The sequence below is a fragment of the Lynx canadensis genome, chromosome B4, assembly GCF_007474595.2.
Source record: "Lynx canadensis isolate LIC74 chromosome B4, mLynCan4.pri.v2, whole genome shotgun sequence".
Taxonomy (NCBI): Eukaryota; Metazoa; Chordata; class Mammalia; order Carnivora; family Felidae; genus Lynx; species Lynx canadensis.
Window position 1 is genome coordinate 11,066,093 of NC_044309.1, and position 121,896 is coordinate 11,187,988.

The window sequence follows — 121,896 nt, forward strand, 5'->3', positions numbered from 1 at the left end:
AAAACAGTCCAATGGAAGCATGATAACTCTTCAACAAATGGTACGGAGTAATTAAACATACAAAGGCAAAAAAATTCCTCGCCCTAAACCTCACAGCTTACACCAAAATAAACGCAAAATGGATCACAGACTTACACATAAAAGGTAAAACCATAAAGCTTTTAGGAAAGAAGGATGGCAGAAAATCTTTGAGACCTGGGGCAGGGCAAAGAACAGAGTTCTTGGATGCAAAATAACTTACGAGAAGAGAAAGGTTAAGTTGAGCTTCATTAAAATTAAAAAGTTTTGCTGAGCAAAAACCCCATTAGGAAGATGAAAGACAAGCTATGAATTGGCAACAAAAATATCTGAAGACTGGGTATCTGACTTACATCCAGAATCTATACAAAGAATTATTCTCAAAACTCAAAAACACAAATGCAGAGAAAACACCAGTGCAAGGCTACTTGTCATCAAATCAGAGAGGCCCAAGACAGGAACAGTCATTTTACCAAAGAGGAGATAGACTAGCAAGCAGTCACATAGAAAGATGTTTAACATATTAGCCACTGGGGAAATGCAAATTAGAACTAAGGTGATACCACTACATACTTATCACAAAAACTAAAATAAAAAGCAGTGGTTAAGACCAAATGCCGGCAACAATGTGGAGAAACTTGATCCCTCATACATTGCTGGTGCAGTCACTCTGGAAAATAGCTTGGCAATTGTTTCTTATGAAACCAAACATTGCTTTACCATATGATTCAGCAAGGGCATTCTTGGGCATCCGTCTCAGAGAAATGAAAACTTACATTCACACAGAAACCTGTACATACACTAAATCGTACACTCAAAAATGGTGAAAATGATAAATTCTGTATATATTTTACCACATTAAAAAACGAACTTGTACACAAATATTCAGAGCAGTTTTATTTAGAATAGCCCCAACCTGGGAGCATCCTAAAGGTCCTTGAGTGGGTAAATGGTTAAAAAACAAAACAAAACCAAACAACCCACTGGTACATCCATTCAACAGGATACTGCTCAGCAATAAAAAAAGAATAAACTATTGACACAGCACCAACTTAGATGGATTTCTAGGGCATCATAGGTCCATACTGGTATGATTCTTTTTTTAATGTTTATTTTTGAGAGAGAGCTAAAAAGAGACAGAGTGAGAACGAGGGAGGGGCAGAGAGAGAGGGAGACACAGAAACTGAAGCAGGCTCCAGGCTCTGAGCTGTCAGCATTGAGCTCAACATGGGGCTCGAGCCCACAAAACACAAGATCATGACCTGAGCCAAGGTTGGACGCTTAACCAACTGAGCCACCCAGGTGCCCCCCATACTAGTATGATTCTATTTATATAACATTTTCAAAATGGCAAGCTATAGACATGAAACCATATTAGCAGTTTCCGGGTGTGATGGTTAATGTTATGTGTCAACTTGACTGGGCTAAGGGATGCCCAGATTGCTGACAGACGGTATGTCTGGGTCTGTGTGTAAGAGGGGTTCTGGAAGAGATAAGTATTTGAATCGATGGACTGAGTAAAGAATAACGCCATTCCCAATGTCAGTGGGCATCATCCAATTCGTTGAGAGCCTGAATAGACCGGGTGGGGGAAGAGCAAATTTGTTCTTTTTGCTCAACTTGGGACATCCATCCTCTCCTGCCCTCAGACACAGGGGCCTGTAGCTCTGGGGCTGTTGGAATCAGACTAAATTACACCTGTCCTGTTTCTCTGGCTGGCAGACACAGGTTGTGGGACTTCCCAGCTTCCATAACCGCATAAACCAATTCCTGTAATAAATGTCCTCGTATACGTCTGTGTGTATCCTATTGGTTCTGTTTCTCTGGAGAACTCTAATATACTCATGACAGGGAGCGGCACATCAGAGCTCCTCTGTGGCGATGTTAACAGTTTTGTACCTTGACTCTGGTGGGGTTAGGTGAATCTGTAAGTGGAATCACATCATATAGAGCCATACACGCAAATGTATATGTAAAAACTAGTGGAAACTGAACAAAGTCTGTGGTCTAGTTATCAGTTTTGAACTAATAAGGTCAACTTCCCAGTTTTGATATTGTGCTATTGTCATAGAAGATACCACCACTGGTGGAAGCTGGATGAAGGGCTTGCAGGACTTTGTACTATTTTTGCACCCTCTCTTGAGTTTATACTTATTTCCAGCTACAAAGGTTTTTTTCCCCCCAGCTATCAAGTTTTTAAAAAGTAAAATGGAACATTAGGGATTTTGTACCTATTTTGGATTTCCTCCCCCCTGCAACACAAGGTGGTTGCCCAGCTTTTGTGCATTTAATCTCCATATTTGTTTTCAGATTGGAGACAGCAGAAGCTGAGAGTGCCGAGGGCCTGCACAGAGAGGGTGCTTGAATATGGAAGGGGCAGAGCCACACAGAATTGCCACTAGGAACCTAAATGCTTCTGCCAGCCACAGATCCTCTCTCCTACCTTCTGCCTCTCTCCCAAGGCTCTGAGTAAGCAGAAGCCTTTCTCCCATTGGGGCTATGTCAGCCGATGGCACCTTCTCCTGGTTCCTACTGGTGGGATGCTGAGAGGCAGGGAGGGGACAAAGGCCCCTGGGTGGGTGTGGTGTGCCTGGTGCTGAAACTTTAGGAAGCCTGAGGCTTTGCTGCTGAGGCCCTGGCCTCAGAGAGGGACATTGGCAGGTGTGGCTGGGAGACCTCTGGCCTGATCCAGGTGTGCAACGACACTGCCTGGCTGCCTGTGATGTCTCCTGAGTCTTTCATGGACAATGCAAAGCAAACAAACAAAAGTCAAATTAAAAGGAAAGGAAAATCCAGGTCACACAGAACACAGAGAGAGATCAGTTTGCAATCGGCCCCGTTCTCACTGGCCTGCACAGCCCTGCAGGGAGCGTTCCCTCACTCCTCAAGCCCCAGGCTCAGGCCCGGGGGGTCCCAAGAGGACGGGCAGGGCCTGAGCTCTCAGAGCTTCATGTGGAGCAGTTCTGGAGAAGAGACTCCTGGTGCCTCCTTTCCCTTTTCCAGGGAGACATAATCTCAGCTCTCTGGCCAAGACCTCTGCCTGCCCACCCACAGACCAGAAGGTCTCTAAAAACCAGGTCCATTTGGCGGTGGTCATTTTCTCAGGCAGCCCATAAAAACACTGGGTATGGGGCAAAGCTCTGCAAATTATTCCAGCAGACTAAGCAGGAACCTCCATGCAGCTCCCTTTCCCCATGAATGATACCCCTGGACACTGTGCTCCCTCCTTCCCAGAATCCCACCACCCAGCTGCTCAGGCCAGGGACCCAATAGCTCCTCCCTCCTCCATGAGACATTCCCCCCCCCCCCACGCTGGTCCCCTCGGCTGTCCTCAGGAAATACGTCTGACCCTGTTCCTTCTCCCCACCATCACCCCCACTGTGTCCTGTCTGAACTCCTGCCTCACAGGTCTCCCCAGTACTACGTTAGCCCCCACGATCTCGTTCTCCACTCAGAAGTCAGTGACCCGTTAAAATCAGATCAAATCAGTGCTATCACACCCAGAAGGGAATCCAAATTTCTCACTCGGGCTTAAAATCCTAATAACTAGCCCTGCCTCCCACTGATTTTCCCCTTAGTTCCTCAGTGGACCATGCTCTCTTCTTTTTCTCCGACCTCATCTGGAATATGTGCTCCCCCCATCTCCAAGGGCCGAACCTTGTCATTTGGGTCTTGGCTGAGCCCGCTGTCTTTGCAGGGAGGGCCCCTTCTCTACAGACCTGATCTCAAGCAGCCGACTGTCTACGCTGCCTCAGCTAGCACAACACCTGGGTTACAGTGTGGTCTCAGGAGAGCAGACCCCATGAGGAGTTTACACCAGGGACTCCTGGGATCCACCACTGTGCGAAGGGGGGGCAGGACGGATGGGTAGAGGGCAAGTCGGCTGTGATGCAGGCCCAATGACACTCTCATGGGGAGCTCTGCAGTTGAAAAGGCCCTCACCTTATCCTGACTCAGGCCAAGGATAGTCAGGCCTTTGCATTCCTGCACTGAGCAGTCTCTGCCTGCGGGCCTCTCCAGGCTGCGTCCAGAAACATCTGCGGCTGAGTCCATCACACAAGGAGGGACCGCTGAAGGCTCCCTGCCCGTAATGTTCCCAGAACAAGGCCTTCAGTCAAGGTGGTCTGGGCGGTGCAACAGAGTTGCCCTCATGGCTACTCTTGACATTTTTCTTAATGGCTTTGATGACATGTCTCTCCCTCCTAGAATGTAAGCTCCTTAGAAGCAGGATATTGCCTTGTATATCCCTGCCACCGCAGCTTAGCACACACCAGGCGCTGAATGAATGCTTTACCTTCAATTTTCAAAACCACCCTGGAAAATTCAGAATTTGATTCTTATTGTACAAATGAGTTCAATGGGGCTTAGGTTATGACACTTACCCAATAAGGGCGGAACCGGGTTTCCAGCCAGTGCTGTCCAGCATCCCGCCACCACACTGGGGTCACGGAAGGGGGCACTGCGGTCGATGGTCCCGGGATGACGTGGAAGGGTATACCTTCTCAGTGCAGCTTTGGTCAAGGTTATACATTTCTGAAGCATTTGGGCCATTCCTTACAATTCCTCATATTCTCAATGCTTCATCAATGGCCCCTGTGCACACAGAAGTCGTAGTAAACGTAGGCTCACAGATTTGAAAGCCAAGACCCAGATGCCCTTGTGCTACACACGCAGGCGGGTAGTCAAACTGGTTAGACCCAGGAACAACTCCACTCTTTTCAAAACTGCTTCCTGTTTCTCCCCCTTTACTTCCCATTGTCAACACCCTCTCAAAGGAGCCCACCAAAAACCCCACCTCAGTCTCGACATGACTTTGAAGTATTTTCCTGGCCGACCCTCTGTCTGCTGGAAGCACCACCAGTTTCAAGTATCCCACCTCTTCCAAAGTGCGTCTGGGAATTTCTTCGCTATGACCTCCTACGCATGATACGCCTTGGGAAAACACTAGGGGTGGTTTGACCCAACAGCCCATCCTTGCTTGGGAATGGTAGGAGGACTCGACAGCTTCCACGATACTTCTGGAGTCCTATGAACTGGGACCACCATGTAGTTTTCCTTAACATTCAAGTCAACCGCTAACACCAACCCGCTGTTGTTGGGGAAGGAAGACACAGGAAATAAAAGATGAGAAAATAAAAGGCTTATGTCTAAATTTAAGTGGCCAGTATTCTCCAGGGAGACAGAGGCATTATTTTTCTATTTGGCAAGAAAACGCGACTTAGCACTGGCCACATTCACCTGAAGGGTGGCATTCCCATTGTGTTTCAGGCACATCTTTTTGTGGGCAGTATAGTTTGTTAGAAGTCATGCATGTGATTTTACACCCCGGTCTGAACCTGATATGCACTCTCTGCACACTTGAGGGGTTTATGAGTTAAGGGTAGAGTATGTTGGTCAACTTTGTATCCAACACTGCATCTGGCACACAAAAGCTCTGGTACTACCACTACCACCACTAGTTAACCTTTATTGAGCACTTACTACACACCAGCCACTGTGTGAAGACCCTCATGTCCATTATCCTATTATTTCCTCGTATAACCCTGATAAGTTACCCCATTTTAAAGATAAGAAAAGTCAGGTCTAGAGCTTAATAACTACCTAAGATCATATAGGAAGGAAGAGTCGGAGATGATGCTCCATACACAACTCATGAGTGAGTGACCAGTGGTCAGCCTGGTGCCTTCACTGCCCCTCTGGATATAGCTGGCATTTCTTGCCCTTGGGGCTCTACTGAAAATATGTTCCAGACCCGAGCACCTCCTAATGTCAAGTGTATACAGGGGCACACAGCTCTTGGGGGATTGGGAGGGGGAGGAAACACATCAAACCCCTCTTAGATTACAAGAAGTTTTACCTCTTAGATTACAAAGCAAATGGTTCATAGAACCAGAATGACATAAAAATGTGAGTACTTGTACACACACATACACACTCAACAAAATTTGAAATGCTTTTCTCAAAAACTATGAAATTAGAGCCACTTCCAAGGAAAACAAACATTTGAATAATAATCCAACAAATTTTAAAGTTATTCCTCTAGAAAGAAGCGTATCTGAGATACCAGAAAGTGGCTGAATGTCCTTTGGATTTCCAAAGATTAAGAATAAAATACTTAAATGAGAACGCCAAAAATGTGATTTTATTTGCAGCATGCTAAGTATCTTTAAAATGTTGTTTTAAATGGATCCCACCCCCGTTTTGTTTTCACTTAAAACAAGTCTAGGGACGAGCACCAGACTGAGAGCTGGACAGTTATGCCCAGATACAGCTGTACACAAAGTACAAGGGATGCTTTAGTGAGACGTTGTATAGATAAAACATTTGGGGCTAATAACCTTACCGTTGTGTGGGAAACCTCACATTTAAAATCTGAGAGAACCCCAATTTTGGAAAACTTTGTGTAGGAACTGGCCCTCCCCCAGATAATTCCTAAGGCCCCTCCAAGACCACCCATGACTCTGTAGGACCTGCCCCTTGACCACAGCTCACTGGCCCAAGGTCGGATGCCTGTGCCAAACGGGGCCAGCAGTTCTGCTTACACAGACTTGGTTGCAGAGTACATCAGGTCATTTCTGTAGCTACAGATATGACTCAGGAGATGTCAGCAGCCAAGTTTACAATGAATGCTATGAAGTGAATCGGGCCCCCTCCCCCAAATTCCCTGAGTGTGACTGTTATTTGGAGGGGGGCCTCTAAGGAGGTTACTAAGGTTAAATAAGGTCACAGGCTGGGGCCCTAATGTGATAGGAGTGGTGTAGTGGTGTTCTTATGAGAGCATGACACGGGGGACGCGCAGAAGGCCACGTAAGGACACTGGGAGAAGGTGGCCTGCTACAAGCCAGGCTGACAGTCCTCGCCGGAACCTGACAGTGCTGGCACCTTGACCTTGGGCTTCCCACCCTCCACAGTGGTGGAGAATAAAGCCCAGGAGAAGAAAACATACATTTCACGTGAATTCTGACTGCATTTAGTTATGTCTAAATGCAGTAAACAATACTCTTGTGCTGGTTTCAAACTCAGATCCTTACAGTCTCCTGTGAATTTAGGCAAATTCAAATTGGGTATCTTCTATTTGCAATTAAATAACACACTGGATAGCTAGAAGGTCATCCATAAAGGTAAAAAACTTTAAAACTGTTTTAGAAGGGAATGAAAGATGTTTTACCTCTGCCTTTTGTAAGAGACTGTGTGTTGTTTTTGGAACAATATGTCAGGTTTCCCATTATGAGTATTTTTAAGACATTATATACTATGATGGGTGTTATTAGGAAATCTGAGGTCTACCTCTCTTTGCTATTGGCCTCACCACTCTGGGTCCACTTCCTTCCTATAGACAGTTATTTCCGCTGATTACAGAAATTCTGATACCACCAATGACTGACCTTTCCACATTAAATGGTGTGACGTCACCGTACCTTTCAGGATGATTCACCATCTGCAGACTGTCCAGTACTGACATTCCACATATTTCAGGATTACTACTACCCCACTGGCTGTGGGTCCGCAACACGCTCGCTCATCCTTTGTGTTTCTGTGTCTTGCTTACGTGGTTGTTAGTTTTCTAGTCTTGTTCCTTTTCAACGCTTCAAGCTACTGCGCACTACCTATGCCCCTTCCTTCTGTCTGGCCGTTGGGTTTACATGGCTCATGTTTGTAATGACTACAGGGAGAGCCAGAGCATGTAAGGTGTGGGCGACTCACAGGAAAGTACAGGGACTCACCTGGAAAGAACCTTTAGGCTGCCCAGAGCCTTTTTTGGCTCATGAGTCCGCAAAAAGGAATCAAAGGTTCGAAGTCTGACATCTGATTCATTAACATCTGCCTACCTTTTGTGGATCGTAGGAGGGAAAAGGCCCAAAAGGCTGACAAAGTTATGAGAATCAGAATGTTTCCCAAAATTCAGGAGGCTTTCCATCTATCTATCTATCTATCTATCTATCTATCTATCTATCTAGCAAGCTTCTTGGTTAACACAGAACCTATCTTACATATCACTGATCTTTTGGTCACCACTAATCGGCCTTTGCTGCAATCAAGTACCAATGCTGCACACCATCCTATCTGGTCCACTTTCTTTACGGTTCCCAAACCACATTACAACTACTAGTGACCTTAGTCTCACTAGATCAAAGATCGAAGGTGAATTATTGCAGCTGATTTTTGGATATTCTCTGCCTTGTGTATGATATACATTAGAATTACCCTTGGCTCCCTCTAGTAATTTCAAACTTAGAAAGAATAGAAAAATAATAAAACTTGTAAGCCATTTTCCCCTGACACAGAATCACAGGTGATGGCATATAGAACAACGACAAAAATGGCAATGAGGGTTGGAAAAATGGGTTAACAGAATGGAGTTTTGAAACTTTTTTTTTTTAATTAAAAGTTTATTTCTTTTCAAATTCTACTGACTCTCAGATTGTGGATTGCCTAAGGCAGCCTTGAAATGAACACCTGGAAAGAAACTGAAAACAATGGTTCTTGTGATTCCTTTCTGAGTTGCTCAGAGGCTCTGTCAATCCTACTGCGCGCACACGGGTAAAATCATAAACGATGCCTCACGCTGGGCCAGGCTGTGTCACCACCTTTTCCATCCTAACCAGCTTTAAGCCTATTCTAAAAATGCTTAATTCTATTCACAGGCTCCCTTTTGTACTGACCCGAAGGTGAGCTGACTCAGGCACCCGGGAAAACCATGCAAACACACGATGCTGCAGGGAGAGCAGCACCAGCGCGGCCTGGCCAAAGAAAGCGACTCTGAAACTGTTCCAGAAGGACGCGGAGGATCTACCCATTAATAAATCTTCAAAACCCAAGCCAAATAAAGCGCGACCACGCCAAATCTAAATGACAACACTTTATTGCAGCATCGGCAAAGGTCAGATTTCTGAAGCTGGTGAAGATCGGGCAGCATTTCCATGTGAAATGTTACAACTTTACAAGTTTTGTTTCTTATTTAATTCTACATGCAGAAACTGAAACATGGTAAAAGAAAAAATGCAAAATAGCTAGGAAAAAAAGATGTAATCAAGTTGTAGCATACAGATGTGCTCTTTAACTAAATTTACTATGCCTATCGGAAAGCAAACGAAAGACAACTATCCTAATAAATTAACAGATTGCCAGAAACAGATTAAGAACCCTCATTTCTATTTAGTGGGGGGGAAAACAAAACAAAACAAAAACAACAAAACAAAAACAAACGCAAAATAAAAGCTCTACTGTTTCCATACTTTGTTTAGAGACAAAGGCTGTAAACCCATGAAGGTCAACAAAATCTTCTGATCCCCTTCTTGTTGTCCTTCGTCCATTTTCTGTGACATGCTGACCGGCACGCTGTCTGTTTTCAATGATACTTACAATGGGCTCAACTCTCCCTTCTTGGGCTGGTGTCAGACTCCCCTAAGCCATCTGAACTCATGCTCTTTGTATACTAAGTCTTCACATTTTTCTTTTACCCTAATAGGCAATTTTGTATTACTGACTCTGATGGATAAAACTGATTTTTCTCCCTCATCCCTTGTTCCTCTTGAAACAAATTCCTAAACAAAAGCCTTCCTGGTGGATTATCTGGTATTTGGATATCTTTCATCATTTTGTTGTCCTGCATGTAAGTTTTTACTAGAAGATTTTACTGCTTGCTCTATACTTTTCTACTGTAGTCCTGGAGCCCCCAAATGTATCTTCTTCCAACATGGGATGTTCAATTCAGAGACACTGTAACTCAAATCAAATTTAAAACTCAAGTTCATTTCCCCCATACCATTACCATCACAACCGTTTCTTCTCTGGCTCAGTCATCTCACTGACGCTCTTCTTGGTGTAACTGCTCAGTAGTCAAGTTAACCATCTCATTTCTTGACTGCTATTCTCAAGAGAAGATTAACCCTCACGTGATTTCCATTGCAAAAGGCCTTTCCGCCTTATCTGGAAGCGTCGGCTTGTTCCGGTGTTGGCAGAGGCTGCTGTTCCCGCCTCACGGCCCCAGCCTGTCCCAGGTTTAGATTCGCAACTCTCTAGACCGACATGCTGAGATGTGTCCACTGCTCTCATTCAATTGCTGGAGGACTCCACTATCCACAACATCAGATACAGGACCTAATGAAATGACACGTGCTGCTGGATCAACGTCTCCTGGAGGTACAAATAGGGCAACGTTAAAGAGAACTAGTACTGAGGGCAAACTTGCGGCAAGAAAAGGTGTCCTAAAGACCACCGTCTCCCAGGCAAATCAGTGCTTCTTAAACAGCACACAAGGGGTGCCTGGGTGGCTCAGTTGGTTGAGTGACAAACTCTTGATTTTGGCTCACGTATTAATTGCAGGTTGTGAGATCGAGCCTGGCGTCGGGCTCCTCGCTGAGCGTGGCGACTGCTTGGGATTCTCTCTCTGCCCCTCCCCCCTGCTTGTGCTCACACACTCTCTCTCTCAAAATAAATGCAACTTAAAAAAAAAAAAGCACACAAACTCCTACTGGACTGAAAAACAACAGGAACAGAGGGGCAGGCACTAAAAAGAGCAATGCTGATGGTGATCAGAGAGGTGGTCTTGGAATGTTCCGGTAACTACTTTGTAAGGTGCTGAGTGTTTAGGGTTTGTACAATGGTTTGTACAATGTGTACAAAATCACATGTTGAAGTCTACCGCCAGTACCTCAGGATACGACCTTATTTGGAATGGTCAGTACAGAGGGAATTAGTAAAGATGAGGCCACACTGGAGTAGGACGGGTCCCCAATGCAGTGTGTGTCCTAAAGAGGGGGAAGTGGACACAGACACACGGACAGGGAGAACGCCGGGTGAAGATGGGAAGTGTTGGATCGACAAAGGAAAGCCAAGGGATGCCAAGACTGGGGCAAGCCACCAGAAGCTGACGGAGGGCCCCGGAACAGACGGTCCCTCCCAGCCCTCAGGAGGAAGCAGCCCTGCAGACGCCTCCAGACTGAGACATTAGTTCTATCATTACAGTCACCCAGCGGTGGTACTTCTTATGGCAGCACTAGCAAACACACAGCTTGCTTCTCACAAGGCAAGTTACATTAGCGAGAAACTGATTTCAAAGAGTAAGATGTGAGTATGGAAAAGTGTTATCTTTGGCTGGACGTATCTAAAACGGGACTGAACTGAATGGAAGACGGTCAAGAACACAAGTATTCCCTGAGAGAAAGAAACGTCTCTTTCCTGAAGTCAAGACAAAGCAATGTTCTAAAATGGAGTGTTTTAAAGTTTATTTATTTTGCACATGAAGGAGGAGCAGAGAGAGGGAATGGGGGAAGGGCAAAGAGAGAGAGAGAGAGGGAGAGAGAGAATCCCAAGTGGACTCCACCCTGTCAGTACAGAGCCTGACACGGGGCTAGAACCTACAAACCATGAGATCACGACCTGAGCCAAAATGAAGAGTGAGATGCCCAACCGACTGAGCCGCCCAGGCACCCCTAAAATGGAGTATTTTAAATAAATATAGTAAATGATAGGGGGAAAAATGTCCAGTCTTTGATAAGACAAATATATCCCTGTATATAGTGTAGAATATTATTTGACTGCTTTACAGGCAAAACAATAATTTTGAGAGACTTAAAAAATGTAAGAGCTCAGAAAGTACCTAAAATATTCGCTTTGGATTATGTGCTTATTCTACAAGGGACCCTGCTTTACAACAAAAGTATCAATTACTTAACTTTATAATAAGGGCATAAAGAAAATATCTAACAAAAAATGCGCATCTACTTATGATGGGTTTAAAGAAAAGTCTGATAGTATAAATCACACTTGGTACTCAGAGTGTGATCTGCATTCCAGCACCTGGGAGATGTTGTTAGAAACGAGTTAGAACCAGCAGCTTAGTAAGAGTCACGATGATTAAAATACATATTTTGAAGTTTAAGAAGGGGTGCCTGGCTGGCTTAGTCGGAGGAGTGTGTAACTCCTGATCTTGGGGTCTTGAGTTCGAGCCCCACATGGGGTACAGAGGTTACCTAAGTAACTGAAATAAAAAAAAATAATAAAGTTTAAGGAGCACTGGTTTAATTCATATGAATTTTAGCATATCAACCATATCAGCACTAACACTTGCCAGAGATGTAAAGTTTCAGTTTTTTCAACACCAGCAGAGTGGAAAACAACCTTGTTCTACACTGGTTAATTGTTTTATTTAGAGTGCTATTGCCATTTTAACACATTATAAACAAAGGCCTATACTTTATTAGGGCATCACTGCCCAGTGAGAACAGCCACTATTTTAATGTACAGCCTATTTTAAGGACCACCTTGTGATTAGAAAAATTTTAAATCATTATATTTTATGTCTGGGAACCTACCAAAATCCCTGGGTAAGGAACTTTAACTGCTTTAATAAACAGTTTCCAAATGAATTTCCCCTCATTTGCCATAGAACATGAACAATGTTAGTAACTAATTTTTAAAATAAGCTGTAGCCAAGTTAAAAGTCAAATTGAAAACACTTTCTCAGACCTGACAAGTTTTCTCTTCCCTCCTCTGTTTAGGAACTCACCTCGCGGTATTTTCTCCCTAAGGGATCGGATGAACCACCGCTCTAGATACACATCTTTCCACTGTCTGGCCCGGCATTAAAATAGAAAAAAAATAAAGAGGTGCCAAACCACCAGGAAACTCCACCCCACCAGTTATGTTCTTTCAAATCACTACATTTCTTCACTTAAAACTTAAGTTTAAAAAAATGGCCAAGAACATTTGGTGCTCAAAAACTCCTGTTTACGTGACTGCTTGTTCCTCTACCAGGTTCACTCACACCTCTATTTCGAGAGCACTGGCTTTGAAAAGTACCTTAAAACTTTACAGAGAGCCATTTTTAAGAATGATGGACAAGTCAGCATTTTTTTTTGAGTTATTATTTTAAGAAGAGATTTAAGACAGGAAGAGATGGTAGCTCAAGAAATGGGACTTTCACAAAATCAGGAAATGAGGAAAAAAGAGCTTCTAGGGAACAGAGCTTAGGGAAAAAGTTTATTAAATGACCAAATACAGATTTTTCAAAGTCCCTTTGTCCACTTAACAAATATTAACTGAACATCTACCGTATGGCAGGCACAAGAGTGACAGAAGAGCCATACTAGAAAACAAGACGCGGCTTCATTTCTGCCTCAGTTCTCAGTCTCACAGGGGATAAAGAAAAGTTGGCAGGCGATTACACAGGATAAGGTCTGTAGAAATACAGCGAGCAAAGGCAGCATATATGTACCAACCCACGTCAGATCTGAGAATATCAAGGTAAGACCTGAAGGAAGAACAGGAGATATCCAGAGGAAAGCGTGGAAAAGTTCCAAACAAGGGAGGTAAAAAAAGAACCTAACCAGAAAGACAGAAAGGCCAGCTTGGTTGGGAGTAGAGGAAGGAAGAGAAAGAGATAAAGCCAATAAGGTAAGTACACCCTCACCATGCAGGGCCATGGTAACCAAGTTGAGGAGTTTGGACTTTATACGCTACAAGCCATGAGGAGCCACTGAGGATTTTAAGCACAGGAGTTCACCTCCTCAAACAGACTTCATTTTAGAAAGAACAATGTGGGGACAGCACAGAGAATGAACTGGAAGGGTTGACACTGGAGACTGAGAAGCAGATGTGGGAGCTGCGGGCAGCAATGCGATGAGAGGTGATGGCGGCTTGATCTCGGGTCTCAGCAGCAGAGACAGAATCAAACAGGCAAGGGTGAGAACCACTCAGTAGTAGAATCAAAGTATTTGTCAATTAACTAGACATGGAACCTGAGGGAGCGAAGAGTCCAAACCAAAACCTACACTTCCAGTTTGGATAACTGGCTCAGCAGTGCCTCCACTCGATGAGCCAGAGAACAGAGGAGGAGAGTGGCATATAGGAGCAAGGGACACACCTTCTAGACGGTTGTTTAGAAGACAGCTGGACATGCAATCAGAATCTAAACTGTGAGACCTGACCAGGAGCTCTGAAAAGGAACTGGGCCACAGGAGGGAAGGATGCCTCCTGTGGAGAGTGCACAAGAGTAGGACAGGAGGGCTTGGACGGACCCAGAGGGACAGAGCGTCTCCAGGCAGAGGCAAGCCCATAGAGGAGTCAGGAGACAGGAGGAGGAGTCAAGGAGGGAGGAGAAAGACCAGAAGACACGAGAGCCACAGAAGTCCAGGGAAGACAGCGTATGTCAAGATAAAGAGGGGCCACATGCTAAGCACTGCTGAGGCAGCCTGCAAGCGACAGAAGTGAAGCACAGGGAGGCAGCTGGGAGTGGGGGAGGGCAGAAGACCACAGTCAGCCACACCAGTGAGAGGGGAGGAAGAAAGAGCAAACAGGGCCAATTCTTCCAAGTTTGGTTAACTAGGGGCTGGAGGGAGGGAAGGAAAAACAAAAAGTTAAAGAGAATGAGGAAAAACAACTGAATAACTGGCAGCAAACTAAGAAAGGTATAGCTTTATGTTTATCTTTTAGCATATGTAAGTTCACACATCTGCTTTCCCATATTTTTCCCCCAACTGCTTAGGAAATGCCTAGGACTTAATAAACTCTCAATGGCTTTTTTTTTTTTTAATTTTTTTTATTTTTTCAACGTTTATTTATTTTTGGGACAGAGAGAGACAGAGCATGAACGGGGGAGGGGCAGAGAGAGAGGGAGACACAGAATCAGAAACAGGCTCCAGGCTCCGAGCCATCAACCCAGAGCCTGACGCGGGGCTCGAACTCCCGGACCGCGAGATCGTGACCCGGCTGAAGTCGGACGCTTAACCGACTGCGCCACCCAGGCGCCCCTCAATGGCTTTTTAAAATAAATGTATGACTTGGACAGAATTAGCTCTTTCAAATACCCATACTTAGTCTTCCCACTAGACTTGAGGGTAAAGACTTTATCTTTTCGTACTTTTTAATTTGTCATAGTGCAGGAGGACTGAACCCATGGCAGATGCTGAGGGGAGCAAATCATACCGGAAATACTCATTATGTACCAAATGTCATAGTTACTGATTCTATAAATCTACCCAAACATTTCAAAATTAGGAAAAGACACTGTACTTGCATTATGTGACTCAAGAAGGGATTAGGTTTTAACAGAAATAATGCTGTTCAGAGATGTTAAGCTGTAATATAAACAGGTGAAATTGACGGAAAACATCAAGATAAAATATTCCTCTTTTTAAAGTTCTTTTTTTGCTTTTTTAAAAGTTTATTTATTTTTGAGAGAGAAAGAGAGTATGGGTGGGAGAGGGGCAGAGAGAGAGGGGGAGAGGGAGAGGGAGAGAGAATCCCAAGTAGGCTCCATGTTGTCAGCACAGGGCCCAACGCGGGCTCAACCCCATGACCTGTGAGATCATGACCTGAGCTGAAATCAAGAGTTGGACACTAAAACGACTGAGCCACCCAGGCACCACTCAAGATAAAATATTCTAATAGCTCTGTTCACCAATCATGAGACAAGAAGAGAAACGGGTATATCAAGAACACTGAAATATATTTAAAGGTATGTAAGAAAATATAAAAGCTGAAAACTAAAATTTGCATGGCCTCTTAAAATAGCTGGCTTCCACATTTTAGTACTAATAAAAGATTTTATTAAAAGACTTTAACGAAGCTTGGATAATAAAAATAACCTAGTATCTTATTATGCCTAATTAGATGGATTTGTACATCAGTTCTAACTTGGATTTCTAAAAACATTACACTCCATAGATGTTAAAAAACAGACCCCTAAACTGTCATGAGAAACCAATGTTCTAACCAGCAATTTGATTAGAGCTGTCCAAGCATATAGTTCAAAGAAAAATGTGATGGGGTGCCTGGGTGGCTCAGTCGGTTAAGCGCCCGACTTCGGCTCAGGTCATGATCTCACGGTTTGTGAGTTTGAGCCCCGTATCAGGCTCTGTGCTGTCAGCTCAGAGCCTGGAGCCTGCATGGGATTCTGTGTCTCCTTCTCTCTCTGCCCCTCCCTTACTTGTGCTCTGTTTCTGTCTCTCAAAAATAAATAAATGTAAAAAAAATTAAAAAAAAAAAAAGAAAAAGAAAAATGTTACTGGGAACAAACACAGAGCAAGTAAAAGAGACCTGTGCCATTTCCCCAGCATTGCCTCTACACAATAATGAACTCTTCTGCTCCTGCTCAGAGCACAATCCCTTCCACACCTAACCTGCCCGCCCCTAACAGCAAGGTGACGTCTTGGGCCTGATGTACGTCCTTAGCTAAACACTAATACCCCGAAGGAGATCAGTAAGAGCAGCAAAGTCAATGACACCTTTGATCATAACTCGACCACAAGACAGAAAACTGAGTTGATGGTATGGGTCTTTAGATCAGATCTCAGAAAAACTTTAAATAATTTTCTCCCTTAAAAGACGAATAAGATCTTATTAGGAAACATCTATGTAAAATTCCTTCTAGAGTTTTAACTATTTCACTTTAAGCAACTCAAGTTTAAGAAAAACTAGCATGGTTGGGGGGCACACTTGCATGGCTAAGTTGGTTAAGCATCCAACTCAAATACCAGGCTCACGAGTTCAAGCTCTCCATTGCGCTCTGTGCTGAGCGCAGAGCCTACTTTAAAAAAAAAAAAAAAAAGTAAAACTGGCATAGATCCCAGGAGGACATTTTACAATTAAAAACAAACAAACAAGGGGCGCCTGGGTGGCGCAGTCGGTTAAGCGTCCGACTTCAGCCAGGTCACCATCTCGCGGTCCGTGAGTTCGAGCCCCGCGTCGGGCTCTGGGCTGATGGCTCAGAGCCTGGAGCCTGTTTCCGATTCTGTGTCTCCCTCTCTCTCTGCTCCTCCCCCATTCATGCTCTGTCTCTCTCTGTCCCAAAAATAAATAAACGTTGAAAAAAAAAATTTTTTTAAAAAAAACAAACAAACAAAATACCTCAAAACAAACTCAACCTGCAAGCTTGAAAGTCTAGGAAACAGGTTGAGTTTTTGTAAACATGGATTACTTAACACTGACCTGAGAAATTCTAACACAAAAGCCTGTGATTTCTCTCAAATTCATCTATAACTAGTCATCTCTATGAATGCAAAAGAGAAAATTTAAAAATCCAAAGAAGTCCACACAGAGAGGGTGAAAGCCAAGATCACTGTGGCTGAAATTAAAAAAAGAAAAGAAAAAAGAAAAAAACCCTGTAATTATTCTATAAATAGGTTTTTTTTCTCAAATACTTACAACTCAAAGACTTTTCTATTTTGCTAGTAATCAGGCCTTTATCATTAGGTGTAATCCAGAACAATCTATTCATGTGGACATCATGAAAAACAAACAGCTACAGAAGAAAGAGAGATGGACTGTCCTACCTCCCACCAGTCTTAAAGATTAGATCCGCATTAGGTGCTCCCTTTGGATGTTGGTAACGAGGCCGCCGCTCCCGATTGGTGTTTGCTGGGGCTGGGCGCTGGGCAAGAGACTGCAGCATTTCTGTAAGCAGGAGCAAAACAGAAAAGGTGGCTAACTCTGGTAAATGCACTCCCCTCCATGAAGCAAATAAAACCCTAGGGAGATCACGTTTACTAGTTGTTAGGTAGGGGAGTAAACAAAAATCACCATTACACAGTCTACAATGATTAAGAAATTCTGAAAGAGCACATCAAGAGAGGAGACATGCTCTTTAATATCATTTAATATCCAATGTCCCCCATCCTGTCAATTTGGCCACGACGGAAGTATCTTGTGAGGCTGTAAAACAGTATGAAAAGCAGTCTAGTTCAATAGCTATAAGCATATTGTCTGGAGCCAGACAAGACACTATTGGAACAAATCTCGGTTCTGCCACTTACTAGCCATGGGTCTTCCAGTTCAGTTTCCCTAAATGTCCCTAAATGTCAAATGGGGATGAGAATAAGCACTTATCTCCTAGAACTGCGATACATAAGACAGTGTCCAGCTCACAGTTAAGCCCTTTACACCGAGTACTAGCTTACTTATTATTAAAAATGTGGGGTATCAACCAGAAGAGATTCTAGAAGACAGACTCAAGGACAGAAAACCAAGTATTTATTTATGCAACAACCTCTTGCATAGAAAGTAGTGTGTCAGTACAGTGCTATATCAACAGACATATTATGACTCTAAAATTTAGGTGTCACAGAAATGCCAAGAGGCTGGTTTATGAAGTGTTCATGGACTCTGTGCACATAAGGTTCCAGTTAATCCAAGAGTGTTCGGTTTATCTGCATAAAACTGGAATCTTAATTTTTTTTTATGTTTATTTTATTTTTGAGAGAGAGACAGAATGCGAGTGGGTTAGGGACAGAGAGAGAAGGGAGACACAGAATCCGAAGCAGGCTCCAGGCTCCAAGCTGTCAGCACAGAGCCCGACGCAGGGCTCGAACTCACGAGCTGTGAGATCATGACCTGAGCTGAAGTTGGACGCTCAACAGACTGAGCCACCAGACGCCCCAAAACTGGAATCTTAATTTGAGTATACTCTCGAATCTGAAGAAGCACGGGGCCCTTGAGACAGGACTCCCAAACAGACAAAATAAGATAATAACTATGTATTGATTTAATTTGCTCACAGATGACTGGCAACATGACGCAATTAAAAACTGATCCTCATCTCACCTGCAAACATAGCTCTAACAGTATGGGATCTAACTGAATAATGGAGTTAGCAAGGTATGATGAAAATTATATTGTTATTTTGCAAGTAAGTGAGAAAAATGAAGATAGGAAGGAATATAAAAAACAATCAACTTCTCAGGCTAAACATTTACAAAGATGACATGAAAAGGGGGAGATAAGAACTCTGATATTCTATATTTAAAAAGCCCAAGAGGCATAAACATTTTCTACTTCTGTCCTGTAAGTGACTGTATACCTTGATAATCTTCTTGTTCTTGCCGTTCATTGATATCTAGTGTGAGCTTTTTCATTCTCATCCTCTCTTCTTGTTCTGCCTGTTGCTGGTTCCAGTGATTTGCAGCAAGTTGGGAAGACATGGGTACATTAAGGATCTTAAACTGAGAAAAAATAACAAAAGAAATCACAAATGGCTTGAGAAAATCAAAAGAAGAAAAAAAGATTTCAAATAAATCTAAATAAAGACAGTATCATCTAAGAACATAAACAGACAATAGTCTTAAACTACTAGAGACGAACCCAATAGGGTTGGTTAGGAAATGGAAGACCATCAAGTTCAACCTCAAGAAAAGGAGAAGCCTCTCTTTTCCTGCACTATGTTTGGAGGCACACATCTAGCAACAGGGTATCAATTTCCATCACACAGACCCTATTATTTATGGGTCATTGTCAAAAAAGGCTTTTATATAGCAAGCTGTAACTTGCATCCTTTTCATTTCTATCCTCTGGAACCAGTGCTGGCCTCCTGTACAATACAGAACAAATCTATTCCACCTTTAGTATCGACAGACCTTATTTCTAAAGATAGAATGCAATGTTAGAACAGAGGAAGAGTTAAGCAACTGCCCTGTGAGACATATTTCTCTGTTATGAGAGAGAGTCCTTATCCGTGAGATGCTTTTGTTTTTAGCAGGATATCCCTGGTTTGGATTGTGCAAGGTAAACAAACTTAGATAGAAATCTATGAATTTAAGGGCCATGGTTCCCTGGAAATGGATGAGTAAGCTATGTAACTATCTGAGTACAAGACAGAAACATTTCACAACCTGAATTCTCTCTGCTGTGTGTAACATGCACAACTCAGTTAAGAGACCTCCTCTAATACTTTGGATCAACAGCATGCCTCATGAGGAAAGAAAGGGCATAGGTAGCTGTGCTCAGGATCCCAGACCTCTCTCTGCTTGACCTATGCGACCTACGCCCTTTTGATGCTTGCAACCTTGAAATTATTAGTAAAGCTTAACACTGTATAAAAATTCTGATTCATTTGAATCTGATTTGACAATCTGATTCTTTGTTATTATCTCAGATGTCTTGTTCTGGTATTCTCTTTTATATGACGCTCTTCAGTCAGTCAATATTCCTCTTAAAACGTAATACCCAGAACACTACGTGCAGTTGGCCAGATACACTAAGGTGAAGAGTAGTTAAGTGTGGGTACAAAACATCTACAAACCCAACTAACTACCCTTCATCTTTACCACAGTAGATAACTAAGTGTCTCGTTTAGCAAAATAAAAATATATTTAAGGCAGTCCATTTGGCAGGGTGCCTGGGTGGCTCAGTCGGTTTGGCTCAGGTCATGAGTTTGAGCCCCGCGTTGGGCTCTCTGCTGTCAACATGGAGCCCACTTCAGACCCTCTGTCCGCAGCCCCCCACAGCCCCTCCCCTGCTCGTGCTTTCTATCTCTCTCTCAAAAATATAAACAAACATAAAAAAAAAAATGGTAGTCCATTTGGCTACCAGCCTAGCAGACCTCACTTGTTCTCCCTGATGAGCTTAGTCTGACATAATGTGCTGAGTGGTTGAGTACAGACTCCCTGCAACTATCCTGTTCTATTTTAGGAGCTCAAAACCATCTTTTAAAGAAAAAAAAAAAAAAACACACACACATACACATAGAATCAAGAAAACCTCACTGCAATCAAGGTAATGAGCATGTCCATTACCTCCAAAGGCTCCTTTTGTCCCTCTGTAACCCATCTCTTTTCTCTACCTCACCCCCAGGCAACTGCCAACTTGATTTCTGTCACTACTGAATAGCTTGTACTTTCTAAAAGTTTGCGTAAGTTGAATCATACAACACACATTTTGTCTAGGTTCTTTTACTTTGCGCAACAACTTTCAGATGCATTCATGCTGCTGTATGTATTAAGTTTGTTCTTCTTTATTGTAGAGCTGCATTTCCTTGTCTTATACACCACAATTTGTTTATCCACTCACTTGTTGACAGCATTTGGGATTTCTATTTGGGGTTATTACAAATATATTTAACAAATGTTTGTGTAGACATATGTCTGTCTGCATTTTTCTTAAATGTGAAATGCTAGGAATGAAAAGCTGGGAATACCTGGTGTGTTTTACTTTTTAATTTTTTAAAAATTAACTCTACACCCAACATGGGGCACGAATTCATGACCCCGAGGGTCAAGAGTTGCACACTCTGCCAACTGAGACAGCCAGGTACCCCGTGGTGTGTTTTACTTTTTAAGAAACTATAAAAATGTGTTCCAAAGTAGGTATGCCATTTTATATTCCACTAAAAGTGTATGAAAGTTCCGGTTGTGTCACACCCTTGCCAGCATTTGGTATGGTCCGTCGGTCGGTCTATCTATCCACCTATCTATCTCTTTTTAATTTTATCCATTCTGGTGAGTATATATAGTGGTATTTTTCACCCTAGGTTTTAATTTTCATTTTCCTAATGACTAAAATCATCTGTTTTAAAATTCAATCTAGAATTATGCTGAAAGTTGACATCAAGGTTCCTGGATTATATAGTTTTCAGAATGTACTTTTCCTTGCTCTTTGAAAAAGGAAATCATTTGCTCATTTATGAATCTTTTGACTACTGCCTCATTCTGAAAAACTTTCTAAATTTAACGACAACTGCTCTACAATTACATACAGAAGTTCTTTCAGTCCTCAAGTATGTAATTTATTTTTGCCTAAAGACTGGGACTCATTTAAAGTAGATAAGTTATCCCTTTGGACACTATCTGATTTTACCCAATTTTCAACTTACCCTTCCTGGTTGAAATCTTCCTTGCTTTCTCTCTCTCTCTCTCTCTTTTTTTTTTTTTTTAAATTTTTTTTTCAACGTTTTTTTTATTTATTTTTGGGACAGAGAGAGACAGAGCATGAATGGGGGAGGGTCAGAGAGAGAGGGAGACACAGAATCGGAAACAGGCTCCAGGCTCTGAGCCATCAGCCCAGAGCCTGACGCGGGGCTCGAACTCCCGGACCGCGAGATCGTGACCTGGCTGAAGTCGGACGCTTAACCGACTGCGCCACCCAGGTGCCCCTCTCTCTCTTTTTTTTTAATGTTTATTTTTGAGAGAGAGCGAGCAGTGGAGGGGCAGAGAGAGAGAGAATCTGAAGCCGACTCCATGGTGTCAGCTCAGAGCCTGATGTGGGGCTCAAACTCATAAACTGTGAGATCATGACCTGAGCCAAAATCAAGAGTCTGGTGCTTAACCAAATGAGCCACCCAGGTGCCCTGAAATCTTCCCACTTGATAAAAATGAAAGTGAACAGCTATTTTCCTCCCAAATCTCTCCACAAGCAGTGGGATTATCCTTTGTTCTTCTGACCCTGAACGCAGCCTTTTAAAAACTACTTCCTCACGTCAACTACACACCAAAAGAAAAAAGAAAAAAAAAAGGATCTCCATATCCTCTCAACCACATCTCCTTTAAAAACTGCAGGTTGTGAGGGGCGCCTGGGTGGCGCAGTCGGTTAAGCGTCCGACTTCAGCCAGGTCACGATCTCGCGGTCCGTGAGTTCGAGCCCCGCGTCAGGCTCTGGGCTGATGGCTCAGAGCCTGGAGCCTGTTTCGGATTCTGTGTCTCCCTCTCTCTCTGCCCTTCCCCCGTTCATGCTCTGTCTCTCTCTGTCCCCAAAAAAATAAATAAACGTTGAAAAAAAAAATTTTTTTAAAAACTGCAGGTTGTGGACTGTTAATTGCTAAATTCTACTGTCCATGGTTTGATCATGGTCCTGCTTTTCCCTTCATCCACAACTATGAATTCTGTGCTATCTTTTTTTCTGCCTCTTCCCCAAACTTCCTTTCAGTTCCACATTACGGTCAGTGCTTTCATGAAATAAGCACTTGCCAGGCAATGCTGCAGAGAACACGGATTTCTGTAGTCGGACAGATGGGGTTCACAGCTCTTTCTCCCAACTATACAAGGAGGATTTCCACACTACCTTTGAGGTAGTACTACCTCTGAGTGTGCAGTACAGGGCCTGGCACACACCAGGTTCTCCATAAATAATACCTGTTAATAATGTGCCAAAATAACAAAGTTCAGAACAGTTGCCCTCATTACTTACTGGACATTCTGAAACTAAAATCGCAGCAAAATAAAACCACAAGTTCAATTAAAAAAAATCACCTTCTTAGCAGAATGAGACTGACAACCACCAAGTAGAAAGTGAAACCCGTGAATGCTTCTGCACACTATCCTTGGGCCTGTGCAGTAGTCTGCACCAGGAATGTCTCTATCAGATGGGACTTGCCCCAATTGTCTCTTACGTCCACTAACAAAAACAACAGAAACAAAGTGAAAATAAAATGGCCATGTTCCCTCCCATAAACCTTTTAATTTTTGTTTTACAACTCAGGAAGGTACACAAAAAGTAATTTAATGAAAAAGTTCAGCTCCAAGTGAATTTTCTGCCAGACTCTTAACATGTATCTAATGTGAAACAAAAACTTCATAATATATGTACTCTTCCTAATAAGCAGCATAATTACTAAGATGTCACAGTAATTCATAACGAAATTTTTAATTTTCAGCCCTATTCATGAGGAAAGCATCCTGTTGCACCCACATTTCCGAATCCACTGCTAAAAGAACTAATGGTAGAGAAAAGCTGAACTAAAACAGACTCTGTACACAGAAGTACGCCAAATTACTAGGACAGCAGAGACAGAGATGTCAAATTCTACAAAGACCACAACTATGAGAATAATCTCCAAAACGATGGTTTGACACAATTTTCCAATCTTCCCTCAACACGACAACTGTGAAATCTGGTTAGTAAATAGACATCAGAGGGACAAATACTCTAAATAAAATTTAACCCATCAGTATAAATCAATAAAGACACAGCTACATAAATTAACACATAATTTTAAAGAACAATTTTAAAGAACATATAAAAGAACAATGTTGGAAACATAGTAGGAATTCAATATATTTTAGCTGTTATTACCATAATTACTTTATATCTTTATTAAAGTAAAGAAATATGGGCAATGTTGAGTACTATCTCAGTGAAATGCAAAATACCTATTAGGCTTCAAGAATCACAGCTAAATTTTAAGTCATTCTGTTCCTAGTGTCAAATAAGATGCCTTATTTGAGATGGTAAGGGTAAAGAGAGGCAACAAATCTGAGTCTCTCAAGATAAGTTACAGATTCCAAATATTACAATGCTCTTACTTATTCAGCTGGCTGGTTTTTCCTCAGGGGCTTTACAAACTGGTTTGTAAATGTGTATAAATACATGCAAACGTAGAAAGAGTGACATATTACTGTTTTACAAAACACTAAAGGCAAAGCATGCAGACACTATCTTGATCGCTATGAAACCACAAGCTGCAATTCTAAGATGCTTCGATCTGTCACTACATTAACATATTCAGAGAGAAAACAGGGTGGCCATTTTCTCCCCTTACTGGGTTCCTAATAATAACATTTGAATTGTCCTTCATAATTCAGTAACGACGAGATTAACGGTGATGGTATTTACCACACTAATGAAACAACATAAAACATCGTGTAAGAAATTTCATAATGATTTGATCAAAAATGTGAAAAATATAGGTTTCTATTCATTTATAAGACTAACTGGCCTGAGACAAAAGTGTTCCAAGTATTATGTACTTAAAACGAAGACCAAAGAGACAGTATTAAATACAGAGAGCACAAGAGGCCAGTTTTCTGATGCCACTTCACCATTGCCTTTCCCGTAAAGCTTTTAAAACATTTTTAAAAGAGAGTCACTACTTTATGGCAAATTAAATGACAAAAAGACTAAAGTCACTCGAATGAGATTTCTTGGAATATAAAAATAGAATGAAGGTGATTTACTTTGTATCTTAAAGCTACTTCATAATTGTAGCTGAAACTGAAATACACACGCGCATATATACACACATAATCCCGAGTTACTTTAAGTATCAATTGATAAACAATATATAAAATAAATGATGACTCCTTATAAATATTAAAATACTGGAAAGAAATGGGTTGTTTACAAGTATTAAGCTATAATATAATGTATATTTGTTTAAAGCAATCAGAAAAAGCTCTTTAAACCATAATACAATGCTCCTATTACATTAAAACTTGTTTTAATGATCAAAATATTTTATTTCAATTCATTACTCTATTTCATAAATATTTAAAACTAGAAAGAGGGGCGCCTGGGTGGCGCAGTCGGTTAAGCGTCCGACTTCAGCCAGGTCACGATCTCGCGGTCTGTGAGTTCGAGCCCCGCGTCGGGCTCTGGGCTGATGGCTCGGAGCCTGGAGCCTGTTTCCGATTCTGTGTCTCCCTCTCTCTCTGCCCCTCCCCCGTTCATGCTCTGTCTCTCTCTGTCCCAAAAATAAATAAACGTTGAAAAAAAAAAAAATTTAAAAAAAAAAATAAAACTAGAAAGAAAGAAATTATGAATAGCATTATCCTCTTTGTTTTTAACTACTCATTTAATTGGTGCAAATTTTTATTTTCCTAATGACTACAGAAGAAAGTTATTTCTGAGCACAAATCTGGTACACAAAGAGATCTTTGACTTAGAAATTAAAGATTCCTATAAGGCAAAACATTTCACATTTCTAGAAAAACCGTTGCACCAGAAGGGCTAACACCCAAAAGTTAAATAAAGAAATAAAAATCAGAACAAAATAACTTTCTTTTTCAGACCACAAAATACCAGTGATGTTTCTTCAAATAATGTTCCTGAAACTGAACATTTTCCAAAATTCCAAATAAAGTTTATGAGTTGAAAATTTACTTAAAAACCAAGTACTCTGAGCTCTCATTTCATGCTTGCTAATATTTTTTAATAAAGTTCAATAAAAAAGTTTCCTTAAAAATTAAACAGACTTTCACATTTTAAGAAATAAGAACTTCCACTCTTCATTTTGTATAGTTATTTGGGTTCTACAGTATATAATTTATCTACTTTAAAGCAAAAATATTCCTTCTACAAAATAAACACATAGTCTTACTTTGCTTGACAGAATTTAGGACTGCTGAAATGAATTTATTTTTCAAAGCTCAGGAGTTTCTTAGGTAGGCTGTGGTTTAATTTATGCCTACATGTTCTAAAAAGGTCAAATGGGGTATACGAGTTGACAAAGTTAAAATGAATTTTCACATGTGCCTCACAAAAAGGAGGGACAAATGAAGAAAACAAATTATTTCCTTTGTGTGATTTGATCTTCACAGAAAGATATTCCTAAGCCCCCTTTCAGATAAGAGAAAGGGTTCGAGAAGTATGCCAGCAATACGAATGTCCAGCAGCGCTACAGAAATGGTAACCAAGGGACAGCTACCTGAGGTTGTCAGGTACGGCCCTTCACAATGAAAAACCCCTCTCTTTCATGCCAAGAACATTTGGTGATGGGGTCAGGGAGGGGCTGAGAGCTTTTAAAGAAAAGAGAGAATGAAGCAGATCTAAAAGGTAATGACTGAAACAGAAAAGTGAAGCTCAGAGAGCAATGTAGTCCCTAGAAAAGAAAAGCAGAAACTCTGGGCTTGGAGAATCCTAGGAACCATGATGAACTCGCGGTTTTGCAAAGCTCAGTTTAGGGTCTGGATCAAGCCCTCCCCCCACCCCGCCCTTATTTTTCTAGGGACTCAGTGGAGGATCGGGACTGAGGACATGCCAGATATCACCCCTGGCCTGAGGGTGGGTGAGGGCAGAGCTCTCCTGAGAACTAACCCCAGAGGCCGCAATGGAGGAAAGGCTACGGCTGGAAAGGAATCATGAAGGCAATGTCTGAAGACACAGCAGTGCTCTGAGCCTGAGCCAAGGTTAACTTCACATACAACACGATGGAAAGTCTTTTCTGGTCCTCCCTTCCAGGATTCTAATTGGTGTACAGTTTTTATATCTCAAGATTTACTTGGAGTATAACAAAATAATGTACCCCGCACAACTCTGATCCTCTGAGCATGTAAGAAATTACCTGACAAAAGCAAAGATAAAAATTAATTTGGGCATCATCTCGTGGAGGCTGTTTTGCCGGAGGGAACAGACTATCCTGTCCATCACAGACGGCATCTCATTAGAGGACCTGCAGATCGTCCCATTCAGAACAGCAGGCTCCGCACCCCCCATTCCAATCTCTCTCTAGCCTCTTTTTTATTTTATTTTCCTTCCGAGCATTCCCCCCAACCTGACATTATGTATTTCTTCACTGTTTGCCTCCCAGCACCAGAATGAAAGCTCCCAAGAGAGAAGGAACTCTAGTGACAGTTGTACTTTCTGCACATGGGGCAGTGCCTGGTACACAGCAAGTGAACAACAATTACCTGTTACGTGACTGTGTGAATGAATATGGAAGCCAGGCATTCAACTCGTCTCTAAGTTGTGGTGGCTGCCATATTTCGTAGAATCTGACGGTCCATTAATTGTAAGATACACCATTATATCACACATCACTAAAACAGAAAAAAATGCTGCCAGTTATAAACGCTAAGAGGCAGCTTGATTTCAGAAATGTTGAAATGTGAAAAAACTCTTAGAGAATTAGTAATATGTGATATATCCTACAGTTGAGTCTGAGAGTTGGGCTTTATTTTCTTCATAGTATTTTTCACTCCTTGCAAATACATTTGTCAACCTTAGCAAGATGTGAGCTCACAAGGGCAGGGACTTTTATTTATCACCATAGCCTCAGCACCTAGAACAGTATTTGGCACATACGAGATGCTCAATAATATTTGATGAATGAATGTATGAACCAAAGTATGAATCCCTAAACTAACAGCTTAGCAGTCAGGGAAATGATTTTGAGGGCCATCTGTAAGACATGGGAAACAAGGAGGAAGCAGTATAAGGAGAATGGAGAAGGATTAGGGGTCAAAAACAATGATTTTCAAGAAAAATCTTAACCACGAACATTTTCTTGAGATGTATCTGTCATCACCCTCCTTTCCTTTCCCACCCTGAGTTTACTTATGAAACCTTCCTCCTGAAAGTCAAGGGATTTATATATTCTAACAAATACATATGAATTCAAAATTTAAATGTCCTTTCCTTTTAAAGAATAAATAAAAATAAATAAATAAATAAATAAATAAATAAATAAATAAATAAATAAAATCCATTCAATGGGGTGCCTGGTGGCTCAGTCAGTTAAATCTGGCTTCGGCTCGGGTCATGATCTCACAGTTCATGAGTTTGAGCCCTGCATCAGGCTCTGTGCTAACAGCTCAGAGCCTGGATCCTGCTTCAGATTCTGTGTCTCCCTCTCTCTCTGCCCCACCCGTTTGCGCTCAGTCTCTCTCTGTCTCTCAAAAATGAATAAACATTAAAAAAAAAATTTTAGAAAAAAAATACATTCAAAAGAAGTCAGCTGTGTCTTCTATACATAATAAAAAATAAAATTACTTCTACACTGAATACTTTATTTCTTTATTTTTAATCTTTATTTTTGAGAGAGAGAGAGAGAGAGAGAGAGTGAGAGTGAGTGAGAGTGCGAGCAGGGGAGGAACAGAGAAGGAGACAGAATCTGAAGCAGCTCCAGGCTCCAAACTGTGGCACAGAGCCCAACGCGGGGCTTGAACTCATGAATCGTGAGATCATGACCTGAGATGAAGTTGGATGCTTAACCAACTGAGCCACCCAGGCGCCCCTACCACTGAATACTTTACATGTTTCCAACTCTTCTCCTCTTATAGGCAAAACATAACTTACAACCTATAAAACAAAGTTATTGCTTACACTTGATAAGTAACAATTACCTGTGGTGGCCAGTTTCTTACCTGTTGTTTATTGCCTTTTCTTGTTAACATGACAAAGGGCATAGTGTCTGCAGACTCCGCCTCTCCCTCCCCACCACCGAGTGGTGGCCCTTTCCTCAGCTGGCTTTTGAGATGCAAAGGAATAGCAACATCAAGTTGGTGCACTTTAACAGATTCGCCACTTCGTTGCTTAAAGATAGAAATGAAAAAATATAAATACTCTAACGTACACAGGGATATATGTAAACATAAACTGAACAATTCATTCAGTGCCATTATTTCTTAAAACACAATGATCATTAGAGCCAAAGTAACCTGACGGGCAGCTGAGACAGAGGCGCCCCTCCTCTGCCCCCACCTCTTACGTATGGCTGGGAAGACCTGTGCAAGTCCCCAGTGACTGGCTCTGTTTACCGGTGCAGCTCAAACACACAATGCTGTAGGTTCTCCTGACTCCGCATGCTCCTGAAGTGCATACCCGCACCACATATCTTCCTTCATACTTCTCATGTGTCACAAGTGTCTGCTTCTCTGTGACAATCCTCCACCAGACTGGCGGGGTTCTGCACTGAATACCCTTTCCCTGGTGTTTTAAATACCCTAGTGGTGTTTTAAATATTGCAGGTGCTCAATTAATATTCAGGAATGAATGGAATCTATTACTGTTCAGATTAACTTTGTTTGTTAATAACAAGTTTTCAAGATTGACACTGGATTCATTAATCAATTATTCAAACAAACCTTCAGTGAAGACTTGTGCGTTGGGCTTATTACTTATTACTTGAGATACTAATACTAAAAAGACAGTCTCTATCCTCAAAGAGCTCAAAAACTGTTAATTAGGATAGAGAAATAAATTAATTACAATTCATCCAAGTCATGTATAACCTGTTTTGGGGTGAAGTGACTATATAGGCCTGGCTAGGAGTGGGTGGATGCTGAAACTTCACAAAAGACTAAACAAAACTGGGACGTCTGAGAATGTCTTTAAGGCTTCATAAGACTTCTTGTAAGCAGATGGCAGCAGAGCAGTCTGGGGGATACAGAGGGAGTTTAGGAAGGGGAGGACAGGTCCAAAAGCAAGGACATGAAACAGCATGGTACATTTTGGAAACCGCACATAATTTTCTGTATTTGCTGAATGGAGCACAAATGAGGAAAGAGCTGAATGTAATTCTTCAAATCTAAGCAGGTAATGCTAACAGGCCACGAAGGTTTTGAAAATGCTTTACCACAATTTAAATGGCCTTTGATATAGGCTCCATATTTGCAAGAGACCTAAATCAAATAAAATGGTAATAAAGGGGTAAGGTCTTATTGTTTATAAGTTCCAATTTGTAGAATTTGCTTGAAGCTCTCCCAGATTCATAAGATTTACAAAGACTTTTTAACTTAAAATTTCAAAGGATCATGTTAGATCAATCTTTATTTGTAAATTAACTTTTTTTCTAATTATAAAACGAACATATTCTCTTTGTAAATTATTTAAATACAAAAATACATCAGCCAGTGTCTCCATACCAACCCCTCCCTCACCACGCTCCAAGGAACAACAACCAGTATCAATGGGGCGTGTTCTCCACATTTTTCTTGAAAATACTAGTAACACACATGTACACACAAGCTCCATCTATGCATACTGTTCTTCACTATATACATGTTTTTCTTCTTTTTGATTCTATATAACGGGCATCTTTGTGTTGAGTATATACAGAGCTAATTATATGGATATTCTCTTATTTATATAATTGGTTCTCTACTAAACCTACTTCCCCATTACAGTATGACATCTTTATATATTTAACTTCATATACTCGGGTGAAAATTAGTTAAGGGTGGACTTCTAGATCAAAAGCCATGCCTATTTGCTAGGTTTACTAAGTTTCTCTCTAAAAAAGATGGACTGATTTACATATTCCAAATACAGATATTTACCCATACTTAACCACAATGGGTAGAATCACTTTTCACATCTTAGTATCTGATGATCTGACAAAAAGGTTCTTCTTAATCTGCTTATCTTTTGATTATCAGTGAGCTTTAGCATGACTTTATTTATTGTTTCAATCAACAACAAAAAAAAACCCTGGGTCATTCATTTGTCCTCACCGGTGTGTAGGACCTGCTGATATAATACAGCCGTTACCCTACATTATACAGTCTGTTTCTGGTCTGGCATTTCTCGTGGCATTCTGGGCTAGAAAGCAATAGGGCAAGATGGCTGAAAACAGACTACACCACTACTACTCTTGTGGCCTTACTGTGGCTTTAACTGAAACGTAGCAATACTAATAGTGTCTGACAGCACTGTATGAAGAAGGTGAAGTCTTAATGCAATAATCAACAGTCTTCACAATTATTAAGATTTCTGATAAGTTTGCAGTTAATTCCGGTGTGGATATAAAATAGAAATCCAGCTTTATTTTTACTGACAATCCATTGAATAATACATTTTCCCTCAACTGACTTGCAGTGTTGTCTTTACCATATTATTAAATTGTCATGTTTTAGGTTGATTTTGGACTTTCCTATTTCATTAATCCATTTATTCTTGTGCCAATCTATTATTGTGTGTTTAAAATGTTTTATTGTCTTACTGAGTATCTTACCCGCCAGCTTCCAGAAGTTCCCTAGCTATTTTGTTTATTCATAATTATTCTGTATCACTGGGAAGATGGAGCTTTTTATAAAATCCAGTGTATTAATGTCAAGAATACATTAAACAAAATTTCTTTAAACATCAAATAACCAATATTCCTCTAAATATTTATAGACAAGTTATTCAAATTTTAAATCAAGCTTAATAATTTAGTGTATTACATTTCCCCAAATATTGATCTTTGGCCAAGTTTGAATTGTAAACAAACTGTAAGTAAAAGGTCTTAGCAACAGAGATAGGACTTCAGAGAAAAAAGGCAGACTGGTACAATGAAATTACTGTTCGAAGTCTTACATTAACTACATTTTCCCCCCAGTGTATCCCAAAGAAATGTGCACATCAGGAAAAGTATAAGAAGTACTGGCAGACGCAAACTGTACTGTTGCTGCAGAGGCAAATGTTAAGCTATAGAGACCCCTGTAACCACCACAACTGAATGTGTTGCAGTATCCTGTAGGGAGAGGACCCTCTGGAATAGGGGAACCGCTCGTACCTGAAGGTTTTCCAGCATCATTTTATCCAGAGCTTGAATGAAGTCCTCATCTTCCACACAAGGTACATGCTTAAGTCCACCTCCCTTAATCATTACCTCCTTATTAAAACAAAACAAGAAATCAGACCACAAATTGTAACCAGAGTTTTGGATGGCAGAGTCTTTTGTATGGATAACTTGCTCAACATAACTCAAGGAACAAGTGAGTAAAATGTGTAACACTACATGTTTAAAAAAACCTGTTAATACAGTAAGGTACTTAGATAGGAAAACAAATTGAAATGAATTTCCAAAAGAATATTTTTCAATAATCACAAGAAACACAACTTCAGTGGCTAAAACTGAAATACTAATGAAAATATTGTGTGACCTCAAAAGCAAATTTTCAGCCATACATACAGTATTTTCTTCATCTGTTTCATTCTCTTTATTTGAATCTGTAAGGTAATCGGTATTCTCTTCCTCTTCTTCCTCGCCCTCATCATCATCATTATCAGAACCCTCCTGAAATTATATAACATTAGAAGATTAAAACATTTCGAAAAGGGTTACTATATTTTACATTACTTAAAAAGATTTAAAAATTTCTGTATAATTGTTCATTATTCTCAAGTTCCAGCCTTTTATGTGGTTTGCCTACAATTTAGGGCAAAGTCAGCTGGCAACATTAGCTGAAAACTAATGCACACCAGTAGCCGAAAACCCATTTCACTATCTTCCACCGATCTAATAATACAAAGATCCATTGTAGAAACTCTTTTCCTTGAATTCCAAAAGGAATGAGCTTCCTGAACCTTTTGTGTTATTTCTCCTCCCTGGCTGTTTTGAGACTGAGTTTCTCATAGTAGTTCTTTAATACTCAACTAACTCTGGAATGAACGTCAGTAAATAGTTCAAATTTAGCCTGGTTAGCAGTGGAAAGCAAGGACAGTAGATTTATAAAGCACTACACTGTACAGAGCACAACAGCCTATAAGGTGTTCTCACATACTTCATTTTGTTTGCTTTATCCAGTTCTAAGAAGGCAGGATGAGACCTCACGCCCCCATTGTTATACATGAACAAACTAAGGCTCGGATAAGTTAAGTGACTTGCCCAAGGACACACTGCCTATTAAGCAGGAGCTAGACATTCTGCTCCCCCTCACCACTTCTCCCCATCCTCTCTTGTCAATACCCCCACCTCCTCTTCGATCAGCCAGATTTCCTTTCAAACAGAAGACTGAACAGAACCCCAAAGGATATTTCAAAAGGGCAGACACATACAAAAGCACACAGTTGTGCCCCATCTGTGCAGCCTTTCACTTCCAACAACACAACTCACTCTCACTTGGTTCTGTAAGTGTAAAAAAAGACTACACTAAATCCAGCATCTTCTCATTGTGCCAAGACAATGAATGTGAATGAGAAATAACATAACAATTTTAAAAATCCAAATAGTGTATTATAATTTACTATACTGGTATCTGGAAACTTATAGAGTTTCTAAAGTGGAAATACTCTGGGAATGTACAGAAATGCGTTTACTTTTTTTCAAATGCATTAACTTTTTTTTTTTTTAATGTAAGTCTGTAATACACAACCAAATTTGCAACAGAGATGCTCTTAAATTTGCCCTTGGAAAAAAATTAATCATTTCTTAACACTTAAATTAAATGCATTGGGGCACATGGGTGGCCCAGTCAGTTGAGCATCCAACTCCTGATTTTGGCTCAGTTGATGATCTCACGGTTTGTGGGATTGAGCCCCAAGTGGGGCTCTGCGCTGACAGCATGGAGCCTGCTTGGGATTCTGTCTCTCCCTCTCTCTCTGCCCCTCCCCTGCCTGTGCTCTTTCAAAATTAAAAAAATAAAATAAAATGCATTAACTTTTTCTCCTTACCCTTTATTTTTTATAACTCAGGCAAACACAATGGATTAATTAACTTCTGAAACTGAAAGGCTGGACAAGAATCCCATTGTCCTAATCCTTATTATACACTGACATAATAACCTGTGGGATCTGGAAGTGAACGGACTGCAAAATCTAAGCTGGCTAAGGAGAGCAGGAGGGGTCAGCACAGGACCAGTCACACCGTCTGAGTTCAAATACTGGCTCACCACTTACTACTCTGAGATCTTGGGCAAATTCACCTATTTGTCCCTTATTTTCTCACCTACCTCACAGGGTGGTATGAGAAATGGTAATGTAAATAGTGTTTAAAAAAGTGACTATGAACAATGAATACTCGATAAATATTATTGCTATTATAATGATAAATCTTGTATTTAACCTGCTAAATTGTATAAATGCTAAAGAAAATTCAAATTTTAGAAGAACATTTACTTAATCTTGAAAGTCATTTTTAATTTATGTAGCTGATATTAAGGAGGAAATATTCTGGTTGTTAGCTGCTGGGGAGAACTTCAAAATGCCACGTGGAGCTTGAAGGAGTGAGGACCAAGATGAAAACAAAGAGCACAATTTGTCTGAAGAGTGAACTCCAGCCCTTTTCTTTCTCAGCTGAAACAAGCGGTTGCAGAATTTCTTATTCACTGCTATTAATCAACCCGCTTTCTCTCTTTAACAATGTTCTCCCTATGCTCAGAGAGCAACCATGGGAGAGGGTGGTCTTCAGTGGGAGGAGAAGCAAACTATGCAACTTCACTTATTAAACCACATCTCTCTCACTTTTGCTCCCAGACAAGGCTCATGCAATGCCGACCAAACACTGAGTTTTTTTCCACTTAGCAAACACACTGTATCATGTATGACATTCAACTGCAATTGGAAAAGTAAGCAATGGTTAAAAATCATACAACTTTCAGCCTGGGTGGCTCAGCTGGTTGAGCATCAGACTCTTGATTTAGGCTCAGGTCATGATCTCACGGTTTATAAGATCCAGCCCCATGTCTGGCTGCCACTGACAGTGTGGTGCCTGCTTGGGATTCTCTCTCTCTGCACCTCCCCTGTTCAAACTCTCTCTCTCTCAAAATAGATAAATACACTTTTTAAAGATACAATTTTCAAAATTATAAAGTTCACTTTTTAAAAGGAGGAAATGTATTTAGTGAAGAAAATGTAATACATCCCAATTCTTCAAATGAGGAATTTATAGGAAAGCAAGTCACTTTTTTTTTTAATATTTATTTATTTCTGAGAGACAGAGAGAGATAGAGCATGAGTTGGGGAGGGACAGAGAGAGAGAGGGAGACACAGAATCTGAAGCAGGCTCCAGGCTCTGAGCTGTCAGCACAGAGCTCGACGCAGGGCTCGAACTCACAGACCACAAGATTGTGACCTGAGCTGAGTTGGCCACCCGATCGACTGAGCCCCCTAGGGGCCCCGCAAGTCACTCTTTGAAGTCACATTTACTAAGGCTGTTTAATTTATTAGATTCTGTTTATGTAACTGGTGTAGTAGCAAAATCCAAAGGCAGCCATAAGATTGGTCTGATACACTCATCTCCTTTTATTATTATAAAACACTTAATAATCCAATTTAAATTATATGGTTGAATGTTTCTACAACAACCTCATTTTTTTAAAAGAACAATGTAGGGGCGTCTGGGTGGTGCAGTCGGTTAAGCGTCCGACTTCAGCCAGGTCACGATCTCGTGGTCCGTGAGTTCAAGCCCCGCGTCAGGCTCTGGGCTGATGGCTCGGAGCCTGGAGCCTGTTTCCGATTCTGTGTCTCCCTCTCTCTCTGCCCCTCCCCCATTCATGCTCTGTCTCTCTCTGTCCCAAAAATAAATAAAAAACGTTGAAAAAAAAATTAAAACAAAACACAATGTAATGTCTACCTATTATATGGAAACCAATTACAGAAACATTCCAGTTCTAAATTTTTATCATTTATATCTACTTTCTCAGGAAACTTTCAGAGTTCGCAGGTTGGAAGGAGATCTTATTTTATGCATTCAAGGAAATCTTGGCTCAAATAATCAAGATACTCTTGTACAAATGTACCTATTTGCTATAAATAAAAGTCATCACCTCTTCTTCTGGGTCATTTACTTCACTTTCATTTCCAGATTGTTCTTCTGTTTCAGCTCCTCCTTCTTCTTCTTCTTCATCCTCTTCAAGATTTTCTCCTTCCGTCATAGACTCTTTTGAATCTTTATCATTTACTAGGCCTTGAAATGAAGAGAAAGTGAAGAAGTATATAAAAAAGGATAAATTTTCTTTTCTTTTTTTTTTTTTTTTCAACGTTTATTTATTTTTGGGACAGAGAGAGACAGAGCATGAACGGGGGAGGGGCCGAGAGAGAGGGAGACACAGAATCGGAAACAGGCTCCAGGCTCCGAGCCATCAGCCCAGAGCCCAACACGGGGCTCGAACTCACGGACCGCGAGATCGTGACCTGGCTGAAGTCGGACGCTTAACCGACTGCGCCACCCAGGCGCCCCAAAAGGATAAATTTTCAATATTATACCACTTAATTTAGAAGTATGTATTAAAGTAACTCAAAAGCCATTTTCTCAGAATAGTAAAACAAGAATACAATTTAAAATTATTTTGAGAAACATTTTACAAACTAAAGAGACCTTCATTTCAACAAAAAAAATCAATGATACATTATATATATGAACCAACATATATATATATAAATACATATATAATATGTACATACATACACACACACACACATACACACACACACAAATATATGTGTACTTTTTTTCCAGCTTCTGTTTATCTCCATCTCAGATGAACATGTCAAAAAGTACTAGCACATAAAATGCCGCCTCAACCATGTAAGAGAAATCACATTTGGCTATCAATTTGAATGTCTGCAAATTAAGACTAAGGGAAGGAGCCAAAGGCGTGTCACCAAAGTGCTTAATTTTTTTTCCTCAGTAACAGCATTCTCCTCCTAAGGGAACCCCCGGGCTTGAATTTGCTCCCACCTCCTATGTTCAGTCACATCTCACTGCCTAGTCAATTCTTAGTTAACATTGGAATTCCAAACGACTCTCTCTACTTTCAAGATGCCTCATCTGATCTGACTTTCCCCTTGTCTCTCTCTAGCCTTCTCCTATAGCTGGGCCTCTTCTGTCACAAAGCATACTATCTTGCAATCTTGTTCATCAGATACTCTTCTCAATGCAGAGTGTCCTTCACTATGTACTTTCAAGTCCTATACATTCTCTCAGTTCAGTCTAAATTTTACTTCCTGAATACACATAATGAGTACCTGAATCTATTACTCTTCCTCCTATCTGCTCCTAAAGCTCTTGGAGAATTTCTCATGGCACTTTTCATCTAAGGATACACCATGTAGTATTTTTTCTAAGATTTCATAAAACATGACATCAGATTATAAGACCCTTCACTACAAAGACCTTGTTTTACACATTCAAAACTTATCAGAGGCCATATATTGATAAACACAGGTGTTTAATAAATACTTTATTTAGACTCTTAGATGATTAGGGCAAAAAGAAACTTTAGCAACCATGAAATGATTTAACTCTTTCATTTTATGAGGAATGTTGAAGTTCAGAGAGTTTCAATAATTAACTAACCAATAAAAGTAAAAAAAATTATTCCAGTGTCTTAAGTCTAAGAAGTTAACTGAACTGACAAAAACATGAGTGTACAGAGTGATTAAAGTAGGTACATTCAAGTTTGGAAATAAAATTTAAGAAAAGATGGATAATGCTCGGAGAGAAAGGTAAATTAATGCTGAGAAAAGAAGCTGGTGTCTCAGAATGAGAATCCATTAACTTAAATATTTATTTTCTCATCACTTACTAGATTTCACAGACACAAATTTAGATTTTACATATATAAATTTTATTTATTTGCTTATTCATTTATACAGACTTTAAGAAACAATATTTGACTGTTCTCTAAGTTATCAAAGAGAGGGGCATCTGGGTGGCTCGGTCAGTTAAGCATCCAACTCTTGGTTTCTGCTTGGGTCATGATCTCGGTGTTTTGTGGTTGCGAGCCCTGCACTGGGCTCCGCGCTGGCAGCGCAGGGCCTGCTTAGGATTCTCTCTCCCTCTCTCTCTGCCCCTCCCCTACTCGCACTCTGTCTCTTTCAAACAGACAAACAAAAAAATTAAGTTACCAAAGGCAAAAAATTTAAAGTCACGACTGCCTAAATCTATTCTTTCAAGGTTTATTTTGAGAGAGCAAGTCGGGGGGTGGGGGGAGTAGAGAGAGTGAGACAGAGGATCTGAAGCAGGCTCCACGCTGACAGCGGTGAGTCCAATGCACAGCTGAAACTGAGAAACCATGAGATCATGACCTGAGCTGGAGTGGGACACTCAACCGACTGAGCCACCTGGGCACCCCACGACTGTCTAAATCTAAACATTCTCGGTAAAAATATCACGTACTGATAAATTCACATGGCATGGGCTATTTTTATGCTTTTGTTACAGCCATTTAAAACATGCTGACCCCGAGAACACTGTCAATCTAAAATAAACAATGAAATAAAAATGTATACCCACAGGACATAGGGATAAAAATACAAAAGACAAACAATAAAACGCTGCTTGGTGCTTCAGATAGTAGTAACTGTAATACTTTCTTCTAGACTGCTTTAGTTTATATTTCTCTGCTTACTAGACATGTTGAGCATTTCTTCCCATACTCAACATGTCAGAGAGAGCACAGTCTTTGATTTCTGGCATCAGGTAGCACTCAGTAAGAACACTTACTCTCCCCGCCTTCCCTTATCATGTTCATTTATTTTTTGGGATATTCTAGTTTATTACCAATTTGCCTGTGCCCTTTATGTAAGTGAAACAAACCTGACATGCAAACTGTCCTCATTTTAATTTCAGTTATTTTTCTATGGTATAAAAGCTTTAAGCACCTAGATCTGTGGCCGTGTGTGTGCTTTCTTCAATTGTTTTAGAATTTGGGAAAATTAACACCTCCAAATATTTGATAATCATATATCTTTTTAAACTTTTTAAAAATAAATACTTAGCTCCTTAATCCATCTGGAGTTTGAGGATATCAGATGTGGCTCTATATCAGTTTTCCTCCTATATGCCAACCTGTTGCCCTTATGCTATTTTTTAAGATTCTTAGTTTAATATACACTAAATAAGTTTATATTTAATTGGGGATGCTTCTAGGCCTTTTATTCTATTCTACTGAATTTCTCATTTATGAAATACACTGTTGGCTTTATAATTTACTCATGAGTCTTCTTTTTTTTTCACTTGTTTCCCTCATTTCTGTTCCTTATATTATTATACAGTCTACAACTTCCATGCCTGATTAAATTATATTGCCTATTACCACTTTGTTTTTTGTTCTTAAACTGGAAGAGAATGTCTGAGCCAATAATTCTATGTCTTTCTTGAGAAAACCAAGATGCACACAAAAATCACACAGAAATGTTATTTATACTAATGTAAAACTGGAAATAGCCTAAGTATCAAACAACAAGATTAAATACATTATGGCACATTCATACAAAGGAATATAACCAATTTAAAAAAAATTAAGACTTAGAAAAATATTTCATGTCAGGAAGAAATTTCATAAGTATTAGGTAGAAAAAAATCCGGTAATATAACTACAAACATGAAAAAATTTCAAAAGAATAGAACATGTACCAAAAAATGTTAACACATGATTATTCTTATGTATGAAATATGTAATTTTTGTTTTCTCGGTATTTTTCAGGATTTCTGCCATGAATAAGTACTACTTATAATAATATTAAAAATGACTTAAAAATCTTAGGGAATTTTGTAGTGCTTTCTCATTAACTATTAGGTTTACATCGGGTTGTTATAAAGTTAAAATAATAAAGAATTTACAAAGTGCTTGAAAACAAAAAAAAACTATCAAGGATACTGTATTATCTATCAATAGGAAATATAGATTTAATACAATATATAGAATATATTATATATATAATATAATCTATAATATAATATAGATTCATTCATGTAACTCTTCTTCCTGATATTTAGACTCTAAAGCAAGAGAAAAATGGGACTTGGGAGCATATTGATTCCAGTTGCCATCATCTTTAGAATTTCATTCACAAATGGTGGCCTATTTTTTCCTTGCTATATTCTAAACAGGAACAGACCCCTCAAAAGAAGCTTGCGGTCCTTTCATTTAACCCTTTGCTCTACAAAGGATAATGCATACCACACTCTTTGCTGCTATCAAACTGGGTGTCAAACTAGTGCTATCTCATGCCCACTACACAGAGAGAACCATTCATGAAAGTTTTTGGGAAACAAGACTAAGACTTAACTATATTAAAGCATGTTAAGTAAATGAAATAAATAAGTAGATAAATAAGTACTTTGCTTGAAATGACCATTTTATACAATTGGAAATCTGAAAAGGAAAGAAAAAGTGCTGACTTGGGACAAAGTTCAAAGAACAAAAGAATCACATATGTCCTTGTGGGTGGAGTGGTAGAAAAGTCAATAGTTACACAATCGGTAGCACCTTTAAAAATACTGCTCAGTTAGATAACAGTAATCATATTCTCCAAAGGAAGATGGATCTTTGGAGAAAGAAATTCTATTAAAATGCTGGATATAATAAGAAAAACAGTTTTAAAGGAAAAAAAAATCACAAATGCCTTTGCCATGAAAAGTAGTTTTTCATATATGCAACATAGTAAATTTATGCAATTAGTGTAACTGGTGAAGCTTAAGGATCTTTCGGCGACAGACATATGGGTGCTGAGTGCTAGGAGGAAATAAAACACTAGCTTAACAGCCTAAAAGCATGTCACTTTGAAATGACTACACTAAAACATACTAACATGCTAAGAACTATTAGCAAGCAAACAAGACTTGAAAGACTACACCTCATTCCAGTTATTTCCACTGACAAAGTTAGTCAGCTCATTTAGTCCCTTGTGGGAACTGTTCAAGAGCTAACTCTTATTCCAGAATAGTTGCAGAGGGATGTGGAGAAAGTAAATAGACCAAGTCTCCTGTAACACGTTATTTCTCACATTTTCTCTAGTCCTTAGAAAAAGAGACAACTCTCCCAGGGAATTAGGTCTGAAATTCCACAAGGTAGTTCCAAACTTCTAACAGATACTCCTCCCTACAGTGTCATGCCCAGGTTGTCTTAGGAAATAATACTTGTTGAAAATATATACATACTGTATATATAAGAGAGGCTTTAATCAAAAGTACTTTGTATTAGCAACCAAAAGTCCTAAAATTAAGAAAGGCTAACAGGATTGTGTTTTTTTCCATCCCTACTTACATGACCGCTTTCCTCCAATTTGGGATTATTCAGTGAAATCAAATATGCCACCCAGGTCTCACCTAACACTATTAAGTAACACTCAACATTGAAAATAGGAAGTATACAAAAGCAAACTCTGATAATATGAAGCAAATTCTAAAAACAATCTGCCAAATATCATCTTCATTTTCTTTAATTAGTTGCTTACCTAGTTTTATTAAGAATTCTCGTTCCAAGTCGTGTACCTGCCTGATGGATTCTTCCAGAGAATTACAGAGTTTGATCTTTGGTCTTAGCAGTTCTAGTGTATCACTGATCATGTAATCTATGTCAATAGGAAATGGATGGTCTTTCGTCCAAACCTCCAAACTTTTCTTCCACCAAACATAACGCTGATAACAAATGAAAAATAAATTTAGCAGTAAGAAATTGTTAACCAAAATACTTTCAAATAATAATCTGTCTTGTGATGTTACCTAGTTAAAATCATAAATAAAATACCAAATAAATTTCTAGGTACTGACACAAGGCAGAAACCCCACTCCCAAACCAGGTTTAAATACTGATTTTACAAAACAACCAGATTCAAAGCCATAGTTTTGATACATTTTCATCATTTTCTCTATACTACCTGCTTTGATTTTAATTTTAAAAGGTCAATTAAAGTATATGAAAATACAGTTTCTGAAATACAAAAAAATCATTAATCAGCAAGCATTCATTGAACATCCACTGCATATATGGCACTGTTTAGATATCCTTCTTCTCCTAGCCTGGTTCCTTCATTCGATTTCATACTTTGTAATTCCTACATTTAGTTTAACTAAAAAGCACAACCCAAGAATTTGCTTGTATATAAACAGGTATTCTTCTGGGTGCTTTCATTCTCTTCTTCCAGTTTGAGTGTGGACCTCAAGTGGGAGCTTGTCAGAAATGCAGAATCTCAGGCCCCCACCCCAGACCGAATGAATCACAATCTGCATTTTAACAATACCTGCAGGTGGTGCATATTCATATTGAAGTTTAGAAGCACTGCTGCAGGTGATACTTTCCATCTGGCTTTCCCATACTTCACTGTGCATCCTCTGTCCTGGGAGAACACACTGCCCTCATCTCCCCGGCCTCACTCACTCCTTACTCGTTATTTCCTAGGTACACCCTACTACACATTTCTTCCGACTAACCAGTATGGAAAATCCTTTCGTCTCTTTTTGCTCCTGGATATTTCTAAGTGGCTTTTTTCTCTCAGTCTAGGATTTCAGAGTAAATGCAAATAAGGAACACACTTCTGAAAGAGAGTTTACTTTTGATGATGATAGTTACAGGTGACATTTTGTAGCAAATCTCTGGTTCTCAAAAACAGATTGTCTCCAATTTAAGATAATCCTTACATACAACAGGCAATCTCACTCTCAAATTTCCAAAACTCTCCTCCCCATTTTCTGCTTATCAACTAAGAAAAAAAGGGAGTGACATGTCGTCCTCTACTGCACAGGTACGGTGGCAGAACAAAGTTAACAAACTGCTCTTCCCTGAGAGTATTCACCCCCCATCTAACACCAGCCACTATGTGGAGGTAGTTTTGACACTTCAAAAATTATAGTTTTAGATTTATTTTCTTCACCAATAAATAAAGGAAGAAAACACTAACAAAAGATTATACAGAATGGAATGATCATATAGAATTGAATGGTACTTGTGGTACTTTATTTCAGTAACACCTGGAGAATTTGATAGTGAACAGCTAACCCTAATCAGTATTTATAACACTGTATTATATGGGAAAGAGTAGGTTCCAAACAACCAACCTATAAGTTAACTTTTGGAACACCAACTTCACAGAAGTTATAGAACTGTCTCCATATTTGTATCTGAATTTCATTTATACTGTACTTCCTCTAAATTACAAGTTTACATAATTAAAATTAAGATATGAAAAGTACAACCCAAGAATTTACCATGAATGAACAAATATTTTTTCCTGTGTTGAAAACAACATATTTTCCAAAAATGACAGTTTTTTCTAAAAAAAAAACTTAAATCCTTTAGAAACAATAATTTTTAGATTTAAAAACAGAACATTGAGTTAAAAATGTTATGAGATGTACAAAAAAACCACAAGTAATTTAATGCATAATTACCATACCAAATACCATAATCCATAAATTACTTTACCAAATTTATAAACTATACCAAAATAATTTCCAAACTAATGATGAATTACTGTCAATTATAAAAGTGACAATGCCAAGTAGAATGTTTATATAATAGAATTCATCATATATTTTTTAATCTCTACATCCTTGCAGCAGGAGTAAATCAAATGATGAGCACATCTTACATGTGATATGTGAATGCTATAGCATCTCTTCTCTAGTATTTTTGTAACCGCAGTAAAGCATTAAATGCGAAACTGTGTATTTTAGTTTACATACCTGAAAGTATACAAGGAAGCAATCAAGTTTTCGTTTACTAGAACCTCTGTCAAAGTACTGGCCACAGGTATCCAAAATAGTGCACACTAGCCTAATTCTGAAAAGGTGCTCAGGGGGGTCTAGTGAACTTGGAGAGCCATCCGGGTTAACACCAAATGAAGTAAAAGAATAAAGAGTTCTAAAAATAACAGCTGATTCCACCATTCGATAATTATAAAGTTCTCCTAAGAACTTGGCGCTGCTGATACGTCTCTGGTTAAATTTAGGTTGATTAACCTAAAGGAAAAACAAACACAGATTTCCATTAAAGAATAGTAATGTGTTTGAAAAGAGGTAAAATTCTCCTCTGTCACTTGATAATATCAATTACTGAAAGAATACTAAACAGAGAAAAAATAACGGGTTCTTTCCTTCTTTTCTAAATAAAGTGATCATCATTGGGTATTCTTTCTCTAAGAAATGGCTATGTTTAAAATGTTTTACAAAAAGAACAAGTTAAATACTAAACTCAGTATTAAGCTATCATTAAATGAGTTGACAAAACAGTTAAAATGTAATTCTCCCTATAAGCCCCCAAAACTTAATTTTTCTGTAATTCATGAATTATATACAGAAATGCTTTACAGAAAACTGTTTACAGAAATTATTATTGAATGATTACCAATTCTCCTAATTAAGAGGTTTAGAAACACCTATCACTTGAGTCCTAACTGTGCCCCAGAAATAATAAAAAAACTACAATCTTTCAAAAGCCTGACTGAACTTGAGAAAGAGGCAAAAAAACTCTCCAGCATTAGCCTGCAAGACCAGGAAATCTGAGACAAAGGGGTTTTTGAAGAAAACACTAACTATGAAGAAGTAATAGTAAATTGACATCATAAGGGGAAGGGAAAGGAAGGTTTCCAAATTATTATTTTTCAATAATCAAATTTAAAAGCTGTTTAAATTCTCCACAAACTCCAATTTGATGCCTTTAAAGAAAGTACTCAGTACCTCCATTCCTAATCGAATATCTTCTAAAACTCCATCCACAACATGGATTCCAACATCTTCTTGGTAGAGTACCAGTCCTGCTAAGAGGTTGGCTACACAATGAATACTATTATATTTCACGTTCCAGATGTTTATCATACAACAAATAACATAATCTTTCACTTCTTGGTCCTGCCAGGGCAACTTTCGCATCTGTCTCAAAACCTACATGAAGAGAATTTTGTTTCAATTACTAACATGAGCACATAGTATTCCCATATACCCAGTAATATAGTTTTGACTGTGCAGTCATATAATTTTCGAAATGAAAAATACTTTACAGATCCTCTACCAGCCACTTGACTTTAGACATAGGAAAAGTGAGATTTTTTTCTAATTATTGGCAAAATTTACTCACATTTGTCACTAAATTTATTCACATAAAGTCTCTAAATTTCATAGTTTCCAGATCTTCATACAAGCTAATAATATACACTCCTAAAATCAGATCACTAAAAAAAAATAAAGGTTTACCAAAAATAGTATTTTCTTTTGCATATAATTAATGTAAATAATCTCTGATACTTGTTATGAATCAAAAATTTCCAGTAAATTAAACCCAAGGTCAACTGGTTAAAAGACTACTTAAACTGGAGAGTACAAAATCAAGGCTGACATTACACAACATTCTATTTCCACATGTGCAAAAGGGGGGATAATAACAGCACTTATTTCATAGTTTGTTGTAAAGATTAGACAAATTAAAACATGTGAGATACCCAGGGAAGTGTCTGGCTCATTATAAGTACCGCATAAAAGTTAGCCATTACTATTTCAAAAGCTCTACTGGTAATGAGATGAGTAGAGCTCTACCCATAATCAAGTTCTTTCCATTTTTATTCTGAAAAAAAAAAAAAAAAAAAAAGGATACTGCTGGCAGATTGCAAAGCACTACTTCCATCTCTACTCTACAGCCACAATCCATCTTTCAAGCACTTGGTATGTTCTCTAATCAGCTTCAGTGGAACTGTTAATGCTATCAACTGTATAAGCAATCTATATTTTTTAAACTTTTAGCCAATTCTAAAACAGCTTTCAAATTGCTTATTGTTTGAAACAAGTACTGTCTCTGACTCTCTGAAAGCTGAGTCCAATTTCCAAAGTCGCATATATAACACGAGTATTACTGTATGCCTTTTCTCCCCCAGGTTTACTCTGTTCAGAAGTTAATTTGTTTTACATTTTTTTCCTAAAAACAAAAAAGTTCCACACTTGTAGAGTTAACCTTGAAATGTTCTCTTCAATCATATCTTACTTAAATGTGAAGTTTTTAACAAGGCAACTGCAATAATCAAGAAAATAGGTTAGTTCACAGAGCTGGAACAAATAATCCTAAAATTTGTATGGAACCAGAAAAGACCCTGAATAGCCAAAGCAATCCTGAAAAAGAAAACCAAAGCAGGAGGCATCACAATCCCAGACTTCAAGCTATACTACACAGCTGTAATCATCAAGACAGTATGGTACTGGCAGAAGAACAGACACTCAGATCAACGGAACAGAATAGAGAACCCAGATATGGACCCACAAACGTATGATCAACTAATCTTTGACGAAGCAGGAAAGAATATCCAATGGAATAAAGACAGTCTCTTCAGCAAGTGGTGCTGGGAAAACTGGACAGCGACATGCAGAAGAATGAACCTGGACCACTTTCTTACACCATACACAAAAATAAACTCAAAATTGGAAGAAAGACCTAAATGTAAGACAGGAAGCCATCAAAATCCTTGAGGAGAAAGCAGGCAAAAACCTCTTGGATCTTGGCCACTGCAACTTCTTACTCAACACGTCTCCAGAGGCAAGGGAAACAAAAGCAAAAATGAACTACTGGGACCTCATCAACAAAAAGCTTCTGCACAGCAAAGGAAACAATCAGCAAAACTAAAAGGCAACCGAAAGAATGGGAGAAGATATTTGCAAACGACGTATCAGATAAAGGATTAGTATCCAAAATTTATAAAGACCTTATCAAGCTCAATACCCAAAAAACAAATAATCCAGTGAAGAAATGGGCAAAAGACATGAATAGACACTTCTCCAAAGAAGACATCCAGATGGCCAACCGACACATGAAAAAATACTCCACATCACTCATCATCAGGGAAATACAAATCAAAACCACAATGAGATACCACTTTATACCTGTCAGAATGGCTCACATTAACAACTCAGTCAACAACAGAGGTTGGTGAGGATGCAGAGAAAGAGGATCTCTTTTGCACTGCTGGGTGGGAATGCAAGCTGGTGCAGCCACTCTGGAAAACAGTATGGAGGTTCCTCAAAAAATTAAAAAATAGACCCACCCTACGACCCAGCAATCGCACTACTAGGTATTTATCCAAGGGATATAGATGTGCTGTTTTGAAGGGACACATACACCCCAATGTTTACAGCAGCACTATCAACAATAGCCAAAGTATGGAAAGAGTCCAAATGTCCATCGATGGATGACTGGATAAAAAAGATGTGGTACATATACACAATGGAGTATTACTCGGCAATCAAAAAGAATGAAACTTTGCCATTTGCAACAACATGGATGGAAGTAGAGGGTACTATGCTAAGCGAAATTAGAGAAAGACAAATATCACATGACTTCACTCACATGAGGACTTTAAGACACAGAACAGATGAACATAAGGGAAGGGAAGCAAAAATAATATAAAAACAGGGAGGAGGACAAAACATAAGAGACTCTTAAATACGGAGAACAAACAGAGGGTTACTGGAGGGGTTGTGGGAGGGGGGAAGGGCTAAATGGGTAAGGGGCATTAGGGAATCTACTCCTGAAATCACTGTTGCACTATATGCTAATTTGGATGTAAATTAAAAAAATAAAATTAAGAAAGAAAGAAAGAAAGAAAGAACGAACGAAAGAAAGAAAGAAAATAGGTTAGTAGTTCTTAACCTTTTCTGGAAATTGATCCCTGCTAAGAATCTAAGGAAGACTATAAACATTCCCTCTAGAAAAATATAAACAGCCCTAGACATTCAAAATTATGAAATTTCAGAGGGCCATGGACCTCCGAAAGCCCACTCAAAGTTATAATCCTTTATACTGAAGCAAAATATTTAGTCAAACTGATTATAGAATATGAGAGACAAAGCAGTAATTACAAATATAAACAACAGCAAAATTAAAATGGAAAGAATTGCTACTTCAGAGTAAGAATCATAAAAGAAAACAAAACATAAGTCCTATATATTAAGTATCATCATATGAATTCCATTTTAGGAAGTTTTGTATAGAATCAACCATAATTAAACTTGGAATCTAATCTTACCTCTCCTAAACTTCAGTGCTGAAATTTAACAGCTCTGATTCAATTTCTTATGCATACTTTGTCAAACACTGAAGCAATTTATAAACAAACTGACCTAAGGAAGCTGAAACATATGTTCCTGACCTAAAACAATTTAGTGCAATGGATAGAAGGAAAGTGCACTGCTCTTAATACTACTATCATTAGGAGGAGGAAGAATAAATTTGAATATTATATAATCTTTTTTTTAAGTTTCTTTTTGAGAGAGACAGAGACAGCACGAGCAGGGGAGGGGCAGAAAGAAAGAGAGAAGAGAGAAGAGAGAAGAGAGAAGAGAGAAGAGAGAGAGAGAGAGAATCAAAAGCAGGCTCTAGGCCCTGAGCTGTCCGCACAGAACCTGACGTGGGGCTCGAACTCTGAACAGTGCGATCATGACCTGTGCTGAAGTCGGATGATTAACCAACTGAGCCACCCAGGCGCCCCTGAATATTACACAATCTTAACACTCCCACAAATCTCAAATTTACTATTACTTTATAATTTCGATGAGATTTACCTTCTCAGTGGTAACCTTTGAGAGATCCTTGTACAAAAGTTTCCGGACATATTCCTGGAGAGGAGGACGTTTCTTTTTCACTGTTTTTTCAGCTGGAGGTGGGTTGCAGTAGTAATATGCGTTCTCCACCATTGTAACGTATCTTGCATCAAGGTGCATTGCTTGCTTCTTTCTCATCATTTGTTCCTAGAATAAAAAAGTCTAAGTTAGTCAAAATACTTTCATTCTAATACTTATTCCCAACAAAACTTCTCTGTCTCGCTGTCAGAAATAAACATTAGCGGTGCCTGGGTGGCTCCTTTGGTTAAGCGTCGGACTTCAACTCAGGTAATGATCTCCCAGTTCATGAGTTTGAGCCCCATGTTGGGCTCTGTGCTGAAAGCTCAGAGCCTGGAGCCTGCTTCAGATTCTGTCTCCCTCTCTCTGCTCCTCCCTGACTCACTCACTCACTCTCTCAAAAAAAAAAAAAAAAAATTAATAAATATTTTTTAAAAAATTTTTAAAGAAATAAATTCTTGTGTTTCTTCATTTTAAATAGCATTGGCAGAGAATGTTTAGGCTCACAACTAGATTTTTAAAAAAATAACATCTAAAAAAAATGACACAATCCAGACTTTTGTAACAGCAACACTGAAATAATGACAGTACATGCCCGGCGATTCCTAAACCTGAGCTCCCTTTAACACTAACACCAACACTCCCTCCACCACACTTGGAAAGGTCCCAAGACTGCAAGGGAATGCATGGGTATTATCAGTAAGCATAACAATTTAACTGATCAAGAAACTTGATGGCCATTTCAGTATTCTAATTAGCTTAAGAAATAACTTCTACCCCAAGTTAATTTTTAAAGTGGTTTTTAATTTAAAATTTCAATTTTATAGCTTATAATTTATATGCTCATGGCACTTAACAATGGCTTCTTTGAATATCCAAGAACATCCATAACAATGACTCTAATATAATAGTATTAAGAGTACTTGGCTCATTTGAATCATTTATCAAAAGTTATTTGGGGTTGAACTTAATCCTCCTTTAAAACAGTGTGAACTCACTGGCGCCCAAGTGGGAAAAATTCCTGCAACTCTCCTGGACTGGCTGTGCAGCACATAAATATGGGAGGTTCTAGTTTATGCGGCAGAGCAAGATTGATCATAGATACTGGTCAATATAATATTTCTAACCCCTGAAGTAAATCAAGAACCTCAAGCTCTTGCCGGGATCCTCAAGCCCTTACCAAAAGTACACTGGTCCTCAGGTGTGATTCTGGAGATCTGAAAAGAAATCTTCCACATGTTTCCAGTAGAGTACATGCCATTTCAATATGGTGATGGGAAAAGTCTGATAGAAGCATCTGTAATAATAATGATGATGAGAGAACACAAAGACAATACTTCAGTCCTATTAGAGAAAGAAAATACAGATCTACTGTATGTAACAATTTTAAAAATATCAGTGTGAAAAACAAAAGCTAGTCTACTTTAGCTTAACAAGAGTCATTGCTAAGTATCTTTTGTGTTCAGCCACAAAAATTTAATCGAAAATCTTCAATACATTTAATGCCTTTCCTTCCAGATAAATACATGAAAAACTAATACTAAAGCCCTTTCTATGATGATTATCAGATGCTATGTATTTAAATATCTGCACCATACACAGCAAACATTTTCTAAATGGCTTTTTTGTTTTGGTTTATATGATATTTACTTGTAAAATTCTGACTACAACAGGCTCACTGTATGACATTTACAAACATAACACATTACCATAGCATTTAAGTATTTATCCTACCAATCTTTTTCTATGCATATTTTCTAAACCAAAACAGATTCAAATATACCACATCATTTAATAACTTGGTGTTTTTTAGATAATATAACTATTTTGGCTGTGTCCTTATTTACCCTTGCATGGCATGATTTAAAAGGGGCATATTTCTGTATAATATGAACCACAATAAAACTCCAATGATTCTTATTTATTGAATATTAAAACTGTTTACAATTTCTTATTTAAACAATTGTGTACTTAACAATACTTGTTAATATTTACCAATACTTAACATCCTTGTAGATAAATCTGTGCAATAATAACCTTAAAACTTATAGAAATGGAATTTCTGTGTCAAAAAAATGTATATCCTTCTTATGTATTTGTAATAATTATTATGAAGAAATATACTAACGTTTAAATTGTTCCATGGTATGACTCCCTTCAACTACAGCACTGAGAAATCTTTAACAATCCCTCTTAAAATGTTATCCAGAGTTTCTCTAAATGTACTTTGTAGTCACCTGAGATGCTCCAAGTAGGTTTAGGAAACTTAACCCCTTGAATATTTACAATGACTATTAGTATTTTAAACACTCTTAAGAAATCAAGCAGTTAAGTAATTGGGCAAATTTGTTTAACTCAGGGTTTTCCAAATGTACTTGAATCCATGAGACCCACTTTGTGTAAACTACCTAATAATATCCCTAGGAAATCAATTTGGTACAAAATTTGTTGTTGTTAATAATAATCAATTCCAAATGTAGAATTATTCCATCTATACTGTATCAGCTTTACCACATATAATTACTTATTAACTAATTTCTTGCTTAATTCCATTGTGGACAGAAAACATAATCTGAATAATTTCAGTCTTTTCTAATTTGCTGGGATTCTTTTTTTTGTTTTTAATTTCATTTGAGAGACAAAGAGCAAGCGAGCAGAGGAGAGGGAAACATATAATCTGAAGCAGGCTCCGAGTTGTCAGCACAGAGCCCAACGCGGGGCTCAAACTCACGAAATGTAGGGTCCTGACCTGAGCCAAAGGCGGATGCTTAACCGACTGAGCCACCCAGGCACCCCTAATGTGCTGAGATTTTAATGGTTAATTGTGGTAAATGATCCATGTATATCATAAGAGATTGTAAATTCTGATGCTGTTGGGTAGAGTGTCAGTTAGATCCAGGTTGTTGTGTTATTCAAATCTGTGTATATGTACTGATTTGGTCTGCTGCTTCTTTCAGCTAGTGAAAGGTGTTTCCAACCCTTTACGTTTGTCAATTTGTTTGTCTCCTTTCCTTGATTTTTGCTTTATATATTTTGAAGCTACCTTACTGGATTCATAATGATTCAGTAAGGTAATACCTTCCTATTAAAACTACCTCTTCATCATTCTAAACTATCCTTCTTTATTTCTAACAAATGCTTCGTGCCTTAATTGCCTGATAATAATGAAACCAGGTGACTTTTAATTAATGCTTCCCTGGTATATTTCTCCCATCTTTTTACTTTAGCCTTTATGGTCTTCGTATTTAAGGGTATGTTTCTTATAGGCAGCCTACAGTGTTGTTTTAATCAAGTCTTATATTCTTCAGGCTTTTACTTCATGTATTTTGTCCTTTTACATTTCATGTAATTACTGTGATAGCTGCATTTCTAGCAAATTATTATTTGTTTTCTACTCTGTTCATCTGTTTAATATTCCCTTTCACTCCTATCTTCCTTCAGATTAAACAAATATTGCTTACTTAATTCATTTTTTTCCAGCATTTATAACCAAAACTTAAAATCTGTCTATTAAAAACAACTCAAGGGGCACCTGGGTGGCTCAGTTGGTTAAGCGTCCAACTTCAGCTCAGGTCATGATCTTGCGGTTCATGGGTTCGAGCCCCGTGTTGGGCTCTGTGCTGACAGGTAGCTCAGAGCCTGGAGCCTGTCACTGGATTCTGTGTCCGTCTCTCTCTCTCTGTCCCTCCCGTGCTTTCGCTTTCTCTCTCTCTCTCTCTCTCAAAAATAAATAAAAAGCAAAAAAAAAAACATTAAAATTTTTTTAAAACAACACAAATAATGTAGCACTAACCTTTAAACAATGTAGTGTATCATTTTTTGTGAACATCTTAAATTTAGTTAATTCTCCAATAAAACGAACAGTTTTGTTCTTCGTTTCAATATTGATCTGGTCCTTTTTTCGTACCTACAAATTAAGAGAAAGGAGACATTAACTTAGAGAATTAACATTTTGAAATCTCTTGTGATAAGAAATGTTATTTTATTAAGTCTGCATTCATTCCAAATATTTTAAATAAATTTGGGTAAATTTCTTGCTACACAACTTACTTTCATTTAAGGCAATATAAACTCTGCAGAACACAAGTGCTGGGATATGATTTGCAAACAGTTCCACGGTCAAGTAATTTGGGGAAACAATACATTTCATCAGGCTTAAATAGGTTCTCAAATAAAGAGGACTGTTTAACTTAATTCAATTTATCTCAAATTTATTTGGCAATATAAACCCCCTTTTGAAATACTAGCAAGTACTAGTTAACATCCCATTAAATTAATAAGGAACACATTTTAGGAAATGCTAACTTAAAAATAATAAGTACCAAGAGTTCACTTAAGCAAAAATATTATTAAAGCTTCATGTATTACACTTGTGAACTACAGTTTGCATTTTTTATTATAATTTCATTACAGCAAAATTTCCAATATAATCACTATTCTTTTCTATCATCAAAACTGTAGATCAAAATTCAAATCCTTTGCAAATATAAGGCCTCTAACTTAGGCACACATTTCAAGAAGTATTCAGTACAACAAAATCCTCTTACAACAGTACAGTGCAAACAGACATAGCAAGATAAATATAAATGGATTACATTTTCATCAGAAAACAACTTACAGTCTAGAAACCTATGCAAGCAACAGTGACAATAACATGGTGGTGCCTTGTGCTAGTTTAGTGTAGTTTTTCAAAATACTCTCCTGTCTTATGCAATTGTTCAATATGGTGGTGACTTGAAAAGTTTTTTCAGTGTTTTCTACTTTTCCAGATTACTATCCTATCCTATCTTATTTGTACCACATGGCTGTTATAATTCTGACTTAAAAATTAAAATAACAAAATGACATAAAACTCTCAAATGACTTGATGAAAGATCAGTACTAAAATCCCAGTCTACTAACTAGTACTGGAGAATCCCACTACCTTAGTATGTACTGCGTTTTATTTTTTTTTAATATTTTTTAATGTTTATTTATTTTTGAGACAGACAGAGACAGAGCATGAATGGGGGAGGGGCAGAGAGAGAGAGGGAGACACAGAATCGGAAGCAGGCTCCAGGCTCTGAGCCGTCAGCCCAGAGCCTGACGCGGGGCTCGAACTCACGAACCGTGAGATCGTGACCTGAGCTGAAGTCGGACGCTCAACCAACTGACCCACCCAGGCGCCCCTGTACTGCATTTTAAAATAAGGCCTAACCTCACCGGACAATTCATGATCATTTTATAAATACTAAACTTATACATACTCAGAGAGCTACCACTTAAGTTTATCATCTTCAATTTTAAGGACCTACTGTCTATAGTAAGCAGTGGTAGGTGTTTAGATTTTTTAGTTCTTCAAAGATAATTTGTAAACAAAACTATGTTTGTTTACTCATTTAAAAACTCAGAGCAAACTAGAAGCTCACTACAAGTATTTATTAAAGCATCAATAAAACTGCACTGATTAAAAATAAAATCATAAAAGTCAACTTCTAGAACTTTAACCTTTACTGTTTCAGCAATTCAGAAAAGAGCACAGCTTTCATAAAGATCCTTTCACAAATAAATGTTAAGTGCTACATATGAAAAGCTCCTCATAGTGATTAAGCTTATTATCCAGGATACATTAAGAGTATAGACCCTGCACCAGACTTCCTGGGTTTAAATCCCAGCTCTATCATTTACTAGCTGTTACTTAAACTTTGTGCCTCAATCTCCTCATCTTTAAAATGGAACTAATAAAAGTAATACCTCATAAAAGTTGTCTTAAGTGAACTGATGTAAAGCACACACAACAGTGCCGGAGACCAGGGAGAGTCAATATTAGCTATTATTAGTTTTATCCACCTTTGTATGTTTGTATCACTAATATGTGGACACTAAATAAACGTTCACTGAGTGAATAAAAGAAAACGCTTAATGTTTATATATGTATTGTAGTGATACAAAAGAGCAAATGATCTGTAGTTAGAACATCTGAGCCATTGTGGTCATTTTGTGCCATTTTGGGGGGTATATAATCTTAAAGGTAACTCACATAAATTCCCTGAATCTGCCAGCTCACTTGGTTAAATAAAGATAAAAATAAGGAGGGTGATGATGATGGAAATAGTGGTGGTAGTAACTTGACAACTACACTTCAATTCATTTCTAAGTAATTAGTGTACAGAACAACAGATTATACAATCTTTAAAATGATGCGTAAGAGGTGTTTGAAGTGACTGCAAAAAGCTTCTCAGTGAGAAATAAAGAATGAAAAATTGTATATACACTATAAATTCATCAAAACAACTACAGAGGAAAAAAGGTAAAGAAAATACACTATAAGATTAATAAGTCTGTTTTAAAGTGATGAAATTGGGGCGCCTGGGTGGCTCAGTCAGCTAAGCGTCCAACTTCAGCTCAGGTCACCATCTCGCAGTTTGTGGGTTCGAGCCCTGCGTCAGGCTCTGTGCTGACAGCTCAGAGCCTGGAGCCTGTTTCAGATTCTGTGTCTTCCTCTCTCTCTGACCCACCCTGTTCATGCTCTATCTCTCTCTGTCTCAAAAATAAATAAACGTTAAAAAAAATTTTTTAAATAAAATAAAATAAAATAAAATAAAATAAAATAAAGTGATGAAATTATGGGGCTTCCCCCTTTATGTTTTCTAAATAATCCACATTGAGCATGTGCTTCTTTTACAGTTGAAGAAACATGGAAACAAAAAATGTACAAGGAAGCATTTCAAAAATGATATGCTAAAGCTGAATCTTTATAGAGGGAGTAGGGCTGAGAAATATATGAAAATCTCTTTGGGTGATTCTGGATATACAAGTTCTTAACAACTGTTCTGCAGTATCATACAATTTTTGTATTACTGACCATTATAACTTTGAAAACATGTAACACAGTGTGTCATCCACAATTATTCTAAATATTATTGAAGTTAAGGAGATACAATCTAACTAACGTGACAAAATTATCTAATTTTTAAATTAAGTATGAGAAATCAGTTCTCACGCCCTCATTTACAGAGGAAAAACATAAAAGCTTTTCAAAAGGCTGTAACTTATAAAAAAGCCTAACTTATTCTGCCTCCTTATTCATTATTTTCTAGTCTCATTTGTTGACTCCTTTGATCAAAAGGCACAGCAAAACACTTCTGCAAAAGTAAATGAATAAACAACATAAAATTATATATATATATATTTGGTTCAATGTCTCTTATACAATTTTACTTATATAAGCAATCTTTAGCAAAAATCCTTACATTTATTAATGACTGCTGAAATTGAGATCAACTGAATAACTAAATTCATAAACATTAACAAAAACTTTTCAGATATGTCAACATATAAAAAGTAAGGATTTCAAAGGCCTATCCAAGGAAGATCATCTGCCCCAAACTGACTCTTTTATAACTTTACCCAAACAGATATTACACTTTTTCCTCTATAATTTGCTCATTTTGTTTTACATAAACTTTATTCATTTTACCATTTTAATTTTTTGGAAAATCTACTATATACTAAACACTAAGTAGACACTGAGTCTACAAACAAGCAAATTTGCCTTCAAAAATTTTATTTATTTTATGGTATAGACCACTGATATCCAGGGTAGGGTGGGCAAGACTCTTGATCTATTAGAGTGTGGTCTGAAAAAATCTTGGAACTTGTATTTGTTTTTGATATATCATACCTTTCAATTTGCTTTTATTTTATAAATTTACATTAAATATTTGATACAATTGTAAACACATATACTTTATATACAAATATGCCAAATTGGGGTATGTGGTCAACTTATTTTACCACTAAAGAGGCTTGATTTAAAAAGCTGAAAGACCACTGATTTTAAAAATGTCAATCAGTTAGACTGATATGCTCATATCTAAACAATAGTTGTACCTCCATTATTAAAGAAGTAGGCTATGTTGAAAATTTGGAAAGCATGGAAAACTAGAAAGGAAAAAATATTTTCTATTGCCCCTATCCAAAGACAACCACAGCTGACATACTGATATGTAATCCTTTTCTGTTCTTAACTTTCCAAGCATTTTAACATCACAACTGTAAATTTATTATGCTATGATTTTATAGGTTGTTGCCTTTTTTATTTTTTGCCCAAAAGAAGCACCTTCTCTTTGTTATGAAAATTTTTTGCTAAATATTACTACCAATGGCTCTATATCATTTCAGCATTTTGATTATATGACCATTTTCTTAATTCACTCTTGGGCTTTTAGATTATTTTCCCTTTTTTTCCTACTAATTCATGGTGTGAATAAAACTTTTCTGGGTGTATCGGATTATTTACTTAGGACAGTCTCTCAAAACTGTCCAATGTATAAACGCCTCTAAGGATCTTGAAACATATTACCAAATTCCTCCGCCAAATCCTGACCTCAAATATACCTGGTTTCTCATTTCTGTTACCTTTACTAATCTGTTGGTCAAATTAGCAGATCTGTTGTTTTAAAACTAGAATTTGACTACTGTATGAGATTTCATATAGTTTTGTTAACCAGGTTTATTTCTCAGGTGAGGTGTTTTTGTTTTTTTAACATTTGAAAGGGCGAGAATGTGAGCGGAGGAGGGGCAGACAGAGAGGGAGAGAGAGAATCCTAAGCAGGGTCCCTGCTGTCAGCACAGAGCCCGACTTAGGGCTCACACCCACAAACTGTCAGATCATGACCTGAGCCAAAACCAAGAGTCGGATGCTTAACAGACCCTGCCACTTGGGCACCCCTTAGGTGAGGTTCTTAAGAAGCGGACACATTGATCAGATTATGACAACGTGCTGGAAACTGGACAGGAAACAGAGACAGGGAAACCTGGGTAAAATGCTCTTCTCATCATTCAGCTTAAGAAGAGGAGATGCTAGATTTGAGGAGGTGTTTTAGAAGATGGTGCCAACAGAATTTGGTGAATGCTGGCTCCTGAATGTCCGAGGGACAAAAGCAGAAGTATTTCTCTTAGTGATGAGATAAAAAGAATACTGCAAATTTACAGACAAAATAGAGGTTGATATGAGGAAGTGAAGGGTAAAGACTTTTTTTTAAATTTTTTTAATGTTTATTTATATTTGAAAGGGGGGGGGGAGGGGTAGTGAGAGAGGGAGACACAGAATCGGAAGCAGGCTCCAGGCTCTGAGCTGTCAGCACAGAGCCCGACGCAGGGCTTGAACTCATGAACTGTGAGGTCATGACCTGAGCTGAAGTCGGACACTCAACCGACTGAGCCACCCAGGAGCCCCAAGGGTAAAGATGTTTTTAAGAAGTACTGAGGGGGCGCCTGGGTGGCGCAGTCGGTTAAGCGTCCGACTTCAGCCAGGTCATGATCTCGCGGTCCGTGAGTTCGAGCCCCGCGTCGGGCTCTGGGCTGATGGCTCAGAGCCTGGAGCCTGTTTCCGATTCTGTGTCTCCCTCTCTCTCTGCCCCTCCCCCGTTCATGCTCTGTCTCTCTCTGTCCCAAAAATAAATAAACGTTGAAAAAAAAAAAATTAAAAAAAAAAAAAAAAAGAAGTACTGAGTTGTTTTGTTTTTTTTAATGGACATATTTAGCTATAAGTGCATGAAAACTTACTAAGCACCAAGAGAGGTTCTGGCAAGAAATATGTATTTGAGGGTGCTGAGAAATCGATGTCAACTGAATCCTGGGTAAAATGGGTTGTCGTCAAAAAAGAGGTTGAAGGAAGTAAAGTGTGGGAATGGAAAACAAATAAACTCAGTTGGAAAAAAGAAAAAAATATTTTTACTGTCGATAAATGATATTGAGAATAGCACTCGTAAGAGCCAGGAGAGAGTGGTAGGAGAGAAAGGATAATTATTGTTATAATAATATCTATGTCTGGGCATTGTGTGATGAACTTTATATCCATTTAGTTTAATCCATAACAACAATCCCATTTAAAAAGATATCAGTAGGGGCGCCTGGGTGGCGCAGTCGGTTAAGCGTCCGACTTCAGCCAGGTCACGATCTCGCGGTCTGTGAGTTCGAGCCCCGCGTCGGGCTCTGTGCTGCCTGCTCAGAGCCTGGAGCCTGTTTCCGATTCTGTGTCTCCCTCTCTCTCTGACCCTCCCCCGTTCATGCTCTGTCTCTCTCTGTCTCAAAAATAAATAAACATTAAAAAAAATTTTTTTTTTAAAAATAAAAAATAAAAAAATAAAAAGATATCAGTATAAAAAGATACCAGTATATACTACCTAAGTAACTTGACCAAAGTTAACAATGCTAGCAAGTGGTGGAGACAGAATGACAGAAAAAAAGAACAGTCCAGCAGTTCAGAATCTGCAAGGACTTCAACTGACATGAAGTGATTAGGATGATGCTGGTGGTCTCTGCGAGGTTTGCTATGATGGTAAGACAAAGGGTAAATGCCTTTGAAGAAGCAGAAGAGGCAAGTATACTCTAAAAAAACTCAAGAAGAAAGTGAAAGAGGATAGGGAGTGAGGCTGGAAAACATTTTCTTATTGCTATTTTTATTTTCATTTAAGGATGGGAAAGTTGAGCATATATATAGACTGGTGTATATATATATATATATATATAGAGAGAGAGAGAGAGAGAGAGAGAGAGAGAGAGAGAGAGAGAGAGGGAGGGAGACTGATAACAAGTCATTGGCAAAGTCTGCAGATGTGGGGGTGGGGAAAGACAGATCCTGGAGGAGGCAGACCTCAAGTACCTTTTCTTCTCTCCTCTGAGAGCAGTGTTCCCACAGCATTCTCCTAGAATTCTGGTAAGTCTTTGAGTTGTAATGGAGCATTATATCAGGAACAAAACTGTCAAATTCCTCAACTCCCACCCCAATTATCAAAGGTGGGAGGGGAAGTATACATGAATAGAATATACTTCATTTTAAGTTTCTCACCAAAAGCACTAATTATGCTTGGTCCAGCAACCTGTGTGTTGTTTAATTTTGGATACGGTTGACGGGTATATGCATATAACTCATGTAATAGAGTCATAGTGCCTGCCAGTAAAACAGTTCCTTGTTTTGCATGATGGCATTAAATAAATCAACAAGAATATCACAATTTCTGACACATCAGTTCCTCAAATGGCAGCATTTACCGAAGTGTGTTCTCTGAGTGACTACGTATTTGACCCCTTCCAGGAGGTTCACAGTGCACATTACCCTACTAAAGCTTTGGGAATTCTTATAATAAAACAAAATGCAACCATTTAACTTTCTTGATGTCAGTGTTTCCAAACTTCCTTTAAAACAGAGAATCCTGGGGCGCCTGGGTGGCGCAGTCAGTTAAGTGTCCGACTTCAGCCAGTCACGATCTCGCGGTCCGTGAGTTCGAGCCCCGCATCGGGCTCTGGGCTGATGGCTCAGAGCCTGGAGCCTGTTTTGGATTCTGTGTCTCCCTCTCTCTCTGCCCCTCCCCCGTTCATGCTCTGTCTCTCTCTGTCCCAAAAATAAATAAACGTTGAAAAAAAAAAATTTTTAAAACAGAGAATCCTGTCCTTGCTTAATACTATCCATAAAAATTCAAAACACACTTCAGCAAAAACTGCCCCAGAAAAACGTTAACCACAAATCTCATATAAATTGGCTTCTATGGCAAGAAGCCTATAGAGGGCAACCCACACCTCACTGAGATTCTCTCCTTCCTCCGAACTCAAGGCTCTCACTCTTGAACAATTCATTTGGCAATTAAGCATGCCATTCTTTATAATATTACATATATTTAGAGTTTAAATGTTTATTTCACTGTTATTTTTGTATTTATGTCTTATCTTCCCAACTATGTTGTGAGATTCCTCATCTCAGGAATTATTTCTGTTCTCTGAGCACTCAGCAATACCAATTTCTGTATAATGAGTGCATAAAGTGCATCGTGAGCATAGCAAACATTTACTTGCATTCCAAGCAACCTGCTATAAAGCTAAATTCTGTCAACACAATTTTTCCATTGCCTAACATAACCACTTGAATTTCATGTCTTTTCGGTCTACTGATATGAACTTTCAGACACTTGTAAGGCGTCATTTTACTCCTTTCAATGCTGTAGCTGTAGCACCTGCACAAGGTGAGCGGGTAATACAGATTTGGAGAATCACTAACAGGCAGTTAAGACTCCTAGGACTAGAAAGGGAGAGAAGCTGTCTGGAAACAGGTCCCTGACTACTATTCAAGGTAAAGGCTGTTTAGGGAAGAGTCAGTAAAAAGTGGGCCAGAACAGCATTCACTGATCAGAACAATTATGCAATGTCGGGTGCCCCAGATATCTGGACTCCCGACACCTAAACAGATGTCCTTGAGGCACTGTGCCCTGACTCACAGGGCCAATCCTGTGTTTCTTGTGGGAACACCAATGAGACCTGCTGACTCTCTTGACCTTAGAGAGTGGCTTTTCCTTTACAAAACCAACAAGTGTAGTACCTGTAGGAAACAAGGTAGCAGCAACAGCTCATCTCCAAACTGGAACATCACTTATCAATTTCAAGCTTTGTTGAGAAAATTTACATTTTACAAACTTAGAACTCCATACATTCTGAACTGTTATACCACTATCAAATTTCAAAAATATGCTTACCAATACGATAATCTTATTCTTCAAGAATCCTCACTTAACTTATAAGTATATATGTGTGGGTATATATATATATATATATATATATAACAAAATAAATGCTTAAATACATACATGAAATCTGAAATCCCCCCTCAGCATGGAACAAAGATCCTCTGCTACATCAGACATGCAGGGATGCAATGTAGCAACCAATCTTGCATAAAATGGTAGCAAATCCAACCTGCAAAAGTTATATGTGATATATGTAAGAGCAAAGACATACCAGAAGTAATTCATTTTAAAATTTAAATTTTCTCAGATATATTTATACATTACATGATGATAAAAACTAGTAATCACACAGACTTGCCTATTATTGCCATCATAATGAAGCATATGGAAATTCAATTTGCTTTGTGTAAGCTTACTAATAACCTGGTATTTTCTATTCCATGCATTTATTGCACATCTGCAATTTCACTAAGTATACAATTTTGGTAAAATATGAAATACCAAGCAGAGAGAACACCAAGTTTTGACATGGCCTAAATTTTTAATCATGTAATTACTGAGTAAACAAACCTAAAGGTAACTCAAATAGTGCAAAACAGAATCCTTTGAAAACTATCTCCTTCATTTATCCATGGATAAGTTACTTGGAAACTTTAATGTCTAAAGTGAAACAGTAACTGATAACTAAGAAGGTATCTAAGAAGGCAAAAGATTACCACAAAACCACACACTAACTTCTGTACCTTCCTCATTACAGAACCTACTCAGATTCTCCCACAGTGTCTATCTCCTCTTACTCTAGACAATAAATGACAAATATGTGGTTATTCACACTGCCACCCCCTTTCATTATTAGAGCACTTTCTCATAAAACTTCAATCCAGCTCCAGAATCCTGCTTAACACAGCACTCGAAGCGGCCACTACTAATCAGAATGAACATACAAGCTAAAATTTATTTTCACTTCCTTCCACAGACATTATTTTATAAAACTCGATTACCCAATGATGCAACACTGGACAGATCATACGCTATAGGTGAGAAGCAGTGAGGAACTCACAAAAGCAGCTGTACTGACAATACAAAGTAATGCGGAGCTGACAGTAAGGAAGGAAGTTTAAAAACTATAAATTCAGGGCGCCTGGGTGGCTCACTTGGTTGAGCGTCAGACTTCGGTTCAGGTCATGATTTCACGGTTTGTGGGTTCAAGGCCCGAGTCGGGTTCTGTGCTGAAAGCTCAGAGTCTGGAGCCTTCAGATTCTGTGTCTCCCTCTCTCTCTGCCCCTTCCCCACTCTCCCTCTCTCTCTCTCTCTCAAAACTAAACATAAAAAAATAAAAATAAAAACTATACAAATTCAACCCAAGAGCTCAGAAGACTACAACAGCCCAAAGCCATTGAGGACAGAAACAAACAATCCTACAGGTCTTAGTTATCCCTAAATACATCACTACAGAATATGAGAAAATGATTTGATCATGAGAGAAAAGTCTGCACACCATGCAACGCTTAGGATTAGATCTGGAAAACTCCCAACATGGACAGATTAAGCCTCAGCTGGAAGAGGAGATATAGCAAAGAAAGGGAGAATGGAGGTAAATTTGAAAGGGGAGAAAAGTGCTCAAATTCAAACCTAAGAGCCTGAAAAACTTTGCATTCTTCCTTAACCATTATAATTTCTTTTACAAATAATCACTTACTTAGTTCTTACTAACATGCCAGGCTCTATCCTAGGCATCTCATATACATTATTTAACTTGTTGATACTAATAAACATTTTACGAGGTGGATATTCTGATCACCATTTCAGAAATAAGGTAACAGATGTTGAGAAAAATCAAGAAAATAGTGGCTTTGTACTAGTGTGTCAATAAATTTTGTTAAAGGCATCGTATTCTTCTTTACTGAAAGAATAAAGTTCAATCCATTCGGGGCGCCTGGATGGTTCAGTGGGTTAAGCGGGGAGAAGGGCAGAGAGAGAGGGAGACCCAGAATCCGAAGTAGGCTTCAGGCTCTGAGCTGTCAGCACAGAGCCCGATGCAGGGCTCGAACCCACAAACTGTGAGATCATGACCTGAGCCAAAGTCAGATGCTCAACCGACTGAGCCACCCAGGCACCCCCAGTCGAAAATATTCTTCACCCTAGTGAGGAAGTATCATCTGATACTTTTATAAAAATAATATTAACTTCAAATTTTACATTTTATCAAAGCTAAACTATCAAATATTATTTATGCAATTAAAAGGATAACCATATAGTTTCTTATTTTTCCTATGTTATATCTATGTTTCCTATATAAAGTATCTTTCTAGCGGTGCTTCGGCAGCTCAGTCAGTTAAGCATCTGACTACAGCTGAGGTCATGATCTCATGGTTCATGAATTCGAGCCCTGCGTCGGGCTCTCTGCTGTCAGCTCAGAGCCTGCCTCAGATCCTCTGGCCCCTTCTCTCTGCCCCTCCCTGGCTTGCATGCTGTCTCAAAAATAAATAAAAACACTAAAAAATAAAGGTATCTTTTTATTCCTAAAACCAATTCCCTTTGTTCTTACTGGATTTTTAAAAATATACTATTAAATATGATTTGCTAGTGTTCTGCTTAGAATTTTTATATTGACATTCAAAAGTGAGATTGAATAGGCAGTCAGATTCTGTCCATTTATACTCTGAAATGGCAAGTTTGCTTTTCTATAACCAAGACAGCAGAGAAATTACTTGTTCCATAAAAGATCGAAAGAACTCAATAAAGCTATCTAGCCTTGGATTATTTAAGATGAAATTAACTGATAATGCCACTGTCTATTTTATGTTGAAATAGTTCGGAAATTTTAAAAAATTCTGTTTCGCTGAGATTTTCAAGTGTTTTAAAAAATATTTTTAGCTTATCATCTGGCTCCTTTCTTAAACTTTTAAAATGTTCTTCTTGGGGCACCTGGATGGCTCAGTCAGTTAAGTGTGTTAACTTTGGCAGAGGTCATGATCTCGTGGTTTGTGAGTTTGAGCCCCATGTCAGGTTCTGTGCTGACAGCTCAGAGCCTGGAGCCTACTTTGGATTCTGTCTCCCTCTCTCTCTGCTCCTCTCTCGTGAGACCGCATGTGAACACTCTCTCTCAAAAATAACTAAACATTTAAAATTTTTTTGAAAAATAAAAAATAAATGTTCTTTTTCCTTATTATTTTCTAAATGCTTCTCCATTTGGAAATTAAGAACCAGCTCTTGAGTTTTTAAAATTAATTTTTAATTTTAATCTTGTCTTTCTCAATGTATTTTTCAACACAATCTGAGATTATACTCACTTAGCATCAAAAGTGTTAACCAACCTATGTCATTTCCTTTTTCTTCTTTTCCTGGACAAGTCGCTTATACTTTGTTTCATTTTTTTCTTCTTCTAGGAAATCAGCCCAATCTATACCAAACCTTTTTCCTAGTCCCAAAAGAAAGGCAGATATAGGTATCCTTTTTAGAGGAAAGCAGTCTGTGCTACCTATTGAGGGCCACATTAGTGAACTAATAACACAGCTAAGAGCTTTCAGCTTCCACTGCGATTTAAAAAATAGTTTAAGGGGCGCCTGGGTGGCTCAATCGGTTAAGCGTCCGACTTTGGTTCAGGTCACAATCTCACGGTCCGTGAGTTTGAGCCCTGCGTCGGGCTCTGTGCTGACAGCCCAGAGCCTGGAGCCCATTTCAGATTCTGTGTCTCCCTCTCTCTCTGCCCCTCCCTTGTTCATGCTCTGTCTCTCTCTGTCTCAAAAATAAATAAACATTAAAAAAAATTTTTTTTTTAAATAGTTTAAGAATTCCCTGGAAGATCTTAACTCTTGTATGTCTTTCCAGGTAGTTAGTAACCCTGGTTTTTGTTCTGTGGGGACTGGCCATGTGAAAGTAAAGTTAGATATTCCATTTTCTCAGGAACCCACTACTCCGAAAAAGCCCACCAAATCTTTCTCAAACTAACAAGTTTCTAAAACTCCTCTTTTTCCATTATACCTTTAACAATTAAAGGGATAGCTGATAGTAAATATCACCTTGCCCTATTTAAATCTTCAAACTCTGACCATTCATTACTTCACAAAATAAAATCCTTTATGTTGTAAATAAGGTAATAAATTATATATTTCCTGAATGTTAGTTCTGCTTAAGTGTGTTTTTCTGTTGTTTCTACTCCTCTATGCATGCAGGCCTGCAAGGGAATGGAGTGCCAAACGCTATATCAATCATTAAAGGTATTACGTATTACATACAAAATAAAACATTTTAATCAACCTAAAGAGCAAATTTCTGTGTTAAAATTTAAGCTAGCTATATATGTTATTTTAGACTTTTCTGAAAGTCAATTAGAAAATAAATTCTTCCTTTGAAAACTGAATGTTCATCTTCTAAGAGAATGATGACTATTTTTTACCAACAGTTAATGAGTGAACCATTTTAAAAACAATTTTTTTTCTTAAACAATAAAACCTTGCTTAGATTTTCAAGGTCATTTAAGTACCTCACTAGCAGTTAATGATCAAGTTAGTAAACATCCAGTCATTAACTACAAGTAACAAGAATGCAGAAACACACAAACTTTTCTTACTCAAGGGTAAGAAATTCTTAAAGGTTTTTTTCTTGTAATCAATCAGGTATCTAAAAGAAATGTCCAGGTTTTCCCCCTCCTTAAAATCTAAAGAATTTAACTGGTGGAAGCTATTAATTTTACCTTGTTCAAAAATGCCTAGGAAAAGAACCAACGTGAAAGAACACTCCTACCATTCGATTAAAGAATACAAAGGATTTTCTCCATTGAAACAATGAAGCAGATGATGATTCAAAAAGGATGAAACATAATAAAAGACTGGAGTCATTTACTCTAAAATCAACAACCAAATGTTCTAAGAGATTTTTTCAGCAATGTTGACGCTCCCAGGGCAATAGTGCCATCAAGTGGTAGAACACACTAATACGCTTCAAAAGACTAAGGAAAAGCTGTTCAAGAATCAAGAGAAGCATTTCATTCTCTCAACACTTTGCTTATATTAATCTGATCATTCATCTTTAAAAACTTGGCAATCTATCTGGCTACAAAGTCATTAAAACCAATACCAGATTTGTCTATACCAGAACAGGAACTAAGACATTCCTACGTGCTTTCCCTGATTCTGACTTTACATTCCAAAAGTTAGTTTAGGTGAGGGGCCTTCTGAGGTGCTAGGTTTGATCTCTAGCTAGGTGGTGGATACATGTATATACTTAAGATATGAACACTTTATGTGCAACTTCAATTATATGTGTTATATTACAAATTAACTATAAAATAATATGAAATACCTAAGAGAATTTCTAATAGGTTTCATTTCTGTGGAGTCCTTCAACAGAGATAAAATCCCAGGCTGTAAGATTTTTTTTTTTAGCCAACTATTTATTTACTGAAGGAAGAATACACTAAAAGTTAAAACGTTGTTTTAGATCAAACCTTTAAGAACTGTACAGATGAAAAACAAAATTGAACAGATGGGACATCAAATTTTAAAATGTCTGTACTGCAAATGATACCAAGAAAGTGAAAAGACAACTCAAGGAACAGGAGAAAATATTTGCAAATTATATTTGATAAGGCACACGAATAAAGAACATGTAAAGAACTCTTAAAACTCAGTAATTAAAAATAACAACTGAAAAGAGGACAAAAGATTTAACAGAAATTTCTCCAAAAAAGACATACAAAAAAAAGCCAAAAAGCACATGAAAAGATGCTTAAAATCAGCAGCCATTAGGAAAATGCAAATCGAAATCACAGTGAGATACCACTTCTCACCCACCATGATGGCTATAAGCAGAAAAGGGACAATAACAAGTGTTGGTAAGGATGTGGAGAAATTGGAACCCTCAAACACTGCCGATGAGAATGTAAAATAGTGTAACCATTCCGAAAAAGTTTGGCAATTACTGAAAATGTTAGAGTTATTATAGGACACAGCAATTTCACTCCTAGATATATACCCAAGAAAAATGAAGACATATCCACAGAAGTAATCACATCAGCGTCATTCCAAGTAGCTAAACAATCCAAATGTCCGTCAACTGATAAATGGGCAAACAAAATATGGTGCATCTACACAATGGACCATTATTCAGCTGTAAAAAGGAGGAAATTCAAATACAAGCTACAACATGGATGAATCTTGAAAACATTATACTGAGTGAAAGAAGCTAGATACAAAAGGCATATATTGCATGATTTCATTTACATGAAATACTCAGAACAGGCAAATCCAAAGCGACTAAAAGTAGGCTAGTGGTTTCTTTGTCAGGGGAAAGGGTGGGCAGAGAAATTATAGGATTGACTACTAATGGATAGGAGATCCATCCATACTAATGGGTGGAGACAAAACGTTTAAAATATGATCATAGTGATGGCTACATATATTTAGAATGATGAATTGTATACTTCAAATAAATGAATTGTACAGTATGTGAATTATTATCTCAAAAACCTTTCCTTTTTTTTAAGGAAAAGAACTATAAAAAAACCTTAAGATTTGTCTAGTCACGTGCTTCCTAAACCTAACTATACAGACTAGGTTAAGACAGTCAAATTCTCTAGCATAGGGACCCCTTGCCTTTCAAAAGTTCATGTTTGCTTTCCTTAAGACCTACATTTGCACCTCTTTTGCTAACTGGAAGAAATCTAAAGAGGAGTTCGCACTTTTATGAAAAAAGTTGAAAAGCAAATATAGCATTCAGTGCTGGTTTTGCAGCAAACACTTACAGAGGCAGCATGGACCGGGGGCAGCAAGAGTGGCCCAGCCAAGCTCCATCCCCAGGAACCCTGCATCAGATCGCCACAGCTCTGAACCGTGTGAACTGTGACTCACCCAGATGGATTCTGGATTCTGTTACCACGATGTGTCCCAGGGTATCACAAAAGCCTAAGACAGGATTTTCTTTGGGTCTGGGTACATTAAAAAACTTTTCCAGGGGCGCCTGGGTGGCGCAGTCGGTTAAGCGTCCAACTTCAGCCAGGTCACGATCTCGCGGTCCGTGAGTTCGAGCCCCGCGTCGGGCTCTGGGCTGATGGCTCGGAGCCTGGAGCCTGTTTCCGATTCTGTGTCTCCCTCTCTCTCTGCCCCTCCCCCGTTCATGCTCTGTCTCTCTCTGTCCCAAAAATAAATAAAAACGTTGAAAAAAAATTAAAAAAAAAAAAAAAAAACTTTTCCACATGAATTTATGGTACTTACTGCTTTACTTTACACCATTTTGGCTTAAAAAAGGTTTTACAGGAACACTCTACTTTCGGATAGTGGGGGCAACCTATATACAGTTGATCCCTGAACAACACGAGTCTGCACCGTGCAGGTCCACTTATATGTGGATTTTTCTCCCCAATAAATACAGTATAGTACTGTAAATGTTATTTTCTCTTCCTTATGATTTTCGTAATGACAATTTTTCTCCGGCTTATTGTGAAAATACAGCATGTAATAAACACACAAAATACGTGTTAATATTATATACATCATACATATATGTTCGTATAAACACACAAAATACGTGTTAATCACCTATTTATGTTATCACTAAGGCTTCTGGTCAATAGCAAGCTGTTAGTTAAGTTCTGGGGAGAATCAAGTTATATGTGAATTTCTTACTATGCAGAGGGCTAGGGCCCCTAACCTAACTCCTACATTGTTCAAAGGTCTACTGTCTATATAAAACCTTTGGGCCCTCACAGTCGTAGGCACTCAAATAACTATTAAACAATTCATTCTGATTTTGGTAGCACATTATTTGGTTAGCTCAGGCAGGATGAGCTGGAGAAAGGAAGGAATCCCGGCCACAGAAAAGAATCCTGGCCATAAAGACACTCAAAACGATTCATGTCCTTTGGGGAAGGTGGGGGAGAGAAAACGACACACCAACAGAAAGGTGCACCTTACCAAAGGGGCCCGGGGTCCTGCAGAGTCTCGTTGGGCACAGGCAGAAAATGAGGCTAGGTAAGAGCAAGAGCTAAAAGAAGATGTTAAGAATCTCCTTTCCCCTCTCCTGCAAAGTGTCCCAGCTTTCCCTAAGTCCAGAGACTCAAAGAATAACTGGCTACCCCTAATACCCTCATAACTGGCTCCCTAAGAGAATATTCTAGCCTGCTCATTCTAGACCCAACATTCTTTGTTCCCTCTTCTTACTGATTCCCTTAAAGGTGATCAGTCATCTCTTTTATTCAAGGTTGAATGAATAAAATCAATAGAAGACGGAGAAGGGTTTGTAAACCTATGAGGCCAAGGAGATAGGGAATGAGAAACAGAATGAGAAGAGACTCACTGGCACTTGACTACTATCTTTTTACTCTGGCCTCCCTAGGGACCAAGCTATAATCCTCAGGACAAGCCAAATATTGCAGGTAAGGTAGAAACGTGCCTGGGTATTAAGACAAAACAACCAAAAATCTTTCAAAATTAAAGGCTTTTCTGATTAATAAAAATATACAACCAGGAAACATTAACCTCGTCCCAGACTCTAACGCACCATTTCATAGATGTGTAGAGGCCTTGACTTTCCAAATCACTCAGGAACGTTAAAAAAACAAAATTTTAACTAAACACTGAAACTGTTAGAGACCAGAGAGTACTATTTATACTACAAAAGCAGGTAGATGAGACATCTGCTCTTACACAAATTGGAGATTTTTCTGTAACTCAGCTCATCTGAAATGTATAAAATACAGAAATGCCAGTAAAGAGTAATAGTCATTGCTACTTGTACATTCCATTGTTGAACAGACTACCCCCTACCAGCCAAACCATAATTAATATCTCTTATTGTTTTCAGGAAGAGAACTTACTAGAGATAAAAAAAATCTAATGATCTGAAACAAATCCCTGTATTTGTGAAGCAAAGACAACAGTGCTAGCCCAAGGCTCCATGTGCTTCCCCACATCTTCCAAATGTTCTTGTGATCCCTCTCAGGCTTCAGGCTGAGTGTAAATGAGGCATCACTTTTTGTCCACGGTACCCAGAGAATGAGCTGAGTCCACACACTGTCTTCCCGTGCCATGGCAGTCTTGGAAGCTATGGCAATGATCTAAGATGAAGTTTGTAAACTTCATATTTTAGAGTAAACGCAAATGTTGCAGAATGTTTGATGGAGGCTACCAAATCAGTCCAGATTCAATGCAAGGTAAATTACAGCAGAAGTCACAAGTGAAAAGTGAACAGAGAACTAATCCAAACAGGGCAAATTTTTGAAATCGATTTATTTAAACCACAATTTATTTAAAAAACAGAAAGGGGTGCATGGCTGGCTCAGTCTAGTCACATGCTAGAGCATGTGACTCTTGGTCTCAGGGTCATGAGTTTGAGCATCATGCTAGACCCAGAGATTACTTTTTTTTTTTTTAATGTCTCTGAGAGAGACAGAGAGACAGAGCATGAGCAGGTGAGGTGCAGAGACAGACAGAGACAGAATCTGAAGCAGGATCCAGGCTCTGAGCTGTCAGCACAGAGCCCAACATGGGGCTCAAACCCACCAACTGTGAGATCATGACCTGAGCCAGAAGCCCAACTGACTAAGCCACCCAACCGACTAAGCCACCCAGGCACTCCAGCTTAGAGATTACTTCTAAAAAAATAATAAAAACTTTTAAAAATAGAGAAAGAACAAAGAAAAAGAACAGTTCCTTTAAAAATACCAAAATTTACCAGAAAAATACTGCCAAAAAAAAATTCTGGCCAAACATTTTGGCATAAATTTAAAAATACTAAATGGGTCCTAAAAGAAATGAGGAAGAGAGCGCAGGGGAGAACAGACTGTGTAGAACGCTGAGTAAGAGACAGAAGATAAGAAAAGAAGACACTGAAAAGAATGATTGGTGAGAATATGACAGCCACAAATACGCAAAGGAGATTCAACATATGCATGCCTGGAGTACTTAAAAAAGAAAACCGCAACAAGAAAACACAACAAGCATTCAAACACATTTAAAGATGAAAATCAGGAAAACTTCCCTGAAGTATTTAATATAAAAACTGAAAGGGCATGGAGAGTGACCCAGAATGATCAACAACACAGCATATCCATCCTAGTAAAGCCACTGGATTTACTAGAAAAAAAATTAGTTGAGCAGCCATATGAATCACCAAATAAATTACAGAAAGAAAAAAGCAGGTTGGCCTCCAATTTCTCCACAGTAGTAGCAAATGCCAGATGACTCCAGGGTAACACCTATAAAGTATTCAGGGAAAAGGCATGAGCCATAGATCCTATAACCAGCGAAGCTGTCCTTCGAGTAATGAATCTCCAGAAACATCACTCTGTACAAGAACTCAAGGGATATTTTTGCCCAAGAACTCTCCTTCAGAAAATCATTAGAAGATAAACTTCAGCAAACCAAAAGATAACTAGGAAACCAGAGAAACAAGACTGGCAGGGAGCATGGAATATTTTAAGCTGTAGAACTAAGATAAAACAAATGAGGGGGTCAGAGTGACAAATGAGGATGTAAATGTCATATTCCCTATCAGGATGTGTTATCAACAGAGAGACAAAACAAGGGGAGGGAGAATGGAAAAGAGGATGGGAAGTCTGGTAAGCTTCCTGCTTGTCCATTCATAGTGCTGTGAGCGAATTAATATTCAAGCTGATAAACCCTACGATACAAGCGTAGCACACTTAACAGTAAAAAAGGAAAATGTTAAGGAAGATAACAGTAGGGACCAACACCAGATGGGTGAGGAGAGAGAGTGAGAAGAAAGGACGAGAACACAGTTAATTTTATCATCACTTGTGGTAGGAACAACAAAGACTGTCTAAATAAATGACCAAGAAGCAAACCCATAATTATGAAGCTAACTACTAAAATAAAAATACAAACCTTCCTCAAATCAGAAAAATGTACAGAAAATAAAATATAGATTACACAAAGAAAGACTTTAAAAATTAAACCAAAAAGACAAATAATGTAACAGAACATGGACCAATCATATCTGTCTTATCAAAAATGTAAAAACCCTAGGGGGGCCTGTGTGGCTCAGTCGGTTAAGCGTCTGACTCTTGATTTCAGCTCAGGTCATGATCTCATGGCTCATGGGATCAAGCCCCACACTGGGTTCTGCACTGACAGTGCAGATACTGCTTGGGATTCTCTCTCTCCCGCTCTCTCTCAAAATAAATAATCGTTAAAAAATAAAATAAAATTAGGGACACATGGGTGGCTCAGTCGGTTGAATGTCAGACTTCAGCTCAGGTCATGATCTCACGGTGTGAGTTTGAGTGCCACATCGGGCTCTGTGCTGACAGCTCAGAGCCTGGAACCTGCTTGGGATTCTGTGTCTCCCTCTCTCTCTGCAGCTCCCCTGCTTGCATTCTGTCTCTCTCTCAAAAATAAACATTAAAAAAATTTTTTAATAAAATTATAAAAAATAAAGTAAAAATCCTAACTCAACTATAAGAAACATATTTTCAGAACAGATCTCAAAGTAAAATTCAATTCAAGAATATACAAGAGAGGGGCACCTGGATGGCTCACTAGGTTGAAGGTCCAACTGTCGATTTTAGCTCAGGTCATTATCCCAGAGTCGTGGAATTGAGTCCTGTATCGGGCTCCATGTTCAGATTAAGTGCTTAAGATTCTCTCTCTGCCCCTCTTTTCAGCCTGCACTCTCTCTCTGTGCCCCTCTCCCCAGCTTTCTCTCTCTCTTGCTCTCTCTCTCTCTCTCTCACACACACAAATAAATACACAACATACAAGAAACACTCAACTAAAATAAAGCTATTCTGAAAGATTGAATATAAAAGGGCAAAAACATACTATAAAAACACAAATAAAAAGAAATTAGAAATTGTAATATAAATACCAGATAAGGTAGTAGCAGGCAAAAAAAAAAACAATAAATAAAACGAAGAATGACACTTTATAAAAGGTGAAATTCACAATGAGGTGTAAGTTTTATCTTCACACCAAGTAACACAACAGTAACATTTGAAAAACTGAAATCACAGTAGTTATTAGAAAAACAACACACACCAATAGTAGTCTTTAATTTACCTCCTTAGCCCAGGACCCCCGGGCAAGTAGACAAAAAAGGTCAAGAAAACAGAACTCAATAAAAGTTATTTAATACTATAAACTTCCCCGATCAGTACATTGAACTCTGCACCATAAAAACAAAGAATGTAACCTTTACGGGCACCTGGGTGGCTCAGTCAGTTAAGCGTCTGACTTGGTTTTGGCTCAGGTCATGATCTTGCAGTTTCTGAGTTCGAGCCCCAGGTCAGTCTTCAAGCTGACAGTGCGGAGCCTGCTTGGGATTCTCTCCCTCTCTCGCTGCCCCTCTCTCACTCATTCTGTCTAGCTCTCGAAATAAATAAATAAAAACTTGAAGAAAAAGAAAAAGCATGTAACATTAAAAAAAAAAAATCTCGAGGAATGTTCACAAATATTGATTCTATAATAGGCCAGAAAGAAAAATTCAAAAAATTCCAAAAAGAATAAATTGTATTTTCTATTCATAGTGCAGTAAGAGTATGAGTTATTAACCAAGTTACAAAATAAAACAAAACCAAAACATCCCACAACCTGGAAGTTTTTCAAGACTTTCTCAAACATCTCCTTAAGAAACAAAAAGGATGGGGCGCCTGGGTGGTGCAGTCGGTTAAGCGTCCGACTTCAGCCAGGTCACGATCTCGCGGTCTGTGAGTTCGAGCCCCGCGTCAGGCTCTGGGCTGATGGCTCAGAGCCTGGAGCCTGTTTCCGATTCTGTGTCTCCCTCTCTCTCTGCCCCTCCCCCTTCATGCTCTGTTTCTCTCTGTCCCAAAAATAAATTAAAAAACAAACAAACAAACAAACAAACAAAAAAAACGTTGAAAAAAAAGAAACAAAAAGGAAATATAAACTAAAATTGGAGAATTTCTAGAAAACACACAAACAGAAATCACAAGTCAGAACTAAGACCATTCTCAGTAAATGCCAAATAAGTGTTGGTATACAGCAAATGCCAAAAAAGTAACAGAATGAAGAAACCAAGAGAGAAGAAATCAGTAAAGATACAAGTAAGGAGTAAAACAATAGTAAAATGATATAATACATTATCATTTGGAAGCTGGTCTTCTTGAGGCGTTTTACTGGTGAGTAAACTAAAATGGATTAACCAGTAGCTAACATGATCAAGAGGAGAAAAAAGTCAGGGGAAATAGAAATACAGCATTGTTTGTAATGGCAAAGACTGGAATGTCCAAAATGATTAAATATAGCACATTCATAAATAGAAACACTGCAGCTTTAAAAGGACAAGGGAAACCTTTATATACTGATCTGAAAAGATCTCCAAGATATACTGTTAAGTGAAAACAGTAAGGTTCAGAATGATAAGCACAGTAAGTTGCCCTTGTACAAAAAACAGGAAATATAAGAATCTATAATTGCATTTTCTTGTACATGAAAAAGAAACTTCGGGAAGATACACAAGAATTGAGACAGTGGTTTCCAACTGGAAAGAGTAGAAATTGGATATAGGGAGACAAGGATATATTGAAGGATGTTTTTCAGCACACAATGTTTTTATACTTCTGGGTTTTGAGCCCTGTAAATGTACTACTTATTTTTTAAAATAAAATTTTAGATTTGCATATGACCAACATTAATTTATCCAATATTTTCAAGCACTAACCAAAACTGTAATTGGTATTGAAAATGTACAAAATGAAAAGATTCAGAATGCTCTTTTTTATTTTTTTAAGTAATCTCTACACACAATATGGGACTCAAACTTACAACCTAAGATTAAGAGTCGCATGCTCTACCGATGGAGCCAGCCAGGCACCCCCAGAACATTCAAAAAGCCTGTAGTCTTCACACTTTGGGGGGACACAGGTGGGATATGTGACTGATCCTTCGTACAAAGACATTATATGGAAAGTGCAATAAGGGCATTTATATGGACATAATGGAAATGAGGATGTTGTTCAGGGAAGATGACTCTTAGGCTAAGATTTAAAGGGCAAGCCAGAAATTTTTGGTGGAAAGATAAAAAATATGCCAGGCAGGGGCACCTGGGTGGCTCAGTTGGTTAAGCATCCAACTCCTGGTTTCAGCTCTGGTCATGATTTCATGGTTTGTGAACTCCAGCCTTGAGCTGGGCTCTGCAAAGACCGTGTGGAACCTGCTTGGGATTCTCTCTGTCCCTCTCTCTCTCTGCCCCTCCCCTGCTCTCTCTCAAAATAAATAAACTTAAAAAAAAAAAGAACATCCCAGATTAGAAAACAGAGGCTTGGAAGTAAAGAGAGCAAAGGTATTCAAGAAATCATTACAGATCAGGATTTTGCAAGAGGAAGAGTGCCTAGAATTCTGACTGAAGCTGAAAGGGGGCTAGATAAGAAAAGGCATGAAATACCATGTTATGTAATTCTATTGCCTTCTACATGTCCGCTATTATGCTGAGTGCTGGGGATAAGGAAGTAAACATGGCCTCCTCCCTGTAGCTTAGTCTAGAGGATAACACCCAACAAAACCAAGAAAGCAGCTTTTGCAATACTTTGATGTCGGGACCTTTCCTGTCTCTAGCTCTTTTCACATACTCCGTTGCCTCCATCAGAACGCGCTCTCTACATTTCCTCTCCCCAGCCATTCCTAGCCTAGCTAATTCCTTTCTCAAGACTCCCATTAAATAACCCTTGTTCCAGGCAGCCTTCTTGGACTCCTGAGACTAAATCAATCAGTTCCACTTGCTATATACTTTAAAGCATGCTGTGATTCTTCTTGGTAACTACACTTAGAAGTCTTTGTCTTTCTTCTTTTCCAAACTGTAAGTGGTATGAATACAAGAGCCTAATCTGTCCTGTTTACACTGTATCTCTAGCACTAATCACAGAATACAGCAGACCCTTAACGAATTAATAAATGAATAAATTATAGAACATAATTTAATCTTTCCTGATCACTCAGGTGGATTATAAAAAACCCAAATGATTGTATTTATACATTTCAGGTATATAGACTATGCAGTCTCTTCCTCATGGCTCTAGAATGCTATACATTTCAAGTACTTGTCCCTTGACTTTTTTTCTTTCCTCTCAAACCATAATTGTTAATTCCCACTACTTTTAAGTCTACACTTCTAGCAGATTCCAAGTACATCTAATTTGCAGCTATTTCCTGAGCTAAACAGATAAACAGAGTTATAAGAGATACAAGTGGCATAAGACCAAGTAGCTTTTGAGGACTTTCTTGAGGGGGTGGTGGTTTGGGAGGGAAGGGTGCGCTGAAGGACAGAATGGGGATGCAAAGAGACAGTCTTTTACAAGTAAACTACTTAAACATCACTGCATAATTTCTTTTGTAAACAAGACCTTTTATTTTTGCTAACTTTGGTTTATTCTGTTACATAAGTTCAAATAATTGTTAATACATGTTTCTTCATGCAAATAAAGAGTTGAAAAGAAAAATCTGAAAATAAACATTCCATTGTAAAAGGAAAGAAAAGAATCAGTTGAAAAAAAACTGGTCCAAGATACTGAGGAAAAAGTATTTGAGTTTTCATCAATTCAAGATGTAAGCTTTTTCCCATTTACAAATACATGAAAGTGGAATGTGCCTCACAATTAAGGTCTTAAATGTAAATGGCAATGTTTTTCTCTCTCAGTTGTACATAAAATAATGGTGTACCTCATAACTAATGGTACCTTAGATTTGATGAAATGCATATTATAAAAATATTTATCTATATGACTTTTCTCAACTACATAATTCTTAATTATCTACTCACTATTATTAACATATTCCATCTCTTGCCCCACTAATATGAAAACCAAATGCTCATATTAATGATGGTGACAGGAGATAAAATCCAGTATAAAAGGAAAAAAAAAGTAGCAATTTTGTTTCACTAAGAAATCTCACATTAAGAGATCATGGGCCTCTCCAACGAATGGGCCTAATTAAAATTCTGCTCCAGAAACTCTAATTAAATCCCTCAGAACCCTTATCTTCTGAGGAAAGTATGTACCCTAGCTATGTTGTATGTAATCATCATAATAGTTCACAAAATTATTTATTCATTGTTGAAGAGATAGAAATGCATCTCCTCTGGTTTCCAAGGTCAATAGTCTGAGTGGTCCTGCATACTTCAGGACCATTAATTTAGAGTAATTTACAGCATTATTATTCTCTAAAAGCATTACACAATTAAATATGCTTCTTGAATTACTAGCAACATAATCACTAATGTGACTTTCAACTCTAAACTAGCATAATTACAAAAACTTGAAATTTTTCATTTATACACAACTGTAAAAATTAGATATACTAAGTCTGATCTTCATACAAAATAAAAACTCTCCAAAAAACTTACATACCTTTTGTTACTTTTTCTCCCTCAAAGGCAAAAATGTAAACCAATTGCTTCTAGAAATGATTAAGTTATTACTATTCTTATTAAGTTACTATTATTCTTAAATATTTTCTCTTAAAATAACAGGTAAACATCAGAAGAAATATTTCCACTAGGGCAAAAGAACAAAAGAACAGAAGTCAATGAGAAACAAGTCCTAGAAAATATGCAAAAAACAATCATCTCGGTTGACAAAAGATATTTTGAGGGGATAATTAAATGTGAATGTTGATCTGATAACCATCATTACAGAGTAAAACCACTAACAAATTACTTTTTGTTATTAGTACCTACCTTTGTCTGGGAACTATGAAGAGCGCCCGTACCAACTTCTTCCTATTTGCTTTTGTATTCATGTTCATGCAAAAATCCATTGCTGCCTATGGGAGAAAAAGCAAACTTTTTTCCTTAAAAAACTTTTTTGATTTAGCTAATGAAAGCAGAAACCCTCCATGCTACAAAGGACTTCTATGTGTTCCTAAATATTTCAAAATGGTTTTAGAACACTGGTATTATAAGCATATGCCAAATTAAAGGATCACCGAACTTAAACTATCCTTTCCTTTTAGATCTCAAAATACATGTTTCATAAACTTTTTTTAAATGTATTTATTTATTTATTTATTTATTTACTTACTTACTTATTTTGAGAGAGAGAGAGAGAGAGAGAGAGAAAGACCGAGTGTGAGCAGGGGAGGGGCAGAGAGAGAGGGAGACACAGAATCCGAAGCAGGCTCCAGGCTTTGACCTGTCAGCACAGAGCCCGATGCGGGGCTTGAACTCGTGGATCATGACCCAAGCCAAAGTCAGACACTGAACCAAATGAGCCACCCAGGCTCCCCTCATGAACTTTTTAATTGCAACCTAGTGTTAAAAACAGAACCCCAAGTGGGTAGACTGAAGACCCACCATGAACTATCTGGAAAATAACTGTATGAAATGTGTAATTAATGCCTTCGACCTCATTGAAGTCAAGTAATCTCAGAAAAAAACTCTGACAGAATTAGAAAGTAGCAATAACAGTTACCAGGAGCCAAGAAAATTATTAATGCTAATAACAATAATCAAAAAGGAGCAAAGATAAACTGGAAATGAGAAGAAGGCATACATTATTCTCAGGAATATGTAAGAATAAATGCCCCAACATTGACGAAAAAGATTTAGTTTAGTGTCAACAATCAGACTTGACAATTTAAACTAAAGAAACCACACCTCAATATTGTAATAAATGCTCACTATTAATAAATACAACTATTATTTAGTGTAGCAATCCACCATTCTATGCTACAGATCAAAAAAAAGTGTTCAATATTTCATCAATATGTCTAACATATAAGCATAAAAGAAAAGCTAGAAGAGATGAACATTCTGGAAAGCCACTGAAAAATATAAATATGAGTAATTTTTAAAATACGGTATTTTTAGGGGCGCCTGGGTGGCTCACTTGGTTGAGCTTCCGACTTCAGCTCAGGTCATGATCTTGTGGCTTGTGAGTTCGAGGCCCGCGTCGGGCTCTGTGCTGACAGCTCAGAGCCTGTGGCCTGCCTCAGATTCTGTGTCTCCCTATCACTCTGCCCTAACCCACTCGCATTCTGTCTCTCTCTCAAAAATAAATAAACATTAAAAATAAATAAATAAATAAATAAATAAATAAATAAATAAATAAATGGTATTTTTAAAACCCAGGCATGTATACTTTTAAAATGTTAAAGATTTTCAGTTTACTGTTTGATATTTCATTTAAGAAAAATAACAAGTTTAAGTTATAATTTAAAAAAGAATAGAGGCACCTGTGTGGCCCAGTCAGTTAAGCATCAGACTTAATTTCGGCTCAGGTCATGATTTCACAGTTCATGAGATCGAGCCCCATGTCCCATCAGGTTCTGTGCTGGCAGCATGGAGCCTGCTTGGGATGCTCTTTCTTCCCCTCTCCCCCGCCCCGCCTTGCTGTGCTTTCACTCTCTCTCATTCTCTCAAATAAATAAAATAAATAGGAATAAACTACCTTTAAATATACTTTTGAGGATCTCAAATATTGTCCTTCCATAGGCTCACATGTAATGATTATTTTATCATTAATCCCAATTTCTAATCTGATAATCTCTTGATTATCAGATGCAAATAGAAGATCCATAGAGTTCCCTGAACTATAAAGGATTTCTACTCTTCACTATAGACAGAATATACTGTAACACCTCCTATTTGGTTAAATCTTTTGATGAAATAAATGGCACAACTAACACGGACTAGATTCAAATTCAGGAAACTGACTCACACTGACTCACACTTCATCAAGATCGAAATTTTACATCAACAATTAGTCAAAAGAGTAAAATCAATTTAAATTTTTCTTCTGCAGGGTGCCTGGGTGGCACAGTCAGTTAAGCGTCTGACTCTTGGTTTCAGCTCAGATCATGATCTTGGGTTCGTGAGTTCAAACCCTGCATCAAGCTCCATGCTGGCAGTGCGGAGCATGCTTGGGATTGTCTCTCCCCCTCTCTCTCTGCACCTCCTCTGCTCATGACTGATCTCTCTCAAAATAAATAAATATTTTTAAATTTTTTTTAATTAAAAAAATAGTAATAAATTTTTCTTAACGCTTGTAAAAAGAATATAATAAATGTTATTAAAGCTTACATTTTATAACATTAAAGACTACAGCTAATTAAAATAACAAAGAGAAAATATAAAAGTATAACACATTTTCCTTCAAGCAATTCACCCATATGAAACACTGAAAAATTCTGGACCTAATAAACAAAAACCCCAAGTCATGAAATAAAATGAAATAGGTTAACTCAGGAAATAAAATAGGTTAACATTGGAAAACTTCTCACACAAACATGGGAAAAAACCTCAAAGCAAAATTTGTGAAGATATTAAGAAAAATTTTAAATAGCTAGTAATGGGTATATTTCACCATAAATTAGAAAACATGAAAAATAAAATGTATTTCAATAACTACTTTAGAACACTATCCTTTAAAATACATAAGTAGTTTGCATATTCTATCTAAATAAATTTTATGAAGACAGAGAAGGCAATATTCACTTCACCTACCACAATAATCAAAGGTCAGTTAGGGAACAAACCTACAACGTTCAAAAATCTCCACAGATTAGGAGTCCCTAAAGCATGTCAATGCTTGGCACACAGTAGGGGTTTAATAAATATATGCAATAAATAAACAAAAGATGACATGAGTAGAAAAACTGCCAGAATGAATAAATTTCAGAAAACCACAAAGAAAAAAGCTTCATGTGTATATGAATTCCTAGACTTAACCAGTCCTGTCCTATGGGGAGAAAGAAGCAAAGAGGTCGCCCTGGTGGTATGTGTCTGGGTAACAAGAGCTAAGTGACAACTCAATAAGCAGTATTTTGAAAGCTGTTTCAAAACATTTTAGGTCAATGAAAGACAATCCAGCAATCATTTCTTATTTTATTTAGTAAAAATACATTCTTATAATCATCAAATATATGCAGAAATAAACTACCGTGAATGACATTACCCACAGAAAGTTACTTAAAAAAAATCTTCACTCTGATTTCTATATTGTTACCTAATTACTGAATTCAAACAATTCTTGGATTTTTCTACCTGTTTCCCAAGTACCTTTCCCTCTTAAGCTAATTGCACCTTTGTAAATGTATATGGGAAGAAATTCCCTTCATGAAGAAGTGGACTCCCAGGGGAACACACTGGGGTCCAACAGGGAAGAGTGGCCCCTATTTTTCACCTGACTCTGAGAGTCAACTTCGAATTGAATATATAGTCATTACTGGCAACAGCTCTTAATACTGAACTGGGCGCTAAAGGATACTTTCCAATACACACTTGGAACAATAACACTACTAGTATACAAAACCGATGAGACCCTTTCCACCTTCAGTTTTCATGATGATGCTCAAAATGGGGTACGGGGGTAGAGCAGAGTATCAAGATTTCTCTTTCATCCTCTTTTTAGGTCATATGAATGAATATATGAAAATCTGGCAAGGGAAAGATTCAATCATATTTCAAACTTACTAAGTTTTTGAAAGCCATACATTGATTTAATCATCCCAAGAAGTAAACCAACTTGGAAACAGTTTTTCAAGCCTGCTCGATTACACAAATAGTTACTGAAATACATCTAAATTATTTGAAGAAGGACTAAACGAGTTCAAAGTTGAAAAATAAACTAACTTCTATAATTCTCTATAGGAGACCATCAAAGCATTATGAGGGAAAAAAAAATTAATTATAATAAACTTCAACAAAAAAAATGGTTTAAAGCAACAATTTTCAAACTTTAGGTCTCAAGAGCCCTTTACTTTATACTCGCAAAAATATTAAGAACCTAAAAGAATTTTGTTTATATGGGTTACATTTATCAACATTTACTGTACTAGAAATTAAAACTAAAAGACTTTTAAAATATTAATTCACTTAAAAATACCAAGAAACCTATTAGTTGTTACTTTTTTGGGAAATAAGTATATACTTTTCAAGATGAAAAAAAATTTAGTGACAAAAGTACTTTTTTCGAAGTTAGCTAGACTTTTGTGTCTACTTATGCATTTAATCTGTGGTGATTTGTTTTTTTGGATGAAGTAAATAAAGAAAATCCAGCTTCACACATATACATAGCTGAAAAAGGGAGGTGTATTTTAATATACTTTCCAGTAATCATAGATATTCTTTGATACTACACCAAAACTTGACAAGTGACAGTTTTTTAAGGGCTAGCTGCGATGTGAAACTAAAACCACAGAAATCAATTTTTCATGCCATGTTACATTAAAATCCACTGGCCTATCTTGTACTTTTGAATGCATCTTTGATACCCAAGCAAGATTCTGTTAACAATGTGTAGGGGTCACTGAGAACAATGGTTCACTGAGTTGTGCAGATGTTCCACACACATACATGACATTTTAGAACTGTATTATTTAATATCACTGCCAATCTCCTCAATAAAGTCTCTTCAGAAAAGAATTGGGAAGGTATCAAATTTATGGTGGCAGACATTAAGTTTTCCAAAATTCTAACTTTTTTGAAAACTCAGATTTGTTCATTGGTAATACTTTGTTATTTTCCTTGAAGTGAGAGGCGCACTTTGTTCGTGTTAGAAAATGGTCTGCTAAATACCCAAGGTTGAATAACCACAGTTTGCCCACTGGTTATTTAAGTACTTCTTCCAAGTAAAAATGGTATTCCATGAAAAAAGCAACTAGTTGAGCTTGCAACTCAAACTATCACACAAGTGGTTTTTCTCAAGACAACCTTGAGACAGCAAAAGTGCCCTACACGCCATTCCCATTTTTTCAGATTAAAAGGATGTGTGCTCAAAGGTTGAAATGAAATAAAATCACAAATTTTGATGGAGTCTTCAAGGAGATTCTTAAGTAAAAGCAGCACTCTTTTTTTAATTCATGGCAGTGAAGAATACAAAGGCTATAGTTTGCTACCACTGCACCCACTAATGCCAAACTGCCGGCTGCTTTTGCAAATGTCAAAAACAATGAAAAGGTGGAGGATAGAACCCTAGTATTAGTATGAAAGTTTTAACCTTAAAAACGTCATGAAAGCACCTCAGAAGACTCACTCCAAGAACTGACAAAGCATACTTTAATAACTTCTGGTCTAAAACCGTATTTTCCAAACTCTGGGGTCCCTATGTAAAGGGGAGAAGTGTCAGGCCAACAGGATTCTAGACACCATTCCAGACTATAACAAATAGTTCTCAACTCAGAGAACACTTACAAATTGGCTCCAATCTTCTATGTTTATTTTGTATTCTCATATAAGATTCCATTTGAAGAAATGGTTCATTCTATGGCTAAAATAGTCCAAAACCCACAGACATTCCTAATTAGAGCTATCCTACAAGGTTTATGTGCTTGCATAAAGTTAAACAGACAATTATACCTTGTCTATCAGATCTCGGTTGACACAGTTGGGCAACTGCTGTAGGAAAGCATCTACTATGAGCTTGAGATGAGATCCAGTGCTGGCTTCTTCATCCTCTTGTTCTAATATAAAATTAGTGTTTAAATAGGTTAAAAAAATACAGAGAGACAATCTAAGAATATAAACATTCAATTGTAAGTTATTTGGGAAATAATCTAGAGCTTTTCTTACTTGTGAAAAAATAAAGCCTTTTTTGAGCTATTACCCTGAAGTTTGGATATCTCTAGAAGCATAACCCAAAGTCATTACAGTCTTTCAGATACTGAATATGAAAAGGCAAACTTTTGCACCAGACACAAAAACTTAAAAACAATTGCCCGTTGTTTGACAGTAAGTTTGTTATTTTTATCTGCTGAGCATCTCTTCCCCCATGTCTTCAAGTGACAGCACTCCCATCACCTGCTCGCCTTTGAAGGCAACCCATGGGACTGTGACAGGGAAGGGCACTGCCAAAGCACAGCACACCACCTTCCTCCCAGCCACAGGCAGTCATGACACAGAGCCAGATCCTTCCATGACACTTAAGTACTGACAGTGAGAAAGGAGAACCTCTGAAGTCACTGGCGGGAAGGATTTGGGCCTAGAGCAGCCTCCAGCCATGCCCACCGTCCCTTTCAGGATATAGAGAAAAGAAAATCTGCAGGAGCAAACAACGAAGCCAATACAGAAATATGCACGCAATACTGGCAGAAGGTATCCTTCTAATTAAAAAAATACTAATAAATGGATAACGAAGATGTGGTACACATATAACATGGAATATTATCAGCCATAAAAAAGAATAAGATCTTGCCATGTGCAACAACATGGATGGACCCAGAGAGTATTATGCTAAATGAAATTAGACAGAGAAAGACAAATAAATACCTTGGGATTTCACTCATATGTACAATTTAAGAAACAAATGAACAAAGACAAAAGAGACAAACAACAAAAAAAAAGACTCTCAAATACAGAGAATTGTTGTCTGGTGGTTGCCAGAGGGGAGGCAGATGGGGAGGCAGATGAAACAGATAAAGGGGATTAAGAGTACATTTATTGTGATGAACACTGAGTAATATACAGAATCACTGAATTATTACACTGTACACCTGAAAACCATGTAACACCATATGTTAATTATACTTCAATTAAAAATGTCCTAACTAATAAACTCAATAGAAGTATTTAGGAAACAATTAATAGTATAACATTTTTATTATTAAATATAAAACATTACTCAATTATAAAGACAAATATAAATATAACAGATCAACTAATATACTAGTTGTCTTTTTATAATTCAGCCATTTTAGAGTAACTTTTAAATACTTTATGTTAAGACTGTAAAGATTAGGGGCACCTGGGTGGCTCAGTCGGTTGAGTGTCCGACTTCAGCTCGGGTCGTGGGCTCGCTGTTCACGAGTTCAAGCCCCACATGGGGCTCTGTGCTGACAGCTCAGAGCCTGGAGCCTGCTTCTGATTCTGTGTCTCCCTCTCTCTCTGCTCCTACCCCACTTGCAGTCTATCTCTCTCTCTCAAAAATAAAGATTAAGAAAAAATTTTTAAAAAACAAAAAAACAAAATAACAAAAAAAAGGACTGTAAAGATTATACCACAGAATTAAAGTAAATTCAGGACAAACTAGCAAGTAAAGAAGTGTAAGAAATATCTATTAAGAAGATATTTAGAATGTAGATGATCATTAAAGCATATAGTCACATTATATGGGACATGTGGTGTTTCTGTTCTAAATCCTAAAATCCAAAAAAGTGAAGGTCTAGAAACAACAAGAAAACAGGGAATTACAGAGTAAAGATCTATATTCTTAACGAAGGGTTCTGTGTATAAAGCTTAGTTAAAAATTAAATCGTTAGTGGGGTGCCTGGGTCACTCAGTTCGTTAAGCATCCGACTTCAGCTCAGGTCATGATCTCATGGTTTGTGAGTTCAAGCCCCACATTAGACTCTCTGCTGACAGCTCAGAGCCTGGGGCCTGCTTCGGATTCTGTGTCTCCCTCTCTCTCTGCCTCTCCCCTGCTCATGTGGTTTCTCTGTCTCAAAAATAACATAAACATTAAAAAAAATTTTTTTAATTAAATTGTTAGCAATATAGCGCTTACCTTGCTCATCAAGAAGTTTCTTTGTAAGATCCTCAGCTTCATCTCCACCTTCTAATTCCAAGGTATCATCATTAATTTCTAGGTTCTCCAACTCAAGTTCCAAATCTTCAGGATTCGATACCTCCTTATTATCTTTAGGTTCTTTTGCCTCTGTTTGAAAACAAAGAATCAGTATCTCTGAATTAAAAGTCATACTGAAATCCTGACACAAAAAATAGGTAAGGATTCATAAAATCTGCATCATTTGTTCTGGAACCTATATATATATACCTGGTAACAAATCTGAGTGTATATTTAATATACTCAGATTTTGTAAAATGTAGTATACTCACTGAGAACAAAAACCGTAACTTCTTTGATTCAATATGCCATCTATTTACTGAATGGATGGAAGGAAGGAAGGAAGGAGACGTACACAGCGTGAAGAATTGTAGTAAAGATGAGAAGAAAATAAAGTTGATTAGATAAAGTGGACTCAGATTAAGATGGGTCCCAAACTCCACCATGACAAGTTCAGACTTTCTCTTTTATGCAGTATGAGCTTTACTCAATCATGAGCAGAAGATAACATTTAAAAAAATTTTTAATGTTTATTTTTATGAGAGTGTAAGTAAGGGAGGGGCAGATAGAGAGGGGCCAAAGGATCCAAAGCTGGCTCTGCGCTCATAGCAGCAAGCCCACTGTGGGGCTCAAACTCATAAACCGTAAGATCAGGACCTGAGCCAAAGTCAGACACTCAACAAACTAAGTCACCTAGGCACCCCCAGGAGATAACATAGAAACCTGAGGCGATATGAAGGGGTGCCTGGGAGGCTCAGGTGGTTAAGTGTCCGACTCTGGCTCAGGCCATGATCTCACGGTTTGTGAGTTCCAGCCTGTGTCAGACTCTGTGCTGACAGCCTGCTCCAGATTCTGTGTCTCCCTCTCTCTTTGCCCTTCCCCCACATGCACTCTGTTTCTCTCTCAAAAATAAATACACATTAAAAAAAAATTAAATGTGAAGTGCTGTGAAAACTAACTTACCAACAATATACAAGATAAATTAGAAAGAAAGGAAAGATTAGATGTAAAAAGACCAATCAGGGAAACATCCTTATGATTTAGATGTCAGGGGTTAGAAGAAACAAGCAAAATGGCTAGCAGTTGGTAATAAGGCTCAATAAAAAAAGATAAAAAAGAAAGAGGAACTAAACCCAATTTCAACAAGATTGCCATAATGTTGATCATTATTTCCAAGTGATAGGTAACCGCCAGTTCACTATACTAGCCTTGCTTTTGTGTTTGAACATTTTCATAAATAAAAAACCAAACAATCCTAAATTCAAGACTTTATGCTTAAGAGTGGTAGACTTATAGTGTTGACTAAAATTATTATATTTCTCACCCTCATCTTCTAATCTCATAATTTATGCATTGAAAGCAGAAATGTTTCACTGATAAATGACACCACACCATATTTGGAAGAATCAAAGCTTTAACTAGTAAGGACTGGTTTTGCTGCCTCTATTGGAGGCAGACTTTTCTCATTCATTAACCTTTTCATTCAACTAACACTTAAATTCCTACTACATGCTAACTACTGTTCTAAACAATAAGGATACAACTTTGTACCAGATGAAAACCCTGCCCACATGCAGCATACACTCACACTCACTCCCCAGCGACCTCTAACGTCTGCCTATCAAAAGCCAAATGATCAGCTACTATGTATTCAAAACTATGCCAAGCTGCTGAATATTCACAAAAAGCTTAAAATGTGACCCTTGCACTCAAGAAATGTACAATCTACCCAAGGAAATTAAGCCGATTTACATGAGAGAGTCAGAGGGGTATGGGAAGGGGAGGAGAGGACCCCAAGCAGAAAACAGAACAATGAATGAAGGCCATGAAGCAGCAAGAGAAATGGTCCGTTGCAGACGCTGAAAAGAAAAAAGTAAGAGTAGTGTGGTATCAGATAGTGGAAAGGAAGACCTAAACCAAACTATGCAGGGCTCAAGAGACCATGTTAAGTTTACATTATATTCCAAATAAACGCAAATCCATTAGAAGACATTAGAGTAAAATTAATTTTTTAGAATGTATACAAGGCAGCAAAAGCATATCCAGGGCAGCCAGGGAGGAAGTATCACATAGTGGCCCACATTCAGAGGTGATGGCACCTGAGGTTAGAACAGTAGCTGTAAGGATAAAACCAATCTGAGATATATTTAAAAGGTTGAATTAACTATATTACTAAAGTGACTGCTCCCTCCTCTTCTATCTGACCCTGAAAAACACTGACACTTAAAAGGGCAAATGAAAGTGGAAGCTGAAGATAAACAATAAGAAAAACCAGGAAGGGGGCGCCTGGGTGGCGCAGTCGGTTGGGCGTCCGACTTCAGCCAGGTCACGATCTTGCGGTCCGTGAGTTCGAGCCCCGCGTCGGGCTCTGGGCTGATGGCTCAGAGCCTGGAGCCTGTTTCCGATTCTGTGTCTCCCTCTCTCTCTGCCCCTCCCCCGTTCATGCTCTGTCTCTCTCTGTCCCAAAAATAAATAAACGTTGAAAAAAAAAAAAAATTTAAGAAAAACCAGGAAGGGTTAGTGCCACAGAAGCCATGGAAAGGAAATGCCCCACAAAGGAAATAGTAAACTGTGCTGCATGGTTTGAGAAATCAAATGAGACAAAGACTGGAAACTGCTCATGAGACACAGCAACATGAAGATGATGGTAACTTTGGCAAAAACAGTTTCAGGGTAGAGGAGAGGTTGAAGCCAGACTGGAGCAGACTAAAGGAGGAAGTAAGAAAGTGAAGAATCTGCACGTAGCCAATTCTTTCAAAAGGACTGCTTAAAAAAAGATAGATGGAAAGAGATGAGAGACCCAGGAGGTGTCAGAGTATTCACAACTTGTTTGATCTGTTTTGTTTTTTAAAGATGAGAATATATTTGAATACTGAGATTAAAGATCCAGTAGAGAAAAGGACAGAGAGACCGAGAGTTTGATACCAAAGAAATCAAAAAAGGATGGATGATGGACTATAATCGGGTTCGAAAGAAAGAGGGCGACAAGATTCAGAGCAATAAGATGAACTGGCCTTTAACAGAAGGTATAAAAGTTCACCTTATCACCCAGGGAAGAAACGTTCTAGAAGCCCTAAGACAGGTAGATTTATAAATCAGAAGGGGCACAATGTTGAGGGAGTTCTATATGATGGCTTCTATCTTCTCTATGAAGTACTAGAGTGCACATGATTATCTGCTAAGCTGGGAAGCCGAATGAAACTGGAGAAAGAATGAAAATGTGTTTGGAGTATGGGAGAGTTAGCTGAGGACAAAGATGTTGTCAAGTTTCCATTCACTGTTGGGGACCTGGTTGAGGTTGGGGACCACGAATTTATCAAGTTCTCAAGCTATCTAACTGATCTTCTATATCTAGGAGAGCATAACAGTTTGGATACAGAAACCAGTATGTTGGATGACTGAGTTCAGCCAAGGTTGAACTTGACAGGCATATATAAATGAAAGACAGAAAGAGAAAGAATGTACAAGAGAAATACTAAAGATGAATACCTAAATGCAATCTAGAAAAAAAGGTAAATGGAAGCACGTGGAGACTAATGGAATGGAAAAAAACAAAATTAAGGGAGCCACGCAATGGACTAGAGGTCTCAGAGAAGCACAGTAAGAGGGGCAACGAGGGGATCTGAGAAAGTAAGCTGCAAGGACAGAGAAATATTAAAGTTAGAGATTTCAGGGTGGTGCAGTTTGGGAAGATTATTATTTTTTATTTATTTATTTTTAGTGTTTATTTGATTTTGAGAGAGACAGAGAGAGAGACAGAGCATGAGAAGGGGAGGGGAGGGGCAGAGAGGGATGGAGACACAGGATTCAAAGCAGGCTCCAGGCTCTGACCTGTCAGCACAGCAGGGTCCGAACTCACAAACCTTGCGTTCATGACCTGAGCTGAAGTCGGATGCTTAACAACTGAGCCACCCAGGCGCCCCATGGGAAGATTAATTTTCTATCACGCTGGTAAGAATGAAAGGCAGTGAGAGATTCCTTAAGTTCAAACCAGTTACTGGTGGAAACTGTCCCATAATTTTTTATCCACAAAATACCTCTACCAAATACAAGGGCATTTTCTTTCTTTTGAAGTTCAACTATTTAGTCAGTCACCAAATCTGATTTATTCATTCTTGATTATCTGTATGTGAGACCATATCCCTTTCTTTTCATTCTTGTTACTGCTCCTATAACAGACCTCTTAACATTACTAAAACAGAAACCTAGCCAGTCCACACCATATTTCCACTTTACTTTACGCTGTATGTCACTGACTAGAGTAAACTTTAACAGAAAGTAACCAGAGTAACAGTAAGCTGCTTAGTGATCACATCTATGCATCCATGTTATACAAACTTCAATTAAATGGTATTCACGGTCTATAGCAAGATAGTCCAAACCAATTTCCCCTACTCTCCGATTTATTACATCTTCTAAAAAGACAAAATGAATTATTTGATCCTTACTTCCTCTCCAAATATACGCAATCATTTCCAGCTTCAATATCTTTTTTCATGCCATTGTCTCTACTTGGAAGGTCCACGCCGTCTCTTGTCAAAACCCAAGCCAAACTTCAAAGTCTGTCACAAGTTCCATTTCTTCCAGAGTTTTATCTGATCTCCAACCATGGTTACTGCCTCCACTGTCACAGTTCTTTGTACTTTTCATAAGGCCCCACACCTACTCTCCTTCACATTAGAATTCTTTGAGCCCTGGCTGCTCCCCACTAATGTGACCGTGAAGACCACAGACCCTGTGTTCATATTTGTCTCGCCCGTGGCTCTCAGCACATTATCTCACATGAGAGGATGAGGTCCTACACCCAATTCTCAAAGAGAAACAAATATCAGAACCCTTCAAGTAAGTCAAACTTGCATGATGATACGAAAAACCTAGACCATGGCAAAAATCACACAAAATTTTCAAATCCTTAAAACTGTAAGAATTATTGAGGTGACTAATATTTTAGAAACTACTCCTCACTCGGGACTTCAACTCTATACATGAGAAGATACCTTCTGAAAAATTTTAACTGACAAAACTGGGTAGGAGGCATCTAAAATGAGCATTATATATATATATATATTTTCCCTATACTTTTTGAAATATTTCAAATATTTCAACACCATTCTTCAAAAAATATGAAGTAAAATTTACCTTAAGGTAAGAACGTCTTTGAGATCAACCAAGGTTTTTATATTTTCAAAGTACCACAGGGGCCCCTTGTAAGGTGTTTTCACCATAGGATGACCCCAACTACCTTTTTCACAATAATACCCTAATTTTCAATGTATTTTAACTTAGATTCTGAAGGATGTTATAAAAAGTTAAGAAACAGTTTTATTATTCTTCTTCCAATCAGTATTCTAACCAGCACCGCCCCATCCCCCATTTAATATGTTACATATGGAAAAAAAGAACAAAACTAATCCTTCAATTTTTTTTTTCCCAGTTAAAAACTTTTGTGTCTGGGTGATAATGATATGTTATTACATGTGTTACCTGTAACACATGCACCACTGTGGTGGGGATGTTGCCCATGAGGGAGGCTGTGCATGTCGGGGGGCGGGGGGAGGGAGGATATGGGAACTGTGTACTTTCTGCTCAGTTTTGCTGTGAACGTAAAACAGCTCTAAAAAATGAAGTCTAAGGGCACCTGGGTGGCTTAGTCGGTTAAACATGTGACTTCGGCTCAGGTCATGATCTCACAGTTTGTGAGTGTGAGTCCTGTGTCAGGCTCTGTGCGGACAGCTCAGAGCCTGGAGCCTGCCTCGGACTCTGTGTCTCCCTCTCTCTCTGCCCCTCCCTCGCTCACACTGTCTCACTCTCTCTCAAAAATAAATAAAACATTTTTTAAAATTTAGATATTAAAAAAATAAATAAAATTAAATTTAAAAATTAAGTCTAACATATTAAAAAAACAGCTTTTATGCATCAAAGGATAATCGAGAAAGTAAAAAGGAGGTCTTCAGAATGGGAAAAAATATCTGGAAATCTGGTAAGGGTCTACTATCCAGAATATTTAAAAAATACTTACAACAAAAAGATAACTCGATTGAAAAATGGACAAAGGTGGGAAGCCTGGGTGGCTCAGTCAGTTGGCCCCTGACCCTTGGTTTCAGCTCAGGTCATGATCTCAACAGTTCGGGAGTTCGAGCCCCGTGTCAGACTCTGTGCCAACACTGCTTGGGATTCTCCCCCCTCTGCCTGCCTCTCTCACGCTTGTGTGCTCTCACTCTCAAAAATAAATAAATAAACGTTAAAAAAAACTTTTAAAAAAATGGACAAAGGATTTGTGCATGTCGTTGTTTCCTCAACGAAGACAAATGGCCAACAAGCACATGAAAAGAGATTCAACATCACTAGCCATTAGGAAATGCAATCAAAACCACAATACCATTTTCACACCCACTAAGATGGCTATAATCAAAAAGAAAATCATACAATAACAAGTGTTGACAAGGATGTAGAGAAACTGGAACCCTTGTACATGGTTGCTAGGAATGTTAAAATGGTTCAGCCACTGTGCGACGGAGTTTGGGAGTTCTAAAATTTAAACACTGAAGTTTGTATCTCTTAATCCTGTTCACCTATTTCATCCATCCTCTGCACCCCTTCCCTATGCCCACCACCAGTTTTTTAGATGTATTAATAAATCTATTTCTGGCTTTTTTCTTTTTCTCTTGTTTGTTTTATTTTTGAGATTCCACATGTAAGTGAAATCACATGGTATTTGTCTTTGTCACTTATTTAGGGTCATCCAAGTTACTGCAAATAACAAGATTTTATTCTTTCTTATGACTAACATTTCATTTTATATATATACCACATCTTTATTTATCTATCAATGGGCACTTAAGTTTGCTTCCACATTTTGGCTATTATAAATAGTACTGCAATAAAGAGGGTGCAAATATCCTTTCAAATTAGTATTTCTGTTTCCCTTGGGTAAATACCCAATAGTAGAAATCGTAGATTGTATAGTGTTCTTATTTTTAATTTTCTGAGAAAACCCTACTGTTTTCTATAATAGTTGCACCAATTAATATTCTTACCAACAGTGTACAAAGATTCTCTTTTGTCCACATTGTCACCAATACCTGTTATTTCTTGCCTTTTTGATACTAGCCATTCTGACTGGTGGGAGGTGGTTATCTCACTGTGGTTCTGACTTGCATTTCCCTAATGAGTAGTGGTAATGAGCATCTTTTCATGTATCTATTGGCCATCTGCATGTCATCTTAGGAAAAATGTGTACTCAGGTCCTCTGCCCATTTTTTAATCAAATTATTTGGTTTTTTGGTGTTGAGTTGTAGAAATTCTTTATATATTTTGGAATATTAACCCCTTATCGAATATATCATTTCCAAGTATCTTCTCCCATTCAGTAGTTGTTGTAATAACATTGTATGGGGACAGATGATAACTACACTTACAGTGGTGAGCACTACACAACATACAGAATATTCTAACCACAATGTTGTACACCTGAAACTAATATAATATTATATATCAACTACACTTAAATTAAAACAAAAACAAAAACAGAAACAGGGGTACTTGGCTCAGTTGGTTGAGCATCTGACTCCTGTTCTCAATTCAGATTGTGATCTCACAGTTCATGACTCTGAGCCCATACTGGGCTTTGCACTCACAGTGCACAGCCTGCTTGGGACTCTCTGTCTCCCTCTATCTCTGCCCCTCCCCTGCCCAAACGTGCGCGCATGCACTCTCTCAAAAATGAATAAACATTAGGGGCGCCTAGGTGGCTCAGCTGGTTAAGCATCCAACTTAGGCTCAGGTGGTGATCTCACACTTTGTGGGTTCGAGCCCCAAGTCGGGCTGTGTGCTGACAGCTCAGAGCCTGGAGTCTGCTTCAGATTGTGTGTCTCCCTCGCTCTCTGCCCCTCCCCTGCTCACACTCTGCCTCTCTCTCAAAAAATGAACATTAAGAAAAATTAAATGAATAAACATTTTAAAGAATGGAATTACCATATAACCCTATAATTCCTAGGTGTATACACAACAAATTGAAAATAGGGACTCAGACACAGCAGCACAAGTCACAGTGGCCAAAATGTGAAACAGCTCAAAAGTCCACCCATGGATAAATGGAAAAATAATTTGTGATATATACACAAAATGAAATATAATTCATTCATAAGTAAGAATGGAGTATTGATAAATGCACAATGTGGTGTACCTCCAAAACATAAGTAAAAGAAGTAAGCTCAAAAGATCATACATACATCACGTGATTCCACTTATATGATACACTAAAAATAGATAAATCCATAGACACAGAATGCAAACTGGTAGTTGCCAGGGGCTAGAGGAAGGGAGGAATGGAGAGAAACTGCTCAATGGGTACAGGACTAATGAATGGAAGGCTCTGGATGTATGTGTTGTAATACTCATACATCAAAGCAAAGAATACTACTTCCTAGTTTTAGTGTAAGGCACAGAAATTACTCATCTTAACATAACCTGAAAACCAGTAGAACACAGTAATTAAGGGTCCAAGTCATTAATTAATAAGGCTGAAATTTCAGATCTACCATGTACTAGCTGTGTAAGTTACTTAACCCTGGGTAGTTACTTAACCTCTCTGTGCCACAGTTTCTTCATGAGAAAACAGGGTAACAACAGTGGCTGCCTCACAGGGTTATTATGAGAATTAAATAATTTTTCACTTATATTTTGAAGTACTAAAATGATGTTTGGCATGAAGTGATCATCAAATAAAAATTACTACCTATTATTTTATTATTTTTTTTTAACATTTATTTCTGAGAGACAGAGAGAGAGACAGAGTGTGAGCAGGGGAGGGACAGAGAGAGAGGGAGACACAGAATCCAAAGTAGGCTCCAGGCTGTCAGCATAGAGCCCAATGAGGGGTTCAAACCCACGAACTACGAGATCATGACCTGAGCCGAAGTCAGATGCTTAACTGACTGAGCCACTCAAGTGCCCCACTAGCTACTATTTTTTTAAATGGGTTCCCTAATAAATGTATCAGAATACAAAAGTACAGGGGCGCCCAGGGGGGGCTCAGACGATTGAGCAGTTGAGCATCTGAATTTGGTTCAGGTCATGATCTCACAGTTTGTGAGTTCAAGCCCCATATCAGGCTCTCTGCTGTTAGTACAGAGTCCACTTTGGATCCTCTGTCTCCCTCGCTCTCTGACCCTCCCCCACTCATGCACACTCTCTCTCAAAAGCAAATAAACATTAAAAAAAAAAAAAGAATACAAAAGTACATTTAAAAACAAGTTATCTGGGGGCGCCTCTATCAGGGGATAGAGCCCCACATTGGGCTCTGTGCTGGGCATGGAGACTGCTTAAGATTTTCTCTCTCTCTCTCTCTCTCTCTACCCCCTCCAGACCCTCGCCCCTGCTCACACCATCTCAAAAAATTTAAAAGTGAAAAAAAATTTTTTTCAAATTATTTCACATTAACATAAATGTTTTAGACTGCTGAAACTGTCACTTATCACCCTTTCATGCTCCGTTGCATATTATTCTTCATTCATTTCATCTAATGACTCAATGTTCATATTGTAAAACTAGTAACTAAACAAAAACCTTTTACAAATACTATTTTGAAACCAATTTTTACAGCACTTAATGTAAATATTTATCCTCTAGAATTTACCTTTGGAATCATCTTTGTTGGAATCTTTATTCTGACAACTTTTCTCATTATCTTTAAACAAGATGGCAGGAACAAAAGCTTTCAAATCGATGAGGTTCTCATAAAAATTCCGAGCGTCTTCATCTTCCCAAATACCACCTTCCAAATCATATTCTCCAGGCTTACCAGGTGTAAAGATATCAATTCCAGGCCCATGCTCTGTAATAAAATAAGCCACAGGGAATTAAAACCATTTCAGGTTTAGTGTGTAAAACCACACAGCAACAAGATATTTTATATTTTCAATTTCACAACTAATGAACCTTGAGTGTTAACAAAAGCTTCTTCAATCAACAAACACTCTGAATTGTTCACAAGACCATCTTTAACATCAAATCAAACTGTGTTTTAAGTAAAGCTCTAAATCCGGACAAACTAGAAGACAGCATATGAGAAAGATGTTTTTTTCATAAACGTTTTAAGCAATTACTGTCAGATTAAGTAGCCATTTGATATATTAGGCCTACTTTCATGAAACTTAAAACCCAAATAAGAAATATGTAAGCCTGGCCATTCCTAAAACACCCATATCTCCCACAGTATAAGGCAGATTGCTATAAATGGTCAACTGATAAAGAAATAGGAAATAATGGAAGAAAAGATGAAGAAATATATAGATATTTCAGTAGAAGACAGAAAACCATGCACACATTTGCATACATACATGCACCTACACACGCTCTACCTTTTACATACAACTAAAAATTCTTAAACTCAGATCAGGAGAATTAATTTCCAACTTCATGATCATGAGACCATTCACAAATTTATCTGTTCTCACTGTGCTTCTCTCCAAACCACAACTGTAAAGTGGAGAATGATGATGTACAGTGAAAATAACCATAAGAAGGGTGCCTGGGTAGCCCAGTTGGTTAAGCATCCAGCTCTTGGTTTCAGCTCAGGTCATGATCTCACGGTTCGTGAGTTCAAGCCCTGCATCAGGGATTTTCTCTCTCTCTCCCTCTCTCTCTGCCCCTCCCCCGTTCTCGCTCTCTTTCTCTCAAAATAAATAAGTAAACTTTTAAAAGTATTCATTTCATAAGAACAAGAGCAAAAACAACAGAACGCTGGCTCCCTGATGCATTACTTATACGCCTTATACCAAATATATTAAAGACAAGACACTAAAACCATACGCTATAAGGGAAAAGAGTGATAAATTTATAACTTCTGTTTAATGAAAAATATAAACAAAAGCAAAGGACAAACTAGAAGACAATACTAGCAATATTCATACAAAGAAATTAATATCATTAATATTCATTAATAATACCTGAGTACTGAGTACTGAGGTTAAGGTTCTTTTCCTATACTCTTTTACTTACCTGTTCAGGGGCTTTATTAATTTTTATATTTAAGTGTTATATTTAGTGTTTTATATTTATGATTATGTTTTATATTTAAAGGTTTAAATGAAACAAACATTTATCATTTTCACCCATTAGATTATGTTTAACAAAGACTGATATCATTAAATGCTAACAAGACGGTAGGGAAGTAAGCACTCTCGTATCTTTTTTTTTTTTTTTAACGTTTATTTTTGAGACAGAGAGAGACAGAGCATGAATGGGGGAGGGTCAGAGAGAGAGGGAGACACAGAATCCGAAACAGGCTCCAGGCTCTGAGCGGTCAGCCCAGAGCCCGACGCGGGGCTCGAACTCACAGACCGTGAGATCATGACCTGAGCTGAAGTCGGACGCTCAACAGACTGAGCCACCCAGGCGCCCCTCTCATATCTTATCTAGAATATAAATTAATACAACATTAAGGGGATGTAATCTGTCTGTACTTATCAATATTTAAATTAAGCATAATATTTGATCCCATAGGATTCCTTCTAGGAATTTATACCAAAGAAATAATGGAAGTGTGAAGTAAGTTTCACAAAGAGGTTGACTATAGCACTGTTTGTAACAGAGCAAAAGTGGATAGAATCTAAGTATCTACCAATAAGATAACAGCTGATATTTATGCACTCTTAATATTAATCAGATGCTAAAAAAAAATGAGGTGTATCTATCTGAACAGACTCAGTAGGTTCTCAAAAATATGTTATTGAAAGAGAAAAGCAAGTCATGCAAAATAACATACTACATAAATTAACAAGCTATGTCTCAATATCTGATTATATATTTTACATAAATATTTTATAGAAAAAAGAGTCTGGACAGATTCATATCAAACTGTACCACAGATACCTTGGAAAATGGAATGCATATGCTAGGAGACTTTCACTTTCCACTCTATAATATGCACAAATATTTTACATATATGAAAAATGTATTTGCATAGTAATCATAAGCTGTGAAAAATCAACTTCTGAGAAGCAAACAAATGCTACCAAGTTAAAAAAAAAAAAGCAATAGATAATCACAGGAAACTATTTGTAATGCATGTGACAAAGAATAATTTCTTTAATATGCAAAATGCTTTTACAATTTGATTAAAGATACATATTTTATTAAAATGAAAAGGAAGAGTTAAAGGATTCAAACCAGTATGTCACAGAGAAACAAACATATATAAAACAGCCAATATTAACCTAAAGAAAAGGATACTCAACCTCACTCAGAAGGTAAAAATCAACAACTACATTATAATAAGAGTCTAAGGAAACACTCATTGTCATATAGCTAGTAGCATGTAAATTTCTTTGGAAGAATATTTAAAAATATATATACATTTTTCTAATTTTTTTAATGTTTGTTTATTTTTGAGAGAGAGACAGAGAGTGAGTAGGGGAGGGGCAGAGAGAGATGGGGAGACAAAATCTGCAACAGGCTCCAGGCTCTGAGCCATCAGCACAGAGCCCGATGTGGGGCCTGAACCCACAAACCATGAGATGATGACATGAACCTAAGTCAGACACTTAATCAACTGAGCCACCCAGGCATCCCTAACTTTATATATTAAAACTTAAAATGCACATACCTTATGGAATTGGTGATTTACTATATTGTACACCTGAAACTAGTATTACACTGTATGTTAACTGGAATTTAAATAAAAACTTAAAACATAAGAAGTAAATGGGGCGCCTGGGTGGCGCAGTCGGTTAAGCGTCCGACTTCAGCCAGGTCACGATCTCGCGGTCCGTGAGTTCGAGCCCCGCGTCAGGCTCTGGGCTGATGGCTCGGAGCCTGGAGCCTGTTTCCGATTCTGTGTCTCCCTCTCTCTCTGCCCCTCCCCCGTTCATGCTCTGTCTCTCTCTGTCCCAAAAATAAATAAACGTTGGAAAAAAAAAAAAAAAAAAAAAAAAAAGAAAAAAAAAAAAAGAAGTAAAATAAAAAATAAATAGTTGCAGAATAGTGTATATAATACGATCTCATTTCTGAATGGCAAGAACAGGCATTCTGATTACTGAAAAGCTGAGGCTTCTCCAGGCCAGGATGGGGTACCAGTGACCTAAAACAACTAAAAAGACCAAACAATATATACAAGTTTTTGAACACAACATCAGATAGCACAGGTAAGTGATTCCTACAGAGAAGAAACAAAAAAGCTGAGCCCAACAATTAAGTGCCCTAGCTTACTACTGCCTGGTAAGATTTTCTAGGCTACAGCCAAGTAAGGGAGAAGCAAGGCAGACCCCAGCAGTCCCCCTGAGTTGAGGACAGAGCTGAGTCTGGCAAGACTACTCTAGTCAACGTGGCTAGATACTGCAGGACACAATACCAGAGAGGAGAAAGCACATAGACCTCAAAGATCAGCAGAAAGCTCCCCTTGAATGTTCAGCCGAATACTGATCAGCCCCTACCTGTGAGGGACTGGGTGAGACTGGGAAAATAACTACTCATACTTCCAATTCATTGGAAATCAGGTAGAGTACAGAGGAATATTGCCTCTGTAATATGGAAAATTGGCCCTAGACTAACAGCTGTTCTGACCCCACCTAACAAAGCCAACCTGAAAAGGATAAAACCTTCCAAGTAGCTTAACTATGCTCCAGAATGAAGCTCAATGATATTTCTAAGAATACAAAAATATCCAGCAGTCATCCCAGTAAACATGATCAGACATGCAAAGAAGTAGGAAAAAATACAAGAGCTATACCAATCACTCAATTAAAATCAATGCAGAAATGACTTAAATGATAAAATTAGTAGACAAATTAAAACAATTATAACTATTTCCATATAGTCAACAAACTAGAAGATAAACTGAGCATGTTCAGGACCATGGAAAATATAACCAGGTTCCAGAGATAAAAACTACATTTCTATATAAGTTTAACAGTACATTAGACACTGTAAAAAGAAAGATTAATGAATTTGAAGACAGAGCAAGAGAAACTATCCAATACAAAAATAGACAAAAAAGTACTGAAGAATAAAAAAGACAACTTCAAACCACCTGGGAGTTGTAACTAAATCTCCATAGCAGGTGGAAGAATACAGAAAACATATTTGAAGAAACAAGGGTCAAGGTTTGGGAAATTTGATGAAAATTGTGAACTCACAGATTCAGGAAGTCCAGTGATCCCAAGCACAAGAAATATACAAAAAACCACACCAAACCACATCATAATTAAGTGATAATAAAGAAATTTTAAAACAACCAGAAGAAAAATACACCATATGCAAAAAAGTATTGAAAGGAAAAAAAAAAGGTCACCCTAAAATTCTATACCTGGTGAAAATATCTTTTAAAAATGATGACATAGCGGGGCGCCTGGGTGGCTCAGTCGGTTGACCATCTGACTTCGGCTCACGTCATGGTCTCATAGCTCGTGAGTTGGAGCCCCACATTGGGCTCTGTGCTGACAGCTCGGAGCCTGGAGCCTGCTTCAGATTCTGTCTCCCTTTCTCTTTGCCCCTAACCCACTCACATTCTGTCTCTCTCAAAAATAAACAAACATTAAGAAAAAAAAAATTTTTTTAAATGATGACACAGGGCACCTGGGTGGCTCAGTTGGCTAAGCATACAACTCTCAGTTAAGCATCCAATTCTCAGTTTCAGTTCAGGTCATGATCTCATGTTTCATGAGATCAGGCCCTGCATCTAGACTCCATGCATGTGTGAGCAAGGGAGGGGGAGAGGAAGAGAAAGAGAGGATCCCAAACAGGCTCCATACTGTCAGTGCAGACCCTGGGATCATGACCTGAGCCAAGAACAAGAGTCAGACAGTCAACTGACTGAGCCACTCAGGTGCCCCACGTGGAACTTCTTTTAAAAAATAAAAAAGTTTGAGGCTCACTGATCAAGAGATATAAAAATTAGTAGGAATTATAGACATAATTAAATGTAAATAAAATAAATGCATATATAGGCATGCAACACATATTTCTTATTGATACAAAATACAAAATAACTCTTGTGCTATAAAAAGATACCTTACAAATACTTTATACTCTTAAAATTTTTAAGTGAACAGAAGTGCCAGATAGTTTGAAGATTAGTGACATATCAATACATCTACAAACATAAATATAATTCGTTCATCAAGTACTTGGTATGACAGATTTAATGTATTAAGAGCCCTACCAAATCAAAAAAGTAACTTTAAAACACCTTTGAAATAATATAAAAAACAACCCATCTCACAAAATGAAAATTTACCTCACAAAACAGCAAGTTTTACTTCTAAATAACAGTTTAAGATAATGTATCATTCAAAACCAATGGATTAAAAAGAAGGATAAATATTGTACGTGGGTGGCTCAATTTGTTAAGTGTCTGACTCTTGGTTTCAGCTCAGGTCATGATCTCATGGTTCGTGGGTTTAAGCCCCGCATTGGGATCTGTACTGACAGTACAGAGCCTGCTTGGGATTCTCTCGCTCTCCCTCTATCTGCCCCTCCCACTCTCGCTCGCTCTCTCTCTCAAAATAAATAAACTTTAAAAAAAAAAAAAAAGGAAAATATAAAAATATTAGAGGGGCACCTGGGTGGCACAGTTGGTTAAGTGTTTGACTTTCGGTTTTGGCTCAGATTGCGATCTCACAGTTTGTGAGATTGAGCCCTGTGTTGGGATCTGTGCTGACGGCTTGGACACTACTTGGGATTCTATCTCTCCCTCTCTCTCTGACCCTCTCCCACTCATGCTCTCTCTCAAAATAAATAAAATAAACTTAAAAAAAAAAAAAAAAAAAACTAGACTCCCAAAGATCCAATCTACTTTATTACCTCTTTGAGAAAGAAAGTGAATCTTTCTATAACCCCAAGTATGGTTTTCAGACAGGTCCCTGTTGGATATAATCCAAAGACACTTAATACAAAAGAACCCAGAGGAATACATCATAAGATCATATGAGTTAACTATTGTTAAGTGCCAAACCTTCTCTATTCAGAGGAGCATTTCAAGTAGTAGCTTTTCAAAGTTCTTATTAGGTCTTAATACTACTTCATTTAAAAAACTCTAAATGCATGTTGAAAACTTAAATTTTCAATGATATACATCTAAAAAAAGTAAAGATAAGGGATAGTGCTTAGTGGAAAAATCACAATGTTTTTAGGGTTATCTTACCTTCTGGTGTTGGTTTGTCTTGAGGAAGATCTGGCATATTTTCATCCAAAAGGTCTGCTAAGGATTGAGAATTTGCTAGCAACTTCTGATACGACATAGCAAACTCCTCATACTGTTTATGTCTATCTTCACTTAGCTCTCCTTTAGAATGGAGAATACGCCTATAAAACGAATGATGAAATAATCTGATAAACTCATCAAAGCAGATGTGATCATGTATTATATTGGAAACGTTCCACAAAATTTGATTTTATCACATAAGCTTATTAGCATGATTTTCTTCAAATTATTTGTAAAGTTTCCAAGATGTATCTGAAATTAAAACTAGTATAATCAAAGTCACCTAAGTAATTAAATTTCAACATTAGTTCTTCAAAGAACATTAAAAGTAATTAACAATTATGCCTGCAGTAATATAAAATTTAACAATGCCACTAAACACAAATTATTTTTAAAGTATTTTGTTAAAGCCATACCCCCTTCAGACATACAGTTAATCAAAAATACTTAACACACCTTAAAAAGTTACTGTTCAAAAACAGTAAGTTATAAAATCAGTACCCTTAAACATTCACAATGATATGAATCAAGATTATCTTTTGAAAAAGCCCAAATATTGCAAACAGCCAATTCTGTTTCCTACACAAGTACTGGTTATTTATCCATTTAACAAATATTAATTGAGAAACCCACTTAAGCCAGGCCAGGCCATCTGAGGAGCAGAGAACACAACTAGTCTTTCACTTTACCAACAGTTCACTAATAAGCCACTCATGAATAGAAATGCAGAACTTTCGAAATTTTTCAAAATGTATAGTTAAGTAAAAATCTCTCTATATAGACAGTTGAGATGTCCACACCTGCAACTACTTATAATACTATTTATAATACACATGTAGTGTAACATTTGAAATCTACAAATCTTAATGCAACATAGGTTTCAAAAAGCCAATCGTAAATTAAGTCATTTTCAAATTATTGTAAAGTTTATTACTTGTCATTTGAATTTCCTTATGAAAAGTGAAGAGAATGAGTTACTTTCTGATGTTATCTTAAAAGTTAACAGAAAATAGTGTGAAAAACAATGCCTACACTTATTCATCCCTGCTTAGCTGGAACAATTTCCAAATTTTTCTCTTATCCTAGTCCTACTCACATAAACTTTTGTTTAAATGCTGTAACATTCCAGCTAACATTTTTTTGTTAGGAATTATCAGCTCCCATTACAAGCACAAGATAGATCAATGCATACATTACTAGTCATTAAATTCAATCTTCTTTTTTTCTTATCTGGCCTATTAGGGATCTAAAATGAGAAATTTTCATTCATTTTCTTACAATTTAAAAGTACATTGGACGATACCATTCTATCAACAAGAATAGTTTCTCTCTTCAACTGTTTATTTCAAACTAATCTTACTGAAAAAAACAGTCTTTCAGTAAGTTATATGAATGAATTCTAAACTCAAAGCATTCAAAAATACTCAAACCATGAAAGCAATGACTGGAACTGCTTTCAATGAGTGAGCTTGTTAGAACTTTTAATTAGAAATTATGTCATTTTTGAATTTAGAAAAAGCCACTAAAATTAAACTGTTTAAATAATGTTCAAAAGTAGGCTACTCTAAAATGTTCTGCAATGTATTAGAAAAAATGTTAACCAATAAAAACTTTATTCTTTTTTTTTTTTCAAAGTAAGTTTCACACCCAGCATGAAGCCCAAAGTGGGGCTTGAACTCACGACCCTGACATGAAGACCTGACTTGAGGTAAAAAATCAAGACGCTTAACCAAGTGAGCCACCCAGGCACCCCCTTAGCAGTCTGTTCCATAGCAAATTATGTTAAGAGGGATAATAACAGTTTTAAGGGATTTCAGAACCTCTAATGACAATGCAAAATTATTTCAGTACTTGAAAAGACACTGGGAAATGTTTCAAAATAACAGAACCTGGAACTTAATTTTTCTAACAAGTTGCAACACTAGAGTCATCTAAAGAACAATACATCCAGTTTTAGGTTATACAACATTCACTAAGGATTTATGATACATAGGCATTAGCAAAGTGAGGACTATTTTATCACAGCAGAAAACACTCTTTTTCCAATATCAACCTCATTTTCAATCATCTGCCTGGGACTTTGCATTGGATCAATTAAAAGTGATGTAATTCTATGATAGCGGCCTTTGTATGCATTCCAGTTCCTTTCCAGTCATCCTGGAACCAATTTAAAACTCTGAAGCTCCCGAGGTAACTCTTCACACTTCCTAAATCTCAATCCCATGATCAGACTTGTTAACAGTACTGTTATGTGCTTAGGTTACGACCTAGAGACAACAGTCCTCAGAAAAAAAGCTCAAATTTTGGTAGATTTATTTTCTAATCATACCTTATACTGAAAACTTGGCAAGCAATGGAAGATACCAATGAAATGGCATGGGAAGAGTTCTGTTACACACAAAACTTATACAGTCCTACATATTTTCCTTGACCATTTATTTAATATACATTTACTAAACATCAGACTGAACACACAGGATGTAGTAAGTCTATAAATTTTAAGCAGAGAAATAAATGCACCATAGGTACCTGAACATTCAAAATCCCTAGAATCATTTAGAGGTTTGAATGAAATTAAAATGAGACATTTTTTAATGAATGTTTTATATATGGCAGTTTTTTATGTTTATGAAGCCCATTGGAAAAGATTTTTAGTTTAGCTTTTTTTAGAAGACCTGTATGAGGGAACTAAACATTACACAGCACATTTGACCCAAGTACCTAGTCTGTTCATCAGTGTAAAATAAATCTCACCAAAATTTCTTAGGAAAATTCCACAGCAATCTATCACTATGCAAAATCAAGCTGAATATATGATTTATCACATATCATTTTAATTATAATCTCTTCAGAAGCACATATATTCAGAATGTTGAATAGAAGCCAATCTTTTTGAGACTATCATAAATCAGAGGTTAGCAAACTATTTCTGCAAAGGGGCCAGATATAAATACTTTAGGCTCTGCAGACCATATGGTCTTTGTTACAAGTATTCAAGTCTGCTGATCTGGCACAAAAGCAGCCATAGGCAATAATACATCAACACATGAGCATGACTATTTTCCAATAATGCTTTATTTATGGACACTGAAATCTGAACTTCATATAGTTTTAGTATTTCACAAAATATTCCTCTTTTGATTTTTTTTCAACCAATTAAAAAGGTAAAGACCATTCTTATTCTCAGCTCACCAGCTGTACAAAAAGTAGTGGTCTATCTGGCCTACGGGTCATAGTTTGCCAATCCTTGTCATAACTGGAGTTCTCTGAATTAGGATCACTGTTAAAGGTATTATAAATGAGTACATTCCTTCTCATGACATCATTGTACAAGAGGGAGTTACTGGGACCATCTTAAAGATATGAAAAGCAAGCAATGAAAACAAAATTAATTCCAAATCTGATTCATTATAATAAAAATACAATAGACCTCCTTCACCCAATGATGAGCTACCACCATCTGGAAACAACCCTAAGGTATGTCAATCTTTGACAATACTGTAAAACTGACAAAAATATCAAATAGTCCACTCTTGAATCGAGCATTCTATCTCATGAGAAAAGTCATAAATGTCTCAAATGATTCTAGTCTTGAGACCTATTTTTTGTTTTTCTTTTTTTTTTCATTTTTATTCTTCTTGACTTTCTCGCTTTTATTTTGTATACTGTTGTCTCGCGTTATTTTAAAAATGAAAAAAATTTTAAAAGCTATCAAAGCTTAATATACAAATTTTCAAAATCATAAAAAGGTACAAGAGACATCCTCATCAAGACTTTCTGAAGGATTAAGCAAGCAATATATCACAAGTAATAAACTCACATTTACTGAATACTTACAATGAATCAGATACTGTTAAGTGCTTTTACATGTGAATTCATTGCATCGTTCACATTTATCTCCAAGGTAGAGTGCTACTGTTACTCCATTTTACAGAAGGGAAAACTGAAGCAGAGATGTGAGATAACATGCTGAGAGCTACAGAACTAAGTAAATGACAAATCTAAGATGTGAACACACGTAGCCAGGCTCCGGCGTCCATGCTCACAACTATTGGACCATATATACTGCCTCCCAAATTAAAGTAAAATTGTCCACTTGGTACCTAACATTGGAATTAGAATGTCTCTCAAATGTATCTATCAAAGGCAAGCCTTCTCACACTGAGGTACTTATTTTATATTCCTTCAGGTCCTTTTATCTGGACCTGACTGGGTAAGCACTGTGTGCACTGCTAATGTGTTTACTAGACACTTTAAAATCTAGTACAAGTCCTAAATGCAGATGAAGAGTAACATGGAAGTTGTGAAAAATACAGTATGAAGAGGTATGAAAGAATCCGATCTGTCACTTGCTACATAAGTCACAATGAGCAAGCTCATTTATAATCATGAGGCAGACCCATTAAAAGCTACTAGATTTTACCTTTCATCTCAGCAATTTGTCAAATTTTCATGAGAATAATTTTCTTTCGGTTTCATTTTAGAATTTAGTTATGGATGTCTTATAATCTTGTGTGAAAAGCCACTACTGCACGGTAAGCATAAATGTACTCGATCAAATATTTATTAAACTGTCAAAGTCATTGAATCAGAGTTAGAGAATACCTGGAAAGAGGTAACAATTTTAGAGCACTTACAAAACTGTTAAAGCCTCACTGAGTATAAAGTACAGTGATAGAACATCTTAATAGCGCTTAAGTACTACACACTTTATCAAACAATCCACCTGTTTAAAAAAAAAAAAAAAAACAACCCACAACTATAGGCAAGGTACAACTTACCTGGGAGAAAAGCAGAAGGTAAAAGCAACGCTATTTAATTTTACGTTAATGTGCTGTCAAGTTTCATCACTGGTAAAGTAATACCGCATGAATTTGCATTAATGAAAGAAACCTCCCTGATTTTATTAATTAATGGAGGAAAGCCTACATTGTACTTTTTTTTTTTAAACTATACTTTCAATCAAATCACTTAGTGCTGTTTGAACATGTAATCATGAAGGTCCTAATTCACCAATACTTAAAAGGAGAAACTTCTGCTACCACTCCCATCAGTTAGGGAGAAAGAAAGAAATTACGACACTTCGAAATTATTCAAGCAAGAATTGACTTAACATCTGAATTCACAATTTCACTACTACAAGAAACAAATTCTTCTACATAATTAGTATCTAAATAAAAATTAAATCATTTCTTCAATTTTTATTAAAAGCCAAAAAGTAGCAGGTAATATTACCTCTATGAGAATAATATCTCATAGTACAAAACATTTCAAGTATAGAGTACTGAACATAATAAAAAGCAAAACTTACCAAGAAGTAAAGCTATTAACTCTAAATTGGCAGATGTTGCAAGATAATATATTTTTAGATGTGTAAATATTAATTATAAGTCCCCAGGATCAACCGCTTAACTAAAATGTGTTTTAAAAATTGTTTTAAGTACAAAAAGCTTGTAAGTTCAAATTTATTAAAATTCACCAAACCCTAGGGCCAGTTGTATTCTGCTCATAACTGTAAATCCCTCAAGGGCTGAGAAACAGAACTAACTATCTAATACCTATGGTATCAGCCCAGCAAACATGAGAAAGGAACAGTTAAGACTCAACAGGTCTTGTGCAGTCACTGTCTTCATTCATTCATTCATTCATTCATTCATTAGCGTCTTTAAGAAAATACCAGAGATTTTATTATTCTATTTTTTTTAATTGGTTGAAAGAATTCTTAAGTATAGAGCTTAAGGAGTATAGGAGCGCCTAGGTGGCTCAGTCGGCTAAGCATCTGACTTCAGCTCAGGTCATAATCTCAGTTTGTGAGTTCAAGCCCCACACTGGGCTCTGTACTGACAGCTCAGAGCCTGCAGCTTGCTTCAGATTCTGTGTCTCCCTCTCTCTCTGCCCTTCCCCCATTCATGTTGTCTCTCTCAAGAGTAAACATTAAAAAAATTAAAATAAAAACAAAGGAGTATACACAAAGGCTTCACAACCTCTATGAATAGTGCCATCTCCCAAGTTAATTAAAATGACCAAAAGCATTTAGGATTCATAGACTGAAAATACAATGGATTTGATTTTTTTAAAACTGTCATTATTAAGATACTGAATAAAGGCTTAAAGTAATTTAACTACATAAGTCTTAAACATCCACTAGCTTGGCACTTAGATTTCCAGCATTACCATGCCTAAGAGAAACCTTACTGGGAAAAATTATTGTCCATGATTTATTCCCATGATTAGAAAAACCTCAAAATACCTACTGGATAATGACTGGGAGGGGGAAACTTTGGGAAACTGATCATTTTTACAGTACACCGTAACGTACTAATACTAGGCCAAGGGACTCTGCACTAATCCATTCTTCATGCGTCTTGGTCAGTCAGGTATTCAAATCTTCACTACAGAGGCTCCTCGAATTGACGCTGTCCTAGGCATGAGTTATTTATTAAGCTATATGCTAATTATTTGTTATATGATGATTAAGATTTTCCCATCTCCCAAATTACTACATCTAAGTAGGCAGCATCCCATGATAAAATGACTGCTATGATGGTAAGGTCAATTTCTGCTAGGTAAATAACCTCCTCTAATAACCTAACAGTTCCATATTGAAATGAATAAAAGTTTCTAGGGAAAGTTCACAAAACCATGCTCTTAACACTATATACCCTGTTCAAAATTTTCACTTGAAATAATATTAAAGAACAGGTCTGCTTATCAAAGCTGGATATGACCAGAAAGTAAGTACAAATTAATATAAGTCACTAATATATTAATAATAATAATCAATATTCAATATTATAATTAGACTAAAATAATACGCCAAAAATATCTAAATAAAGTTAAAAGAGAGAAGTCTGCATTCAGATTCAAAAAATTAGTAATAGTAATTCAAGGTGAAGAACTGATTTGGCAGCAGTTCATTTGAAAAATTAGTCTTTCGGCATATATAAGCCTAACAGTCAAAAGAATGACAGAGCAGCTATAGAAACTAATGGAATTTTAGATTATAGGCAGGAAAAAATGCATCCAAAACAAATGTCCTAAGGATAGTCATGTCGAAATCATGGAACAAACTGAAGGAACAGGAGGTATTTAGCCTTGAGAAGATGAAAGGGAAACCACCTGGCAGTCTGCAAATATCTGAGATATTATCATGAAAAGAGGAGACATGTCCCATATCAGTGCTTCTCAAACTGTGGTAAAGGAATTATTTTTTTTTCTAATCACTGCAGGTGCTTTTATAAAATACAGGAACAATACCACAACTATGGAAAACTGCTATAAGGATGTCTAAATGCTTCGTGTGCTTCTATACTTAATTCATTGTGAACAGGTAAACAGTTCATGGACCCCCACTTTCAGCAGCTTTATTCCATCTGAACCAGAAAAAAGAAGTACATCAAAGGGAACCATTTTATGGAGTTAATTTTCTGCTTGAATTCCTAGTAAGTAGGAGTGTCCAACACAGAAATGGCTCTAAGCTCCTTTGAGAGGTTTTCAAAGGAAGAATACTTTGTCAGATAATCTGCAAAATGGATTCCTTCATTGGGTGATTAGATTAAATCACTGTAGACTCCACCCTCTAAGCTTCTGTGAGGCCAATCAAAAATAAACACACACACAAAACCTTTAAAGTAGCCAATAAAAAGGAATCAAAGCATACCTACAAAATCAGTTGTGATGTATTAGGTAGAACATATGGGAAAAAGAAAATGACTAGGAAAATGACAAAACACTATGTAAGTCATAATTAAGATTTTGAATATATGAGAATTATTAAGAGGACCACTACTTTCCTTTTAAACTCTTAACTGACTATATAAATTCAGCCTGAAGTTGCCTATTCAAAGTTTAAAACAGTCCTCACTATCAAAAGCACAAAACAAAGATTTTTTTTTTTTTTTTAAAGAAACCTTGAGGAACACCATTGCCATCTTAAACTCTCGCCTCTTGAATGATCCTCAACCACCAGGGTTTAGCCATACAGTCTCTGAACCTATCCTGACCCAGACCTAACTGTATTACTGGCATATACTACTAGTCTTTAGTTAAGTCAATCACCTTCTAGTGGTAACTACTTAAACCAGTAGGTCCTTCCCCACTGTGGAAGGACCTTATGGAAATAGAAAAGTATCCTCTCCCATACTAATTCCTGAAAAACAGCAATTTCAGACTCAACCATGCACTTTAAATAGATGAAAGTATTCAGCCAAATACTTTGGCTACTGCTGTTGTCTCCTTTCTGTACCCCTCAGCCCTCCAAATCCACCCTCCACAAAAGTTGACCTAGTGCCCACCAACTTCCATCAACTTCTAGTTTATGGATGCCTCCTAGGTCCAGAGGCTACAGAATAGTTATCTTGTAACAATCAAAGGTGGCCCCTCAATCAGGTATCTTCACTAATTACCACAGACACATACATTATTCCTTCAGAATTTTAAATGGATGTTCCCCAGAGAGAGACTCCTGTAAATGCACTCTACATAGTAGCATTTAAGAAATTTTTTCACATCTGGGGCGCCTGGGTGGCGCAGTCGGTTAAGCGTCCGACTTCAGCCAGGTCACGATCTCGCGGTCTGTGAGTTCGAGCCCCGCGTCAGGCTCTGGGCTGATGGCTCAGAGCCTGGAGCCTGTTTCCGATTCTGTGTCTCTCTCTCTCTGCCCCTCCCCCGTTCATGCTCTGTCTCTCTCTGTCCCAAAAATAAATAAACGTTGAAAAAAAAAAATTAAAAAAAAAAAAGAAATTTTTTCACATCTAATTTGTTGCACTATTTTCCAAATTTCTGATCTAAAATACAGACTATGAAATAAAACGACTTGTTTTCTAAGAGCAAGTATCAACAATGACATCAATGAATTAAGATTCAAAACAATGAAAGCAAACCTGTTATAGAGAGGGCACAACAAAACACAAAAATAATAGCAGATAAGTTAAAGTGACAGAAAAAGAAAATCCCTCAACAGTAAGGAGTTTCTTAAATCACAGGAACAAAACACATCCCCAAAGTAAAAATCACCATATACTTGCCAGGTTTCTTTTAAATTCAGAAACAAAATCTATGATAAGACTCTCATTTAAACATGAGTACTTTAACTGTTACACTTTGAAATTCTCCTGGAAATGTTAAGAAATCCCCTGCAATGAGCCTTTCTCCATAAGTTCTTTCAGTGGCATGAAGACTTAAGAAACTTTTTAAGTATGAGCTCCAAAATAAATTCTCAATTCTGAGAAATATGAAAATCACCTGTTTTGTCTCTCTGTATTCTGAAGCTCCCTGTGGTCCCTTTTCAGGTGTTTGGTCAAAGATGTAAAGTACTCTTTTAAAAGATTCTGGAAAGGTTGTTGTTTCTCTGGACTAATTATCTCACTAGGAGGGAAACTGAAATTAAACTTCTCCGCAGCACTCTTCACTTTCCGTGGTACAAGTCCAGCAATATCATCTCCACAATGTCGACAAAAACTAATCACCACAGAAACGTGAGTATGGGATTCCCGATCAGCATTAATAATATTTTTTAGCTGTTCGTAGATTAAGGATAGACCTTCCTTGTCAGTGAAAATCCCAACTATTGTCAATTCTGCAATGAAACGCAAATCAGTTCTTAACTTGGTAATGTTAGGGGTTTTCTCTTCTTTCCTCGCTTCAAAATGTTTTTTCCAAACCTGAAGAAGTGACGGAGCAAAGTCGGCATAACGCTGGTGAAAGAGAGAACACAAGTGCACAGCACAGTTCACATCAGATATTTTCAGCTTTGCTTCCACAATAGAAGCTACAGCTTCTGCAATGTATTTGCTTAAATTTAGGCCATTAAAATCATGGGACAAGGAGTCTCTCTGTTGTTCCGTAATAGTTTTTAATTTCTTGACAAAAGCAGTATTTTTCTTCAAGCTTGAGTCTAGTCGGCTAAAGAAATTTTCCTCTGGTCGGTTGTCTGGAGCATTTTGGTTTTTGCTACGAAGTTCCTTCCTTAACTGATGTCGTTCCCAAGCTTCTTGATGAAGCTGAAGGGATTCTTCTTTCTCTCTATATAAAAACAAACAAGCAAATAAAATAACTTGTACATTCTGAAGCATCTCTGACAAATTTCATAAGAGCAAAAGCAAATGAGAAAGTAAAATCATATAAGTATCAGCATCCAAAAGGAACAAACCATGCAAAAGGCCCTTTTCCTACTTCTTTTTTAAAGATATCTTTTTTAAGTTATCTCTGTACCCAATGTGGGGCTCGAACTCAAAACCCGAAATCAAGAATTGCACGCTCTACTGACTGAGCCAGACAGGCGCCCCTTTTCCTAATTTTAAAAACATTTTATTAATGACTTAAGATAGTAAGAACCCAGTACACTGAAAATATCAAATGTGACAGAGTGGAGGATTCTGAATAACTAGAGTAAAAATCATTCTGCCAACAAGCAAACGAAATGGGTAAGACACTTTTGTCAATTCTACCGCAATAAAGGTGAAAAAATAAATGGATTAAATACATGATGCATAGTATGAAAAATACAAAATACCTAGGAAGGATACCTAAAATACCTAAAACAGGTAAAAGCATTGGTAAGAGAGAAAAAAAACTGTCCACAAAGACTATAAAGAATAAGGTTTGTAAAAAATGCATTAAAAATGTTTTAATATGTGGGGCACCCAGGTAGCCCAGTCGGTTGGGTGTCCGACTTTGGCCCAGGTCGTGATCTCACGGTTAGCGGGTTTGAGCCCTGCATCGGGCTCTGTGCTGACAGCTCAGAGCCTGGAGCCTGCTTTAGATTCTGTGCCTCCTTCTCTCTCTGTTCCCCCTGCTCATGCTCTGTCTCTCTCAGTCTCTCAAAAATAAATAAATGTTAAAAAAATTAGAAAAACAATGTTTTAATATGTTAAGTACCATTTTTCCATACTTCAGCATTAACCAAACCTTTAATAAAGTACCTTTCTTGGTTTGGGTCTTAAAATTCAAGTGTAATTAAGAAATTCTGGAAAGGAACCAGAAGAAAACTATAAGATAAAACTCCTTTAATAAAAGGCTAACAAACAGTTTATCCTGAAAAAAAAAAAAAAAATTAAAAGATGGAACATGTTTAAATTGCAGAAGTAATAAAATAACTTGGGCGGGGGGGGAGGGTAGGATATCTCTCCGACTGTGAGGCCTCTGAGATACTAAAACATGTAACTTTAAAATATAAATTTCTAAGAAATCAGATTTTCATCTTTCTGAAATAACCATCCCTTAGCAACCCTTCCATGATTTTTCCACTAAAAGCCACGACATTTTAACAGCAAATTGCATCCATCACTGCAAACACGGACATGTGAGTATCTCATTGAAGTCTCCCAGCCAAACACAAATACAAGATTAGCAGTAAGAATGCACTTTAAGAAAATATCTCTTGGGGTGCCTGGGTGGCTCAGTTGGTTAAGCATCCAACTCTTAATTTCAGCTCAGGTCATGAACTCCCAGTTTGTGAGATGGAGTTGTGCGTAGGGCTCTTGCACTGTCGGTGTGGAGCCTGCTTGAGATTCTCTCTCTCCGCCCCTCCCCTGCACACACTGTGGCTCTCTCAAAATAAATAAATAAATAAATAAATAAACAAACAAACAAACAACTATGTATATACATTAATTAAATCTATTTTCATCAGCAATAAAAACACTTTAAAATACATAAATGAGGGGTGCCTGGGTGGCTCTAGTCAGTTAAGCGTCCAAATCTTGGTTTCGGCTCATATCATGATCTCCCAGATTCGTGAGTTTGAGCCCTGCATTGGGCTCTACACTGACAGTTCAGAACCTACTTGGGATTCTGTCTCTCTCCCTCTCCCTCTCTCTCTCTCTCTCTCTCTCTCTCTGCTCCTCCCCGGCACATTCCGTCAAAATAAACTTTTAAAACAGTTTAAAAAACAAAATACATAAATCAAATATTTACCAGTGAAATAATAATGCTCTAAAATACCCTTTTTATTTGCATGTTTAAGATAATAAATAGAGATCAGTTGAAAAAAAAATAAATAAATAAAATAAATAAATAAAAAATAAAATACCTTTTTTTTCCAGGGGAAAAAAGTGGGTAATTGTTGATGATGGGTAGACAGAGTGATTGGGGGGTGTTGGGAGGACTGATTCATTATTCTATCCTATTTTTTTTTTAATTTTTTTTTTGATGTTTATTTATTTTTGAGACAGAGAGAGACAGCATGAACAGGGGAGGGTCAGAGAGAGAGGGAGACACAGAATCCGAAACAGGCTCCAGGCTCTGAGCGGTCAGCACAGAGCCCGACGCGGGGCTCGAACTCACAGACCACGAGATCGTGACCTGAGCCAAAGTCGGCCGCCCAACCGACTGAGCCACCCAGGCGCCCTATTCTATCCTATTTTTTGAGTATGTGTGAATTTTTCCCAATAAAAAGTTGAGATTTTGGTGGTTGGTTTGTTTTGTTTTGTTTGCTCTTTCTATAGGAGGGTAGAGGGAGGAGCAAAAGTAACAGTGAAATTGAATATCCTTATGAATTTTTAAAATTAATTCGAACATATTTTTAGCCCAATAAATCTAAAATAGTTCAATTTCAACATGTAATTAATATAAAATAGCAGTGAAATACATTGCACTGTTTTTCATGAGTCTTCAAAACCAGGGTTCTTTTCACACTCATACTTAACAGCAGTCTCATTTTGTACCTGCCTCATTCTGTGTGGTCCACAGCTCCTTGTGAATTTTTTTTTTTTTAAAGTAGAATATAAGAAACTCTCAAGAATCATGGCTCTGAATATTCCCAAACTGGCCACTACTATTGCCTTCCAGACCTAAGGCTCTACTGCCTCATTAAAAATACAGGTACAAGGGGCGCCTGGGTGGCTCAGTCCGTTAAGCGTCTGACTTTGACTCAGGTCATGACCTCAGTTTGTGAGTTCGAGCCCCGCATCGGGCTCTGTGCTGACAGCTCAGGGCCTGGAGCCTGCTTTAGATTCTGTGTCTCACTCTCTCTCTGACCCTCCCCCACTCACACTGTCGAGAGAGAGAGAGAGAGAGAGAGAGAGAGAGAGAGAGAGAGAAAGTAAACATTAAAAAAAAAATACAGGTACTAAAAAACTTTGATAGGAAAGTAGGTGGTTGAGCTGTTCCAGCGATCCATGAAAATTCATGTTTGCAAACAGCTTTTTAAACATTATATAAAATTTTTATACATATGAAGAGAAAAGTCCATGCTACTCAATAGCTGCCATTTTTGCTACATCTTGGTAGTTTTCCTGTGAGGACTACCTTGTTTTTTGCCAGTTCATCATACTACTTGCATAGATTTACAAGGTTAAAAATAGATTTAGATGAAGATAAGAATGGGAGGTACTACGAAATCGTTTTTAAGGACCAAAGTTTTAAAGTTGACTACGTTAAAAAAAAACCAGCAGCTCCACTGTTTATTAGGACTTTATGCAAGTTACTTAACCTTTTCAAGCTTCATTTTATTAATCTGTCAAGTGAGGATCATAAAATTTATTCATTATGACTACCTTTAGGATATGTGCTGATATACTCTATAGTGTCCTGCACATAGTAAGAATTCAGCAAACAGCCATTAAGAACTAAAGATTTTCAACTTCAAAGAGACCATGAGGGGCGCCTGGGTGGCTCAGTGAGTTAAGCATCCAACTTCAGCTCAGGTCATGATCTCATGATTCTTGTGAGTTTGAGCCCCGTGTTGGGCTCTGTGCTGACAGCTCAGAGCCTGGAACCTGCTTCACATTCTGTCTCCACCTCTATCTGCCCCTCCCCTGCTCACGCTCTGTCTCTCTCTCAAAAATAAATAAACGTTAAAAAAATAAAAATAAATAAAAACCCAGAGACCATGAAAAAAAAAGAGTCATTTTAAAAATCAAAACAATCCAGGAGCGCCTGGGTGGCTTAGTCAGTTAAGTGTCTGACTTCAGCTCAGGTCATGGTCTCGTGGCTCAGGAGTTCGAGCTCCACATCGGGCTCTCCGGGCTCTCTGCTGTCAGCACGGAGCCTGCTTTGGGATCCTCTGTCTCCCTCTCTCTTTGCCCCTCCCTTGCTCGCACTCTTTCTCTCTCCCTCTCTCTCTCTCAAAAATATTAAAAAGTTCAGATTACCCTCTCAAAAAATATGTATTAAAGATTCCTGTTACTTAATTGGAGGAATTAAAGCATCATAAGCATGCTTCTGGTCAGTGAAACTAACAGAACCAGTAACTTAAGATACTCCCAACTCTCAAGGAACTGCACCCCAGAAGTCGGATTTCAAATAATCATTGTTTTCCCAACACTTCATTCTTCCCATTCCTTCTTATCAATAAATAAAATAAATGTTCTTACTTCAACTGGGCAGCTTCTTCTTCTTGCTGACGTTTTACCTGCTCTTCTTGCTTCTTTTTCTCTTCCTCTTCATGTTTCTTTTTTTCTTCTTCCTCTTTTTTCTTTAATTCTTCCTCTGCCTTCACCTTTTCTTCTTCTTTTTTCTTTCGTTCCTTGTCTTCTTTTTTTCTCTTATCTTCTTCCAGTTTCTTCTTTTTATCTTCAGGGACCTTAATAACCTCCTTCTTGGCAGTAAGTTTGATCTCCTCTTTTGGTTTCTCCCTGCTGCTCACTGGCCGCCTTTCACTGCAGTCCTTTTCCTTGTTGTTTAGTAAAGTTTCTTTTTCTTCCATACTTGCTGGCTTTTTACGCTCAGCTGGCATTATGTTACCCAGAACAATCTGTAAGAGTAAAAGAATGTCAGTATTCTTTGTAGTATTGTAGATGTAGTGACTTTTTTTTTTAGTAACGTGACACTGTTTTTGAAACAGAACATATTAATGCATTGTTGTGAGATATTAAATAAATGCACGCAAAATGAATATTATTTCTGTGATAAAATAACTTCCTGGTCACATTCCACATTCTATCATTATTAGTTATGCCTTTGTCTAAGTACAAACAACACAAAAAGTAGAGAACACAATATAATCAACCTCCCAAATTCAACCATTATCAGTTATGAAACATAGCATTTAATCATAAGTACTTCAGCACGCATCTGAGAATATTTTGAATCAGGTTTGTTGTTTTTTTTTTAAGTAGGCTTCAAGCCCAACACAGAACCCAACGCGGGGCTTGAACTTACCACCCTGAAATCATGACCTCAGTTGAGATCAAGAGTCAAATGCTTGGGGCAACCTGGGTAGCTCAGTGTGGGTTAAGCATCTGACTTGAGCTCAGGTCATGATCTGCTGATTTGTGAGCTCGAGTCTCACACAGTAGGCTCTGTGCAGTCAGCACGGAGCCCGCTTCAGATCCTCTGTTCCCCTCTCTCTCTGCCCCTCCCCTCTTGTGCTCTCTCTCAAAAATAAACGTTGAAAAAAAAAAGAGAGACGCTTAACTGAGCTACCCAGGCGCCTCTGAATCAGTTTCAATCCCAACATTTCACTTTGGTGAAGAGATTCTGGTGACATTATTTCATACAATGTGCAACAGAAGTATTATAGCAGGAACATAAACGAGCTCCTGCCATCTATAAATGAACAGACAAGGGGTGCCTGGGTGGCTCAGTCAGTTCAGCGTCTGACTTTGGCTCAGGTCATGATCTCACGGTTTGTGAGTTCGAGCCCCACGTTGGGCTCTGTACTGACAGCTTGGGGCCTGGAGCCTGCTTCAGAGTCTGTGCCTCCCTCTCTCTCTGCTCCTCCCCTGCTCACACCCTGTCTCTCTCTCAAAAATAAAGATTAAAAAAAAATTTATATAAATGAACAAAATGACACAAATTCATGCCATCGTTCTCAACCTTATCAAACTTTCAAATACAGAAACCGCCAAATATCTCAAATTAGACTTTGAATCTTTTCATTAGCATCAGTCAAAATTAATCTATAAATAAACATAAGGATGATTATAGAATCTGTATATTCTGTCCTGTACCTGCTAATACAGTAACCATCAGCCCAGAGCTTCTCAGCCTCAGCATTACTGACATTTCGGGCAAGGCAATTCTTTGGGGCTTTTGTTTGGGGGTGAGGGCTGACACTATTTTGTGCACTACATGAAGTTTAGCAGCATCCTGCCTTCTCTACTGAGGTACCAGCAGTATCTTCCCAGTTTGACAACCAAAAATTACTCCACACACTGCTAATGTCTCCTGGGAGCAAAATCACCACCAGTTAAAAACCACTGCACTAGCCACAAGTAGCTACTTACATGCAAATTAATTAAGAGTTTGAAATTCCATTTTTCAGTCACTACCCGTATTTCAAGTACTCACTTCCACATGGCTAATGACTACCACATCAGTGCAGATACAGAATATTTTAATTATCACATTAAGTTCTACTGGATAACATAAGTCTACAGTAGATGCTCTATTAACTGGAAATAAACTGTAGAACAAAAAACTGTATTTCCCAGCAAAATTCAGCATATTTCTTTTCAAAAAATAAATTTTCTGTGTACTAGTTTTCTAATATAATTTCTTTAATGGACAGCAATTCATGTTCTGAGTCCTAAATCATCTCAAATTGCACAGGAGAAAATCAAAATACTTTCTATTTAAGAAACACAGAATTTAATTATTTAAACTGCTTAGTTTATTAAAAGCTAAATATACACACAGTATTCTTAATTATTTCCAAATATAGATTTTAAGTTACACCAATAAAAACTAGGTTAGCAAACAAAACATTTGCAATAATAAACATTTATTTCGTAAACACACACACATTTATTTCAGCATTCCAATAAAATGTTATCATAGAAAGAAAACCTAGGCCAATAGAAACACTTTAAGTAATTTTTGGAGGCACATTCAACACTCTATATCTTTTCTCAGCTACCTCTTCCCCTTTTCCTTTTGACTCTGCCGTCTCCGTTCTATGCATTTATTTTGACGGTAACACCCAAAGGCTTTAGTTAACCTCAATGGCTTGTAACTCAGAAGGAAAGAAAGCTGTCAATCCCGTTTAGGCAATCATTAAAACACGAAAGAGCATAATTACTTATCTGTGTGGCAAGGTAGCCTTAACATTTATGCTATCTGGGAAGTGCAGCTCACACAGCTTCAAATAACCCACCTTTAATGTGAAAATACCATGCCCTAAAGCAAGCAAACTTTTAAAAGAGAATACTCATAGCTACCACTCACTGGCACCACAGTAAACATCTTACATACATTATCTCATTTAATACTAAAATCTTTATGAGGTGGGTATTATTTTCCCTATTTTATAAATGAGTAAACTGAGACTTGACCAAGTAACTTGACCAAGGCCTCCACAGCTGGTGACAGAGCAGGAATTTGAACCCATACTCTCAACTAAAGTTATTAAGAACCGTGTGTACCAAACTGTGAGGCAGAAGACTTGATCATAGATACTGACTATGACAAATCATACAATAACGTATCTGAATAAAGAGTCCCTAATAGCAGTTTTTACATTATGTTTTTAACTTTTGGCAGATATTAGCAAAAACATACAGGGATGATAATTCCTAAGGTAGCAATACAATCTTATTTAGATTGTCATTATATGCAAAATAGAATACTGTTTATATATAGAGTTTGGATTTTCTGAAATGAAGTATCAACAAGCGACATTTCAGTAATACAAGGAACTACACACAATAAAAAGAACGGCATCAAAATTTACAAGTAATGTCTCATTTATCAAGGTAAGACTACATATTAAGTTCTACAAAAACATTAAGAAATTCACTTAGAATCTGACAAATTCATAAAGGATCATTTGTTAGCTTAACAGAGTTTCCTAAACTTCTGTGACTCTACAGTACTCATTTATTCAATAAATGTTTAAGTGCCTACTATATCAAACTGTAGTAGGCACTCATGAATTGGTCCTGCTCTACAGCATGATAAAACAGATTCTCAGCAAGACTCTTAAGTCTTGGTACTGATAGATTCTTTGAATCCCCTCATCTTTGTATGACAAACACACCCAGAGTACACTTGGAACTAAATTTCAGTGAACAAAAAAATGTGATGAAAATGTAAAGGCTCATGTAAAGACGGCAATGCAACATGTGAAAATAACACAGGCTCTGAAATCAGACGCTTACTCTGCAACCTGCTAGCTATGGGAACTGGGCAACTTCTCTGAGTCTACCCATTGATAAAATGGAGGCACTGCTACCTCTCTCAGAGAATTCTTAAACTACTAACAGAGAGACAATTCTTAAACTACTAACCAAGCAGCTAGCATCCAGAAGGCGTTCAATAAATGTTTATTCTTTCACACCGAACACTGAAAAGTTCGCTGGAAGACGAGAGTTTTTAGGGTTAGGACTACTAGACTTTCTCCACTCCAATTCTCAATTTTTACACTGACATGACAGCAGAAGAGTGACCCATCCAATTACACTAGTTTAATGGCTGAGTCAAGCCTCACTGTCCAGTGCTCTTCTCCACTAAATGCCCTGACTCAAGATTTTAAAAGCCAAATTTACAAACAACGTAATTTAGATCAGTATGCACTTGTACTGTCAATTAAACTGTATTTAGTGAAATGCCAAAATTTAAACTACTTTGAGAAATCCATGCTTTAATAAACAGCCAAATATTGTATCTGAAGTGCTTCAAAAAGTTTTTCAAGTAGAAACTAAAATTTTAAGTAGACTGCATCTTAAAATAATCAAGATAAATACGAGTGATCTTTTAATTCGAATATGATTAGCTTACAAATTACGGAGTACAATCACAGCCAGTCCTTAAAAGGAAACCATGCTTTTAAAACCACCTTCCTAGCTCCCCGAGTAGAGTCCTGGCTCTTGGGTTGTATATTTTAGTTGGTTTTCTAAAAATACTCTCGATGCCTAAAAGAAAGTAAAACTACCTTATTAGTTAGTAAAACAAGGATCAATGGAGTGTACTGGGGGGGCAGAACGCAGAGAAAGGGATGCTTCCCTTTTAAAGATCTCCCTTTAACAAAGTACCATATGGATTATGTATGAAATCACAATCAGACTGCTCTGAAAATATTTCAGAGTTAGACAATGCTGTTTTACCTTTTAATTCTTTATTATTCAAAATGTTCTATGGGCAGAATAGCACCGGGGCATTATCTCCCAGTCTCTGGCTTTACAAAACGTCCTTCCTATCAAGGACTCATTCAAAGTTTTTACAAATTTCACCAGAGTTCAAAACTGGTTTTCTCGAGGAGTTGTACATTTCTTACAAACACCTAAAACTACGATAAACAAGAAGGGTGATGGTTTTACTTTGGTCGGCTGCATCACTACATACGGGTCCTCAAAGGGCAAGCGGGCAGGTGGTCCGGTTCACTGTGTACCCCCAAGATCCTAAGGTGGTTCTGCTCGGCCAACCTGACGACCAAATACCCCGTGATGATCTCCTTAGTTCAGAAGTACCAACGAGAGTGAGTACTAGGAGCCTTGGGACGAAGCCAAGGGAAGAACCCTCAGTCTATGTGACTAAACAGAAGTGGAGCAAATAACCCATGCCCACCATTCCCAAACACGCCGAAACCCCTTCCCCTCCACACACATGTCCCACAAACCCCTGCTCCGGAGGCACATTCCCATACCCAACACGCTTCCCCGCCACAACTCCCTTTCCCACGGGTAGCCACGGTCACCTTCGCGGACCATCCTCGCCCCAACCCCAACTTCTCACCCCACACTCCCTCACCACCCGAGACCGGGACTCTCCGACAGGTCTCCCTACTCCACATCCTCCCACACACGCACCCTCCCCACTTCCTCGCCCTCGCTTCCCTCCCGGCTCCCGAAGAGCTTTCCCCAACCTCCCCTCGCGCCACTCCACACCCCCAAACACCTTCACCCCGCCACAGCAGGCTCCCCGCCTTCAGCCCCGAGGCCCAGCCTGGGCATGTGGGGCAGACACCCCCTCGGCCGCCCCTCATGTCTGCCCCGGGCCGGGGGCGCCCGCGGTGATGGGAGCCTCCGGGAGAGGGGTCTGAGGAGGACGACGCCGGAGCTGCGGTCCGTGTACTGCTCGCCGCCCCCGGAGCGCTGGGGTGCGGAGTCGCCTCTTGGGTCCCTCGGGGAGTAGGAGTCCAGGCCGGTGCCCCCCAGTCCCGCTTCCTCCCGATCGCTGGAGCGGAGGGGAAGGAGGTTCCCCGGGACTCACCTCGAGCCTGTTGTCAACATTAGCCCCGGGTTTCCCAGCACCAACTCCAGCGCTCGGGCTCTCCCCTCCCCTCCCCCCACCTATCTCGCAGCCGAGGGCCCGCCTTCCCTCAGCTCCCCCTCCTCCCTCCGCCCGCCGGCCCTCCCGCCCGCCACTCACCAGCGCGGCCAGGCTGCGAGTGGGGGCGGGGCGGAGGGTTGGGGAAAGGAAAAAGCCGTCCACGCACTTGCCTGATCGCAAACTGTCCGGGTCTCCATTCCGCCGGCATAACGATGCCCTTGGCTTAACGCTGGGGTGGCGGATCGCGAGAAAAGACTCATAGATGTGCGACGCACAAAGCGGCTAGTTCAAATGGTCTACTCGATGAGAGGAGCGAGTTTTTCAGACA

At 38.0% G+C, this 121,896-nt stretch overlaps 1 protein-coding gene across 1 annotated transcript; it reads right to left on the reverse strand.

The window, feature by feature from the left end:
- Positions 1–8,865: 8,865 nt before the first annotated feature.
- On the reverse strand, positions 8,866–121,608 carry UPF2 (UPF2 regulator of nonsense mediated mRNA decay). The gene is made up of 22 exons (XM_030321117.1): positions 121,509–121,608; positions 115,733–116,112; positions 110,661–111,440; positions 101,358–101,518; positions 94,854–95,051; positions 85,157–85,306; positions 83,014–83,117; positions 77,395–77,480; positions 60,865–60,973; positions 52,038–52,151; positions 49,425–49,541; positions 48,188–48,373; positions 44,327–44,530; positions 43,334–43,609; positions 41,107–41,290; positions 35,691–35,830; positions 32,117–32,221; positions 31,718–31,816; positions 28,587–28,754; positions 18,818–18,959; positions 17,295–17,415; positions 8,866–10,155 (listed from the first exon to the last, which is right to left on the reverse strand). The coding sequence occupies exons 2-22, from the start codon at positions 116,092–116,094 to the stop codon at positions 10,146–10,148; spliced, it is 3,816 nt and encodes a 1,271-aa protein (XP_030176977.1). The 5' UTR covers positions 116,095–116,112; positions 121,509–121,608; the 3' UTR covers positions 8,866–10,145.
- Positions 121,609–121,896: the final 288 nt, after the last annotated feature.

Coding starts and splice junctions, on each gene's coding strand:
- UPF2 (XM_030321117.1), bottom strand. CDS start 116,094: ATGCCAGCTGAGCGTAAAAAGCCAGCAAGTATGGAAGAAAAAGAAACT. Junction 60,974..77,394: donor TTCATAGTTCCCAGACAAAG/GTAGGTACTAAT, acceptor TAACTTTTGCAG/GTTGGATTTGCTACCATTTT. Junction 41,291..43,333: donor GCTTCCTTGTATACTTTCAG/GTATGTAAACTA, acceptor ATTTGTTATCAG/CGTTATGTTTGGTGGAAGAA.